Source organism: Ahaetulla prasina, chromosome 14 (genome assembly GCF_028640845.1).
Source record: "Ahaetulla prasina isolate Xishuangbanna chromosome 14, ASM2864084v1, whole genome shotgun sequence".
NCBI lineage: Eukaryota > Metazoa > Chordata > Lepidosauria > Squamata > Colubridae > Ahaetulla > Ahaetulla prasina.
In genome coordinates, this window is record NC_080552.1 from 17299413 (window position 1) to 17428354 (window position 128942).

The 128942-nt window shown below is 44.8% G+C and overlaps 3 protein-coding genes across 7 annotated transcripts in view; all 3 read left to right on the plus strand.

Moving 5' to 3' along the window:
• Positions 1-297: 297 nt before the first annotated feature.
• On the plus strand, positions 298-42502 carry MOSMO (modulator of smoothened). Its single transcript, XM_058157268.1, has 3 exons — positions 298-794; positions 28168-28380; positions 39509-42502. The coding sequence occupies exons 1-3, from the start codon at positions 689-691 to the stop codon at positions 39691-39693; spliced, it is 504 nt and encodes a 167-aa protein (XP_058013251.1). The 5' UTR covers positions 298-688; the 3' UTR covers positions 39694-42502.
• Positions 42503-49800: 7298 nt separating this feature from the next.
• On the plus strand, positions 49801-105863 carry VWA3A (von Willebrand factor A domain containing 3A). Of its 5 annotated transcripts, XM_058157264.1 has the most exons (33): positions 49803-49942; positions 52030-52156; positions 52754-52878; positions 54156-54221; positions 54492-54546; positions 56941-57039; positions 58609-58715; positions 60615-60740; positions 61397-61505; positions 63048-63113; positions 64323-64448; positions 64626-64764; positions 65385-65488; positions 66961-67041; positions 68483-68577; positions 70299-70418; positions 74679-74753; positions 75976-76120; positions 77965-78160; positions 79325-79395; positions 81550-81714; positions 82259-82337; positions 83620-83730; positions 84658-84740; positions 85413-85565; positions 87198-87306; positions 88455-88599; positions 90295-90439; positions 96500-96651; positions 96826-96952; positions 99703-99800; positions 100316-100379; positions 104704-105863. In XM_058157264.1, the coding sequence occupies exons 1-32, from the start codon at positions 49908-49910 to the stop codon at positions 100362-100364; spliced, it is 3483 nt and encodes a 1160-aa protein (XP_058013247.1). In that variant the 5' UTR covers positions 49803-49907; the 3' UTR covers positions 100365-100379; positions 104704-105863. The 5 variants fall into 5 exon arrangements, 3 of the variants coding, with proteins under 3 accessions (XP_058013250.1, XP_058013247.1, XP_058013248.1); XM_058157265.1 differs by lacking the exon at positions 60615-60740; XR_009152091.1 differs by lacking the exons at positions 96500-96651; positions 96826-96952; positions 99703-99800; positions 100316-100379; positions 104704-105863 and having other exon boundaries at positions 49801-49942; positions 88459-88599; positions 90295-90433.
• A 12515-nt stretch (positions 105864-118378) lies between these two features.
• LOC131185325 (putative short-chain dehydrogenase/reductase family 42E member 2) overlaps positions 118379-128942 on the plus strand; it is an 18303-nt gene continuing 7739 nt past the window's right edge. The window contains exons 1-6 of the mRNA XM_058157762.1: positions 118379-118627; positions 120546-120641; positions 122711-122771; positions 123519-123634; positions 124063-124138; positions 128461-128543. Coding sequence (XP_058013745.1) covers positions 118379-118627; positions 120546-120641; positions 122711-122771; positions 123519-123634; positions 124063-124138; positions 128461-128543 — 681 coding nt within the window. The remainder of the gene's footprint in view (positions 118628-120545; positions 120642-122710; positions 122772-123518; positions 123635-124062; positions 124139-128460; positions 128544-128942) is intronic.

The window sequence follows — 128942 nt, forward strand, 5'->3', positions numbered from 1 at the left end:
TGGCCAAGTCCTAAATAAATAAAATTAAAAAGAATATTAGGAAGGATTGGTTTTCTCCTCCTTCTGTCAATTAGCATGGGGCGGGGGTGGGTGGGGGGTGTTTCCCCCTCACAACTAAAGAAAGTCGGCTTCGACCTCGCCCCTCCAATGGCGCCCAAATCAAAGCACGAGGGACCATTTTTGTCCCCCGCCATTTCCGAAGCCCCGCCCCGTTTCAACCGTCACGCCCTTCAAGCCCCGCCTCGCCCAAGAAACCCCGCCCGCCCAAGCTGTCCTGACGACGCTCGGCGGCGTCGCCGTCTCCTCCAGAAGCCCCGCCCCGTCTGGTGGCCACTGCGAGAGAGAGAGAGAGAGAGAGGGGGGCGCCGCGCGAGCGACCCCACGCTTTCGTTTCCGGGTGACGCGACCTCGGCGGTGCCCCGCTTGGGTTTTGCTTCCGGCGCCGTCCCGAGTCGGGGGCCCGGCGGCGGCGGGGAGGGGCCGCCCCTGCGCAGCGGCTACCTGAGGACGGCGGTGAGGGACGAAGGGGGCGGCGGCGGCGGCGGCCCCGGTCAGGCCAGGCCAGGCCAGGCCAGGCGGCGGCGCGAAGGGGTCGGAGGCTGCGCCGAGCCATGGAGCCGCGGCTGTGAGGAGCCCCCGGCCCGGGCCCCGCCTGTGGGAAACCGGGCCGTGGCCGGAGCCGGAGGACATGGACAAATTGACCATCATCTCAGGATGCCTCTTTCTGGCCGCCGATATCTTCGCCATCGCCAGCCTGGCCAACCCGGACTGGATCAACACCGGCGAGTCCGCGGGTGGGTCGGCGGGGACGGGGGTCGCGGGGGGGGGGGCTGGGCAAGGGGGGGGTGGGGGGGGGGGGAAGAAAGCCAGCCAAGCCCCGGGAGGAAAGGGCGGGACGGCCGAGGAGGCTCCTGTGGCTCTGCAGCCCGTGGCTGTGCCCGCAAGCCTCTACTACCCCCTCCCCACGGACGCGCTTGGAGGGGGGGCGAGACGAACCCCCAAATCCCGAGCTTGGGGGGGGAGGGGGCTTTTGGGCGAGGGGGAAATGTGGGGGTCGAGGCAGTGGAGGGACTCGCCGCTTTTAGAAGATTTTTGCCTGCAGGGAAAATGGGTTGGGGGTGCAGTGGGGGCGGGGGCTGGACTGGCTGGACTTTCGGTCTGAAGGCCTTTTTGTGGGGGACAGAATGGAGGTTTTTTTGAGGGGGGGGAGAGAGAGAGAGAAGCCATGGAAGAGAGGACAGTGAGAGTCCAGTCCTGCCAGGGTTTTTCTTCCCAGGAATGGGTTGCGTAGTTGCTCTGTGAGTTGACCCCCCAATTGTTTCTTGTATATATTGACTATTTTTGGGGGAGGGGAGGAGGCCAAAAGGAAGCTAAAGATTAACCTGGATAAATAATCCTGGTCAAAAGAAGTCGTGGAAGAGAAAAAAACGTGGGGAGGCAATCATTGTTAAATGCCACCTCTTGGTTCAATGGCAAAAAGGCTGCTTCTTGTGGGATGCTCCGGCTCAATGGTGACGCCTGGGATTATTGCCTTTTGTTTGTGATGGTGAGTTTCTCCTAGGCTGCTGTAACGAGAAAAGGGTGTTGATTGAACTGTCTTAACTTGCGCTAAAAATCCTCTTTATGATGGTGTCATAGGCCACGGGTGGGCAACCATGGCAACTTTTAAGACCTGTCGATTTCAACTCTCAAAATTTCCTAACCAGCTATAATACTATTCTGGTATTCTGGGAGTTGAAGTCTACGGGTCTTAAAAATTGCCAAGGTTGGATACCCCTGGTATAGCTTTGGTGGCTGGTATCTGTTGGGCTTCAGGGTTTAGTGACCATTGTCAAAAGCCTGAATTACAGCAAAGCAGAGTTGGGAGGAACCTTGGAGGTCTTCTAACTCAACCTGAGACCCTGTACCATTCTGACATGGTTGTCCAATCTCTTCTCAAAACCTCCCATCCTGGAACACCCACAACTTCTGGAGGCAAGACTGGAATCTGTTGCAATTTCTTGTCTAGATCATGGTCAGTCACTAAACCCTCAAGCCCAACACCCTCTATTCTCTTAAGGTGATTTGGGGACAGAGGGAAAAATATACTTCTTTATTTCCTTTTGCAATCCCCAAATCTTATTTGTTAGAAAGTAGAGAATCTTCAGTTGCTGGATTTGATCAATTTCAGTCAGCCACCATGTAGTGCAGGGAATTTTTGGAGCAGGGTTAAATGTCCCTGCCTCTGCCGTAAATCTGGGATAGAAGGGATAAGAAGTACCACACAGGTGCAGCTTACGAGGAATTAGTAAGGAATTTGGTCTCTGTGTAGAGAAGCTGCAAGTATTTTGCGACCTACCAATAGTTGCTGTAGCCCATTGACCAACGATTGAAGTTTGTACGGTCTAAGAAGACAAGTGTTCCTCAACCTTTCCAGCTCAGTGGACCTGCAGTGGGCTGGTGGGGGAGAGAGTGGATGGTTTTGTGTGTGCCGCTTTCACAAATACAGTTTTGTTCTTGCGTGCGTGCACATGTTTGCCCACCACTTCTGCAGCCCAGTTTCGAATAGGCTGTGGTCTGCCGGGCTAAGATGAAGGAGACTGAATATGTTCATTCATTTAGAAAGAGATAAGTTCTCTATCCCTAACCAAGGAGAAACTGTGGGTGACCTAAAGCTGTTTCATATATCCTTATCTCTTACACCTTTTACCCTATGACTGTCATTAACTGTTGTACCTTAGAATTCTTGATGAACGCATCTTTTCTTTGATGTACACTGAGAGCATATGTACCAAGATAAATTCCTTGTATGCTCAATCACTCCTATCCTATTCCTATTCCTATTCCTATTCCTCTCCTCTCCTCTCCTCTCTCTATTCCTATTCCTATTCCTATTCCTATTCCTATTCCTATTCCTATTCTATTCTATTCTATTCTATTCTATTCTATTCTATTCTATTGTATTCCTATTCTCCTCTCCCTCTCCCTCTCCTTCTCCCTCATTCTATTCTATTCTATTCTATTCTATTCTATTCTATTCTATTCTATTCTATTCTATTCTATTCTATTCTATTCTTAGATTTTGGGTCCATTTAAGTGCAGCTTTGGAAAAGAGCTGATTTGGACTAGTGCTTAAGACACCAGGCTAGAAAGTGGGAGGCTTGAGTTCTCTCACCTTAGCCATGAAAGCCGGCTGGGTGACTTTGGGCCAGTCCCCCCTCTCAGCCCAACTCACCCTCACAAGATGGTTTTTGTCAGGAAAATAGGAGGAGGAAGGTGCGTTGTTGGATATGTCCATTGTCTTGAGTTATTGGTAACTCGAGGGATATAAATAAATCACCATCTAATTTTAGTTTAGTTAGTTGAGTTTACTTTATTGTCATTGCACTTCGTACAGTGAAATTAAATGCCAGATTCAGTGATCTTCGGCATCAATCTAATTGTTGATAGATGCTCTTGTTTGAAAGGAAAACCTTTTGGGAGACTAGTTTTCATAAGAAGTAAAGTATATCTTGTGCAAGGTGATAGATACATGGGTAACATTACTGAAAGAACTGTGTACTAATTTACTTCTATTTTTCCTTCTGCATAATGTTCATTGTTTCGAAAGAACCATCTTATTATAAGCTTGAGAAATGAATGTCTAGTCCTAATGTGGCATCTCTTGAGAAAACTTGCAGGCAAATGGAAAAGCAGAATTATTTTAGGAAATTGGCAGTGGACCTCATGTGGCTATTGTTCACCTAACCCCACCCCGCACCCCTTACCTAAATCCGTTTCAAGTATAATAGCTACATTTGCAAAATGTAATGAAACTTAGCTTCAACTTTGGTTAGTTTTTATGTGGTTTATTGGCCTAGCGTCAACGTGTTCGAATCATAGTGTACACCGATCCATAAACCGAACTTGAAAACATTTTATTCTTTATTAATCAGGCTAAGCCTATTGTGGAGAGGCTGCCAATAAGAAGGCTGCGTGACCTTTGGGGCACATGGATCGTGTTTATAAATATCTAACTTTAAAAGAAACCAGGGAAGGAGTTTGTGAGCTTGGTTCACCTCAGGTGAAAAGAACAAGTTGTGCTCCGTCAGCAAAAGACATTCCAGCTAGTTGTTTTAGGAAGGGAAAAAACAGCCAACAAAGTGGGGGGAAAATGACTTGGAATTAACATCCCTAAAAGTAAGAGCAATAAATCTTTTCTTATTCCTCATTTTGCAGCCTTCCAATGCCCCTATTCTGCCTGGGGTTGAGAGGAGTGGGGGGGGGCAGGCACAGCAGGAGAATGAGGAGCAGATGAAGTTAAGTGCAGACCAAAAGAAAAGGCAGAGGTTAGAGAGTAAATTTGGGCCGGAGATCGAATTTAATCCAATTGTTCTATATCGGTCTTTCTCCAACTTGACAACTTTTAAGATGTGTGGACCAGCTCCCAGACTTCCTCAGCCAGCCCATGCTGATAAACTTGCCAGCTTTAGAGAAACACTGCTCTGTCTGTCTGTCTGTCTGTCTTCTGTCTGTCTATCTATCTATCTATCTATCTATCTATCTATCTATCTATCTATCTATCTATCTATCTATCTACCTACCATAATACCCAGAACATGTGCAAGCGATAAAGGGAATATAAAAGAGTGCGTTTTAAAAAAGGGTGGGTAAGAAAATAACCAACCCTGGTTTTTGTCCATTGTTGGCCGTTGTGTTCTTGGCGCACGCGTGTACCCGTGTTTCTCGGGAAAGGAGGGCTTATTCTCTTCATTGTACCGAGGCTTTGTATGTGCGATGGGAGAGGCTGTTCGGGGAATTGATTTATATTCCTGTGCGATACAATTCAAACGGCAGCGCCAGTTTGTTTTGCAAATGTGATAATAGCCGCTGAGAGAAGAGACTTGGATGCCTGCAGGACTTTGATTGGTGGGTGTGTTTGTAGCAAATATAAATGGTGTGTGTTTGTGTGTGTGTAATGAGTCCTTTTGAAATAAGGATTTAAATTCCAGTGCCAGAGGGAACATCAACCAGCGTAGACTTCATTAATGCAGTAAAGTTCCCCCAAGTTGACATGCAATAGAACAGGGGTGTCAAAATCTATTTCATTGAGGGCCGCATTAGGGTTTGTGTTTGACCTTGGGGTGGGGGGCAGAGTGGGTGTGGCCAGGGTGGGCGTGGCCACCATCACTCGTGTTGGGGGGCACCTGTGACGGCCTGTGCGCTCTGCCAGTGAAAATAGGCTCCCGAGCTCTGTTTTTGCTGGCAAGAGGCCCCGTGGGTCGGTCCTTTGCTGTTTCTAGGGCGGCCCCGCGGGCCAGATCTAAGCACCCCATGGGCCAAATCCGGTCCCCTGGCCCTTGAGTTTGACACCCCTGCACTAGAGTTTACTTAATATCGTGTTTCCCTGAAAATAAAACCTCCCCCCAAAATAAGCCCCCCTCAAAAATAAGACCTCCCCAAAAATACTTAAACGCAGGCGCAACCGGGCCCCACCAATCTTCTAGTTAGGGTTAGGGAGACATAGCTGGAAATCAGGTAAGACCGCAAGAGGAGCCCCGTCATGCTCCACGTGCCCCAAAATAAAAAGACCTCCCCGAAAATAAGGCCAAGCGCTTATTTCAGGGTTCAGAAATATATAAGACAGGGTCTTGTTTTCGGGGAAACAGCAGGGTTGAGTGTAATCCTGATACTGATAGTTATCTCTCTGTTGTTTTACTTCCGATTTGTCTTATATGGTATTTCATTTCGTGGCTCATCACCCATGCAAAAATTATGCAGGTTTGGGGATTTTTTTGCAGAGGTGAACTAGTAAAAGTTACTCAGTTGCATTGTCTGTTTTGGTTTTGTTTCTGTTTTAAATTCACCTGCAACATAATTGCTTATGTCTTGATGGGGGGAGGGGGGTGCAGCTCCGCCAATTTGTAAGATTATTATTATTATTATTTTTATTTTATAAAAATTGTCTTAATCTTCTGTCATTGTCTCCTGGATGAGCCCAAAGGGGCTTCTAATAACTTGCCTTAAGAATTTATTTTGTGTGGTTTTTTTTGACTGGTGGGTCTCAAGGCTCCTGGGTCCTCTACGCAGGCTTGCGATTGGTCCATCTGGCCATAACGTGTGTGTGTGTGTGTGTGTGTGCCTGTGTGCGTGCGTGTGTGTGTTCCCATGTAAGGTTGAGAGTATCTTGGCAGCGTTTCAACGAGGTCTCACTCATCATCTTCAGGCTGGTGTCTTCGGCTTTGTGCTTCTTGAGAAGCACGAAGCCAAAGACACCAGCCTGAAGATGATGAATGAGACCTCGTTGAAACGCTGCCAAGATACTCTCAACCTTACCCGAGAAAAGACCCGAACATGCCAAGACTTACATAACTATACCCGTGAAAACCTACAAAAACAAATATATATGTATGTATGTGGGATTTTATTTCTGTATCTGTTAGAGAATATCTCAGTTTTCTGTGACTTGGAGGGGATGCAGGATAAGGACCCAGGTGCCAAAAAGTTGTCTTGCCTGGAAATTCTGCAACCTCAGCATTTTTATGGGAGGTTGCTAGAAGAGAGTAGCGAGGAAGGCTTAACATTTCTTTGCCGCCTCTTTATGCACATTGTTAAAAAGGGGGGGGGGAAAAACCCCTAGAGGTTTGTTTTTTTGATGAACTGGATCGTTGCCATCATGGGAAGTGTTTGATGCTTGTTCCAGTTACATATTTTGCTCTGCTGCTCCTTCGGTGTGATTTTATCGTTCTTAAGGGCCGTGGATAAACGCAGTCGGAAAACTCAACAGCCCTCCTGTTGTGAAAAGTGCCGCGAAAGCAAGAAGAATATTGTAGCTGTATTTTTTTTTTTTTAAAAAGTGCAGATATTGGTCTTGATTTTATATTGTTTGATGATGGAGCTGCAGAGCAAACGATGAATAGTGAGGGAGCCCCCGAGGTTAAGCAGACAGCTAGTCCTGGTTGGTTTAGTGACCATTCAAAATTACCACATCACTAGAAAAAGTGATTTGTGACTGTTTTTCCACACTTAACAACTGCTGCAGCGTTCCTATGGTCACGTGATCAAAATTCAGACTCTTGGCAACTGACTTATATGTACGTCGGTTGCAATGTCCTGGAATCGTGTGACCCTCCCACCTCTTCTGACAAGCAAAATCAACGGGGGAAACCATATTCACTTTACAACCTGCAGTGACTCACTTAAGAAGTGGGGGACAAGAAAAGTCGTAAAATGGGGGCAAAACTCACTTAACCAATGTCTCACTCAACAACGAAAATTTTGGGGCTCAGTTGTGGTCCTGAGTCAAGGTAAAAGGTAAAGGTTCCCCTCGCACATATGTGCTAGTCATTCCCGACTCTAGGGGGCGGTGCCCATCTCCTTTTCAAAGCCAAAGAACCGGTGCTGTCTGAAGATGTCTTTGTGGTCATGTGACCGACACCGGGCCTCTGGTGGCTCAGTCTGCTAAGACAGTCTGTTATTAACAGCAGCTGCTTGCAATTACTGCAGGTTCAAGCCCCACCAGGCCCAAGATTGACTCAGCCTTCCATCCTTTATAAGGTAGGTAAAATGAAGACCCAGATTGTTGGGGGCAATTAAGTTTTTTTTTTTTATTTACATTTATATCCCGCCCTTCTCCGAAGACTCAGGGCGGCTTACACTGTGTTAAGCAATAGTCTTCATCCATTTGTATATTATATACAAAGTCAACTTATTGCCCCCAACAATCTTTGTATATAATATACAAATGGATGAAGACTATTGCTTAACACAGTGTAAGCCGCCCTGAGTCTTTGGAGAAAGGCGGGATATAAATGCAAATAAATAAATAAATAAAGACTCCGAAGGCGCGCGGAATGCTGTTACCTTCCCACCAAAGGTGGTCCCTATTTTTCTACTTGCATTTTTTACGTGCTTTCGAACGGCTAGGTTGGCAGAAGCTGGGACAAGTAACGGGAGCTCACCCCATTCCGGGGGACTAGGGATTTGAACCACTGAACTACCAACCTTCTGATGGACGAGCTCAGCATCTTAGCCACTGAGCTACCCTGTCCCTATTCACTTTACAACCATGTTATTAACTTAACAACTACAGTGACTCACTTAAGAAGTGGGGGACAAGAAAAGTCGTAAAATGGGGGCGAAACTCATTTAACCAATGTCTCATTTAACAGAAATTGAGGGGGGGGGGCTCAGTTGTGGTCCTGAGTCAAGGACTACCTCTATTTTGTTACTAACATGTTAAAAAGAGTTTGTGGAGGTGTCTTTTGCGGGCCATCCTTCTACCGATACACTCCGCAAGTTGAGAATAGAATAGAATTTTATTGGCCAAGTGTGATTGGACACGCAAGGAATTGGTCTTGGTGCAGATGCTCTCAGTGTACATAAAGGAAAAGATACCTTCATCAAGCTGAACACATTCAAAAGGAGACGAAAGAAGCAAGTTTGAATCACAAGCCAAATACATTAACAGGCCCTTGCCTAGCCTTGGAGGGGGAAAAACCCCCTCCCCACCAAACATCTCTGGAGGATGATGTTCAGAACTTGAAGCACCATCGCCGCAAATGATCTGCAGTTCATCTCAAAAAACTTAAAGAGACAGGAACACCTTCTGAAGGGCACTTCTGAGCCTTGAGCAGTGTGCCTTCTGTACCTTCTGTTTCAAGCTAGCAACCAAATCCTGATTTTCAGCTGTATTGGAATTTGAAGAAGCCTCTTCTATAGGTCCTCGAGACTCAACATTCTACGTGTGGTGGTTTTCACGAGCTTCGATGCTACTTTTCTTTCTCAGTTAGGAGAGGAACACGTGGAAATTGGCTTTTAAGATTCCGAAGCTCTCATTCAATTGCTTGGTCAAGGGAAGAAGGCTTGGGGGTTGTTCAGAAGGAAGGCACCATGGAACAGGTGTATTCCCCCCACCCACCCCCGGCAAAGAACAGAAGCGCTGAGTTTCGGCACATCTTTAAGATGAAGTCAGATGTGCTTCTTCACTCACCTGGTCAGAATTAACGATCCTTATCAAGGCGCCAAACTAAAAAGGATGGAATAGGAGGAGGGGCATTTGTGTGTCCCACACAGGCAACAGCTTCAGGTGCAGAAAATCCCTTCTAGGGAGAGCCGAGGCGTGGTTTTTGAAGGATGCTCGTGGTGCCAAGTTCACCTTGAAGCCGCTGGTGGCATTTCCCCTTCAAGGCCTGGAGAAAATGCAGTAATAACAGAAATAAGCGCAGTTAATATCATGCCTCATAGCCCTTATTTCATTAGTGGCTTGTTTCCTCCTCCTCCCCCTTCTCCTCTTCCTCCCTTCTTCCCCCTCCTCTTCTCCTCCTTTCTCCTCCCCCTCTCCCCTTCCCTTCTTCCTCCTACCTCCTCATTCCCCTCTTCCTCCCCTCTTTCCCCTTCTTCCTCTTCCCTTTTCCTTTTCCCTCCATTCTTCCTCTTCCTCCTCCTTCTTCCCCTCCTCCTTCCCCTCTTCCTCCCCCCTCCCCCTATTCTTCCTCCTCCTCCTCCCCCCTCCCCTCTTCCTTTTCCCTCCCCTCTTCCTCCTCCTCCTCTCCCCCCCATCAAAGTGATCTAACTGTTTTGTGCAAAGAACGTACCCTATTCATTTTTTTTTATAAAAAATTTTTTTATTTCCATTTTCCAACATCATATTTATGTACAATCTATTATTCATCATTAATCATTAATTTTTATTTATTGCTGATTCGGGCCTGCCCGACTGCCACTTCCTTTCTTCACAACCTCCCTCTACCCTCTACTACTTTCCCCTCCTTCATTTCCTTCACTTTACTACTTCCTCTCCTCCTCCTCCACTCCTCCCTTCTTCCACCCTTTCTAACCTTCTTATTCCCCTCCTCCTTCTCAACTCTTTCCTACCTACTTTCTTCCCTCCTTCTACTCCTCTCTCCTTTTCTTCCTGAAATGGCAGTCGGGCAGCCCCAATATCACATACCCTATTCATTGACTTATGGGGTGAGGAGCAGGGCAGGGCAGCCTCAGTTGCACAACTCATAGGAGGAACAATATCTCATCTTTCAGCAGGCATTGTTTAGTTGCGTTGCTGGCAGAAGGTACAAGGCTACCGCCTGGAGCAATTGCTTGTTCCAATTGCTTGAGAAGAGACCTGGAAATGCTTTTCAGATCTTACCATAAATCACTTAACGGGTCTGGTGCAGAGAACGTGCCAATATGACGCCAATCCAATCGTCCTCATCTTAGCTGCGTAAGAAACGTTAGGAATCTCCCAATGCCTTCATAGCCAGGCTAATCGATTCGCTTATATGTATTGGATTACAGGTAGTCCTCGACTTACAACAGCTCATTTAGTGACCGTCCAAAGTGACAACACCGCTGGGGAAAAAGCGACTTATGACCGTTTTTCACACGACCATTACAGCATCCCCCATGGTCACTTGATCAAAATTTGGACAGTTGGCAACTGAGTCACATTTATGACGGTTGCGGTGTCCAGGGGTCAGATGTTCCCCTTTTGCGACCATCCGACCAGCAAAGGGCCTCTGGTGGCTCAGTCTGCTAAGACAGTCTGTTATTAACACAGCTGCTTGCAATTACTGCAGGTTCAAGTCCCACCAGGCCCAAGGTTGACTCAGCCTTCCATCCTTTATAAGGTAGGTAAAATGAGGACCCAGATTGTTGGGGGCAATAAAAAAGTTGACTTTGTATATAATATACAAATAGATGAAGACTATTGCTTAACATAGTGTAAGCTGCCCTGAGTCTTCGGAGAAGGGTGGGATATAAATGCAATTTTTTAAAAAAAAGTCTACGAGGAAGCCAGATTCGCTTAACAGCCCTGTTGCCAGCTGAACAATTGCAATAATTCACTAAACAACAGCAGCAAACAAGGTCATCAGATGGAGCAAAACTCACTTAACAAATGTCTCGCTTTAGCAACAGAAATTTTGGGCTCGATTGTGGTCACAAGTCGAGGACTACCTGTAATCCAAGCAAGTGTTTCGTTTTAATTTTGGGCAGGCAAAGAACAAGAGGTCACCCTTCCATGCCTGACTTCCTTCTCATACCTCCTCAAATTCTTCTACTCTGTGTGGGTTGGCTGCACAGCAGGTTCTCGTGTTTTCTCGCGTTGCATTTCTTCGTGTTGACCACTTCATGGCAAGCTGCAAAAATTTTGGGCAGTGGAGCGGTTTTCCCGTCCTGCACTTGCATTCCTTGAAGGCAAGACTCGAGCTTTTAATTAACTAGCGCTGTGTTGATTAGGACTTCATTCTTAGTTTCTTAGCGGCAATATAAATGAAGGAAAATTAACCCTGGTGATTAAAAAAAAACAAACGTGGATGCCATACAATTAAGTCAGCTATATCAATCAGTAACTTCTGTACCTTGGGCAACAGAGTTGGTCTTAACCCTTCCGTAGGAGACTGTGACACTTTTCGGTTTATATTAGATAAATTGTCTCTCTCATTGGTCAAGGGACTAAATCTGTTTCTTGCCCAGCTGCGGTGTTCTGCTATATCTTAATCATTTAGAATAGAATGAGCTGGAAGGGACCTTGGAGGTCTTCTAGTCCAGCCCCCTGCTCAAGCAGGAGAACCTATACCACTGATGGTGAACCTTTTCGGCACACAGGTGTACGAGCAAGCATGTGTGCGTGCCGGAGTGCCGGAAACTTGAAGACCAGCTGGCCGGCGCGCATGCCAGTTTTTTGGCATTTTTCAGGGCCATTTTAAGGCCGTTCTTCAGCCTAAAAAGGGCCCAGAAAACACCCCCAAAATGGCCCTGAAAACAGACCCAAAATAGCCTGTTTTTTGGCTGTTTTTCGTGCAGTTTTCCGGCTGTTTTCCAGTGCTCCAGTGCCAGCAAAGACCAGCTGGCACGAAACCAGAATAGCAGCTGGCGACAAAGGCATCTGCTCACAGAGAGGCCTCTGTGTGCCACCTCTGGCACCATAGGTTCGTCCTCACGTACTTATACCATTTCAGATAAGATTATTCACATACTTCAGTGCTTGAGCAGGAACGACGATTGAACCCAAGAGCATTCATTACACTTACTGATCTATTAAACACGGAAACCTGTATATAATTAGAAATCAGTTACTGTCGGAAACCTGGCGTCATCGTTGGGGACCAAAATGTCCAGGTTAGATCATCTTGAAGATGATTGCCAAAAAAGCCAACACAATTCTGGGCTGCATAAGCAGAGGGATAGAATCAAGATCACGTGAAATGTTAATTCCACTTTATAATGCCTTGGTAAGGCCACACTTGGAATATTGCACCCAGTTTTGGTCGCCACAATGTAAAAAAGATGTTGAGACTCTAGAAAGAGTGCAGAGAAGAGCAACAAAGATGATTAGGGACTGGAGGCTAAAACATATGAAGAACGGTTGCAGGAACTGGGTATGTCTAGTTTAATGAAAAGAAGGACTAGGGGAGACATGACAGCAGTGTTCCAATATCTCAGGGGTTGCCACAAAGAAGAGGGAAACTATTCTCCAAACCACCTGAGGGAAGAACAAGAAGCAATGGGTGGAAACTAATCAAGGAGAGAAGCAACCTAGAACTAAGGAGAAATTTCCTGACAGTTAGAACAATTAATCACTGGAACAACTTGCCTGCAGAAGTTGTAAATGCTCCAACACTGGAAATTTTTAAGAAAATGTTGGATAGCCATTTGTCTGAAATGGTGTAGGGTTTCCTGCCTCGGTAGGGGGTTGGACTAGAAGACCTCCAAGGTCCCTTCCAACTCTGATATTATTATTATTATTATTATTATTAAGAGTACATCTAATCGTGTCATCACTAAGATCCACCACCACCTTGAGGGAACCTAATAAATCGGCAGCAGATCAGAATGGAACGGCTTGATTGACGTAATGTATTCAGTGTTTTTGATTCATTCTGCGTGCATAAATTACAACGGGGAGGATTTAGCTCTGATTTTGTAGGCAGAGACTCTGCCTGGGGGCGGAGTCAAAAGAGGGACCAGCCTAGAATTCTTACGTAGCCGCAACCAAACTTAAGTCCACCTTTCTTTCAATTCCGCTGAGCCTTGTCTAACTCCAAACAGATGCTAACCATTAGCTGAGAGGATTCCTGTCCATAGGCATGATTAGCCACACATTAGCTTAATTGGACCTGATCTTTCACGCCTGACCGGTATTGATAATAATGGAGTCCAAAATAGAAGACCTCTATTCTCTGGCCAATGTCCCTGGAAACGGGCAGCTTTTGTGTTGCGGGATGCAGAACTACTGAAGGAAAAATCTTTCCTCTTCTGTGGAATCTCTCCAACTTCACCAGGATACTTCAACCAGGCCCGCCAACATCTGACATCTCCAAAAGGACAGGTGAGCGCTTTTTTTTTAAAGAAAAATTTTATTGGCTTTAAACACAAACAAAAACAATGGACATTGCTCTGTGTCTCTGGTTTCTAACATTTACGTCAAATTCAAGTTACTAAATCAGATATTCCTCAGTCTGTATACACATTTACATATCTCCTGATTCCTTATACATCAAGTATATACTATATTACTACTTCCCGTACAACTATGTACATATTTAATAAACCTATTATACCCTCACAAGTACAATATACATTGAGATATACATTTCCAGACATTCGTTATCTCTTGTTTTTGGCATTCTTCCTCCTATCAAGCCAGTTGTAGAATTTACTCCAGACCTCATAGTACCTTTGAAGGCACCCCTTTGTTACTATTGTGTCATGCTTTCTTACATATTTCCGTTCCCTTTTGGTGTCATTCCACGTGGAGCGTTGGTGGCACGCGTCTGCTAATTTGCGGATTTATATCAGTATGATTGGCTGCCTCCCATTGAGGTTGACCATAATGGCCGTTAGATAAACATCTGATATCTGGAGGGCATCCAGCTGTTTTCTTCTGCAATAGCAACTAGGAGCGCTTCCCCATTTATTATCTCCAAGCTGTGCCTTATTTTAATTTCAGATCTGGCAACAGTCCCATTTTAATGTAATTTCCAAGACCAGATTATTGTAATAGTCAAATAAGGGATTATCCCTGGTGATTGTTTAACAGCTTCCATGGTGCCCCATGTAGACACTCGTCTAAAAGGAAATAGTTTTGTACTAATGTCACAATGTGTACATTTTCAGCGCAATTCATTCATTTGTGCATGTCCCTGCTGGCATCTGAGAAAACAATTTTTCCTAAAAATTTTGCTTTGATCTTTCTCTCCCTCCCTCCCTCCCTCTCTCTCTCTCTCTCTCTCCCCCCCCCCCCCCCCCCGGTGGTCTTCAGCTCAAGCGCTCACGGACATGAAGAGGAAAATTTACAAATAGATTAATATCTTGCAACCAAGGAAGCAGCAGCATCCATTTCTGCCTTACTAAAAAGAGAAGCTATAAGGACCAAGTTTAGAAGATAGGAAGGAAGAATAGGCTGTGGGCCAGAAGAGTAAAACGATTAGCCCAAGGATATGAAGCAATGACAGAAACTTCTCCTATAATCTTATATTGTTTTGGAAGGGAGCGTTGGCCAGTTTGGCGACAGATAAAAAAATATAAAATGGAAATAGTCACATATTACAGGCACCAACAACCAATCAACCAATCTTTGCTACAACAACTTCTGAGTCCTCTCCTTTTGGGGTACCCATAAAGGAGGCTAGCACTGATGATGTTACCTATTTGGGTAATGAAATGTCTGCAGCAGTGGTGAAAACCAATTTTTTTTTTTAAAGTTTTATTTTTACAATCATATCAAATAATTCATCCAATGTACAGTTATATACAATTAGTCAGGCTTGCCCAGTCACCACCCCCCTTTTTAACACTCTTCCCTCTTCTACCTTCTTTTACTTTCCAAACCTTCCTCTCCTTCTCTTATCTACATCCTCTCCTCCCTCCACCCTACACCTTCCTTCTCCTCTTCTACCCTCTTCCTTCCTCTTCTCCTCTTTCCTACCTCCTACTCTCTTTTCTCCTCCCCACCGTTCTAAAATGGTAACTGGGCAGACCCGACCCTACATTAATTATATTTATACATCTTCAATAATCCCTGTACATTAACCATCACTCCATCTCTACCTCAACCCCCAATTCCCTCCCCTTACCCCCACCCCCACCCCGACTTCCCAGAACAAAATGCAGGGTATCAAAACTAACAATCATAATCCAAAATAATTCCTAAATTATAATCTCTAGTCACTCCACACTTAATCACACTCTAATTCCCCTCTCCTTCAGAAATATATCTACTACAAAATATTTCCTAAATTTACTCATATGCTATTCGATATTTTTTTATCTGATACTTATTTTGAATATAATCAATCCACATTTTCCATTCTAAAATATATTTTTCTTGTGTATAGTCTTTCAAGTAAGCAGAGATTTTTGCCATTTCTGCCAGATTTGATACTTTGAGTGTCCATTCTTCAATTGTAGGTAATTCTTCTTTCTTCCAATATTGAGCAATCAAAAGTCTTGCGGCAAAACCAAATTTTTTTTACTACCGGTTCTGTGGGCATGGTGTGGCTTGGGCGTGGCACGGGAAGGATACTGCAAAATCTCCATTCCCATCCCACTCCTGGGGGAAGGATATTGCAAAATCCCCATTCCCACCCCACTCGGGGGCCAGCCAGAGGTGATATTTGCCAGTTCTCTGAACTGCTCAAAATTTCCGCTACTGGTTCGTCAGAACCTGCTGGATTTCACCCCTGGTCTGCAAGAAAACAGCCAAGCTCAGGGAGCACCAAGAACCCGATGCTCCTCTTCTTTCCCCTCTCATGTGTCTGGCTGTAAAGGACACCCGTGATATCCAAACAGGATAATAATTTTAAATATTGCCTGTAAACCAGGATCAGAGTCTTGATTTTTTTAAAATAGCAATTTATAGGTGTTCTGGTGGTGGGATGCGGTGGCTCAGGGGCTAGGACGTTGAGCTTGTCGATCGAAAGGTCGGCAGCTCAGTTCGAATCCCTAGTGCTGTCGTGTAACGGGGTGAGCTCCTGTTACTTGTCCCAGCTTCTGCCAACCTAGCAGTTTCGAAAGCACGTAAAAATGCAAGTAGAAAAAATAGGGACCACCTTTGGTGGGAAGGGAACAGCGTTCCGTGCGCCTTTGGCATTGAGTCATGCCGGCCACATGACCACGGAGACGTCTTTGGACAGCGCTGGCTCTTCGGGTTTGAAACGGAGATGAGCACCGCCCCCTAGAATCGGCAATGACTAGCACGTATATGCGAGGGGAACCTTTACCTTTACCTTTAGGTGTTCTGGTGCCACAGGAAATTGATGCAAGAAACTGAGTGATCTTCTCAAACAACTCGGTGTAGAAAAGGCAGGGGATGGTTGGTCATGCCTTAAAAGGTCAAAGAAATGTTGGCTTTTTTAGCGGCGTATAAGAACTAGATTATGCTGTGGCGCACCAGCAGATCTGGCAGCAGATTTGGACAGTGAGGAGGTTGGGGAGGAACATGGGCCGGTCCTGGGGAAGGCTCTGATGAGGGCTCTGCATCGGAGGCAGAGAGGGGGCCAGGGCCATATGCCAGTTATCAGCTGCCTTCGGAGTCCGACATCAGTGAGGCAGACAAACAGCTGGAGCCTGTTCCCAGTGTGCGCATGCGCAGAGCTGCCAGATGAAGGGAACAGCTAAAGAACAAGGGTCAACTTGGGAGTAAGGCCACAGGTGGACAATGAATGGCCCCTCCCATAGGAAATAAAAGAGCGAAAGGGGAGGGGCGTTTGCAGGAGACAATTAGTTCATTCCTGCATTCTTGCCAAGTATTGCATATCGGCCTGGCCACTCTCCAAGCCTGATAAAGGTCAGTAGTGGTGAACTATCTTGAAAGGCTGTGGAGGAGGAAAGACTTTGCTGGAGAGGAATTCACTGTCAATGAAATAAAAGGGGTTTATGGGGACGAGGACTCGGCTTCGTGCTGCTGGGGAAGCCTAGGTCAGAACAGATTACCGCTTGAAGACATTTTCCGCATACATCCGTACAAGGAAAAGCATCTTTCCCACATACGCCGTGGAGCGCATCCGCCTCACGTGTCATTTCTCTGTTCTCCACGAGAATTGATCTGGCTCAGAAACTTTGTTCTCCCACTTTCCCCTGAAGATTCTGAAGAGGACCACCAAAATAACATCTTCAGATTCCCATCTTGCGTTTCTCTCTGTTCCCAACAAAGGCAGATAGTCCTCAACTTAATGACCACCATCAAGCCCAGAATTTCTGTGGCTAAGCCAGAAATTGGTTAAGTGAGTTTTGCCCCGATTTATGACTTTCCTCGCCGCGCTTGTTAATGGACATCCCTGCAGTTGTTTAAAATGAGTAACAACGGTTGTTGGGTGCATTTGACTTTGCCATGGACTTCCTCAGTTGGTCGCAAAAGAGAGATCGCGTGACCCCGGGACACTGCAAGGATCGTTATAAATGTGAGTCATTTGTCAAGCATCCAAATGTAAATCGCGTGACCACGAGAATGCGGCAACGGCCGTAAGTGTGAAAAATGGTCATAAGCCGCTTTTTTTCAGCACCGTTGTAACTTTGAACGGTCACTCAGTGAATGGCTGTAAGTCGAGGACTTACCTGTATATTTCTCCTTGTACGAATAAAGGCACTCCTCGACTTACAGCCATTCATTGAGTGACCGTTCAAAGTTACAACGCCACTGTAGAAAGAGACGACCGCTTTTCGCACTTACGACCACTGCAGCATTCCCCATGGTCACGTGATCAAAATTCATACGCTTGGCAACTGGCATGTACTTATGCCGGTTGTGACTGTCCCAGGGTCATGTAAATCCCCTTTTGTGACCTTCCGACAAGCAAAGTTCATGGGGGAAAGCCAGATTCTCTCCACAACCGTGTGATTCACTTAACGACTGCAGTGTGATTCGCTTAAGAACTGTGGCAAAAAAAGGGACACTACCCACTTAACTGTTTTTGCTTAGCAACGGAAATATTGGGCTCAGTTGCAATTATAAGTTGAGGACTTCCTGTATGTCTTTTCTATACATATAATTTATACCAGTGGCCAATATAGGGGTGAAACACCCACCTTTTGCAAGCACTTTCTCACCCCCCCGAACAGAGCCGTGCTAGCAATTCTTATTGGTACCAATTTGCCTCCAGTTAATTTGTTGTTCTGCTAAAATTAATACGGGGAAGAAAAAAAATCCCACCAAATACAGCCAGAAGAAATATTAGCAACAGATGTTTTTTTTTTATTATTATTATAATACAAAAGCTTTCGTTTACGAGCAAATTAAGTGGCAGAGAGCTGCAGGAAAGCTGCCTTGAGACCCCAAATTGCATCCAGTAAAATTCCATTTCAACTCCCAATCGCTTAATAGCTTTCAATCGGTAAGCTGACATTCGCTCCCAAATTAGCTCAATCTTGGCAATTATATGTTTGCGCGCTTGTCGTATTTTTAAATGGTTTTAATTTAGCTGTTTTCAGAAACAGAGCAACAGGGACTCGGTGCAGAAATATGGAAATTGGCATGCTGTTTGGAGCGTGTTTCTAAATTCTGGGATTTTTCCTTTTTTTTGTTTGTTGCCATTACAGTTAAAATGTCTGCATTTTACACAAAAAAATGGGAGTGTTCTTGCCAGCATTGAATCTAAACGAATCTAAACAAATCTTTTGTTGAGTTCATTGCTTGCATTCAATCTGCATTTCTCTGTTTTTGGATCAGTGTAAAATAGGGTTAAATGATACCGAGGGATCCATTGGGAGATTTGATCAATTATTGTGGAGCAAATATGGTGTCCTCTAGGAGTTGAAAAATGTCTGGATGGCAGGTAATCATTATATGGATAAATCACGGTTAAGAAAATGTCAAGAATTGGAAAACATGATTTATTGCTGGTTATACTAGGCATGCCTTGCATCTAATTAGGTTTAAATCTTGAATTCGTAGTGGTATCAGTTGGAGCTCCTGCCGGATCTTATCTTATAGCTAAGCACTTTGGCTTGTTGGGTGAAAGTAGTCCTCATTTAGAGACAACAATTGGGCCAGCAACTCCATCATTAAGCAAAGTGGACACTTACGTGAAACTGCCGCTACTATCCTTATGATCTCATTTCAGCTTTGCTTTACAGACCTGCAATGGTCATAAAGGTGAGGACTGGCTACAAAGTGAATTTTTTTTACATTCCCGTTGTAACTGCAAACTGTCGCTTACACAGGACAGTCACTGCTTGAGGACTAGCTGCTTCTTTTGAGTGGTGGCTGTCTGACTCAGGCTGCCTTATAAGATGGGCCTTACTCCTACAATAGCTACAGGTAGTTCTCGACTTACGACTGCGACTGAGTCCATCATTTCAGTCATAAAGCGAGTCAGGTGACCCAGTTTTACAGCCCCCCACCCTTTTTTTACAGTTGTTATGTGATTGCAGCAGTCTTTAAATGAATCTATTCTTCCCTGTGGGGCATTTTTGGGTGGGGGAACCGGAAGTAAATTCCAGTTTCCAAGAAAAAATAAAAATAAATTGCGGTTATGTGACTGCGGGATGCTGCAAACTGCCAAAAATGTGAGCCAATTGCCCAAAATAAAGTCATGTGCCTGCAAGATAGGCAGACAATCAGAGCTTCAAATCTAGGCCATAAGTCCCTTTTTGGGGTCCGTCGTAATTTCGAGGAGTCCTACCTTCGTGTATGGGTAATCCTCGGCTTACGACCACAGTTGACCCCAAATTTCCGTTGCTAAGTGAGGCAGTTGTTTTTGCCCCCATTTGACGACTTCTGTTGCCTCATTTGTTCTGTGAATCACTGCGGTTGTTAAATGCGTAACACGGTCGCTAAGCGAATCCGGCTTCCCCCATGGACTTTGCTTGTCAGAAGGTCGCAACAGGGGGAATCACGTGACCTGCCACCGTCATAAAGGTGAATAGGTTGTCAATCATCCGAACGTAAATCGCGTGGCCACCAGGAATGCCGCAGCCTGAAAAATGGCCCCGAGTCACCTTTTTCAGTGCCGTTGGTGACTTTGCATGGTCGCTAAGCAAACTGTTGTAAGTCGAGGATTGTCTCTGTGTGCTTACTTCTGTTGTGTCATGTTCTCCTCGTATGCTCAAGGGTAAGCCCTCCTTTACCTCTCTTGTCCGTCAAAACCCGGTTACATTAAAACCTGGCTAGCCTTTTCTCTTTGCAAAAGAGCCGTCTGGAGAATGCAAACCCGGAAGGCTCCGTCAGATTTATTCTCGATACGACTGCTGCTTTACACAACACACACACAGAGACACACCCTTGCTGATGATAACTGAGATTAAAAACTCTCTCTTGTTTCGGGAAAGGTCTTTAGAGCTACGCTGTCATTTTCAGAGCACGACAAGCCTTCTCGTTTTCAAAATAAGCTTTGATGTTCCACCCCCTCCTGACTCCGACGGGCCCGGCAGAGAGTGTGTGTGTTTCTGCACGCACGTATGCGTGAGAATGAGCGAGCCACTATTTATACACAGACAACACCTGTTCTTGCCAAAGCCGGCTGATGGAAGCTGCTGAGGAGTTTGGTGTTTCTCTTGCAGGGAAGGAAGGAAGGAAAAAGAAAGAAAAAGAAAGAAAGAAAGAAGGAAGGAAGGAAGGAAGGAAAGAGAAAGGAAGGAGGAAAGAGAAAGAGAAGGAAGGAAGAAAAGAGAAGAAAGAAGGAAGGAAGGAAGGAAAAGGAAGGAAGGAAAGAAGAAAGAAAAGGAAGGAAGGAAGGAAGGAAGAAAAAGAAGGAAAGGAAGAAAGAGAAGGAAGGAGGGAGGGAGAAGGAAGGAAAGGGAAGGAAGGAAAGGGAAGGAAGGAAGGAAAGAAAGAAAGAAAGATTGCTGGGACATCCCATCCAGCTCTCTTCCTCCCCTTTCGCTTTTAATGTTTGCTGGGTTGCCCAAAGGGTTGAGCCCTGATCACCATTCCTGTAAAAGAAGCTAATGCTGTTTAAAATGCCCTGGGGACTCCAGAAACATAACATATTTGATCTTCCTTCCTCCGTTCAACCGGTTAAGCTGTGCTAAATGCAATTTAGTGTCAGGGGGCTAAGAGAAACATCCACATTTTAGATATCTACAGAAAAAGGAACAGTCTCTTCTCAATCAGGTGCCTTTATAAGAAAAGCGGAGAAATGTTTGCGGCGTTATTGAGGATGAAACCACTGAATCTGGTGGCTCCTAAAATCATGTCAAGACAGACCCTCTTTATGTCTGCCACGACTTAACGATCGTAATGGACAGGTTCCATTAAGGTCGTAAGTCGAAGGCTGCCTATTACCTGGCTGTGGCTGTGGCGCAGTGGTTAGAATGCAGTATCGCAGGCGAACTCTGCCCACTGACAAGAGTTCGATCATGACCGGCTCAAGGTTGACTCAGCCTTCCATCCTTCTGAGGAGGGTAAAATGACCCAGATTGCTGGGGGCAAGAGGCTGACCTTGTAAACCGCTTAGGGAGGGCTGTAAAGCACTGTAAAGGGGTATATAAGTCTAAATGCTATTGCTGTTACCCTTCCTTCCTTCTGTTTAGAATGCATTATTGCAGACTAATTATGCTCACAGCCTGAAGTTCGATCCTGACCGGCTCAAGGTTGACTCAGCCTTCCATCCTTCTGTAAAATGGGGAGGTCTCTTGCTCACTCTTGTTGGGGGCAAGAGGCTGACCTTGTAAACCGCTTAGAGAGGGCTGTAAAAGCACTGCGAAGCGGTATGTAAGTCTAAGGGCTATGGCTATTGCTATGCCAAACTCCACTGGAATATCTCTGCCGTTTTGAGAGCTGTGGATCTCTGGTTTTTGAAGTTTTCTCATAGCATAGAAACACTGTCTATCTCGGTGGCGATACTAAATATAACTGCTGCCCACAGAATTAAGGATATAGAAGCACAAAATGATATAGCTACCTTTAGTAAGATGGGTAGCTTGAAATGGCTGAGTAAATACAAACATACTTTTCAAGTAGACAGCTATTTGAAGTTACGACTGCCAAAAAAATTGTAGGGAGATACTTACGCGAGTGAGATTCGAACAGCTGGACACAATGGTTAGATATGGGAGATTCCATTCTATACCCTACAGTGAGCATCTTTGCATTTGCGGAGTGGCAGAGGTAGAAGACCTGGCTCACATCCTATCTGACTGTTGTTTGTACAAGGGGGTGAGAGACAGGTACTTTGGTCCATCTACCAAACGAATGACCCGTTTTGGTCTCCATATCAAAACAACATACTTTATGTCCGGCCAGAACCTGAAAATAACATTTAACACAGCACAGGACTTAAAACAAAATGGTTCCGTTGAGATCTGCATAGGTGGGACATATATTAGGGCAGATTGTAAGAGTGACACCGAAACAATTTTATGTCATTTTGTTCTATTTTATATATTTATGTATTAAATTATATTGTACCTTATCCTATAACTATTGCATTTTACTCTACTCTTATTTTAAATTGCTTGTATAGGATTTTATTGGTGATATGTGTTTGAACTTTGTGCTTTGATATGGCCTATAGGCTAATCAATAAAGCTATCTATCTAAATACAACTCCTTGCGCGGGATCCAAACAGCGGTGCGGTCCTTCCAGTTCCTGGCTCTGCTGCCCTCCGATAAGGATCAGAAGCCTTAAAAATGCTTGCAAGACAGGAGGATCATTCTAGTGCAGGAGGGGTTTTCAAACTTTTTCAGGCTGGTGGACTTCAACTCCCAGAATTCCCCAGCCAGCCATGAGGGGGGGCGGGAAATGCTATTAGGGAAATGCATGGCTGGCTGGGGAATTCTGGGAGTTGAAGCCCACCACTCTTAAAAGTTGCCAAGTTTGGAGACCCCTTGGTATAAATGGTGGCTAGGGAATTCTGGGAGTTGAAGTCCACCGGTCAAAGATGGCAACTTTGGAGACCTCCTGTTATAAATGATGGCTGGGGAATTCTGGGAGTTGAAGTTGACCAGTCTTAAAAATTGCCCAGTTTGGAGACTCCTGTTCTAGCCAAAGCACTCTGGATTTCCTCGACACATCTGTGTGCGCGTGTGCGCACATGCGTGACCCACTTACAGGCTTTTGCGCTTCCAAGGCAAAAGTTCTAGATGTCTGCGGGGCCCGCCGTGTCTCGCTACTCTCTGTTCAGTGCTGTACAACACATGTCCAAAACGATTTGGCCATGCGGGCAACGGAGCTGGCATTTAATTTAAACTTTCTCTGCTGGGCGAAAGCACCCTCAAACTTGAACTCGGTCCTGTGTTGTGGTGTGCCAGTGTTGGACAAAGTCTCCATTGTGTTTTCCCAGGGAGCTCGCACAACGGTGCCTTTCAGTGGCTGCCAGTCTGTTTGCTCTGAAGATGCACCCCTGGTGTTAAAAAAGCAACAACAAAAAAACACCCCAAAAACCAAAGGCATATAAGTCATCACAGAATCCCAGTTGGTTTGGATTCCCCTTGAATTAAAAGCAGCGTGGAGAGAAATCTTATTTTAAAACCTCACTTTGTAAAAATCCAGATTGGGCTTTTAAAACGTTAATGGGTATGTGTTTGTGTGTGTGTGTGTTCACTTCCATTAAATTTAAATTTTAATGTGCTTCCTTAAATGCGCATATTAACGTGGAGCAGGACTGCTAATTGTGTTCTGTTTGGTAGGTTAATTTGAGACAAGAGGCTCGGGAAGTGAATTCTCTCTGAAGATGCATAGTTTTATTCGCTTTTGATCAACAGTAGGGTTCTTTTTTAAAGAAATATATTTGTTACTGTGCATCTCTGTTAATACTGATGGGTGTGTTTGTGTGTGTTTGTGTAGAGAGAGAGACAGAAAGAGAAAATCTACCTCTTTTTAATCTAGACTTAGCTTTAATATTTCATGATACCAACTCTTCGTATTTGTTTGTGCTGTGTTGTTTAAATTGTTATGGCTACTTTATTTTACAGTGTTGTGTTACCTAAGGCTGACTAGGAACAAAATAAATATTTATTGTCACTGGCAATAAGTGAGCAAGACATATGTTCTTCTTCCTTGTTCGCTTCTTCTGTTTCAAATTTCAAGAAAAAGCGTGTGCATTTTAGCAGTTATACATTCGTCATTCGTTCATAAATCAACATCAGATTCCGCCTTCTGCTGTTCTCTTAACTATACATGGCTGGCCAGGGAATTCTGGGAGTTGAAGTCCACAGGTGTTAAAAGTGGCCAAGGTTGGACATCCCTGGGCTATAAAAGTTGTTGGTGGTTGGAACTTGGATAAGAGACCAGTGGTTGCAAACTAGACGGGGATGTAGGCAGGGGTGGGCTGCAAAAAATTTAGCAAGGGGTTCTCTGCCCAGTTGCTGGGTGGGCGTGGTCATGGCTTAGTCGGCCTCCTGCGCCATGGTGGGGGAGGCGTTTTTGCCCTCCCTGGGCTCTGGAGTCTTTCCTCGAGCCTCCGGGAGAGTGAAAACAGCCTCCCCAGGCTCCGGAGACCCTCTGGAGGCCAGAAACAGGCCCGTTTCTGACCTTCGCGAACATCCGGTAGGCCCGTTTTTCGCCTTCCCCGAGCCCTGCACTTACCTTCATCCAAAACGGGCCACGCACTTGGGGACTCCTGGGAAGGGTGGGAGGGGCCAGCCGGGAGTGGGATTTGGGAGTTCTCTGAACTGCACAGAATCTTAGTTAGAGGTTCTCCTGAACCGCTGCGAACCCCCAGCAGCCCAGCCCTGGATGTAGGGGGAAAAAGTCTTGAAAACCTTTGATACTCTCCTTTGGTATTAGTGCTAGAGAAACACTTTGGTTTCGACTATCGAAAAATGAGCTCAGTTGGTAGGTCTCCAGGCTGAGGTAGGTGGCTTTCATTGGGTTTCCCAGGACTGGTCTTCCTTCCTGTTTATTCGGCTTCCTCCTCCTCCTCCTCCTCCTCCTCCTCCTCCTCCTCCTCCTCCTCCTCCTCCTCCTCCTCCTCCTCCTCCTCCTCAGTAGAAGGAGACAAGTTCTGGCCAACAGCTGGCCATGGAGGTGGGTCAGTAAGTTCTCCTTTCCTCCAACTTGGGAGACAAAGCCTCAAGGAGTTGTTGGCCTTCACCCCAATTTGGTCCTTGCCAAACAAACTCCAGCCAGTAGTTGTGTCAATGTCTTTGCTTTGAGGACTTTAAATAGTTTCCTTTCTGGAAAAACCTCAGAGCAGAAAGCTCCACTCTCTTTCCACTCCAAAGTAATTCCAGGAAGCCTCTCTCTTTCTTTCCAAGCTATTTAAATATTTAAGCCCGCCACAAATACCATGGCTACACCTTACTACTGCTTAAGATGAGACCAGTTCGGCTTCAGCGGCTTACGCTAAGAAGCCCTTTGTCCTTAACCTAACCCGACCAGCCACCTGGCTCAATGTTTGGATGTTTGTATGTTTAAGCCAATTACATTTTTTCCCCCAGGTATAAAGTGCCATACACATACTTACGACTGTTCATTTAGTGACCGTTCAAAATTACGATGGCACTGAAAAAAGCAACTTAGGACCGTTTTTCACCCTTATCGACCATTGCAGCATCCCGTGGTCACCTAATCAAAATTGGGATGCTTTGTCGGCTGGCTCACATTTAACCACGGTTGCAATATCCCCCAGGGTCAGATAATCTCTCCTTTGGCGACCACCTGACAAGCGAAGTCAACGGGGAAGCCAAATTCAATTAACAACCCTGTTACTAATTTTAACCACCGTAGCGACTCACTTAACAAATGTGGCAAGAAAAATGTGGTCGTAAAACGGGGGCACTGAACAACTGTCTCACTTAGCAGCAGAAATATCGGGTCGTAAGTCGAGGATTACCTGTACATGACGGAAGGACTAGTTAGGTTCACACCTGCCTAAATTGTTTCCGTCCCTGTTCTCAGAATTTCATGGAATGTGGGGATGACCCTGGGAGAGGAGGGGAGGAAATGCTTGCTAGGAAACCAGAGAAGAGAAGCAGGAGCCCCCAGTGGCTTAACGGTCAGAGGAAGAAATTTGGGAAGGATACCCTCCCCTCCCTTACTTGATCAGGCGGTTAAAAGCAGTGGTGGATGTATACTTACTATTACGTATTTTGAAAGCAGCGAGAATTGTATTTGCAGAATATTGGGGAAAAATGGAAACTCCTACAGATGAAAATGTAATTTAAAAAAAATTACTACCCTTATTTTCCCCGAAAATAAAACATCCCCTGATATGAATCGGGCTTTTGAACGTATGCGCTAAAATAAGCCTTCACGAAAATATTTAAACGCAGAGCCGGAAATCAGGTAAGATGGCAAGAGGAGCCCCATCTTGCTCCACGCACCCCAAGATAAGACTTCCCCGAAAATAAGGCCAAGCGCTTATTTTGGGGTTCAAAAAATATATAAGACAGCGTCTTATTTTCGGGGGGAAACAGTAGACTGTGTGGAAATGGATGGATTGACATTAAAGATAAAGGGCAAAGAAGACACAGAATATTTCTTAACATGGGGATTCATTCTATCAACAGATTATAGAGGTAGAAATCAGAAGATGTAAGATTATTACGATGTATAAGAAAAATGATGAAAGTATTACTATATATAAGTTAACAAACTTACTACTGTTGTTATTATCATGTATAAGTAAATTGACGCAGACAATACTCTGTTCATTAAGTACTTATTTATATTAAAGAAAAACGTATAAATAAATAAACACATTAAAAAAACAGCAGTGGGAAGTTTGTACCTTCAGATTTGCACGATTCTGTTAGTGTAGCCTTGTTGTTGTTGTTAGTTGCGAAGTCATGTCCGACCCATCGCGACCCCATGGACAACGTTTCTCCAAACCTTCCTATTCTCTACCATCCTCTGGAGCAGGGGTTTCCAACCTTGACAACTAAGCTGGCTGAGGGATTCTGGGAGTTGAAGTCCACAAGTCTTAAAGTTGTCAAGATTGGAGACCCCTGCTCTGGAGTCCATTTAAGCTCACGCCGACTGCTTCAGTGACTCCATCCAGCCCCCTCCTTCTCTGCCATCCCCTTCTTCTTTTGCCTTCAATCTTTCCCAGCATTAGGCTCTTCTCCAGGGAGTCCTTCCTTCTCTTTAGGTGGCCAAAGTATTTGAGTTTCTTCTTCAGGATCTGGCCTTTGTAACCTTGTAGTAAAGTAGAATTAGCTCATCTGATCTTGTTACCTGAGAGGGCTGACATAAAAGGACTGGTTGCAAGAGGTGGTGGGGTTGGGGGAGAGAGTGAGGTGGAATTCAGCCATCTTCACCAAGACCTTTGAGCATAGGTGGGATTCACTTACCTTTCCTACCGGTTCTCAAATGTGAGTCGCACGCTTGCGCTTTGCTTGCACATGCCACCTTCTACGCATGCTCGGCCTTCTGTGCATGCTCTATGCTCACACACGCACCTTCCACACATGCGCACAGCCTCCAAAAGGTGGCAAAATAGGACGGCATTGAGTCTGAGCGGAGCCTACCGCAGTTGCCGTTACCGATTCACCCAAACCGGCTGAATCCCACCACTGCCTCTTGAGTTCTCCCAAAGAAGCCAGGTCTGATCGTGTCATCTTCTTCCAGAAGTTTGAGGAAGCCAAACCAAGACAGGCGGGTGTTAGGAAGTCATCTGCTTCCAGAACGTATGTGTCGTGTCCCACCCCCACTCCGACGAACGAGTCAAGGAAGTCTGTAACAAATTTGGCAGCGAAGCCTCTGCAGCTTGCCAAGTTCCTTCGAGATTTATCAGGGCAGGCAGGAGTCCAAGTTGTGACTTCAACGATAGGGTCCGGTATCAGCAAACTAGATAAGACTTTGCTTGACTCAAAGTTGGAATGCCAAAAGCAGGTCCTTTATATAGGCTGTGGGGTGTGGCTCCATGACTCAGCATTTATCCAGGCCTGCCCCACCCTTCCTTCTGCTGGCGTTGCCTCTCAGATCTCCGGACGTGAGGGTCCACCCACGCTGAATTGTCTTCAGCTGGATCTGCTGTCAGCATCTGGGAAAGGGAGGGGTCAGAGGGAGCAGGCCCGGGTAATTCTACCACCTGGCTGGTTTCCTGCTCTGAAGGCTGAGCCAAAGGAACACATGCTGCTGTATGAGTGAGGTTTATTGGGCTTCTCCTTTCACTCCCTGACTCCTCTCCGGGCATGGGGCCAGAGCCGGGGGCTGGAATCATGACAGGCCGTTCATCTTCATTATCAGACTCGGAGTCTGATAAAAGGCCCGGTTCTCAGACGGGAGGGGCCCGGCTGAGGAGAGGAGGGAGGATGAGTCACAACAGTATATTAATTAACGCCCACAATTGTCTACCTCTGTGTGTGTGCGTTTGTTGTTTCAGGTGCTCTCACCGTTGGCCTTGTGCGACAGTGTCAAACCATCCATGGACGTGACAGGACCTGCATTCCTCCACGGCTGCCACCGGAGTGGATCACGACTTTATTTTTTATCATCATGGGCATCATTTCACTGACTGTCACCTGTGGCTTGCTGGTGGCTTCCCACTGGCGACGGGAAGCGACGAAATACGCACGCTGGATAGCCTTCACTGGAAGTAAGTTGTGACCCAGACCCCCCCAAGTAGGTAGCAACAAACTCAGTCCGTGATAAACTAAACTTTATTCGAGCAGCTGGGAATTACTTCCTTCCCAGCGTCGTCCAACTCAAAGTAAAACAAAGGCCTCCCAAAACAAATTCCTCAGTTATCTCACAAACCTTAGTCCAATTAAGCAAACTGCCAAAGGTCCTTCCTGGCAAACATCCAGAAGCCACAAAAACAAAGATGTATATGAAGCAGAAGACGAAGCTACCAACGTTGTTTTCCGGCAAAGCCCAAACGCCGTTGCTGGTCTGTTTTAAGCCTTATGGGAGGGGCCAATCATCTCATGGCCCTACTCCCGAGTCGTCCTTTTTGCTTTAGCTGCTCTTGCCTTCTGGCAGCTCTTCTCATGTGTGCATTAGGAACAGGCTCCTCCTGTTCCTCTGCCTCACTACTATCAGTCTCTGAAGGCTCTGGAGTCCTCACCTCACTCCCCGATGGCTCTGGCCACACCGCAGCCTCATCACTGTCTGACTCCGTTGCCAGCTCCGCAAGCTGCTGACAGACCACAACAATCTCTTCTTCACTCAGCACACCAAAGAGGGCAGGGAGAGTTTGGGAAAAATCAGCACCTCCTTCTCAAAGATCTCCCTAGGTTTCCAAGAGCCCGCAGAGACCTTCCCTGCTTTTTCAGAAACCAGCAGCTCCTCCTCTTTCTCCCAAAAGCTTGCTGAGACACCTAGGCTTCTCTCCAGCGGCAGGACCAGGGGCTTTGCATGACTGAAGGTGACGCCTTCTGCCACCGTCATAAATAGGAGCCAGTTGCCAAATTTGCAGCGCGTGACCATAGGTTGCTACAATGCGACGTAAGCGTGCTGGCTGCAACCATCATGAATTCATGCCAGCGTCTGAATTTATTTATTTTTATTTGAAAAAGTTTTTACAAAAAAAAAAGCTTTTTCCCCCCTCCCCCCCTCTACCCCCTCCCCCCTTCAAAAAACCCCTCCCCCCACCGACTTCCCGGAACAAATACAAGGTATAGTTTAAAAATAAAACAAACATATGCTAAAAATTTTCTCTCCTAACTCAGTTATACTCCTGCAATTCTCATCAAATCCTAACCTCCCCCAAAGCAATCAGAAATAATACATCCTAATCATTCAAAGGCAGTCTGATATCTCTTAGTCTGATATCTATTTTGGATATAGTCAATCCATTTTTTCCATTCATTTAAGTATCTTTCTTGTGTATTGTCTTTCAAAAAGGCTGAGATTTTTGCCATCTCAGCCAAATTTCAATATCCATTCTTCTATTGTAGGTAGTTCTTTTTTCTTCCAATACTGTCCTATCAGTAATCTTGCCGCTGTTACTAAATTTAAAATCAATTTAGTCTCAATTACTGTACAGTCCGTGATAATTCCCAGTAAAAAAAATTGCGGTAGGAACTTTTATCTTCTTTTTCAAAACATTTTGTATAATCCACCAAATCCTTATCCAAAAAGCCTTAATGTTCTTGCAAGTCCACCAAATATGAAAATATGTAGCGTCATCACAATTACATCTCCAGAGTCTGAATTTTTATCCTGGGAATGCTGCGTTGGTCACAGGTATAGAAAACAGGGGGCTCAGAACTTCAAAACCAGGTCATAAGTATCTCTGGGGGAGGCCCGGCGTATCTTCAAACAGTCACTTAAGTGGCCGGTCGTACGTGAAGGATTACCTGTAACCTGATAGAACTGCCTGTGATCTGTGATCTGCTTTACAGGTGATCAAACTCTGCATTTGTCTGTCCATCAGACCTCAGAATAACTGTTGCAGGAAGTTTCATCAAAATGCAGTTAACAGTGATAAGCTATCATTAGGAATGTATATGTATAAGTATATGTATATACATACACATATGACAAGAACTGGAAAATGCCTCACATGACAGAGGTGGGTTTCAGCAGATTCTGACCGGTTCTGGAGAACCTGTAGCGGAAATTTTGAGTAGTTCGGCGAACTGGTAGTAAACATTCTGACTGGCCCCGCCCCCATTTATTCTCTGCTTCCCAAGTCCCAGCTGATCGGGAGGGAATGGGGATTTTACAGTAACCTTCCCCTGGATTGGGGAGGGAATGGAGATTTTGCAGTATCCTTCCCCTGCCACCCCCACCAAGCCACACCCACCAAGCCACACCCAAAGAACCAGTAGTAAAAAAAATTTGAAACTCACCTCTGTCACAGGAGCAGCTAAAGGCAACTCCTAGAGAGGCAGGAAATGCATCTCAAAATAGAGCTGCCTACATATCAGACATAACCACTGTAACATCTTCCCTTTTCATATTACATAAACAACAGCATAAACTTTCTAAAACATTGTAAAAGTTCCCCTGAAAACAAATACGTGTTGCAGACCAGCTGCGACAACTAACAATAACCTGTGCAGAAGATACTGTTTAGTGCTCCATTTGCAGTGTTCAACAGCTGCTTTCCCCTGGCCCATGTTCCCCTTCAAATGTTGGGTTCCCAACTCCCATAATCCCTAGCTGGTCATCTCTGGGATGGCAGATTTACGTTCTGAAGACTAACAGCAAGCTCTAAACGCCCTCTAGCGCTCATTGGACATTCTATTAAACCGAAGTTTGTTCACTTTTAGAGTCAAATGGGGAGATATAGCAAAAGATTTATACAGTAGTAGCCAAAATTGTGGAAACCTTTTGGGGAAAGTGTATTTTCTAAAACTAGCTAATGACACCACTATTTTGGGGAGCAGTACCATAAAATTATATATCAACGGAAAGATAATTTAATCAAGAATGTAATGCAATCACTTTTATGAAGGATTTGCTATTAGAATAGCAGTTACAGTATAAAAAATAAAAGTGAAACACGTAGAAAAAAAGGAGAGATACAAAAATTATCACCATAGAGAAAACAAGATATACAAAAATGATCCCCATGTCAGTTAATACTTGGTTGAGTAACCTTTAGCATAAATTACGGCCTTACAACGTCTTCCCATGGAGTGAACCAAGTTTTTTAGTTCTGCAGCTGTTATCATGTGAAACTAAGATTGAACGATTGCTTGTATTAACTGGGTTTTATTGGTGGGTCGCTTCTGACTAACAAGTTTCTTTAGTCGGCTCCATAGATTTTCAATTGGGTGAAGGGCTGGGCTATTCCCAGGCCATTCCAGCAGTGGAACAGGATGATCTTGAAACTCCCCCCAAAAGTGGTGTTATTAGCCATCAAACCTCAAAAATACACTTTTCCCAAAAGGTTTCCACAATTTTGGCCACTACTGATACCGCTTCCCAGTGCTTTTACAGCCCTCTCTATGCAGTTTACAGAGTCAGCCTCTTGCCCCCCAACAATCTGGGTCTGTTGTGTCTCGTCCGATCTCACCACAGCCGGGGCCTTCTTATCTGCTTCCGAACACGGAGGAATGTCCTAGTATGCCTCCCGGCCCCAGCCCTGGCTCCATGCCCAGACAGGCTGAAGAGGAGGAAGTATCTCCAGCCCCCAGCTCTGGCTCCATGCCCAGACAGGCTGAAGAGGAGGAAGTATCTCCAGCCCCCAGCCCTGGCTCCATGCCCAGACAGGCTGAAGAGGAGGAAGTATCTCCAGCCCCCAGCCCTGGCTCCATGCCCAGACAGGCTGAAGAGGAGGAAGTATCTCCAGCCCCCAGCTCTGGCTCCATGCCCAGACAGGCTGAAGAGGAGGAAGTATCTCCAGCCCCCAGCTCTGGCTCCATGCCCAGGCAAACGGAGCAACTAGACCCCTCCCCCTCCTCCACAGCATGTGAGCCTGAGGGAGGTCAATTGCCAACAGCTGCAGACTGGAGTGACCCTTGCGTCAGAAGACTTGATAGACGGAGGCAACAGAAGGAAGGGAGGGGCAGGCCTGGATAAGTGCTGAGTCATGGAGCCACACCCCATGGCTTATATAAAGGACCTGCTTTCTGGCATTCTCTGAGTCAGGCAAAGTCTAACATATCTTGCTGAAGTCACTTTCTGGTCTCCTGCCTGCCTTGAGAACTTTGCTAGGACTTTGGCAGAGCTGCAGAGGCACGCCTGATTTCCCTGACCCGGCCGTCAGCGGAGGAGTGGGACACGACAGGGTCCTCATTTTACCCACCTTAGAAGGATGGAAGGCTGAGTCAGCCTTGAGCCTGGTGAGATTCGAACTGCTAAACTGCTGGTAATTGGCAGTCAGCAGAAGCTATAGATACTCCTCCACTTATGGCCACCACGGGGACCAGAATTTCTGTTGCTAAACAAGTCAGTTCTTGGAGTTGAAGTCCAGCAATCGTACGAGTTGCTAATATTGAAAAGGTTTGGCCTTTACTGTTGTAAGAAAATGTTTAAAAACATCTACAGGTGGTCCTTGACTTACAACCACGGTTCACCCCAAAATTTCGGTTGCTAAGCAGGACATCTGTGAAGTCCCCCACTTTACGACCTTTTCTCGCCACTTTAATGAAGTGAATCGCTCAAGCTGTCGAGTGAGTCACACATTTGTGAAGTGAACCTGGCTTCCCCATTGACTCTGCTGGTCAGAAGGTCGTAAAAAGGGGATCGCACGACACACACACACACACCCCCGGGACACTGCGACCGTCATAAATACGAGTCGGTTGCCAAGCGTCTGAATTTGGATCACATAACCACGGGGATGCTGTAATGGTCATAAGTGTGGGCTCCAGTGACGTCACCCTCCTGCTGGGTGCTCAAACAGAGCACTCCGTGTTAGAAGATTGTAAAAGTCAGTGAAACAGAAAATAAATCACTGTTCACTGAGCTTAGCATAATCTCTGGGTGAAAGAGATTATCAGAATTGTGGAAGAGTGGCAGGTCTGACAGGGGGTTTGCTCTTAAGAGCGAATTTTCCTGGATTTATGACCCCACCGAATTCCACTCCTTCCAACTTCAGCACGCCCTGTTTTTATCAGGAAAAGGAGAGGAATGTTGCTTCTGCTCTAGAGAACTTATTAAATTGATTGATATTCCAAGCAGACGGAATTTCACAAGCGTCAACTTTGATGTAGAATCAGTACGGCAAGTACCGACTCCCTTTTTGAAATTTGAAACCTTTCTTTGTCTTTGATTAATTGACTTTTAAAATGGCGTCTAAAAGTGAAAGTAAAATTTTTTAGTACGATGAAGCAGCGTTACTTGTGGATTGTTACAAACGGAGTTTTTATACTGAAAGGAGGAAGGAGAGTTATTAAGTTTGAATTCCTGATTCTTTTGAAGACAGAATGGCAGCTAAACCTTTAAAGCCTTCTGGAAGAAGGGATCTGAACCAAGTCTTGAGGAAAATATTGAAAGAACAATTAAAACTTTCTGAAGATAGGCAAAAGAGATGATGGAGAATTTTAATGCAAAAATAAGAGAAGATATTCTTATGGCAGTTCAAGGACTGAGTAAAAAATTGAAGGATTGGAAGTGGAAATGCAACAGATCTCTCAGTCAAATAAGTATTTAGAAGATGAAATGAAAGGTGTTCAGAAAAAGTGGATCAAAATGAAGATCAGGTTGTGATATTACAATATAAACTTATGGAAGGAGCTCTTAGAATTGTGGTATGCAGAAGAGCGTGGAGAAGATTTAAGAAAAATTATATCAGAAGCACTGGCTGAATTTATTGAAGCGGACCCCCAAGAGGTAGCGTACCAAATTGATAAAATATATAGAGTTAATTCTTGGATTGCAAGACAGAGAAAGCTTCCTCGGGACATTGTGGTTTATTTTGTGAAAAGGACTATGAGAAATCAAATTCTGCAAGTTTCATATCAGACAACTTTAAAAATTGGAGAACAGGAGTTGAAGGTGTTGAAAGAGATTCCTTCAAAGATGTTAAGAGACAGGAAGGAATTTGTTTTTTTTACACAAGAACTTAAAAAACAGATTCAATTCAGATGGGAGATGCCAGTTGGACTGACACTATTCTATCAAGGAAGGAGATATAGAATTGACACTGTTTTAAAGGCAAAGGATTTTCTTTCTACAGTTTTGAAAGTCGAAATAGAAGTGATAGAAAAACTTCAAGAGACTCAAGAAGGCGTGATGACCCAAGAGCCTTTATTGCTGCCAGTATTAGAGGAACCACAAGAGCAAAGGGTGACAAGAGGAGCCCTTAAGCGTAAAGAAGAGCAACAGTCTCAAAGTAAAAGTCAGGATCCCATTATGGAAGCTGTGGGAGGAGCTAGACGGAAGATACCGGAGGAGGAGCTTCCGTTGTCTGCTTCAAAGCTTCAGGAGGCCAGTAATGGCAAATAGAATCTTGTCATGGAATGTTAATGGCTTGAATTCAGCTCAGAAAAGAAGGAAAATATTTCACTACTTGAAACAATTAAAAATGATGTGATTTGTTTGCAAGAGACACATATAAAATTATCAGACCAAAAATATTTAGTTAATTCAAAATTGGGTAACCATTTTGTTGCATCAGCTTTGGAAAAGAAGCATGGAATTGTTGTATATATCAGGAAGGATATACCAGCTAAGCTAATTGAGGCAGATATTCAAGGAAGATTTATTGCTATTGAACTGGTGATAGATGCAAAAGACTTTGTTGATAGGTATTTATGCACCTAATCAGCAACAAGAAAAGTTTTACAAAATGTTACATGAGAGGTTGACCCTCTGGGATTATAGTTCGTTTATTTTATTAGGAGACTGGAATGGAGTAATTGATACAAGAAGGGATAAGAGAACTTCCTCCAAGAAGATACCTATACATGCAAAATTACCAAAATCTTTTTTTGAAATGATGGAAGACTTTGAGTTTAGAGATATATGGAGGTTACGGAATCCAGATGAGAGAGATTTTACTTTTTTCTGATAGGCATCAATCTTTTTCACGCATTGATTTTATTTTAATTTCTAATGACTTGCTTTCTAGGGTGAAGAAAACGAAGATATTTTCGAGGTGTTTAACTGACCATAGCCCAGTATGGATGGAATTATTACAAGGGAAAAAAGGTGGTAGAACATGGAGGTTGAATGAAAATCTGTTTAGATATGAGGATAATGTAACTTATTGTAAGAAACAGTTAAAAGAATTTTTTGATTTTAATATGTACAAAGGGACACCTATAGGAACTGTGTGGGAAGCGAGCAAAGCGTTTATTAGAGGATATTGATTTATTTGGACAACAGGCAAAGGAATAATAAACAAAAGCAGCGTAGATATTTGGAAGAAGAAATTCAAAGGAAGCAACAGTTATTAATTCAAAACCCACAAGATCATAAACTTAAAGAGGCTATAAAAATATTACAGAGTCAATTTAATATGTTAATGGCAGACCAGGTGGCAACGAATATACAATATGCTAAACATAATACTTTTGTAATGCAAATAAACCTGGGAGATGGTTGGCATATAATTTAAGGAAGAAACAGAAAGCACGTGTCATACAAAAATAGAATATAAAGGTAAAGAGACATATCAACAGGATAAAATTAAAAGGCATTCTCAGAATTTTATACTGCACTATATGCAAAAGACAAAATATTGGATAGGGATATTTATGATTATTTGAAAGATTATAAGGTGAATATTCTAACATTAGAACAGAGGAGGAGCTGAACCGGCCGATAGCTACTGGAGAAATAGTGGAGGCAATTAAACAATTAAAATGGGAAAACCCTGGTACAGATGGTCTTACAGCAACTTATTATAAAAAACACAGGATGAAATATTAGGCCCACTTAAAGAATTATTTAATCAGATACAATTAGGAGTGGAATACCCCGTCATGGAAAACATCTTTTATTTCACTGATACCGAAGAGGAGCAAGACTGCTCTAAACCTGGTAACTATAGGCCGATTTCACTTTTAAATAATGATTATAAGATTTTTGTAAAAATAATAGCAAATAGATTAATGTTAGTTTTACAACAAAGAATTCATACTGATCAATCTGGTTTTATAAAAGGGAGGCAGATGAGGAATAATGTTAGACAGATTATTAATATATTGGAATATTTGGAAAAGAAGAATACTTCAGCGGCACTTATTTTTTTGGATGCAGAGAAAGCCTTTGATCGATTGCATTGGGATTTTTTATTTAAATTAATAGAGAAAATGCAATTTGGAGACTGTTTTATTAGAATAATTAAAGCGATTTATGGAGAGCAAACAGCACAGATTATAGTAAATGGTAGTTTGACAGAAGTTATTAAGATTGCGAAAGGAACAAGACAGGGATGTCCCTTATCACCATTATTGTTTGTTTTGACTCTGGAACCATTATTAGATAAAATACGAGAATTAATGAAAATAGAGGAATTAAGATTAGACAATATGAGTACAAAGTTAGAGCTTTTGCAGATGATGTAGTGGTTACGTTAATGAATCCTATAAATTCAAGTAGATTTTGTTGGAAGTAATTGATAAATATGGAAAGGTATCAGGATTTAAAATAAATCAGAAAAAAACAAAAGTGATAATTAAAAATATGTCTATACAACAGAAACAAAAACTAGAGGAAATGACAGGATTTGAGGTAGTAAAAAAGGTTAAATATTTAGGGGTCTATATTAGCTCATCGAACAAGAAACTTTATAAGAATAATTATGACTTGCTATGGCAAAAAGTTCAGAATGATATGAATGGCTGGAAGAAATTGCAGTTATCCCTATTGGGAAGGATTGCGGCTATTAAAATGAATGTGTTACCTAGATTTTGTTTCTGTTCCAGATGATACCTATAATTAAAAAGGATAAAAATTTGGAAGATTGGCAGAGTGGGATTAATAAATTTATATGGCAGGGTAAAAGGCGAGGTTAAAATGAAAATAATACAGGATTCACGGGAAAGAGGTGGTTTAAGAATGCCTAATTTTAAACTATATTATGAAGCAGTAACCCTCTCAGTAATAAGTGACTGGTTTAACTTAACAGAGGAAAGAATTTTGAATATAGAAGGTTATGACTTGTTATATGGATGGCATGCGTACTTATTTTATGGAAAAAAGTGGATAGGGCTTTTAAGAATCATGTGTTGAGAAGTGCTCTTTATGGTCTGGAATAAATATTCCTATAAATTAGATTATAAGATTCCTATATGGGCGAGCCCTAGACATGCAATAGAGAATATAAATATAGAACAGAAACAGGAAATGATTACATATAAAGAACTTTTGTATGCTGAAGGAGGTAGATTGCAATTAAAATCATTACAGGTATTAAATGAAGAAGGGAGGAATTATACTTGGTTTCAATATGGGCAAATAAGTGCTAGATGGAAAGAAGATCAAAAAATTGGTATAATGCAAAGGAGGAAAATTTAATAAAGCAAATTAGAAATCAGACCCACGAGCATATAAAGAGATTGTATAATGTGTTGCTTGAAATAGATTCGGAAAAGGATTTGGTAAAGGATTGTATGATAAAATGGGCACAGAATATTCAGGAACCAATAATGTTGGAAACATGGGAGAAAATTTGGGTTAGAAATGTTAAGTTTACACAAGCACAGAATTTAAGGAAAATTTTTATAAGATGTTTTATAGATGGCATTTAGATCCCAAAAAATTATCATGTATGTATCCTAATATCCAAGCGAAATGTTGGAGGTGTGATTGTGATGATGCTACATATTTTCATATTTGGTGGACTTGCAAGAAAATTAAGGTCTTTTGGATAAGAATTTGGTGGATTATTCAAAATGTACTGAAGAAGAAGATAAAGTTCCTGCCACAATTTTTCCTTTTGGGAATTATAATGGATTGTACAGGGATTGAGACTAAACTGATTTTGAACTTAATAACAGCAGCAAGACTGTTGATTGGACAATACTGGAAGAAAGAAGAGATACCTACAATAGAAGAATGGATATTGAAAGTTATTAATTTGGCTGAGATGGCTAAAATCTCAGCGTTTTAAAAGACAATACGCAGGAAAGATATTTAATTGAATGGAAAAATGGATTGATTATCTACAAAACAGATATCAGATTAAGAAATATCAGATTGCCTTTGAATAATTAGAAAGTTATTTTATGTAATGGGAGGGGTTGGGAGACAAAAGCTTTGGATGTGGTTATTTGGATTGGACTTTACCTTGTGATTGACCCGAAGCGGGGTGGGGAGGAGGGGATGTTTTGTTTTTTTTTTGGGAGGAGGGGAAAAAGGGGGAAAATGTTTTTGTTTTTTTTAAAACTCTTTCAATAAAAAAAAAATAAGTGTGAAAACACTGTCGAAAGCCACGTTTTCCGCTGCCATTGCAACTTCACGTGGTCACTGAATGAATGATTGTAAGTTGAGAACTACCTGTACTTTTAGGGATGGGTACAATTTTTGCCACTAATCTGATTTTTTTTTGTCTCTCTCTCCCTCTCCCTCCTTCTCTCCCTCTCTCTCTTTTCCTCTCCCTCCCACTCTCCCTCTCTCCCTCTCTGCCTCCCTCTATCTCCCTCCCTCTTTCTTTCTCCCTCCCTCTCTCTCTTTCTCTCCCTCCCTCCCTCTCTCTCTGCCTCCCTCCCTCTCTCCCACTCCCTCCTTCCTCTCTCTCCTCTCTCTCTCTCCTCTCTCTCTCCTCTCCTCTCTCTCCACTCACTCTCCCTCTCTGCCTCCCTCTATCTCCCTCCCTCTTTCTTTCTCCCTCCCTCTCTCTCTCTCTCTGCCTCCTCCCTGTCTCTCTCCTCTCTGCCTCTCTCCCACTTCCTCCTTCCTCTCCCTCCCTCTCTCTCCTCTCTCTCTTCTCCTCCCTCCTCCTCTCCTCTCTGCCTCCCTCTATCTCCCTCCCTCTTTCTTTCTCCCTCCCTCTCTCTCTTTCTCTCTCTGCCTCCCTCCCTGTCTCTCTCCCTCTCTGCCTCTCTCTCTCTCCTCCCTCCCTCCCTCTCTCTGCCTCTCTCCTCTCCTTCCTCTCCTCCTCTCTCTCTCTCCTTCCTCTCTCCTCTCTCCTCCTTCTCTCCTCCTTCCTCTCTCTTCCTCCCTCTCTCTCTCCCTTCCTCTCTCTCTCTCTCCCTCCCTCTTTCTCCTCCTCTTTCTCCCTCTCTCTCTCCCTCCCTCTCTCTCTCCCTTCCTCTCTCTCTCTCTCCCTCCCTCTTTCTCTCCCTCCTTCCCCCTCCCTCTCTCTTTCCCTACATCCCCCTCTCTTGCTCTCTTTCTCTCTCTCTCCTCCTTTCTTTTTCCTTCCTTCCTTCCTCCAGTGATCCTTTTCTGTATGGCAGCCTTAATATTCCCCATAGGATTTTACATCAACGAAGTAGGAGGCCAACCGTATAAACTTCCGAACAACACCGTGGTGGGCTCCTCTTACGTACTCTTCGTTTTATCTATTTTCTTTACGATAGTGGGACTTCTGTTTGCTGGCAAAGTGTGCCTACCAGGCTGACGACCATCTCCGTACTTTCTTTTTGTTTTTTTTTGTGGGGGATGTATGGTCACGAAGGAGAATCGGACGTCGCCTGGCGCATCCGCAGGAAGATGCGAAGGTCAGGCCGCCGTCGCAGTCTTACCGGAAACGAGGAGGTTTCTTCTGTTCTCACTATGCACTTTGGATTTTTTTTTAAAGAAGAAAAACTTTTATTATTATTATTATAATTATTCCTTTTTACGGAGAGTCTTTCCCCCCCCCCCCCTCAATAACCAAAACCAAAACAACCGCGACTCATCTCGTCAGCATCTGGACGTGGTCGGGTGTGTGCACTGTGATCAGACCTCATGTGGAAGAAATTTTTTTTCCTGCACTCTACAGCATTTTTTCTTTTTTTCCTCCCCTTCCCTCCCCCTCCTGCCCCTCCCCCTCCTGCCCCTCCGACTCCTTCCGCATCACCGTACTGTACCCCCACCCCCCCTTCGAAACGATCTGACAATATTGAAAGTCTCAAAAAAGTATTTATGCACTTTGATTGGACGGGCGTTTGCCAAGGGCGGGGCTGGGCCTCGCCCAACCTTTTAAGAGTTTTAGCATCTTCCTTCTATGATAGGCAAGAAGCATTTGCCATCAATCCTTCCCTCTCCCCTCCTCTCTCTCCCCCCCCGCCCCCGTGTTAAACACCCCCCCATGCACACAAGTAATCAATCCCAACTTTAGTTGCATCCTGAAGCCGGTAGATCAAAAACACATTTTTGGGGACTCTGTTACGAAGCTCCGTCTGCTCACCACCCTCGCTCACCACCTGTTACAACCCTTGCCGGTGACTCCAGGTGGGGCTGAGAAATTCTTCCATATGTATTTATATGTGTGTGCGTGCGTGTGTATGTGTGAATGCGTGTGTGTGTGTGTGTGTATTTATATGTATGATGCAGTATATCGAATGTCTATGTATGTCTTATTCGCACACAAGCGTACATGCCGACCGACACAAGCGAAACAATGTGGTGAGCAACACTAGGGCTTGCAAAGGAGAAAGAAAGAAAGGGAAGGAAGAAAGGAAGGAAAGAAAGAGAAAAAGAAAGAACGAAAGCCATTTCTTTGAAGTCCGCATCGTTGAGAAAGTCTTCAGTATACCTCATTCGCTGTAGCAGCCCTTGCTTTTGATAGGTTTTTATGATGGGTACCAACAACTCCATGCCTTCCTCGGTACAATGTTAAGTTAAGCTAAGAGGGTTGGTCCTTCTCCTCTTCCTTCTCCTGCTTTTCTTCATCCTCCTCCTCCTCCTCAATTTGAGTCTTGATGGTCAAAGATGAAATCATGTCTTCTTTTGGAAAGCTCTGACCCCCAGCGATAGGACATTCAACCCAACAATTGAACGCATCATTTAAGCCAGGGGTCTCCAATTTTGGCAACTTTAAGCCTAGAGGACTTCAACTCCCAGAATTCTCTTTGCTGGCTAGGGAACTTCAACTCCCAGAAGTCCTCCAGGCTTAAAGTTGCCAAAGTTGGGGACCCCTGATTTAAGCAGTGTGAATCGTGGGAGCCTCTCCTCTTTTAGAGGTCTTGTTCTTTACATCGTGGTGGGGTTTTGGCCCAGATAATCTGCCACGAGCATCTCCGATAGAGTTGACCCCAAGCAGCGCCCGAAAGCCACAGCAAAGCAGCGCCCGAGCCTTTTTCTCTCCCCCACCACCTACTTTGAAAGTATTAACTCTTCGGTTGTTATTCCACAAAAGGACAAGGTGATTATTAGATAATGCAGGTGTTTGGGTTTGTTTTTTTTAAATGGCCTGTCTTGTTTTCAGGGATCTTTGCAGGTCATGTCTTTCTCGACAGATTTGCCATCATGGGGGTAGAGCATTCTGGCAGCCGAAGGAGACGTGTGCGTCCTGGCAGTGGCACCCTGGCTGAGGATCCTCTCTTGTGGGTAGCACACAGGAAGCGCTAAAAGGAGGCGCTTCCAAGGCCTTGGTTTGCAAGCCCTTCTCGTTTAACCGAGTTTGTGGATGACCACGATCCCATTTCTTAACCGGAATAGGTGATTTTTAAGTTGCCTTTTGTTGTCGGAGCATATTGTCTGTCCTTTCAGTTGGTAGAAGAATTCCTCCCCCCTCCCCAAAACCTGCGAGTTTTCATACTTTTTTAATGGCTTTGTGAAATCGTTTGGTTTAAGTTCAAGCATTTTAACGTTTGCCGGGCGTTAGCAGTGACCTCCTGAAGACATTTATCACTGCAGACAGAACACCCACGTTCTGTAGATGTCGGACTGTTTTTTAACAAAACAAAACAAAACAAAACATGAATTCTTAGTTTAAATCACGGCTGCAAACGGGAGCAGGTTACCTTTTTGCAGGTCAAGAGCTAGGCCTAACATTTAGGGCAGGGCTCTCCAACCTTGGCAACTTTTAAAGACTTGTGGACTTCAACTCCCAGAATACCTCAGCCAGCAAAGCAAAGCTGGCTGAGGAATTCTGGGAGTTGAAGTCCACAAGTCTTTAAAAGTTGTCAAGGTTGGAGACCCCTGATTTAGGGGAGGGTAAAGGCCCACGGTGGTCAAGATACAGCACAAAAAAAAAAAAAAAGGTTTCACAGGTGGACGGACAAGGCTGGGATTTTTCTCTCTCGCCCCCCTTTTGTAAGGTTTGTGTCTGTATGTGAGCCTTTGCTTGGTTCTGTTGGATGGAAATGAGGCCTTCGTGCTGCTTTCAGAGTTGGTGCCATCGTCGTTTTCATGTCTTTTTTCCCCCTGCCCTGGAAAACGCACCGCTAATTGTCGGCAATTCCCCCCCCGCCCCCCCCTTCCCTTTGGAACAGCCTTTTTTTTTTTTTAATTTACATTTATATCCCGCCCTTCTCCGAAGACTCAGGGCGGCTTACAGTGTATAAGGCAATAGTCTCATTCTATTTGTATATTTACAAAGTCAACTTATTGCCCCCCCAACAATCTGGGTCCTCATTTTACCTACCTTATAAAGGATGGAAGGCTGAGTCAACCTTGGGCCGGGCTTGAACCTGCAGTAATTGCAGGCTGCTGTGTTCTAATAACAGGCTTCTAACAGCCTGAGCTATCCCGGCCCCTATCAAAGGCTCCTAGAGATGGAGCCTGCGAGAACCGGTGGCAAGACCTCCACAATGTCCCACCCCAGTTGTAGGTGGTCCCGTGGCACGGTTGGGCAGTGGCACCTTTTCCCTTGAACTCTTGATACTAAAAACATCTGCCTACCGAGCTGCGGTTTTAAGGACACAAGCTACTGTGCTTCAGAGCCCTGGCGTGACCTTACTGGGGTTTCATTGCACAGATGTTCTACAGTCTCGAGGTTGCACATCATCGGTTGCAGGTGCCCGTTCACAATTTAGGAAGATTTGCAGGCTAGGCCCTGATCCTTTTCCTCTCCTTTCAACGCACAAATTGCTCTGTTGGCCGCTCTTCTCATCCGGAGCTGAATTCTCGCCTCCACGCACCTCTTAACAGAGGTAGATTCTGGTTCTCTCTCTCTCTCTCTTTTAATTAATCTCTTCCAGTGGTGGGTTTCAAAATTTTTTTACTACCGGTTCTGTGGGTGTGGCTTGGTGGGCATGGCAGGGGACAGATACTGTAAAATCCCCTTTCCCTCCCCACTCCAGGGGAAGGTTACTGCAAAATCCCCATTCCCTCCCCACTCCAGGGGAAGGATACTGCAAAATCCCCATTCCCTCCCCACTCCAGGGGAAGGTTACTGCAAAATCCCCATTCCCTCCCCACTCCAGGGGAAGGTTACTGCAAAATCCCATTCCTCCCACTCCAGGGAAGGTTACTGCAAAATCCCCATTCCTCCCACTCCAGGGAAGGTTACTGCAAAATCCCATTCCTCCCACTCCAGGGAAGGTTACTGCAAAATCCCATTCCTCCCATTCCAGGGAAGGATACTGCAATCCCCATTCCTTCCCACTCCAGGGAAGGAAACTGCAATCCCCATTCCTCCCACTCCAGGGAAGGTTACTGCAAAATCCCCATTTCCTTCCCACTCCAGGGGAAGGTTACTGCAAAATCCCCATTTCCTTCCCACTCCAGGGGAAGGTTACTGCAAAATCCCCATTCCCTCCCCACTCCAGGGGAAGGTTACTGCAAAATCCCCATTCCCTCCCCACTCCAGGGGAAGGTTACTGCAAAATCCCCATTCCCTCCCCACTCCAGGGGAAGGATACTGCAAAATCCCCATTCCCTTCCCACTCCAGGGGAAGGTTACTGCGAAATCCCCATTCCCTCCCCACTCCAGGGGAAGGATACTGCAAAATCCCCATTTCCTCCTGATCAGCTGGGACTCGGGAGGCAGAGAATAGATGAGGGCAGGGCCAGTCAGAATTTTTACTACCGGTTCTCCGAACTACTCAAAATTTCCACTACCGCTTCTCCAGAACCGGTCACAACCTGTTGAAACCCACCTCTGGTCTCTTCCCAACTCTCTGGCAGGGCACATGATAGGATTACCGGTATCTAGACGAGGGGTCTCCAGAGTTGGCCACATTAAGACTTGTGGACTTCCAACTCCCAGAATTCCCATGCTGGCTGTGGGAATTCTGGGATTTGAAGTTCACAAAGCGGCCCAGTTAAACTTGCAAGCATGGCTAGCTGAGGAGTTCTGGGAGTTGAAGTCCACAAGTTTGAAAGCGGCCAACTTTGGAGATCCCTGACCTACAAAATTTGCGAAGAAGAGAAGGTTTCTCAGTCCATTCCCTTAGGCATCATCCAACTCTCTTGCCCCACTTCGTAAAACGAAAAGTCCTGGGGCAAAAACCCAACTCCTGAAACCATTTTTCATCGGGATGGTTCTCAAGAAAGCAAGCACCCGTTTTTTTTTCTAACCCTGCTTCTAGTTTCCTTTTGGAAAATGCCTAAGAAAAGGGAAGAACCAGCTCACCCATATACACTACAGGCAGGCCTTGTAGCAAATTTTAGCCAGGGAAGCGTCTTCGCCGTCTTTTGACAAACAGCTGTTGAGCTAACATTAGGACCCTATCCGCAAAAGAAACCGGCAAAAAAATATTTGCGGATTTGCATCCTCTGTCGAGTAGGTGGCCGAAGTGGATGGACTCCCCCCCCCTCCAAATTCACGTGAAATTTCTTCCGTGACCCTAAGGAAGCCTGCCCTGTTGAGTTTGACAAATACACATTATCACAGTAACTGTCAACTGCACTACAAAACTGGAGAAATTACTCCGCGATCACCTTAACCCTAAGGAATCCAAGCAGTCTCGTTCCGATTCTGGATCGCATCTTGTTGGGCGAACGGACGTCTCACCCAGAGCCGCATCAGGCAGAAAGGCCTAAACTTTTTGCCTTTATTAATGTTGAACACCAAACCATTTCTCGGAAGGGGAGGGTAAAAAATAAATCCCCGCGATTATTTTTTCTAAAAAAAAAAGGGGGGGGGAGAGTTTAAAGGGGAGGGTGGAATCAACTCTTGCTTTAAATAGAATCGTAAAAGTGTGCAGTATTAATTTATCACAGAAAGGCCATATCTTGTAAACTGTATATAAAGCAGGTTTTTGGTTTTTTTAAAAAAAAGAAAATTGGTGCAAATGTCTGTCAGTTTTCTGTCTGTCGCATTGGGGGTTTCGGGGAGGGGTGGGGGGGACATTTGACCCCTCTGTGTGTGTGTGTGTGTGTGTATGTCTGTATGCGTGTGTGTGTATGTGTGCATATGTGTGCATTTCTTTTCACTGCTCGCAGCCTTCCCCAATCCAGCTTGTGCAGAGCACCAGATTCGAGAAGGCAGCCTGTAAAAGCTTTGGAGTCAAGTGTGCTATGAATTATGCCTCGTTCCTCTTAAATTCTGGGGGTATGTTTTGTTTTGTTTTTCTTAATTTTAAAAACAACAGGTCTTACTTGGATTTTAAATGTCTGCATCCTCTTTTGACTCTCTTTGCATTAACTATCTTGTCCCAAGCAATTCACATGAACAGAGGTTGGCGAAAAAGCCTTTGAAAACTGCCAGATCGATTTGATAAAGTTTATTAACCTTGGGGAAGAGTTAGCTGCTGTTTCGATGATGCCTCAACATCTAATGTCTTGGGAGGGGGAATCAAATGTTTATTTAAAAAAAAAAAAACACACCTCCCAGCTATGGTGCAATCAGATATTCTTTTTGTGCGTTCATATTTGACAAGCTTGTGTGATTCTTATCTATGCAGCCAAGGGCTTTTTTTACAGCATTTTTTTGGGGTGCGGTGTATCTCCCATCAAAGCGTCTCAAAGTTGAATTAGTCCGCAAAACAAACCTGAGTTTTTCTTGCGGTCTCTCATCCTAGCGGCATTCAAGACATTTGGGGGGAGGGTGTTTGTGTAAGAAGACTGGTTATCTAGCCAGAAGTTGCTGAAGTAACATCTCCCAGTTAACTCCAGTTCATTGAAGGCCGCTGAGAATTGTAGTTCAACGCCTGGGGGGCCGGGAATCGGAATTTGCTCGCCATTATTTAACGTCCCCCTTTTGGGAGCGAGTTCGAGCCAACCTTCTCCCAGGTGGCTTTTTCTAGAGAATTGATACAAAGCTTCCACCATCCTTAACGAAGTTTGACAGCTGGACTGGGCGGCGGGAGTTGTAGTTCCAAAATTTAGGAAAGCCAATTTTTTTAAAAAAAATTTTTGCCTCATTTGACAAGCTTAGCCAACGCTAAAGTGCATCCGATATAAATTTACAGCAGTTTAAAGTCTCTTCTAGGCCTTTTCTTGCAAATTTCACTTTTTGGGACTTTTTGGAGAAAGTCAACTTTTTCCCCCCCTCGCCCATCAGCTGTTGTTCGGTGTGCTATTGTTTAGAAATACGAAAACTTTGTGAAGGACACAAAACCTGAAGGAAATGACATCTTTCATTGAGAGATTTGCTTCCCTGTGCGATTTTAAAATACTTGGGCTTTTGCAGTGGTCCCTTCCCCTTCCGCCTTCCACTGCATCCCATCCTGCCACTCCAAAATAATTGTCTTCTAATCGGTTGGGAGGGGGGGGTGCGTACTTTTCTTTTTTTTTTTTTTTTGCGGTTAACTTCCCAACGACTTGTTAATACAGACTGTATAAAATGGACATGATTTTCCTCACTTGTATTTTTGTTATTGAGCAAGTTTATCAAAATAAATTCTCTACTGAAAGAAATCCACCCGGCTTGGTTTCCTTTTTTTTTCTTTCCCCTTAATTTCTTTTGTTTCCCAAATCTTTTTTTAAAAACAAAAAAAAACCCACCGATGGTTTTTTGTTTTTTTAACATTTATATCCCGCCCTTCTCCGAAGACTCAGGGCGGCTTACAGTGTATAAGGCAATAGTCTCATCCTATTTGTATATTTTTTACAAAGTCAACTTATTGCCCCCCCAACAATCTGGGTCCTCATTGTTTGTGACAAACTCATCCTCAGGGCTGAAGTGCTTTTAGAGAGTGGAAAAGCTTCAGAATAGACAAGCGAAGAGCTTTCTGATAAAATTGAGCAGCAGCGCATGAAATTTCCAATTATGTAAGCGTCTGGGGGTTTTGTTTTTTGTTTTTAAGTGGATTTCCGGTTTCTGATAAAAACAATGAAACCATCAAAAACAGAATTCAAAGCTTCCCTCTTCCGATAGGTAGGTAGGTAGGTAGGTAGGTAGGTAGGTAGGTAGGTAGGTAGGTAGGTAAGTAGAGGATAGAAAAATCGATAGAAAAATAGAGATAGATAATAGGGTAATAGATGATAGATGGATGGATAGATAGATAGAAAGAAAAATAGGTAGATGAGAGATAGATAGAAAAGTAGATAGATATAGATGATAGATAGATACTGTGTTTCCCTGAAAATAAGACCCTTTCTTATATTTCTTTGAACTCTAAAAAAAGCGTTTGGCCTTATTGCCATGCGGTCAACAGGCCCAATTTTGCTTATTATCAGGGGATGTCTTATTTTGGGGAAAACAGGGTAGATAGGTAGATAGAAAGAAAAATAGGTAGATGAGAGAGAGAGAGAGAGATGATAGATAGACTGACTAGGTGGCTCAGTGGCTAAGACACTGCTTGCTGATCAGAAAGGTCAGCGGTTCGAATCCCTAGTACAGGCCTCCCGTGTGACCAGGGGGTTGGACTAGATGACCTCCAAGGTCCCTTCCAAGTCTGTTACTGTTAAAAGAGAGAGAGAGAAGATAGATAGGAAAATAGGTAGATGAGAGATGAGATAAGATAGAAAAATAGGTAGGCGAGAGCGATAGATAGAAAAATAGGTAATTAGATGAGAGATAGAAAAATAGATGAGATAGATAGATAGATAGATAGATAGATAGATAGATAGATAGATAGATAGATAGATAGATAGATAGATAGATAGATAGATAGATAGATAGATAATGTGGATGGATGGATGGATGGATAGAGGATAGACAGGTATAAAGATAGATGATAGATTATTTATTTACTTGTCTCTTCCAATGATTGATGACATCTGTGGTGCCCAGAGTCACATTTGTGAGACGGGCAGATATTTAAATCTGATAAATAAATATGGTATAGGCCTCTTAGCATTATCTTTGCTTCAGACAAATGTCTACAGCCTTTCAGGGCCCTTCAGAATCTCAGTTTCCTGCCTCAAATGCCTCCAAAACCCTTTACAGGTAATGCTTGACTTACAATCATTCATTTAGTGACCGTTCAAAATTACAGCAGCCCTGAAAAAAAGCGACTTGGCACTATTCAGGTTTGACTCGGCTTTCCATCCTTCCGAGGTCGGTAAAACGAGGACCCAGATTGTTGGAGGCAATAGGCTGACTGTGCAAACCTCTTAGAGAGGGCTGTAAAAGCACTGTAAAGCGGTACATAAGTCTAAGAGCTACTGCTGATTAGCTGTGGTGGTGCAGTGGTTAGAATGCAGCATTGCAGGCTGACTCTGCCCACTGCCAGGAGTTCAATTCTGACCAGCTCAAGGTTGACTCAGCCTTCCATCCTTCTGAGGTCGGTAAAACGAGGAGCCAGATTTTTTGGCTCAATAGGCCGACTCTATAACCTGCTTAGAGAGGGCTGCCAAGCACTGCTAAGCGGTATACAAGTCTAAGGGCTATTGCTATTTTTCACAGATTTCTAACCGTTGCAACACCTCCATGGTCGCGTCATCAGAATGCAGATCCTTTAGCAACCGACTTGTATTTATGGCGCTCACGGTGTCCTGAGGTCACATGATCTCCTTTTGCGACCTTCCAACAAGCCAAGCCAGATTAACAACTCTACTAATTTAACAATCGCAATGATTCATTGACGTCTACAGCAAGAAAGGTCATAAAACAGGGCAAATGAAATATGCATTTCAAAGCAAGCGGACACATATACAGTACGTGGGTTCTTTACCCCAGGTCTTAGGGGGTGGGCCTTATCACACACACACACACACACACACACACACACACCATTTTGCACAAAAGCTGGCCCTTGTGTCACCCTGTGTCCTGGTTTCAAACACTGCCAGAGATTTTCAAACTCTTGCTTGGAATGGACTTCCTTTTAAAAAAAAAATCAGTAGTAATACTGTACACAAAGGATTACATCGTGCAGGGAGGGCAGAGGGCAGAAAAAAATGGATTTCCCGTGTTTTATAGTACATGGAAATATTTCCTGGAGTTTCTTCAGTGGTCCAGCTCTTGAAGATCTGTCAAACGGCTCCTTGGCTGTTCATCTGCTCAGTCCTTCCTTTCCTCTCCTCTCCTCTCCTCTCCTCTCCTCTCCTCTCCTCTCCTCTCCTCTCCTCTCTTTTTTCCTTTCCTTTCCTTTCCTTTCCTCTCCTCTCCTCTCCTTTCCCTTCTCTATTCCCTTCCCTCCCCTCCCCTCCCCTCTCTTCTCCTTTCCTTTCCTTTCCTTTCCTTTCTTTTCCTTTCCTTTCCTTTCCTCTCCTCTCCTCCTCTCCTCTCCTTTCCTTCTCTATTCCTTCCTCCTCCCTCCCTCTCTTCTCTTCTCTTCTCCTTTCCTTTCCTTTCCTTTCCTCTCCTTTCCCTTCTCTATTCCCTTCCCCTCCCCTTCCCTCCCCTCCCCTCTCTTCTCCTTTCCTTCCCTTCCCTTCCCCTCTCCTCTCCTCTCCTCTCCTCTCCTTTCCTTTTCTTTCTGTTCCTTTCCTTCCCCTTTCCTTTCCTCCTTTCTTCTTCCCCTTCCCTCCCTCCCTCCTTGATGAGAGTGGTTGCTTCCGTTGCTATTGGAGATAGAAAACACTGGGCCAGCCAGACTAGACTCAAAGGCCCCCGAAGAGCCGCAGCTGCACATGGAAGAGGTGTGCAAGAGCATGGGAGACGCCAGGTGAGTCCCACATCTCGAATAACTATAGCTTGGGACACTGGGAGGGAAGAAACCAGTTTGGAGTTGAGAAGGACTGTGAAAAAGGGGAGGGGGGGAAAGATGACTTTTACTGACTTTCAACTGTCTTAGAAAGTAGAGGAGAATCGAGTGCATCTACAATCATCGATGCAGAGGTGGCTGTTCGTGCAAAACTGCTTCAGAGTCTTAGCAGCTAAAAAAAACCCAAAAAAAACATTGCAACCCAAGAGTCAGGAGCCTCCTGGGAATGTCAGTCCATACTTCTTAAAAGTTGCCAAGTTTTGTATCGATCAACAACTGCAATATAAAATTTCTCTCTTATCTGTCAATCAGACTAAATCAGCGATGGCTAACCTTTTTGGTGCCAAGTGCACCAAAACGTGAGTTTGACACCTGTGGATTAGATCAAACTTTGCAGCTTGGCAGCCTGTCAGGGAGGAAGCGGGGAGGGGAAGCGGGTGTTGTAAAATCAAGGCCGTTCTGTAATGACTCACTGAATGTCTATTGGCAGCCAGAATCGCAGCCTCAGTGACAGTATGGTCGTAAGCCTCCAGGATGGTCCTAAGTCGAGGACTAGCCATGATGGAAAACCCGTAGCGTAAGCCGAGTGTAGTGCCAACCCGTTGTCTCTCCCCACCACTTGTAGTGCGAGATGACAAGATTTATGTCTTCTTCTTTTTTTGAATTTTTATTTTTTTAAAGCAAACAAACGTAAAAGCGTCTTCAGTCCAATTACAGTGTGTTGATGGGGTTACAAATCTCTTGTACAGTTTCATGATATACATCTCTTTAATTTATCTGATCTTACTATACCTCCACCTGGTATCTATCCAAATAACTTAATCAGTTAATCCTTTAGTTCAGGGGTCTCCAACCTTGGTCCCTTTAAGAGCTTTGCTGGCTGAGGGACTCTGGGAGTTGAAGTCCACAAGTCTTAAAGGGACCAAGGTTGGAGACCCCTGCTTTAGTTAACCAATGGCTATAACATTTCATTCTCTCATGTCATATAGATTTCCCCCAAGTTAATGTTTTATCTAGTTACATCATTCATTCCATCACCATATATCTATTTAATTCAATATATTCATATTGTCCTTTATAATAGCCTTTCTCAAACCTTCCCTAACATATTCTTCCTTCTAGCCATTGATAAAATAAATCCCGTACCTTGTAGTATTGTTTGTTTTCCGGTTCTCTAATTTCAAATGTCAATTTACTCATTTTTGCACATTCTGCACATCTTTAAGCCAGAAGTTTTTCATATTGGGGATTATATCTGAAACATACAGTAGAAACACTACACTACTTACCAGAGCTTTATAAAACATTTGCTAGACCAATTCTTGAATACAGCTCGCCTGTCTGGAACCCATACCACATTTCAGACATCAATACAATTGAATGGGTCCAGAAATATTTTACAAGAAGAGTTCTCCACTCCCCTGAATACAACAAAATACCTTATGCCACCAGACTTGAAATCTTGGGTTTAGAAAACTTAGAACTCCTCCACCTTCGACAGGACCTGTGTTTAACTTATAGAATCATCTATTGCAATGTCCTTTCTGTTAAAGACTACTTCAGCTTCAATCACAACAATACAAGAGCAAACAACATTAGATTTAAACTTAATGTTAACCGCTTCAATCTTGATTGCAGAAAATCTGTAACAGAGTTGTTAATGCTTGGAACACACTACCTGACTCTGTGGTCTCTTCTCAAAATCCCCAAAGCTTTAACCAAAAACTGTCTACTATTGACCTCACCCCATTCCTAAGTGGTCTGTAAGGGGCGTGCATAAGAGCACAAATATGCCTACAATTCCTGTCCTATTGTTTCCTTTCATTATATCCAATTAATATAGTTATTACATACTTATGCTTATATATATATGCTTATATATTATATAGTTACTTTCATGCTTATGCTTATATATACTGTTGTGACAAAATAAATAAATAAATAAAATAAAGAATTGAGATATTTGATTGTGAATGTTATAACAGCAGCCAGGACTGTGTTTCCTAAAAATTGGAAAAATGACAAGATTTATATCTTGTTTTTTGCAGGGCAAACCCAGATTCAAAGGCCTGGACACCCAAAAGACAGAAATCGTGGCAGGACGTCCAAATCACTGATCCTGTGGATGACCAAGGATTGCTAGTCACCCACGTTAACCAAACGCAGGATTTAATGGTGAGTGAATATTCCTGCTCATGATGGAGGCTGTCCTATATTGGCAAAACTAGAAACCGGTGAGAAGCAGACCTGCGCTATCGAACTCTACAAGTAGCCCTCGAAGTACCACCGCAAGGGAGCGCAAAATTTCTGTTGTTCAGCGAGACCGTTGTTGAGTGACTTTTGGCCTATTTTAAAGACCGATTTGCCACATTTGAAGAGCCGTGGTGGTGCAGTGGTGAGAGTGCAGTACTGCAGGTTACTTCAGCTGCCTGCCAACTGCCTGCAATTTGGCAGTTCGAATCTCACCAGGCTCAAGGTTGACTCAGCCTTCCATCATTCCGAGGTCGGTAAAATGAGGACCCAGATTGTTGGGGGCGATATGCTGACTCTGTAAAGCATTTAGAGAAGGCTGTAAAACACTGTGAAGCGGTATATAAGTCTGCTATTGCTTAGGAAGGAAGGAGGGAAGGAAGGAAGATAGATTAGAATGCAGAATTTCAGGCTAAGTCTACCCATATACCAGGAGCTCTTTTCTGTCCCGGGAACCACCAAAAAAAACAATAACACATGGGCTTATTTTGGCCTTGATGCCCCTTCCTGTTTTGCCCACAGCGGCTGAAGAACACGGAGGTGATGTTTGCTAATTTAAAAGCCACCGACGATTGGATTCACGTCTACAGCTTGGCAAACTTGCAACTCTCCCTCGAGGATTTGATGAAGAAAGGCACTGCTACGTCGTAAGTCTGAGTCTCGTTTGTGTGCAGTTGCTTGCACCTGTGATGACCCGGGGCAAGGCTCGGAAGCAACATTGTCAGCTGATAGTTCAAACGCCCCTTTATTGCTCCAAGTGTCCTCCAAATGCTCCCACTTTTATGGCAAGTCCCGGAGCAAATCACTTACACACATACACACCAGTGGTGGGTTTCAAAATTTTTACTACCGGTTCTGTGGGTATGGCTTGGTGGGCGTGGCATGGCTTGGTGGGCGTGGCTTGGTGAGCATGGCAGGGGAAAGATAGTGTAAAAGCTCCATTCCCACCCCACTCCAGGGGAAGGTTACTGCAAAATCTCCATTCCCACCCTACTCCTGGGGGAAGGATACTGCAACATCTCCATTCCCATCCCACTCCAGGGGAAGGTTACTGCAAAATCTCCATTCCCACCCCATTCCTGGGGAAGGTTACTGCAAAATCTCCATTCCCTCAGCTGGGAATTGGGAGGCAGAGAATAGATGGGAGCTGGGCCAGTCAGAATTTTTACTACCGGTTCTCAGAACTACTCCAAATTTCTGCTACCGGTTCTCCAGAACTGATCAGAACCTGCTGAAACCCACCTCTGACACACACACACACACACACACACACACACACACACACAGAGCAGCCTCTAGCGTGAGTTAGTCCAACAAAACGCTGTTATCACAATGGCTTCAAAGCAAGAAGTTCAGCAAGGTAAGGAACAATAGATCCACGAAGCCAGGAACAAGACAATGAGTCCGTGAAGCAAGGAAGAAGGCAAGCTGTCCTGGAAACTCCAGACGTCGGCAACGACACACAAAACTCCACAAATTCAATGTTTGTTCCCGACAAACGCCCCTCCCTATAGGGTCTCCTTAAGTCTCAGTCCCCAGGTGTGCCTTGTGAAGAGGGGCGGGGAGCTCTCCTTCCGAGTCCTCAGGTCGGCCTGCACTGTTCCCACCTCCTCTCCACTCTCCGTGCTCGGGGATCAGGAGTGGGCCGTCCTTGCTCATCGCCTGAGCTCGGTTGCTCCTCATCTCCACTGCCTGCCCTCTGTTGGTTATCCTGGCCCTGTTCCTCCCTGCTGGCAAACCATCCCAAACCCGAGAGGCCCGGGGTTGCCTCGTCCTGCTCTTCCCCACATTTCTCCGAAGCCAACAAGGCCGCCCCCTCGATCTCGTAGGCCCCAGCTGTGACTCGTCCTCCTCCATGGATTCAGGCTCCGATGGGGGCATGACAGCGTTTCTTCTTGGTTCACCGTGGAATGTTTTCCTTTAGGGAGGTGGACAATGCGGTGGAGTTTACCAAAGAGGAGGTCAACAGTTTCGAATCTCAATTACAAATGTGAGTATTCCATGTCAGTCTCCTTAAAAAAACAAAAACAAGAAAGATATGTAGAGTCGCCTCTAAGCCATTTATTTTATAGTTCTTTACCTAAAGACGGAATTCTTGCCAAACTGATTCAGGGAAGGGGCCATATGAAATAAGTAAGCTAGCATTAGCATACTTTATTTATTTGTTCAATTTATTCACACATGCACCCATCTGAAGCACAAGGTGACTATATATAATTCATTGTTTATATTTGTGTGTGTGTGTGTGTTTTATCTTCAGGGCTATCGATCTCTATGACAAGAGGATGCATTGGCTTCTCCGAGGTTCCAAGAAGGTAACATTTTCAAAAATGGTTAAACGATAGTTCTAGTATTAGAGAAATTGTATAGTAATTTCATTATGAGCGCTGGTGGCGCGGGGTCAGAATGCAGTACTGCAGGCTAATTCCGCTGACTGCCAGCCATTCAATCCTGACTGACTCAAAATTGACTCGGCCTTCCATCCTTCCGAGTTGGGTAAAATGAGGATCCAGATTGTCGGGGGACAATAGGCTGACTCTGTAAACCGCTTCGAGAGGGCTGTGAAGCCCTGTGAAGCGGTATATACTGTAAGTCTAAGGCCGTGATGGCGACCTATGGCACATGTGCCACAGGTGGCACGCGTAGCTATATCAGTGGACATGCGACTCAGCTCCGGGGCGCATGTGCATGCCGGCCAGCTGATTTTCAGGCCTTCTGGGCCCACCAGAAGTAGAGAAACAGACTGTCTCCTGTCTCTGGAGGGCCTGGGTGGTGGTGGGGAAGGCCAGTTTTTCCCTCTCGCCTGGCTTCAGAGCCTCTCTATGAGTCTCTGGAGGCTGGGGACAGCAAAAAAGTTACTTCCTGTCCAACCAGAAGTTGGTAAATGGTGTTGTGTCTCGCCCAATCTCACCACAGCCGGGGCCTTCTTATCTGCTTCCGAACACGGAGGAATGTTCTAGTATGCCTCCCGGCCCCAGCCCTGGCTCCATGCCCAGACAGGCTGAAGAGGAGGAAGTATCTCCAGCCCCCAGCCCTGGCTCCATGCCCAGGCAAACGGAGCAACTAGACCCCTCCCCCTCCTCCACAGCATGTGAGCCTGAAGGATGCCAATTACCAACAGCTGCCGACTGAAGTGACCCTCGCGTCAGAAGACTTGATAGGCGGAGGCAACAGAAGGAAGGGAGGGGCAGGCCTGGATAAGTGCTGAGTCATGGAGCCACACCCCATGGCCTATATAAAGGATCTGCTTTCTGGCATTCTCTGAGTCAGGCAAAGTCTAAACATATCTTGCTGAAGTCACTTTCTGGTCTCCTGCCTGCCCTGAGGACTTTGCTAGGACTTTGGCAAAGCTGCAGAGGCACGCCTGATTCGGATTTCCCTGACCCGGCCGTCAGCGGAGGAGTGGGACACGACAAATGGGCTGTTTCTGGCCTTCGAAGGGCCTCCTCGGGGGGGGGGGGACGTTTTCACCCTCCCTATAGAGAGGCTCTGGAGCCAGGTGTGAGAAAAAAACGGGCCTACCGGGCTATCGCATGCCAGGAGGGGGGGTCGCACATGCATGTGCGGTGGCGATGCGCAAAGAATTATGGGTGTGGGCGCACATATGTGCAACACCCCCCTCCTCTTGGCATGCGATGGCAAAAAGGTTAGCCCTCACTGGTCTAAGGGCTATTGCTGTTATGTCTCTAATAGCAAATCTGGGCGGATATGAATGGGAAGATTGAACCCGTGAACCTGGCTGGCTGCTTTATTTACTGCAAGCAGATGCACATTCATACACACAGACAGAGTAATATTCGAAACAGAATTCACACCATACCCTAAACCAGAAGCAAACATGATGATTTAGGTATATTGGCTGAAACTAAACTATATCTGTAATAGAGGAGAATGCAATCATTGGAGTTTATATCTTCCTTTTAGAGTGTAGCGTAAAACAAACTGTATTTTTATGGATTTTCTTCTGGCGGCCCCAGAGGTTTGTTGGTGGGTAATATTGTAAAAAGTCTCTTGCAAAATTGAAAATATTTACAGACTCCTCGCATCCTGGACATAAACTGCTTCAATTCCTACCCTCAAAACGATGCTATAGAGCACTGCACACCAGAACAACTAGACACAAGAACAGTTTTTTCCCCGAATGCCATCACTCTGCTAAACAAATAATTCCCTCAGCACTGTTCAAACTATTTACTAAGTCTGCACTACCATTAATCTTCTCATCGTTCTCATCATCCATCTCCTCCCACTTATGACGGCATGACTGTAACTTTGTTGATTGTATCCTTACGATTTATATTGATATTGTTTCCTGATTGCTTATTTGTACCCTATGACTATCATTAAGTGTTGTACCTTATGATTTTTGATGAATGTTATCTTGTCTTTTATGTATGCTGAGGGCATCTGCACCAAAGACAAATTCCTTGTGTATCCAATCACACTTGACCAATTAAAAAATTCTATTCTATTCTATTCTATTCTATTCTATTCTATTCTATTTTATTCTATTCTATTCTATGAAATTCTATTCTATGAAATTCTATTCTATGAAATTCTCTGAGTGACTCACTGTGCAACATCATAAAGATTCTAATTCCATATGAAATGAATGAATGAATGAATACTTACATACATACATACATACTTAGAATGATGTTCTAAGCTCTTTCCATTTCTTTCTATTTTTTTTTCTCCTCCCATTCCAGATCTTTGGTGTTATTCAAGGAAACAAACTTGGAGTTTTGATTGAAACATCCAGTGTAGGTTATGGATCCGGATTGCAAGGACTCCAAATAGATCTCTTGGTAAGGCAGTCCTCGGCTTACGACGACAGCCGAGCCATTGCTACGCATGGCGGCTGTTCTGTGAATGTTGCCCCCTTTTACGACTCTACTTGCCACATTTGTTAAGGGAATCCCTGGCAATTATTCAGTTAGTAACCCGGTTGTTAAGTGAACCTGGCTTCTACGTGGACTTGACTTGCCAGAAGGTCGCAGAAGGCGTCCCCGGGGACACTGCACCCGTTATAAATATGAACCCGTTGCCAAGCGTCCAAATTCTAATCACGTGACCATGAAAATGCTGCAATGGTCGTAAGTGTGAAAACTGATCATGAGGTCACTTTTTTTTCATTCCCGTTGTCACTTTGAACGGTCAGCCAAATGAACGTCAAGGCCTCCCTGTATTAAACAAAGCTCAGGTCACGCTATCATGGCTTCATTTGATGAGGGAAACCATTCCCTCTGTTGTGTCTCGTCCGATCTCACCACAGCCGGGGCCTTCTTATCTGCTTCCGAACACGGAGGAATGTCCTAGTATGCCTCCCGGCCCCAGCCCTGGCTCCATGCCCAGACAGGCTGAGGAGGAAGAAGTACCTCCAGCCCCCAGCTCTGGCTCCATGCCCAGACAGGCTGAGGAGGAAGAAGTACCTCCAGCCCCCAGCTCTGGCTCCATGCCCAGGCAAACGGAGCAACTAGACCCCTCCCCCTCCTCCACAGCATGTGAGCCTGAGGAAGGTCAATTACCAACAGCTGCCGACTGAAGTGACCCTCGCGTCAGAAGACTTGATAGGCGGAGGCAACAGAAGGAAGGAGGGCAGGCCTGGATAAGTGCTGAGTCATGGAGCCACACCCCATGGCCTATATAAAGGACCTGCTTTCTGGCATTCTCTGAGTCAGGCAAAGTCTAAACATATCTTGCTGAAGTCACTTTCTGGTCTCCTGCCTGCCCTGAGGACTTTGCTAGGACTTTGGCAGAGCTGCAGAGGCACGCCTGATTCGGATTTCCCTGACCCGGCCGTCAGCGGAGGAGTGGGACACGACACCCTCATAGACGGCTGGTGCATTCAATATTGCATTGCTGAGTTATGGGCAACCGTGTGGAGGGGAATAATGCGTATGTGATAAGAGTTGGCTCTCCTTGTCTTTGGTGGGGTCGATGTCAGGGTCCCAAGTAACACCCACAATGAAAGAAGACTCCGAGGCTTGAAGTTCTTCAAAGTTCCATTTTATGAGAGATGTCATATTGGCACATCTGGGAAAACCCGAATCTGAAAGCTTCCAGGTTTTCCCCACCCGTAGAAAAGTCCAAGTCCCTGCCCAGTACCCACATGTCCATCACGTGGCCCAATCAAAGCACTGCCCCAGCTGGAGATGCCTCCCATTTACACCCCTCCAGGTGCAGGGCAAGATGTCCTTGATTCTTTGAGAAAGAAATGTTATTATGACTACATATCACACCGGCTCCATACAATCCCCCCCTCCCGTTTTCCCACAGCACTAAATCTGACAGGCCTGAAGGCCCATTGCGAAAGATGGCTGCCAGGGCTGCCAGTCGATTCAAATCAACCTGAACTGTGATTATTTTCCTCCCAGGCATTAATTAACGAACAGCTGCATTACATGAAAAATCTCTACTTTATTTCCTTTGGAAGTGAGACCTCAGCCCTGTGGGAGGAACCACGCACAGTCAGTGGGGACCGGTAAGGCTCAGAATTTAGAACTGCTTTGTCACTTTGAATGTACACTAATCGGCATATATTATTTATTTTATTTATTTATTTATTTATTTTATTCGATTTTTATACCGCCCTTCTCCCGAAGGACTCAGGGCGGTGTACAGCCAAATAAAAATCCACAATATACACATTAAAACAAGATTAAAACAAAACTTATTACAGGGTGGCCGAAATTTAAAACAATTTAACAACCTTAAAATATAAATAACCCCAATTAAAATTTAATAAAACTTTTAAGCCAGTCCCGCTTGAATAAATAAATATTACAGGGAAATTCCATTGCGTACAGCTTTCAAAGGGTCACCTCTACCAATACACACTACAAAATAATAAAATTATGCACATACCCACATATATTATATGATGCAGAGAAAAAACACAGTCTACTCCGGATGTATAAATGTACATGGCAAGAGAAACGAATCTTGCGAATTTACCAGACAGATGGCATAGGGAACAAAGCTGTTACAGAATCTGGTAGTCCTGCTAGAAATTCTTCGAAACCTCCTCCCAGAGGGGAGCAACAGGAACAGACCCTTAAGTGGGTGTGTGGGGTCTCTAACGATGCTTTGAGCTCTAAACACATAGCGCTTATAAGCAGCATCATGTTGTGGCTTGCCAGTGGCCAGCGGATCTGGCAACAGATTCGGACAGTGAGGAGTTGGGGAGGAACCTGAGCCAGTCCTGGAGTCTGGGGAAGGCTTTGATGAGAGCTCTGCGTTGGAGGCAGAGAGGGAGCCAGAGCCTGATGCCAGTTATCAGCTGCCTTTGGAGTCAGAAATCAGTGAGGCAGACAAACAACTGGAGCCTGTTCCCAATTTTTGCATGTGCAGAGTTGCCAGATGAAGGGAACAGCTAAAGAACAAGAGTTGACTTGGGAATAAGGCCACAGGTGAACGATGAATGGCCCTTCCCAGAAGGAATAAAAGAGGAACTAAAAGGGAATGGAGTTTGCAGGAGACAATTAGTTAATTACTGCATTCTTGCCAAGTATTGCGGCATCTGAAAGATGACCACAATAGATGGCCACTCTCCAAGCCTGATAAAGGTCGGTAATTGTGAACTATCTTGAAAGACTGTTGGGGAGGAAAGACTTTGCTGGAGAGGAATTCACTATAAATTAAATAAAAGGGGTTTATCGGGATGAAGACTCGGCTTTGTGCTGCTGGGGAAGCCCAGGTCAGAACACATCATGAATAATGGGCAGCGAGCTTCCTATAATCTTCTCCACTTTCCTCACCACTCTCTGTATGGACTTTCTGTCTGAGGCACTGCTGCCACCAAACCAAACAGTGATGCGGTTTGTTAAAATACTCTCCATTGTGCCTCTGTAAAAAGTGGCCAGGACAGAAGGAGAAAGATCTGCTCTCCTCATCCGACGCAGGAAATGCAGACACTGGTTTGCACGCTTCACTAAGGATGACATGTGGAAAGAGTGCTATTTGTCTAAAATTTCAGATTTTGCTAGAAGCGGAGGTCCTCTCTTTTCCTTTTTGAAATTCCATATTGATTGCATTGTTATTGATACTGGCGCATGCTTGCAGGAGTCACTTTTAGCAGAAGTGAACTTCTGTTGTCATTATTCTGCCACAATTTTATCGCCTAATTTTATCATGCCAATGTTGTCATTTACTGGTTGATCTTTGCATTCGCTAGCCGCATTAGTGGTTGACTTTCAGTGTGTTAATTGTTTGGAATTGGTTTTTTGAGATGTGCTTTGTCGATAGGCACATCGCTATTATCATTAAACTCAACTTGGGAAAACACAGTTTAATTGCTTAATTGTAGAACTCCAGGCTTTTGTCTAAACTGGCGTGCAGTAAAATTTACTTTCCTTCTTCTTCTTTTTTTTAAATTCCCTAGATTAAATGAAGCCAGGCAGTGGGTCCAGGAGCTGGAACCCACCAGAGGCTGTAATTTGCTAAAAGCTTTAAAGAAAGTCCTGGAGATGAGAGAACTGGATTCGCTGGCGATCATAGTAGGAAGCTGGTAGGTCCCCTGTTGAAAGGCGAATGTTGGCTTTGGTTTAAAAGTGCAGGTAGTCCTCGACTTACGACCAGAATTGAGCCCCAAATTTCTGCTGCTGCGCCAGATAGTTGTTAGATGGGTTTTATCTCCTTTTATTGCTACATTTGTTAAATGGATCACCGTGGCTGTTAAGTTACATAGAATACGTAGAATAACAGAGTTGGAAGGGACCTTGGAGGCAGGAGTGAAATGCTCCCGGTTTGGACCGGATCGCCCGATCCAGTAGTGATGGCGACAGGTGGTTCGGAAAACCGGTAGCAAAAATTCCTCTGCCCCCCTCCCCCGCCACCCAGCTGAGCGGTGCGATCATCAGAGGGTTTTTTTTAACTTTTAAAAGCAATTTTTCTTCGGCCGAAAAAATGCTTTTAAAAGTAAAAAAAAAAGTCTCTGACGATAATGTGGCTCAGCTAGGATCATCAGAGCCTTTTAAAAGCATTTTTTCTACAACCTAAAAGAAAAAATGCTTTTAAAAGTAAAAAAAAGGTGGCCACGCCCAGCCAGTCACATTACCCCACCCACCCCCACCAAGCCATGTCCACAGAACAGGTAGTAACAAATTTTACATTTCACCTCTGCTCCTAACCCATCCCTTTCTCCTTTCTTGTTTTCCGAAACAGTCCGGACCAAGCTCCAGAAATTTTGTCGGATTACATCCAACAGTGCTCGGCTGGAAGACGTTTGCTGGTTCACACCGTGGCATACAACTGCAGCAGCGAGGCACCTCCGGTGAGTCTCCGGGTTGTGGGAAGGGGAGCATAGCTCAGAGGTCCCAAAGGTGCTTTTTCAGGAGGCAACTGGACTTTCTTTCTTTTTCTTCTTTGAAGATGTTTTGCTTCTTATCCAAGAAGCTTCTTCGGCTCTGGCTGAATGGTGGGGAATGGAAGAATTTATTCCAGGGGTGAAATCCAGCAGGAAATTTTGAGCAGTTTGGAGAACCGGTAGCAAAAATTTTGAGTAGTTCAGAGAACCAGCAAATACCACCTCTGCCTGGTGCCAGAGTGGGGTGGGAATGGAGATTTTGCAATGTCATTCCCCTGGAGTGGGGTGGGAATGGAGATTTTGTAGTATCCTTCCCCTGCCACACCACCAAGCCATGCCCACCAAGCCACACCGCGCCCACCAAGCCATACCCACAGAACCGGTAGTAAAAAAAATTGGATTTCACTACTGATTTATTTCCCTTGCAGACAGCTGGTCATCTGCATCCTTTTAGAGAGTCGCTGAGGCCACTTGGAGGTTTATCTTTGAGTGCCAAGAAAGTTCCACATCCATTTGCACCGCTCAGGCGAGTGGTGAGGACATAGACAAAACTCCAAGTGGTCTCAATGACCCTCTAAAAAGGATGCAGATGACCAGCTGCCTGCAAGGAATATAAATCCTTCCCTTCCCCACCATCCAGTCAGAGCTGAAGAAGCTTCTTGGATGAGAAGTGAAACGTCTTCAAAAAAGAAAAAAACAAGAAAGTCCAGTTGCCTCCTGGAAAACCACCTTTCGGACAACCATGACCTGGATGACGGCGAATCTCTACCGACATTTTAGCTGTACAATTTGGGATGAATACCCTTGGAATGGTGTGGGAGTAGGAATGGATTTCCAGAGGAAAAATGGCAGACTATATAGGAACTATTTGCTGTATAGGTGAGTGGTGAGGACACAAATAAACCTCCAAGTGCTGCAACGACCCTCTAAAAGGATGCAGATGACCAGCTGCCTGCAAGGAATATAAATCCTTCCCTTCCCCACCATCCAGTCAGAGCTGAAGAAGCTTCTTGGATGAGAAGTGAAACGTCTTCAAAGAAGAAAAAACGACCGTGTCTCACACTTACGACCACTGCAGCAGCCCCGACGATCATGTGATCAAAATCCAGGCGCTTGGCAACTGACTCACATTTATGATGGTTGCAGTGCCCCTTTTGTGACCCTTCTGACAAGCAGAGTCCATGTGGGAAGCCAGATTCACTTAACGACCGGGTTACTAACTTAACTAAGTTGCGGTGATTCACTTAACAACTACGGCAAGAAAGGCCGTAAGGTGGGGCAAAACTCACTTAGCCAACTGTCTCGCTTAGCAACAGAAATGCTGGGCTCCTTTGTGGTCGTAAGTCCTTGGCAAAAGACAGAAAAAGGTAATTTTTCCGACCACAATTTCCTTTCCTGTCGTTTCTTTGTTTCTGGGGTGGAACCATGGATTTTTGCACTTTATAAAACAGAATTATTGCCCAGAGGGAAAACAGCCATTGACTTCCCTTGAATTTTATTCATTTTCAGGCTGTTGTCAAAAGTTTAGCAGAAGAGGTGAGAGGCCGTTACCATTGCTACTCGGGAAAAATGGAGGTAAGCTTTACGACTTCAGGTGCGTTACTTTCAAGCAGGGATGTGCTGTCTTAACCAGTGGTGGGTTGCTACCGTCTCACACCGGTTCAGACGAACCTGTAGCAGCCGTGGCGGGAGGCTCCGCACACCCAGGAGTGAACTGGTAGCGACGGGTTTTGAAACCCACCCCTGTTCTTAACCCCTAGGACTGCCTGTGGGCTCTCAACTTTTCCAAATATGTCTGAATTTTGATTTTTTTTTTTTTAAGTGTCTGGAAGGAAAGACGATACAGGTAGTCCTCGATTATACAATGGTTCGTTTAACGACCGTTTGAAGTTACAACGGCACTGGAAAAAAGTGACTTATGACCACCCTTTTCACCCTTCTGACTGTTGCAGCCTCCCCCGTGGTCATGGGTTCAAAATTCAGATGCCTGGCAACTGATTCATACTTATGACGGTTGCAGCGTCCCAGGGGTCAGATGATCCCCTTTTGCATCCCACGGGAAAGCCAGATTCACTTAACAACCGGGTTGCTTTTTTCAACTGCAGTGATTGACTGAACAACTGTGGCAAGAAAAGCCGTAAAACGAGGCAAAACTCACTTAAGAAATTTCCCACTTACCAACATCACTTTTGAGCTCAATTGTGGTCATAAATTAAGGGCTACCTGTAATATCTCTGTCCCTCTGTCCCTCTCTCTTTCTCTCTCTCTCTGTCTCTCTCTCTCCCCCCTCCCTCTCTTTCTCCCACCCTCTCTCCCTCTTTCCCTACCTTCCTCTCTCTCTCCCTCCCTCTCTCCCTCTCTCTCCTTCCCTCCATTTTTCTCCCTCCCTCTCTCTCCCCCTCCCTCTCTCCCTCCCTCCCTCTCTCCCTCTTTCCCTACCTTCCTCTCTCTCCCTCCTTCTCTCCCTCTTTCCCTCCCTCTCTCCTTCCCTCCATTACTCTCCCTTCCTCTCTCTCTCCCCCTCCCTCTCTCCCTCCCTCCCACCCTCTCTCCTCCTCTTTCCCTCCCTCTCTCTCCTCCTCTCTTTCTCTCTCTCCCTCCCTCTCTCCCTCCTCTCTCCTCCCTCTCTCCCTCCCTCTCACCCTCTCTCCCTCTTTCCTACCTTCCTCTCTCCCTCCCTCCCTCTCTCTCCCTCCCTCTCTCTCTCTTTCCCTCCTTTCCTCTCTCCCTCCCTCTCTTTCCCTCTCTCCCTCTCTCTCTCTCTATTTGGCATCGTCTAATCAGAGTTGTAACAGCACGGATATTCACCTGGTTTTTTCCGAGCGGCAGAAAGCCGACAGCTTGCTCAAGATCGTGAACGAGATCTACGAGGGCAAGATGGGTGACTCGCTTTTCAATTTAGTGACAAACGTAAGTCGCCGATTCCTTCCAAAGGCTTCATTTGGGTGCCTGTAGCCCAGGGCTAGGAAATCCTATCATCTGCACCTTGGTGGCGGCAGCCCTCCCTTTAATTAAAAATGACTATTCAACAGGAACAAGAACACGCTGTTTTTTACAGAGGACATGTTGACTCTTATCTCTGCTTAGAGTTCGACGGAACGTGTTAAAGCGTCATCTCTGGTACACCTGTCCAAGCCATTCCAACATGAACGCCTCCTTGCAATCCAGACCCCCAACTTCTTGGCCAAATCCTCCGCGGAGTGGTTGAAAACCAATGGATTGCGAGGTGAGTCAGCGGGACCCCCGAGGTTTCCCCTCTGAAACAGTACACGTTCAGACCAATTGTGTTCTGTCCTCCCTCGCCTCCGTCCGAGTGATGGCTTAATTAGCCGGCACTATCAGCTCTGGCAGCAGAATAGCCAGCGTCTGCCAAGAGCCTCCGTTATTTTCCACGATGCTGGTGAGTCACCCAGGAACAGAGGTCAGCTCAATCAGTGGATTTGCCTGTTATAAAAAGACACAGCAGCTCTCGCTGCCTTTTATATTCTGTAGGGTGTGGCTCCATGACTCAGCACTTCCTAGGCCTGCCCCACCCCTGCTTCTGTTGTTCCCTCCTCTCCTGCCTACGAAACCTAGGGTCCAACCAAGCCTGATTGCCATCAGTTGGGTCTGGAGGCGTGGCCTGGGGGGGAAGAGTCAGGGGACGGAGGCCTCGTTATCTCTTCCACCTGGCCTGCCTCTGGCTCCTGGAGCTGAGCCAGGGAAGCCGGTGCGCCCAAGGTAAGTCCTGACAGCCCTTCCCCCTCACTGTCCAAGTCACTTTCTGGCAGCAGGCCCGGCTCGGTGGGCATAGACCCAACAAGTTGCTGGACTCGGGGGATTTCTTCTTCTTTTGCCTTCCTGCAGCCAAGAAACTCAGCCTTTACCAAGTCTTAGCACCCAACGCTTTCTCGCCCGTGGAAGAATTTGTGCCGGTCCTTCGGAAAACGGTCTCGTCCACTCTGCATGGGGTGAGTCTAAAAAGGGGAACTGATTTGGTTTGCTTGTCAAGGGATGGTGGGAGCCGCTCGTTCCTGCGATGAGTCAGCAGGGAATCCAAGAAGATAACCATCCACTAAATGTTGGCGGGTTTGATAGTAAATTTGTCATCCAGAACAGATGGATACAGCCAGGGGTGGGGGCTTCAAAAATTTTAGCAAAGGGTTCTCTGCCCGGTTGCTGGGTGGGCGTGGCCATGGTGGGCGTGGCCTAGTCGGCCTCCTGCACCATGGCGAGGGGGGGTGTTTTTGCCCTCCCCGGACTCCGGAGGCTTTCCTTGAGCATCTGGGAGGGCAAAAATGGCCTCCTCAGGCTCCGGAGGCCCTCTGGAGGCCAGAAATGGGCCCATTTCCGGCCTTCCCAAACTTCCGGTAGGCCCGTTTTTCACCCTTCCTGAGCCTCTGCGTGCATCCTTCACTTACCTGCATCCAAAACAGGCCGTGTGGGGACTCCTGGGAGGGGGTGTGTGAGCGGGTCCAGCCAGGAGTGGGATTTGGGGTTTTTATTTATTTATTTATTTATTTATTCACATTTTTATACCGCCCTATCTCCCGAAGGACTCAGGGCGGTTTACAGCCAGATAAAAAACATACATATAAATACAGAATAAAACATCAATTAAAAAACTTATTAAATAAGGCCGAATATTTAAAATATCAATAAAAGTAATAAAAAACCCCAATTAAAACCAAATTCAAAATTTAAAATTCTAGTCCACTCCTGCGCAAATAAAGAGATGTGTCTTAAGCTCGCGGCGAAAGGTTCGAAGGTCAGGAAGTTGGTGAAGTCCTGGGGGAAGTTCGTTCCAGAGGGTGGGAGCCCCCACAGAAAAGGCCCTTCCCCTGGGTGTCGCCAGTCGGCACTGCCTGGCCGACGGCATCCTGAGGAGTCCTTCCCTGTGAGAGCGCACGGGTTGGTGAGAGGCAATCGGTGGCAGCAGACGGTCCCGTAAGTAACTCCAACCAGTTTGGTTCTCCAAACTGCACAGAATCTTAGCTAGAGGTTCTCCCAAACCCCTGCGAACCCTCAGCAGCCCCACCCCTGGATACAGCCCCATGAATCCAGCTAATAGTAAGTTACCACAGGATTGAAAAAAAGGGACACGACTGTTTTTCACATTTATGACTGTTGCAACATCCCTGTGGTGTCATCGTGAGCAAAATTCGGATGCTTGCCAACTGATTCATATTTATGACGGTTGCAGTGTCCCGGGGTCATGCGATTCCCCCTTTTGTGACCTTCTGCAAAGCAAGGTCAAGGGGGAAAATGTAACAACCGTGTTTCTGACGGAACCCTTTCAGCGATTCGCTTACCAACCGTGGCCAGAAAATTCATAAAAATGTTTCACTTAGCAACAGAATCATTGGGCTCAATTGCAGTCATAAGTTGAGGACAACCCGTAATGTGTTTTGTGCTGATGTTGTGCCGTCCTCTTCTTTTTCAGAAAGCCATGATGCAGTTTGAATGGCACAATGGGACCGTGAAAAATGTTCACGTCGACCCTCCGATATTATACAATTACCAGGTGAATAAATTGCACATCATCCAATAAATTGGCAGCCATCTTTTGCATTGGGCCTTCAGGCCTGCCACATTTACTGCTGTGGGAAAACCGAGGTGGGATGATATGTAGTCATAATAACATTCCTTTCTCAGAGAGTCAAGGACATCTTGCCCTGCACCTGGGCAGCTGGAACTGGGAGGCATCTCTAGTTGGGATGGCGCTTTGATTGGGCCACATAATGGACATGCGGGTGCAGGGGGAAGGGACTTGGACTTTTCTATAGGTTGGGAAAACCTGGAAACTCTCAGATTCGGGTTTTCCCAGATGTGCCAATATGATATCTCTAATAAAATGGAACTTTGAGGAAACTCAAGCCTCGAAGTTTTCTTTTGTTGGGGGTGTAACTTGGGACCCTGACAATCTGGCCCATGGGGCCACCCTGGAAACAGCAAAAGACTGGCCCGTGGTGCCTCTGTCTGGCAGCGAAACGGAGCTCTGGAGCCCGTTTTCTCTGGCAGAGCGCTCGGGCTGCCACAGGCGCCGTGATACAAGTGACATCGAGCCGGCCATGCCACCCCCTGACGCCCCACCCCCCGAGGTCAAGCACAACCCTGATGTGGCCCTCAATGAAATCGAACTTATTTATATTTTATTTATTTATTTATTTATTTATAATTTAATTTCTATACCGCCCTTCTCCCGAAGGAGTCAGGGCGGTTTACAGCCAATTTAAAAACATAAAATACAGACAACAAGCTTAAAAACAGAATTAAAAACAAATATTAATAGGCCGAATCAACTAAAACGGTCGTTGACCGACATAAAACCCATTTAAAAATTACAATTTAAAATTATACTTAGGCTAGTCCTGCACGATGAAAATAATAAAGTCTTAAGTTCACGTTTGAAGATCCGGAGGTCAGGGAGTTGGCGCAACCCCGGAGGCAGCTCATTCCAAAGGGCCGGTGCTACCACAGAGAAGGCTGTCCCCCTGGGGGCCGCCAACTGACATTGTTTGGTCGACGGCACCCTGAGAAGGCCCACCCTGTGGGAGCGCACAGGTCGTTGGGAGGCAATCGGTGGCAGAAGGCGGTCTCGTAAGTAGCCTGGTCCTAAGCCATGGAGCGCTTTAAAGGTGATAACCAGCACCTTGAATTGCGCCCGGAAGGCTACCGGCAGCCAGTGCAGGCCGCGCAGGATAGGTGTTATATGGGAGCAACGGGAGGCTCCCTCTATCACCCGCGCAGCCGCATTCTGGATTTGACACCCCTTGCTTCTAGATAGAGAAGGTTGGAGAACCTTCCAATGATGGATGGCAGGGGGCGTTCTGAAGCACCTTCTCCACCCTTTGGGACTCCACACTTTGACTCGAGAAGAAACTCCAAGACCAACTTCCTGGAATGTCTGCATCATCACAAGCCCGTATAGCTCCAGTTGATGTCTTTTCTCCTTGGCTTCACAGAAGCAACTCAGGCACATGGTGAAGCTGTACGAGCAACGCATTGATTGGCTGTCTCTTTCCAGCAGAAGAATTTGGGGGACAGTTTGTGAAAAGAGGTACCAAGATTGGACTTCCTTCCCTCCATCTCAGACGCCTTCTTGCCTTTTATCTCTACGTCTATCTTGTTTCTCTCAATCAATCCCTTTTCAATAGTTTGTACCCTGGTTTAATGGGAGGGAAACTTCCCAGTGCATGTGCTAAAATAATAATAATAATAATTATTATTATTATTATTATTATTATTATTATTATTATTATTATTATTATTATTATTATTATTTTATATTTATTTATTTATTTATTTATTTATTTATTTATTTATTTATTTATTTATTTATTTGCATTTATATCCCGCCCTTCTCCGAAGACTCAGGGCGGCTTATACTATGTTAAGCAATAGTCTTCATCCATTTTTATATTATATACAAAGTCAGCTTATTGCCCCCAACAATCTGGGTCCTCATTTTACCTACCTTATGAAGGATGGAAGGCTGAGTCAACCTTGGGCCTGGTGGAACTTGAACCTGCAGTAATTGCAAGCAGCTGCTGTTAATAACAGGCTGTCTTAGCAGTCTGAGCCACCAGAGGCCCATTTTAATGTATAACACATCCGGTTCCAACAAACCCTGAGCAAGGATACAAATTATGGCAGTAGAAATGAAGGAAGCATACCCAATGGTTAAACAGAGGCAGAGAATTTAACGTTGACATGATTTGCTTTATGACCATGGTAAAATGGTCCTAAATTGAGTCTGGTCACGTGGTGACTTGTCTTACGACCGCACCAACTTGTGGCTGAAATTCCAATCCCGGTTGCCGTCATAAGTCAGAGACTATTTGTAATTGTCTGGGCCTGTCCAACACAACCGATGCTTCCCAGATCTGGGTAAATTACATAAAATTGAGTAAAAGTGATTTTTCTTTGGGCAACAAGACACAAAGCCATTACCCCATCGCAACAGTGATATTTAAACAAGGACTTTCTGTTTTTATCTAATGAAGAAAAAAAACCGCTTTGGAAGCATTGCAATAAACCATAAATCAGGGTTTATCTTCCACCTTTCCTGGTCTCACGAGACTGCTTAAAGCGGAAAAGAAAGGAACCAAACACAGGAAAATGAACATGATTGTGAATCCAGTCCTTAAAAAAGAAGCGAGTGGAAATGTTAACGGCTGTTGTGGCCCGCCAGTGGCCAAGAGCTGGCAGCAGATTCGGACAGTGAGGAGATTCAGGAAGAATATGGGCCAGTCCTGGAGTCTGGGGAAGGCTCTGATGAGGGCTCTGCATCGGAGGCAGAGAGGGGACCAGGGCCATATGCCAGTTATCAGCTGCCTTCAGAGTCAGACATCAGTGAGGCAGACAAACAGCTGGAGCCTGTTCCCAGTGTGCGCATGCGCAGAGTTGCCAGAGGAAGGGAACAGCTAAAGAACAAGGGTCGACTTGGGAGTAAGGCCACAGGTGGACGATGAATGGCCCCTCCCAGAGGGAATAAAAGAGGAGCAACAGGGGAGTGGAGTTTGTAGGAGGCAATTAGTTCGCTTAATTGGTTTGTGACTCTCCTGCCAAGTTTTGAAGATATCAGCCTGGCAGCTCTCCAAGCCAGATAAGGTCTGTGACTGTAAATTCTCCCTTGAAAGACTTTGCTGGATGTGAATGAGAGGAATTCACTGTTTGTTTGTTTTAAATAAAAGGGGTTTTGTTGGGACAAGGATTCTGCTTCATGTGCTTTTTGGGGAAGCCGAAGTCAGAACAGTGGCTTTTGGTTTTTCATTTTAGGGTGGTGGTCCTGGTTGACATCTCCAAAATGAATTCGCCTTACATCTTTCACATCCAACATTCTTTACGTCTTTTGCTGGAAGAGCAAATGGCAAGCAAGGATCTGTTTAACATCCTGACGTAAGTGGCTTTTGTTTTCCTTTGATTGTTTTTTTAACCAGATCCTATTTTTTCAGGAAATAAACACCCTAGGAGAGAATAGAGCTGGAAGGCACCTCAGAGGTCTTCTAGTCCAGCCCCCTCCTCTCAAGCAGGAGAAACCTGTACCCTTTCAGACAAGGGATTGTCCGGTGTCTTCTTAAAATAAAAATATCCAGTGTTTTTAAACCTCCCTGCACGGTTTGAAAGAAAAAAGAAGTCGAGTCATAAATTCGTCTACTGATCTCCCAAACTTGGCGTAATCCAAGCAATGCTGGCTTAGTTCTCGGATGAGATAACCTGCTCTGGGCCCCACCTTCCAGGGTTAGGCTGCTGGCAGTTCGTAGGGGTTCGGGAGAACCTCTAGCTACCCCCAAATCCCACTCCTGGCTGGCCCCACCCACCCTGCCCCTCCCCTCCCCCCCCCTCCCAGGAGTCCCCACATGGCCCGTTTTGGATGCAGGTAAGTGCAGGGCACGCGTGGAGTATAGTGACCAGACGTCCCACTTTTGGCGGGACAGTCCCACTTTTTAATAATTTGTAATTTTTTTTGTTTCACTCCCATTCTGAAAATGGGAGGCAGCAACGCAAGAGGAGGAGGCGGAGAAGGGGGAGTGGCAGAGAAGGGGGCGCGAGAGGGAGGAGAGATGCCGCTTGACTTCACCCGAGAGGAAGAGAAGAGCCGAGAGGAGAGCTGAGCCTGCCTGGAAGAGCAAAGAAGCAGCAGCCGCTCCTCCTCCTTCAGGCAGATGGCAAGACTCAGCACGCATGCACAGCACCCACCCCCCCAGTCAATGGTGTCCCGCTTTGCCATCGTTGAAATCTGGTCACTTTAGCGTGGAGGCTCAGGGAGGGCGAAAAACCGGCCTACCAGAAGTTCAGGAAGGCTAGAAACGGGCCCGTTTCTGGCCTCCAGAGGGCTTCTGGAGACTGGGGAGGCCATTTTTGTCCTCCCAGAGGCTCAAAAAAAGCCTCTGGAGCCTGGGGAGGGCAGGAGGCCGACTAGGCCATGCCCACCATGGCCACGCCCACCCAGAAACCAGGCAGAGAACCCCTTGCTAAAATTTTTGAAGCCTTCCACCTGCCGCCTTCCTCTTCTGCAGAAGGAACCAAAATCGTTGCTACTGAGGACTCGTAATCTTTACGTGGGAAGAGGTGCGATTCTATGTCGGGTTAGTTTCTTTTAAAGATCCAGTCGCAACAAGTCACCACAGACCGAATTACTGGTTTCTCCCTGGATTTGGCTCTCCTGGAAAACCTTTTGGATGGATCGACTCATCTCTGCAAAACTATATAAAAACAATCCTTGACTTACAAACTGTTCGTTTGGTGACCTACGATGGCCCTGAAAAAGTGACTTGCGACTGGTGTTTTCTGAGCTAGCTTGTTTTCTTGCAGAACGTTTCGTACGACCCCCAAACTAGGTAACATCATCAGTGCTAGTTACTCGGCTACTAAGCACTGATGATGTTACCTAGTTTGGGTCATGAAATGTCTGCAAGAAGACAATCAAGCTCAAGCTCAGAGAGCACCAAAGACCCCACAGTCATCCCCCTCCTCTTCCTCCTCTATAACTGCCTGGTTTGGTTCTGCAACCCAACAAGGCAGAACAGACTTCAGAGGATAATTAGAACTGCAGAAAAAATAATTGCTACCAACCTGCCTTCCATTGAGGACCTGTATACTGCACAGTCAAAAAGAGGGCTGTGAAAATATTTACAGACCCCTCACATCCTGGACATAAACTGTTTCAACTCCTGTCCTCAAAACGACACTACAGAGCACTGCACACCAGAACAACTAGACACAAGGACAGTTTTTTTCCCGAATGCCATCACTCTGCTAAACAAATAATTCCCTCAACACTGTCAAACTATTTACTGAATCTGCACTACTATTAATTTTTTCATAGTTCCCATCACCAATCTCTTTCCACTTATGACTGTATGACTGTAACTTTGTTGCTGGCAATCCTTATGATTTATATTTTTTTTAAAATTTAATTTTTTTATTTGCATTTATATCCCGCCCTTCTCCGAAGACTCAGGGCGGCTTACACTATGTCAAGCAATAGCCTTCATCCTTTTGTATATTATATACAAAGTCAACTTATTGCCCCCAACAATCTGGGTCCTCATTTTACCTACCTTATAAAGGATGGAAGGCTGAGTCAACCTTGGGCCTGGTGGGATTTGAACCTGCAGTAATTGCAAGCATTACTGACCATCAATTGTGTGGTAAATGTTGTACCTTGATGAACGTATTTTTTCTTTTATGTACACTGAGAGCATATGCACCAAGACAAATTTCTTGTGTGTCCAATCACACTTGGCCAATAAAAAATTCTATTCTATTCTATTCTATTCTATAGAGCACTGCACACCAGAACAACTAGACACAAAGACAGTTTTTCCCCGAATGCCATCACTCTGCTAAACAAATAATTCCCTCAACACTGTCAAACTATTCACTAAGTCTGCATTATTATTAATCTTCTCTTCCTTCCTAGTATCTGTCTCTTCTCACTTACAACAATAACCATGTTGCTTGTATCTTTCAATTTATATTGTTTTTATTTGTTTCCTAGTACGATTTGATAGCTTATTGGTAACCCTGACTATCACTAAGTGTTGTATCTTTTTATTCTTGATGAATGTATTTTATTCTCCTTATGTACACTGAGAGCACGCCAAAGACAAATTCCTTGTATGTCCTATCACCTTTGGCCAATAAAGAATTCTGTTCTGTTCTATTCTATTCCTCCCTCCTTCTGTCCCTCCTCTGAAAACCCCACTCCCTTCTAGCACTGATGATGTTACCTAGTCTGGGTAATAAAATGTCTGCAAGAGTTGACTTTGATATAAGTTGACTTTGTATATAAGTTGATATATTAAGTTGATATATATTAAGATATAATAGTTGATATATTAAGATATAAGTTGACTTTGATATAAGTTGACTTTGTATATAAGTTGATATATTAAGTTGATATATATTAAGATATAATAGTTGATATATTAAGATATAAGTTGACTTTGATATAAGTTGACTTTGTATATAAATATACAAATAGAATGAAGACTATTGCTAACATAGTGTAAGCCGCTCTGAGTCTTCGGAGAAGGGCGGGATATAAATGCAAATAAAAAGAAAAAGAAAGCAACCAAGCTCAGAGAGCACCAAGGAGCCCTCATGTCAACCCTGAGCTACCATTATTCTCTTTTATTGGTGACTTATGACTTTTTACCATACACTTGCGATCTGATCAAAATTCGGAGGCTTGGCAACTGGCATGTATTTATGACAGTTGCAATGTCCCCCAGGGTCACGTGATCCCCTTTTGTGACTTTCTAAAACTCATGTTAACAACTATCTTGCTTCTCAAAAAGAAATTTGGGGCTCAATTGTGGACATAAATCGAGGACTACCTGTACGCAGCTTGGACATAACTTGGGGTAACTACCATATTTTTTGGGGTATAAGACGCACCGGAGTATAAGATGCACCTTAATTTTGGGGGAGGAAAACAAGAAAACAAGAATTCTGCCTCTGCCTACCAGCATCAGGATCAGCAGCGTCCTCACTTCCATTCAGATTTTGATAACGGGACCGACCTTGGGAAGCGCAGAGGTTGGGACTTGCTTGGCGAAGCAGGCGCTGTGCAGGGGGCAAAATTCTTGCTTCAGTCTAGCAGAGCCAAACTGGTCTACTTGCCTTTTTTAGGAGCGCACCGGTCTACCTTCTTTAAAAATAGAGGCACCGGTCTACTAATTGCCTTTTTTTTTTTGGGAACGCACCGGTCTACCTTCTTTAAAAATAGAGGCACCGATCTACTAATTGCCTTTTTTTGGGGGGGGAGTGCACCGGTCTATCTTCTTTAAAAATAGAGGCATCGGTCTACTAATTGCCTTTTTTTTTGGGAGCGCACCTGTCTACCTTCTTTAAAAATAGAGGCACCGGTCTACTAGCCTCCTACAGTGCTGATCAGCTGTAATGCGGCCCTTTGAAGCGCCATGGCAGATGCAAGACCATTTTCATGAGGCTGTGCAACACACAGAGGCTGACAACCTCCAAAGGATGGGGGGGCGGCAGGTGGGTGGGGCTACATTCGGTGTATAAGACGCACCCAGATTTTCACCCTCTTTTGGGGGGTAAAAAGATGCATCTTATACACCAAAAAATACAGTAATTTATCCTCCCAACAAGTCATGGTTGTTGGTTGATTCTCTATTTCTTTTGCAGCTTTGGAAGCGATGTCATGGCTTGGCAACCTGAAATGGTCCCACCTCATCCAGACAACTTACAGAGTGCTTGGAGGTAAAGGACTACCTCCTGTATGTCTATGGAGATTCTCCATCATCCATGGTCCTGGTTGTCCCAAAGATTTTTTTTTTCCCAAGGGGCAACTGGACTTTCTTGTTTTTCTTTGAAGACGTTTTGCTTCTCCTCCAAGGAGCTTCTGAAGGTTGTGGAGAAGCTTCTTGGATGAGAAGCGAAACGTCTTCAAAGAAACACAAGAAGAAAGTCCAGTTGCTTCTTGAAAAAAAGCACCCTTGAGGCTATGATGAGCTGTGGTGGCGCAGTGGTTAGAGTGCAGTACTGCAGGCTACTTCTACTGACTACCGGCTGACTGCAATTCGGCAGTTCAAATCTCACCAGGCTCAAGGTTGACTCAGCTTTCCATCTTTCCGAGGTGGATGAAATGAGGACCCAAATTGTTGGGGGACAATAGGCTGACTCTGAAAACCGCTTAGAGTGGGCTATGAAGCACTGTAAAGCAATATATAAGTCTAAGTGCTATTGCTCTTCCTTCCTTCCTTCCTTCCTTCCATCCATCCATCCATCCATCCATCCATCCATGGTGTACAGTGGTTAGAATGTAGTATTACAGGCTAACTCTGCCGACTGCCAGGAGTTCGATCCTGACAGCTCAGAGTTGACTCAGCCTTCCATCTTTCCAAAGTGGGTAAAATGAGGATCCAGATTGTTAGGGGCAATAGGCTGACTCTGTAAACCGCTTAGCGGGGGCTGTAAAAGCACTATGAAGCGGTATATAAGTCTGCTATTGCTTGCAAAGGAAGGAAGGAAGCTGTGGTGACACAATGGGTAGAATGCGGAATTTCAAGCTGACTCTGCCCACTGCCAGGAGTTCGATCCCGAATGGCTCAAGGTTGACTCAGCCTTCCATCCTTCCGAGGTGGGTAAAATGAGGACCCAGATTGTTGGGGGCAAGAGGCTGACTCTGTAACCCGCTTAGAGGGGGCTGTAAAGCACTGTAAAGCAACATATAAGTCTAAGTGCTATTGCTACATCTACATATTTTTCTACTTTCTTCAGTCAAAATGAATGAACAAAATTTGGGGTGGCCAACCTTGGCAAATGGTGCTCAACGGCCCAATCAAAGCCACCATTTTGACTTTCTCCATCCTTCGAGTGGTGCCCCTGGTTCTTGATGCCCCTGTCTTCAACCGTTGTTTGCCAGCACAACAGATGTGGAATATCCAAGGAGAACATGGCTGACGCCTGGTTGTTTTTCTAGATGGGTGTTGTGTCTACATTGTAAGGGCTCCAGAAATGTTCTGAAGGCCCTCAAAAGAGCCGTGGAGGTGAATTTCAAAGATAAAGACAGACACAAATCTCAAGGCCTGTATCTGCTGGCGGCTGGAGTGCCTGATCAGGAGACGGTAGGTGGACTTCCAAAATTAGTGTAGGCAACATGCGGAACTTTTAATTAGAACTGTCAAAAGCCTTAATATGCCATAACTCGTTTAGGCTGGCAGAAGAGCTGGGAAGTGGAAAAGTGAATTTCTAATTCTATTTACATCCTGTGCGAATAGGGGGCAATGTAAATTTCCTAACATAAAAAAATAGAATAGAATAGAATAGAATAGAATAGAATAGAATAGAATAGAATAGAATAGAATAGAATAGAATAGAATAGAATAGAATAGAATAGAATAGAATAGAATAGAATAGAAATAAATGAAATGGAATGGAGTGGCATGGCATGGCATAGCATAGCATAGAAATGAGTGGGGTAGAGTAGAGTAGAGTAGAGCAGAGCAGAGCAGAGCAGAGTAGCTTAGCATAGCATAGCATAGCATAGCATAGCATAGAAATGAGTGGAGTGGAGTGGAGAGTGGAGTAGAGTAGAGTAGAGTAGAGTAGAGTAGAGCAGAGCAGAGCAGAGCAGAGCAGAGCAGAGCAGAACAGAACAGAACAGAACAGAACAGAAATAAATGGAATGGGATGGGATGGGATGGGACGGGACGGAACAGAACAGAACAGAATTCTTTATTGGCCAAGTGAGATTGGACACACAAGGAATTTGTCTCCGGTGCAGATGCTCTCAGTAAATAAAATCTGAATTTTGATCACATGTCCATTGGCATGCTACAATGGTTGTGAAAAACGGTCATAAGTCATTCTCAGTGCCTTTGTCACTTTGAACGGTCAGTAAACAGACTGTTGTCAGTCGAGGACTACCTACACTTTTAACATTAAGTAGCATTCTGCAAATATTAGGAAAATATAAAACCAGGGATGCCATTATGACTAAGATTCCACAAACAGATCCATACGGCTTTGTATGCTTAGAAAGGCGCTGACTTTTCGAGCCTGCCTTATGTATATCTCCTAGCGTTGTGCCTCGCTCGCCCCCCCCAAAATAAGCCTGCCTTATCAGTACCACCCAGTAAAATACATGGGAAAACCCCATTAGGGGCCCAATCCACTTAGGGTTAGGGTTAGCTCCCCATGAATTTGGGCAGCAAAATCGACATGGCCAATGGATTCGGAGCACATCGTTATGGTTAGGAGGCTGCTGACTTTTTGAGCCCGCCTCCTATCTACATTCCCGCCACAGGTGTGTAAAATGGTCCTGAGTCACTTTTTTCAGTGCTGTTGTAACTTCGAACGGTCAGTAAATGAACAACTGTCAGTCGAGGACCACCTGTATTGGATGGAGCCACCCACAGATCCCATGGCTCGTGGATTGTGCACCCCAGTCCCCTGGTTGTAATTACCCTGGTGTCCTGCTTTTTATAAAAATTGGCTCTGTTAATAATGGGATGTGGTGGCTTAGTGGGTAAGACGCTGAGCTTGTCGATCGAAAGGTCGGGAGTTCAGCGGTTCGACTCCCTAGTGCCACATAACGGGGTGAGCTCCCGTTCCTTGTCCCAGCTTCTGTCAACCTAGCAGTTCGAAAGCAGGTAAAAAAATGCAAGTAGAAAAATAGGGAAGGGAACAGCGCTCTGCGCGCCTTTGGTGTTGAGTCATGCCGGCCACGTGACCACAGAGATGTCTTCGGACAGCGCTGGCTCTTCGGCTTTGAAACGGAGATGAGCACCGCCCCCTAGAGTCGGGAACGACTAGCACGTTTGTGCGAGGGGAACCTTTACCTTTACCTTTAATAATGGATGTGAAACTCTTCTCCAAGCAAGGAATCAGTGCGGTCTTAAGAGTCCGATTCAATTCATGTCAATTGATGCTGTCTGTTGCGTTGGATTTGGGCCTTCTTGTCTTTCAGCACCTCATGTCTTCTTACCTGCTTGAAGTCTGTGGGGGCTGTGACCTGCAACTCCACGTCTGCCTCTTCAGCGTTCGCGCTTTTTCGTTTGAAGACGACCTGCCACCACGTTACGCAAGTCCCGAAGAAACCGCCACCGCTTACAAAGACCTGGTCCAGGCCGCCAACGGACGCTTTCATTGGTTCGGAGAGACAGGTGCAGAAGAATTTCGGGGCAGTGTTTTTAACGCGCTTCCAGGTGCCTCCTGGGACCCCTCTCCAGCGGTCTCTGGACCTTCTAAGGAGGCGGACACCTCTTTAATCTTTTTCTGAGGTGGGCCTTTGCTTCTTCGAGGGTCGATCTTTTCACTCTGTTTTAGCCTTCTGAGAAGCTTTGAATGGGGATTGTTATAAATGACCTTTTTTTTCTTTTCTGTATGAGTAAATCAATTCTAGGTCCACAGTGAAACAGCATGTAATTCAGTATTGTGGGGTCCTTGGTGTTTGGAGGAGGAGGAAGAAGAGGAGGAGGAGGAGGAGGTAAAGAAGGAGAAGAAAGAAGACAAAAAGAAAGAAGAGGAAGAGGAGGAAAAGAAAGGAGGAGGAGAAGGAAGAGGAGGAAGAGAAAGGAGGAGGAGAAAGGAGAAACGAAGAAGAAGAGGAGGAAGAGAAAGAAGGAGGAGGAGAAAGAAGAGGAGGAAGAGAAAGGAGGAAGAAGGGGGAGAAAGGAGGAGATGGAGAAAGGAGAAGAATAAGGAAGAAGAGGAAGGAGGAGGAGAAGGAAGAGGAGGAAGAGAAAGGAGGAGGAGAAAGGAGAAACGAAGAAGAAGAGGAAGAGAAAGAAGGAGGAGGAGAAAGAAAAGGAGGAAGAAGGGGGAGAAAGGAGGAGAGGGAGAAAGGAGAAGAATAAGGAAGAAGAGAAAGGAGGAGGAGAAGGAAGAGAAAGGAGGAGGAGAAAGGAGAAACGAAGAAGAAGAGGAGGAAGAGAAAGGAGGAGGAGAAAGAAGAGGAGGAAGAGAAAGGAGGAAGAAGGAGAAATAAGATGGAGAAAGGAGAAGAATAAGGAGGAGAAAGAAGAAGAAGAGAAAGGAGGAGGAGAAAGAAGAGGAGGAGGAGGAGGAGGAGAAAGTAGTAGTAGTAGTAGTAGTAGGACTTTGGCAGGCATATTTGCTGCTGAGCTTGGTGGTTTTCTTGCAGATGTTTCATTCATTCATGGTCCCAGGTGTGGGTGTGGGTTGAGGAGTACCTGTACAACACATCTTTGTGTCTGTGTGTCTGTGCGGTTGTATGTGCTAGTAATTTTTGTAAAAGTTGGATGGCATCAAGTTTCAAAACTTAGGAGTTTATATTTTGTTCTTTTAATTGCCTTCCGCATACCTAGGTATCAACGAAAGCGATGACATCAGCCTTATCCTATCTGAAATGGAGAAAGCAGTTCATTACTCGCACAAGGTTGGATCTTAGACCTTTCAAAACTTGACTTTCTTTTAAGTTAGGTCTCTTTACCACAAGGAGGATGCAGGGCAGGGGTGAAATCCAGCAGGTTCTGACAGGTTCTGGACAACCGGTAGCGGAAATTTTGAGTAGTTCGGAGAACCGGCAAATGCCACCTCTGGCCGGCCCCAGAGTGGGGTTGGAATGGGGATTTTGCAATATCCTTCCCCCAGGAGTGGGGAGGAAATGAGGATTTTGCAGTATCCTTCCCCTGGAGTGGGGTGGGAATGGAGATTTTGCAGTAGCCTTCCCCTGCCCCGCCCACCAAGCCACGCCCACAGAACTGGTAGTAAAAAAAAATTGGATTTCACCGCTGATGCAGGGGTTCCATCAATGTCTAGGATGTATTTACTAAGATTTGAGCTAGGTAAATATAAATATAAACGACCACAAGATGGCAGCAAAGGGACCCTGAAATCTCTTTCACTCCTTGTGGCCCTCTAGTGGTGGTTGGGTTTTTTTCAGCAGAAATCTGGTGACCACAATGGGTGATCAAGTACCAAAGTTAGAGCAAGAAGCATGTTCCCCAATTTACAGTAGACCCAGTCTTCAGAACCCATCAATTTATTTAATCTCATTTCTTTCCCATCCATGGAAATAGATTTGAAAAAGAACAACAATTCATACCTAGAGAGAAAAAATGTACTGATGTCTATATGGGTGGCTTTGGTGTGGAGAACAGGAATTCATTTATGATTTTTTTATTTTTCTTTATTTATTTATTTTGTCAAGCATTTATAAGATAACAGATACAAGTATAAACATGGTTATGAATACATGAAATGGATACAAATAAATGGGGGCAGTAGGACAGGGACGGAAGGCACGTTGGTGCGCTTATGCACGCCCCTTACAGACCTCTTAGGAATGGGGTGAGGTCTACAGTAGACAGTCTAAGGTTAAAGTTTTGGGTGTTTGGGGAAGAAACCACAGAGTCAGGTAGTGCATTCCAGGCATTGACCACTCTGTTGCTGAAGTCATATTTTCTGCAATCGAGTTTGGAGCGGTTTACCTTGAGTTTGTACCTATTGTGTGCTCGTGTAATGTTGTGGTTGAAGCTACTGACAAGTAGGACATTGTAGCAGATAATTTTATGTACTACACTTAGGTCAGACCGAAGGCGGTGTAGTTCTAAGTTGTCTAACCCCAAAATTTCAAGATTTAAATTTTGCTCTGGTCTGTTCCCAGGTTAGCAATAGCAATAGCCCTTAGCCTTATATGCCACTTCGCAGTGCTTCACAGCCCTGTCTAAGCGGTTTACAGAGTCAGCCTATCGCCCCCAACGATCTAGCGCAGTGGTTCTCAACCTTTATAGTGCTGCGACCCCTTTAATACAATTCCCCACGATGTGGCGACCCCTTTAATACAATTCCTCACGATGTGGCGACCTCAACCGTAAAATTATTTTCGTTTTGAATTTATCGCGCCTGAAGCCGTATTGGCTAGCGATCTGAACTGCTTGCGGTTGCCTTGAGGACGGAGGCATTAAAGCAGAGACTCCTCCCCTATTAAGTTTATCGCGCCTGAAGCCAGATTTGGCTAGCGATTGGGAGTGATTGCAGCTGGCTTGAGAGGGAGACAATCAGAGCAAAGATTTCTCTCTTTTTTAATTCATCGCGCCTGAAGCCGAATTCGGGTAGTGATTCGAAGAGCCTGCAGCTGGCTTGTGGAGTCAACCATTGGAGCGTGATTCTTCGACTCGCAAGTATATTTCCCATATTTCCGATGGTCTTAGGCGACCCCTGGCAAATCGTCATTCGACCCCCAACGGGGTCGCGACCCACAGATTGAGAACCGCTGATGTAGCTCCTCATTTTACCCACCTTGGAAGGATGGAAGGCTGAGTCCAACCTTGAGCCTGTTGAGACTCGAACTGCCAAACTGCAGGCAGCCGGCAGAAGTAGCCTGCAGTACTGCATTCTAACCACTGCGCCACCATGGCTCTTGTTGTTAGAAATACACACTTCACGAATCTCCCTTTAAATAGGAAAGATTTGCTATTGATTTCCTTTTGAGTTCGTTCCTCGTTAGGAGTTACGGGTTATGTTCTTCTATGAAATCTGCCTCTAAAGCAAACCTCAATGGATTTTGGGATTGTGGATTTATTTTCAGTGTGCCATGTTAGTGGAATCTTTAAGGCAGAAATCAGGGAACTTTTCAAGGAACCAGTCATCTTCTACAACAGATGACCTCTCATCACTAAAGAAGGAAGAGAAGAAGACCGGACTTTCAAAAGTACCGTTTCCAAAGCCGACAGCCCTCTCCCTTGCCAGGATGGTAAGTTGCTGCTGGTATTTCGAAATGATCTCTTATCATAGATTATTAGTCCCTTTGCTTTGTTCAATATTTTCTCTTTACCGATTGTGGTCCCTGAGTCAAGAAAACACCTTTTGTAGAATTGCTGGAGAAGGAAAATTGCTGGAACGGGAAAAACACAAAACCAAAATAGGCAATATTTTTTTTTTTTAAATGATTATGAATGATGCAGTTGAGTGGTGCCGTGGCCTAGAGGTGGAGCTTTCGCATCACAATCAGGAGGCTGTGAGTTCGATCCTAGGTAGAGGCAGATATTTCTCTGGTCGGGGCACATTGAGAATATATCTGCTGAACAAAACTCCACATTGGTGACAGGAAGGGCATCCGGCTTGTAAACACTCAGTTGCCCAAGACTCCACCTTGGAAGGTATTTTGGGGTCATTAAAACAGGCACACAATGATGCAATTGACCTTTGGAAAAACCATGACCTGTATGACTGAGAATCTCCATAGACAAGAGGTTTTCTTATCTGTCCTCTTATCTCTTTATGGTTTCCGAGAACAGCACCAAGATGGCGACAAGATCGGTAGCCCCAAAGCCCTTTCCTGGCGCCCTCCGAGTAGCAAAGCGGAAATCCCACCAGGTGTGTACAAGTGAAGTGACCGCAACCTGGGATAAACCAAGGGTGGTTCCATCACTCTTAAGTCATATTTAAGTCCGGTCAGCTGAAGTCCATCGACGTGAAAGTTGCCGTGGTTTTAAGTCATAATGTGGCTTGCTTCAATTTGCCATTAGAGTAGGGATCTCCAATCTTGGCAAGTTTAAGACCGATGGACTTCAGCTTCCAGAATACATGCTGGCTGGGGAATTCTGGGAGTTGAAGTCCATGAGCCTTAAAGTGGCCAAGCTTGGATACACCTGATGTAAATCAACTTGTATTTTAATGAGTTAGGGTTCACGCTGGCTGCAGAATTCTGGGAGTTGAAGTCTCTGAATCTTAAAGTTGCCAAGAGTGGACATTCCTGGCTTAGAGGATTGGATGAATCCACCTTTACAGGATTGGGTGAACATGATTGTGAGTTTTCTATTTATCTATCCATCTGTTTGCCTGTAGTTAAAATACAGGGATGTGTTTAAATACTTCTTTTTTTTCCCCTGCAACGTTAACCTAGTCTCCAGTCCCCTTTCAGGATTGGGAGTGCTGCTGAGCGATCAGATATCCCTCCCTTTCCCTTTATAGGATGGGATTCATCCAAACGATATTATCAGAGTCTTAAAATTTCAACAGATTACACACATCCGGCTTGCAGGCTAAAAGAAAAATATATATATACAGAGAGGAGCAAAACAAGAAAAAGCATAAATTAATCCTATTCGGAATGCCAGTTGTGTCCAGCAAATAGAGTAGAGTAGAGTAGAGTAGAGTAGAGTAGAGTAGAGTAGAGTAGAGTAGAGTAGAGTAGAGTAGAGTAGAGTAGAATTAGAATAGCACAGCATAGCATAGCACAGAATAGCATAGCACAGTTGGAAGGGTCCTTGGAAGTCTTCTAATCCAACCCCCTGCTTAGACAGGATACCCTACACTACTTCAGACAAATGATTATCCAATCTCTTCTAAAAACTTCCAGTGTTGGAGCATTTACAATCTCTGGAGGCAAGTTGTTCCACTGGTTAATTGTTCTCACTGTCAGGAAATTTCTCCTTAGTTCTAAGTTGCTTCTCTCCTTGATTAGTTTCCATCCGCTGCTTCTTCTCTTGCCTTCAGGTGCTTTTGAAAATATCTTGACTCCCTCTTTGTGGCAACCCCTGAGATATCGGACTACTGCTATCATGACACCCCTAGTCCTTCTTTTCATAAGTAGAAGGGATGGGGTAATCTGATCTATATGATGTTGTTGATGATGATGATTTGATTTATTGTGCAGTTCAGCCCATAAAAGAGATTTTCCTGGCCAGAAGAAAACTGAACCCCAAGGCAAAAAAACAGCTAGTGACGTCAATCTCTTGGTTGGATCACAGCCGAGGCAAAAACATAGGTGGGTTTCTTCAGGTGATGGGGGAATTATTCCCCCCCACCCACAACAGAGATATTTGAAAACTTTTTAGCATCCTAAGGTGCGTAACAGGTTGTTTTCCCTTCCCTTGGCTACAAAAATTTGTGTCTTTTTCCGCCGGAGAGATTTAGACGTGCGTTTGTAATATTTGTATATTTCTCTCCTTCCAGGAAGGAGTACTTAAAGCAGGGGGTGTCAAACTTGATTTCATCGGTGGCCGCATCAGGGTTGTGTTTGACCTCAGGGGCTGGGTGGGTGTGGCCAATGTGGGCGTGGCCAGCTTGACATCACTCGGGTCAGGGTGCCTGTGGTGGCCCGAGCGCTCTGCCAGTGAAAACGGGCTCCTGAGCTCCATTTTTGGCCATGAAGGCTTCCTGCAGCCCTCTGCCAGTGAAAACAGAGCTTGGGTGGGCCCCGCGTCAGTGGTGGGTTGTTACCGGTTCTCCCTGGTTCAGGCGAACCGGTTGTCAACATTCCAGAAAAACTGGTAGCGGTGGCGGCGGTAGCAGGAGGCTCCGCCCACCCACCCGGACATCATCAAACACCCTCTGCACATGCACAGAAGCTTCGAGCAAACCGGTAGCAAAAGGAAGTGAAACCCACCACTGCCCTGCGTGCCTCCCCACCCACCCAGGGCCCTGTTTTCAGCCGCGACAGTCGAAAATATGGCCTGGGAGGACCGCACGCGGCCCTCTCGAGCTCCGTTTTTGCTGGTAGAGGCACCGTGAGCCGGTCCTTTGCTGTTTCCAGGGCAGTCCCGTGGGCCAGATCTAAGCACCCCCCGTGGTCTGGATCTGACCCCCCGGGCCTTGAGTTTGACACCCCTGATTTAAAGAGACGATTTCAAAAAAACCACACAACCCGGGTGTATTTCAGAAGCAAGAATAACACGATTTTCTTCCCTTCCAGAGACGGTTTTCAAAAAGAGCGGGAATAGGTTGATCCCTTCGGTGGGGTTGCCAAACGAGGAAGAAATCTGCTCCACCAAGACGGTATGTATTGTCCGTAGCTCACTGCCTGAACAGAAAGATTGTTAAATACTCTGAATGCTTCTTCAGTTGCGGTAATAATAATAATAATAATAATAATAATAATAATAATAATAATAATAATAATAATAATAATAATAATAATAATAATAATAATAATAATAATTTAATTTGTATACCGCCCTTCTCCCGAAGGACTCAGGGCGGTGAACAGGCAAGTAAAATACAAACAGAAACATACACAATATTAAAACAACCCTTAAGAAACTTATTCAATTAGCCAGGAAATTTAAAATAACATTACACCCTATAAAATTACAGAAATTTAAAGCCCATTAATTTCAATTAAAATTTAAAAATCAGGCCAGTCCAGCCATACAAAATAAATAGGTTTTAAGTTCGCGGCGAAAGGTCCTAAGGTCAGGTAATTGTCGAAGCCCGGGGGGAAGCTCGTTCCACAGGGTAGGAGCCCCCACAGAGAAGGCCCTCCCCCTGGGGGCCACCAGTCGACACTGTTTGGCTGACGGCACCCTGAGGAGTTCCTTTCTGTGGGAACGCACCGGACGCTGGGAGAGAGAAGACGGCAGTAGACGGTCCCGTAAGTAACCCGGTACAATTCCCCCATCCACTCAACCACTCCTGTTGTTGTTGTTTTTTCCTCCTCCTCCCCAACAGTGGCTCGGCAAATGCAGCCTGAAAAAGCTAAAATTAGATTTGCCCAGTCTCGTTTTTGGACCCGGGAGCATCCATCGGAAGGAGATGGTGGAATCGTTGCACAAGAAAGTTTCGGCAAAATATTGCGACATTTTCCCAAGTGTAGAAATGGAAGTAAGTCCCCTCTCCTCCTTTGGTGCTTTTTGAGAGAAGCTGACATGTTTCTTCGGTAATCCTGGTGGTGCAACACTGGTGCGTCACAACCTTGGCCACTTGAAGATGTGTGGACTTCAAGTCCCAGAATTCCCCAGCCAACAACTGCGATATAAGTAATCATAGCAATATTTCTCCAACCTGTACTCAGCCTTGGACTTTTATCCTTGCTTGTTTGTTTGTTTGCTGTTGTTATTATTTATAGGCTTCTTTTAAGGGTCATAGTTTTTCCAAAACTGGCAGATAGATAGATAGATGGATGGATGGATGGAATGGATGGATAGATGGATAGACAGACAGATAGACAGGCAGGCAGGCAGGCAGGCAGACAGGACTGACATGGGTGGATAGATAGATAAGTGAAATGGATGGATGGATGGATCGAAATGATAGATAGATAAAATTAGATACATAAATTATCTAACTACATAGATAAACAGACAGACAGAAAGACAAACAGAATGGTAGACAGAAGTAGGTCGATAGACTAGTGTCGTGTCCCACTCCTCCGCTGATGGCCGGGTCAGGGAAATCCGAATCAGGCGTGCCTCTGCAGCTCTGCCAAAGTCCTAGCAAAGTCCTCAGGGCAGGCAGGAGACCAGAAAGTGACTTCAGCAAGATATGTTTAGACTTTGCCTGACTCAGAGAATGCCAGAAAGCAGGTCCTTTATATAGGCCATGGGGTGTGGCTCCATGACTCAGCACTTATCCAGGCCTGCCCCTCCCTTCCTTCTGTTGCCTCCGTCTATCAAGTCTTCTGACGCGAGGGTCACTCCAGTCTGCAGCTGTTGGCAATTGACCTCCCTCAGGCTCACATGCTGTGGAGGAGGGGGAGGGGTCTAGTTGTTCCGTTTGCCTGGGCATGGAGCCAGAGCTGGAGGCTGGAGATACTTCCTCCTCTTCAGCCTGTCTGGGCATGGAGCCAGGGCTGGGGCCGGGAGGCATACTAGGACATTCCTCCGTGTTCGGAAGCAGATAAGAATGCCCCGGCTGTGGTGAGATCGGACGAGACACAACACCTAGATAGAAATAAACAGATAGATGATAGATAGAAAGATAGAAGAGAAAAATGAGCCCCTCCCTAATTCATATAAAGATAAAATGAGGGAGGGCGGAGGCACATTCATATGTACAAGATTCTGCCCCAAACAGCTGTTCTAGTAAAAATAGTGTTAGACTTACATGGCTTCGGTTTCTTGGACTAGCCTACATTGGACATGAGCCATCATCCTATCACCTCTTAGAGCAGGGGTTGGCAACTCGCGGCTCTGGAGCTACATGTGGCTCTTTCATCCCTGCTGTGGCTCCCTTTTACCAGTCGGCTCCACAATTGATAGGGCTTTCGGTTAGGACAGGTAGAGGAAAAAGGACGCCCCGCTAGGAGGAGATTGTATGGTGGGGATACTGGATTTCCGGTCGGCAGGCGAAAAAGGATGCTGCAAAAAGGATGCTGACTCTATGGTGGGGGAACCGGATTTCTGGTGGGCTCCAGAATTGAACGGGGGCTTCCGGTTAAGACCATTGTGGCTCTTGAGAGTGTTTAAGGATGCCGACCCCTGTCTTAGAATGACATCTTATGATCTTGTCTCCCAGGGGATGGTGAAGCATCTGCACCTTCAACCCAAGGATTTGGATGACTACATCGAACAGCTGGAGAGAGTGTTACGATGCTATGTCCGAAGACTACAGTGGCTTCTCTCGGGTCTGTCTATCCTGCTGAGGAGTTGCCCCACTATTAACCATCTTGGCAAGAGTTATTTATGCTCTTCGCTTTCAGAATTGGACCCCCGTGGTTCCAAAGTTGTGGGGGGAAAGTAATTCCTTTGAGCCAGTTCAGGCCCATAGCATGTACGATGGAAGGGGGATTATGATGAAGCTCATCTCATGGCACAAGAAGGACGTAAAGATGGGATTTGGGTCATGCCATAACCCAGCCTTGTTCCTGACACTGTCCAAGCAGTGCTCCATGTCAGGGTTCCAAGCAGGGGTGCGCTTCAAAAATTTTAGCAAGGGGTTCTCTGCCTGGTTGCTGGGTGGGCGTGGCCAAGGTGGGTGTGGCCATCACTTGTGTTGGGGACGCCTGTGGTGGCCCGAGCACCCCACCAACAAAAACAGGCTCCCGTGCTCCGTTTTCGGCTGCCAGGGCCTCCCGCAACCCTCTGCCAGTAAAAATGGAGCTCCGGAGGGCCGCAAGCTCCATTTTCACTGGCAGAAGGTTGCAGGAGGTCCTGGCAGCCGAAAACGAAGCTTGGGAGCCCGTTTTTGCTGGCACAAGCACCACGGGTCGGTCCTTCGCTGTTTCCAGGGTGGCCCTGCGGGCCGGATCCAGCCCCCGGGCCTTGAGTTTGACACCCCTGATCTAGGTCATGGTTGTCTCAAAGGTTGCTTTTCCAAAAGACACCTGGACTTTCTCATATATATTTTTTTTCTTGAAAACCTTTCACTTCTCATCCAAGAACCTTCTTCAGTTTTGGAGCTACTTCAGAATAGAACTGAAGAAGCTTCTCGGATGAGAAGAAAAACGTTTTCAAGGGTGGGGGGGGAAAGAATCCAGAAAGCCCAGTTGCCTTTTGAAAAAGCACCTCTGGGGTCTTTCTGATCCAGTTTTAGAGCCCAGCCAAACGGGATATTCCTTAAGTGTGTGGATTTAGTTTCCTAGAATCCGTGACCATGACCATGCATGGAGAATTCTAGATTATGACATCATATATCCCAAAGGTACCAGCCTGGAGAAGATTGGTTTGATGGGATTCCTGGCCTCCCTTTTATCCTAATTCCGATTCTTTAGATTAAACCCAGTGCTAGGTAAGATAAAAGGGTGTCAACAGTCAAACAATTATCTTTCTTTAGGCAGCCGCCGATTCTTTGGGGTCATCTTGGAAGCCAACGTTTGCCTTCTCATTGACACATCTGGTTCCATGGAGCACTCCTTGAGTCTGGTTGCCAAAGAGCTCACCTCCCTTATTTGGGAACAGCTGAGGAAGAAGGCCACCAAGTAAGGAAACTGCAGGGATAGTAGCTTACCTCATTCCAGTGATAACCAGTCTCGGACTGGTAAGTTGTCCTCATAAGCAGGCTCCCCCTGTCCCCGCCTGCAAATTTCTCCCAAAGGATCGGAAATGAGCTCTCTATTTTGTCTTGATATATAAGAGCGCTAACTGAGTGGTGCGGTGGCCTAGAGGTTGAGTTCTTACCTTACAATCAGGAGGCTGTGAGTTCGATCCTAGGTAGAGGCAGATATTTCTCTCTCTGAGCACGTTGAGAATATATCTGCTGAGCAAAACTCCTCATTGGCGACAGGAAGGGCATCGGGCCGTTCAAACCCTCTGCTAGCTCCATTTAGTTGCCCAGACTCCACCCGGCAAGGGATTATGGGGTCATTAAAAGAAGATAATGATGTAAGAGCTCTAACTGGTTGCTGGATGGCCCTGTATAGCTACAGCACTGGGGACATTTTGGAGGAAACCTACTCAGTGAAGATAGTGGTGGATCTGCTGAAGGTTCTGGTGGGAATTCCCAGACACAGTCCTACTTGCAAGAAATAACTGAGCTACTGGATGTGTTTGGAGTTTTGATTCCTGTTATTAAATTATACACCCAGAAATCCTGATCACAGCAAGCTAAGAGAGCTGATAATGACCTGAGGAACCTTGTTTGGCCTTCAAAGATCTCAAAAATAGTTATCAAAATACTAACATGGTAGAAGCTGTGATTTACATCAGGGGTCTCCAACCTTGGTCCCTTTAAGACTTGTGGACTTCAACTCCCAGAGTCCCTCAGCCAGCAAAGCTGGCTGAGGAACTCTGGGAGTTGAAGTCCAGAAGTCTTAAAGAGACCAAGGTTGGAGACCCCTGATTTACATGATTAGAGAGAATACAAAGCTGATGCCACTTTAACCACAGTTTTGTCATGGCCTCCTGCCAGTCCATTTTAGAAGGTAGTCAAATTTTACTCAAAGAACTAATGAAAGAAAAACCACCGGATCTTCTCTACCCTCATAGAAATATCAACTAATTGCTTGGGGAAGGAAGAGTGAATTGTAAGGAGATTGTTATGCCTCGTCCGCTTTCCCCACAGCCGGGGCTTTCTTATCTGCTTCCGAACGCTGAGGAATGTCCTAGCATGCCTCCCAGCCCCAGCCCTGGCTCCATGCCCAGACAGGCTGAGGAAGAAGAAGCGCCTCCAGCCCCCAGCCCTGGCTCCATGCCCAGGCAAACGGAGCAACTCGACCCCTCCCCCTCCCCCACAGCATGTGAGCCTGAGGAAGGTCAATTACCAACAGCTGCAGACTGGAGTGACCCTCGCTTCAGGAGAATTGATAAGCGGCGTCAACAGAAGGAAAGGAGGGGCAGGCCGGGATAAGTGCTGAGTCATGGAGCCACATCCCATGGCCTATATAAAGGATCTGCTTACTGGCATTCTCTGAGTCAGGCAAAGTCTACCTTGGATTGCTGAAGTCACTTCCTGGTCTCCTGCCAGCCTTGAGAACTTTGCTAGGACTTTGGCAGAGCTGCAGAGGCACGCCTGATACGGACTTCCCTGACCCGGCCGTCAGCGGAGGAGTGGGACACGACAGAGATCATCTGTTGGCCACTTAGTTTATCTCAATGTGATCTTCGCCACAGTTTTGCTGATGTGGTTGTCCACGCTGATTGTGGCTTGCTGATTAGATCTCTCGCTTTCTCTCCAGGTTCAACCTCATCGCTTTTGCAGAAGGGGTCCAACTTTGGCAGGAGTGCCTTGTGGAGGCCACGGATGAAATGTGCCACCAGGCTGCCCAGTGGGTATCCCTCTTTCAGGCTCATGGGAATACATCCATTCTGAAGGCTTTACAGGTTGGTTTCGTTGAACCGAAGCTTTTGCGGTTCAGTAGTGTTGCCATAAACCCTGGAGCCAACGGGCCTAGAGCTGGGTTCTCCACCCTTAGCAACGTTAAGACTTGTGGACTTTAACTGCGCAGACTGCACTGGCTACCTGTGGCCTTTCGGGTGCGCTTCAAGGTTTTGGTCACTATCTTTAAAGCGCTCCATGGCATAGGGCCGGGTTACTTACGGGACCGCCTACTGCCACCGATTGCCTCCCACCGACCCGTACGCTCTCACAGAGAGGGACTCCTTAGGGTGCCGTCCGCCAGGCAGTGCTGACTGGCGACACCCAGAGGAAGGGCTTTCTGGAACGAGCTTCCCCCAGGGCTGCGCCAACTTCCCGACCTCCAAACCTTCCGCCGCGAACTTAAAACACATCTATTTATTTGTGCAGGGCTAGCCTAGGGTTTTTAGTTTTAAATTTAGTTTTAATGGGGTTTTATACTATTTTAGTGATATTTTAATTTCGGCCTAATTAATAAGTTTTTTAATTGTTGTTTTTATTTGCATTATTCTTATGTTTTTATTTGGCTGTACACCGCCCTGAGTCCTTCGGGAGATAGGGCGGTATAAAAATTCGAATAAATAAATAAAAATAAAAAATAAATAAACTTCCAGAATTCTTCAGCCAGCCGTGATGAGTTGAAGTCCTCAAGTCTTAAAGCCGCCATGTTTGAAGGCCCCAGCATAGAGAATGGGTTTCCCCTTCAAAACATTATAATCTGCGATGGATTTTCTGGATTCCAGTGCTATCTTGCTGGAATATTCTAGTGGGAGTTTTTGTTGTGACCTAGGTCCAAGTAGTTATTACCAGACACAATCGATCCTAAACAAACATATTTTATTAGAACAGCTGAGAATTACTTCATTCTCAGCTTAGTCAAAATTAATTCCAAAACAAATTCTTCAGAAAAAGTCCTTCGGCCTTATCACAAACCTTTGTCTTCTTTGGCAACCTGCCAAAGGCTTTTCTTGGCAAAGCCCCACCAAATTCAGAAACAAGAGACGCTGACTAGAAACAAATGTAGCAATGTTGCTTTTCTACAAAGAGCCCAAGAGCTGTTATTGCTCTTTTAAGCCTTATAGGAGGGGCCAATCATCTCCTGGCCTTACTCCAGAGTCGTCCTTTCTGCTTTAGCTGCTTTGGCTTACTGGCAGCTCTTCTCATCTGTGCACTAGGAACAGGCTCCTCCTGTTCCTCTGCCTCTCTGCTGTCTGCCTCTGGAGGCTCCGGAGTCCACACATCGCTCCCAGATGGCCCTGGTCCCATCTCTGCCTCCGATGCAGGACCCTCGTCCGGGCCTTCCCCTGACTCCAGGACTGGCCTATTGTCCTCATTTTTTTTTTATTTGAATTTATATCCCGCCCTTCTCCGAAGACTCAGGGCGGCTTACACTGTGTTAAGCAATAGTCTTCATCCATTTGTATATTATATACAAAGTCAACTTAATTGCCCCCAACAATCTGGGTCCTCATTTTACCTACCTTATAAAGGATGGAAGGCTGAGTCAACCTTGGGCCTGGTGGGGCTTGAACTTGCAGTAATTGCAAGCAGCTGTGTTAATAGCAGACAGACTTAGTCTGCTGAGCCACCAGAGGCCCTTCATTGTCCAACTCCGCTGCCAGCTCCGCAGGCTGCTGGTGGACCACAACAGTTTTCTTAAGATTATTATGAAGGGAAACACAACCATTTTGTGCCCAATACCCGGAAGAATGATATTACATAGGTCAGTGATGGCAAGCAAACCTTTTAGGCACTGAGTGCCCAAACTGCATGTGCACGCATGCCCAAACTGAAAGGTGCATTGACGTGCACATGCGTAGATGTGCTTGGGGTCATGCGCATGTGCAGACATTTGCACACGCATGCACAGCAGAAACCCGAAGACCAGCTGCCCGGTGGGATGTGGGGCATCCCAACACCGGCATTGCGGCAAGAGCTTCTGTTACACCGTTTGCAGGGAAGCAGAAGTTCACAGAAGTAACACTACGGGGTTCTGACCTGGGGCGACACCGCACGTGCCAGCAGAGAGGACTCTGTATGCCACCTCTGCCATGCGTGCCATAGGTTCACCATCACGGAGATCGGTTATCTATCGATCTACCGTAAGGATTGAGTTTGGGCAGGGGTGAAATTCAAATTTTTATACTACCGGTTCTGTGGGTGTGGCTTGGTAGGCGTGGCAGGGAAAGGATAATGCAAAATCCCCATTCCCTCCCCGCTCCTGGGGGAAGGATATTGCAAAATTTCCATTCCCTCCCCACTCCAGGGGAAGGTTACTGCAAAATCCCCATTCCCCCCCCCACTCTTGGGGGAAGTATACTGCAAAATCTCCATTCCCTCCCCACTCCTGGGAGAAGGATATTGCAAAATTTCCATTCCCTCCCCACTCCTGGGGGAAGGATACTGCAAAATCCCCATTCCCTCCCCACTCCAGGGGGAAAGATATTGCAAAATCCCCATTCCCACCCCACTCTGGGGCCAGCGAGAGGTGGCATTTGCCGGTTTTCCAAACTACTCAAAATTTCCACTACTGGTTCTCCCGAACCTGTCAGAATCTGCTGGATTTCACCCCTGAGTCTGAGGTTCTGCAAATAGTCCTCTACTTACAGTCATTTGTTTGGTGCCATTCAAAGTTACAACAGTACTGAAAAATAAGGGGACTTATGATTGTTTTTAACACTTAAGATCGTTGTAGCATCCCCATGGTCATGTGATCAAAACTTGGACACTTGCCGACTGACTCATATTTATGGCAGTTGCAGTGTCCCCGGGGGTCACGTGATCTCCTTTTGCGACCTTCTGCCCAAGCCAAGTCCATGGGGAGGCGTGTTGACTCACCGGTGGTGTCTCTGTCCGCTCCTCCAGTTTTAATGGGGCCTCCGGAGGAGATACTACGCCCGGAAGATAAGAGGGCTGAACAATCACTGGTCAAAGCACACCAGTCCGCTGCCTGGGCCATTAAGGCCTCCACGGCAGCTTCGTTCTTTAACAGGGCGTCCCTGCTTTGGCTTAAACAGCTGCAGGACCGCTTGCCCCCTGTCGTGTCTCACTCCTCCGCTGACGGCCGGGTCAGGGAAATCTGAATCAGGCGTGCCTCTGCAGCTCTGCCAAAGTCCTAGCAAAGTCCTCAGGGCAGGCAAAGTCCTCAGGGCAGGCAAAGTCCTCAGGGCAGGAGACCAGAAAGTGACTTCAGCAAGATAAGTTTAGACTTTGCCTGACTCAGAGACTGCCAGAAAGCAGGTCCTTTATATAGGCCATGGGGTGTGGCTCCATGACTCAGCACTTATCCAGGCCTGCCCCTCCCTTCCTTCTGTTGCCTCCGCCTATCAAGTCTTCTGACGCAAGGGTCACTCCAGTCGGCAGCTGTTGGTAATAAACCTTCCTCAGGCTCACATGCTGTGGAGGAGGGGGAGGGGTCTAGTTGCTCCGTTTGCCTGGGCATGGAGCCAGAGCTGGGGGCTGGAGGTATTTCTTCTTCTTCAGCCTGTCTGGGCATGGAGCCAGGGCTGGGGGCTGGAGGTATTTCTTCTTCCGTGTTCGGAAGCAGATAAGAAGACCCCGGCTGAGGTGAGATTGGACGAGACACAACACCCCCATCTGACACCAGATCGCAGCAGGACTTAAAGCAGGACTTAAACAAAATTGCGGCTGCCTTCGAATTTTTGGCGGACGCCGCCCTAAACACCTCCAGGTTTGCCGCCAAGGCTATAGGAGCCACAGTCTCCTCCCGACGATTACTCTGGCTGCGCCATTGGCAAGCGGATGCCTGCAACAAAGGGAGGCTGGCCTCAGGGCCCTATTCAGGTAGCAGTCTGTTTGGCCAGTTTTTTTTATTTTTATTTTATTTGCATTTATATCCCGCCCTTCTCCGAAGACTCAGGGCGGCCTACACTATGTCAAGCAATAGTCTTCATCCATTTGTATATTATATACAAAGTCAACTTTTATTGCCCCCAACAATCTGGGTCCTCATTTTACCTACCTTATAAAGGATGGAAGGCTGAGTCAACCTTGGGCCTGGTGGGACTTGAACCTGCAATAATTGCAAGCAGCTGCTGCTAATAACAGACTGCATTAGTCTGTTGAGCCACCAGAGGCCAGTCCCTGGAACCCCTCCTAGTGGAAACCAGGGACAAACGGACACTCCTCCCAGGCCTATCCCGTAGAGTGGAAGCTAGGCCTCAGCTTTATTTTCGTTCCTTTCGGGGGTCAGACAACGCCTTCATGGTGCAGAGACCGCGAAGGGCATTCCTTTGTGGTCCCTGCCTCAAGGAACGTGTTGCTGACTTAGCAATTTGCACTGATTCCCTTAACCCCGGTGGCAAGGAAGGTCGTAAAATAGTGCTTGTGTGGAGGGGGAATTAACATCTTACTTACGGGACCGTCTTCTGCTACCACTTGCCTCCCACTGACCGGTGCGCTCCCATAGAGAGGGTCTCCTCAGGGTGCCGTCAGCCAAACAATGCTGGCTGGCGACCCCCAGGGCGAGAGCCTTCTCTGTGGGGGCACCTGCCCTCTGGAACGAGCTTCCCCCAGGACTTCGTCAACTTCCTGACCTCCGGACCTTCCGCCGCGAGCTGAAGACGTATTTATTCTTCCACGCGGGACTGGCATAAAATGGGTTTTATTAGGATTTTAATGGGGTTTTATGATGTTACGTATTTTATATTTGAATTATCAGCCAATTTGAATAAGTTTTTTAACTCTGATTTTATTGTATTGTATTTATGAATGCTATTTTTATCTGGCTGTAAACCGCCCTGAGTCCTTCGGGAGAAGGGCGGTATAGAAATTAAATTATTATTATTATTATTATTATTATTATTATTATTATTATTATTATTATTATTATTATTATTATTATTATTATTATTATTATCTTGCATAGCAGCAGAAATTTGGGGCTCAATTCTGGTTGTAAGTCGAGGACTACCTGCGCATTTAAACCAAAGCCAACGTTTGCCTTTCCACAGGGGACCTACCAGATTCCTACTGTGATCGCCAGCAAATCCAGTTCTCTCATCTCCAGGATTTTCTTTAAAGCTTCTAGCTAATTACAGCCTCAATTGTGGTCAAAAGTGAAGGATTATCTGTGGTTATGCAAGATAAAATCTCATTTACTTCACTCAACAAGGCGTTTCTCCTCAATGACCTGATGACTGACCTGAATCTTTTAACCACAGCATTGTATTGCCTAAGCTGGAGTGGTGAGGCGGCCTAGAAGCCGAGCTCTCACCTCACAATCAGGAGACTGTGAGTTCGATCCTAGGTAGAGGCAGATATTTCTCTCTCGGGGCACGAATGAGAATATATCTGTTGAACAAAATTCCGCATTGGCGACAGGAAGGGCATCTGGCCAGTAAACACTCAGCTAGCTCCATTCAGTTGCCCAGAGTCTACCCTGCAAGGGATTAAGTCCTGCTGCACTGGCTACCTGTGGCCTTCCGGGTGCGCTTCAAGGTTTTGGTAACCACCTTTAAAGCGCTCCATGGCATAGGGCCGGGTTATCTACGGGACCGCCTACTGCGACCAGATACCTCTCACCGACCCGTGCGCTCTCACAGAGAGGGACTCCTCAGGGTGCCGTCAGCTAGGCAGGGTCGTCTGGCGACGCCCAGGGGAAGGGCCTTCTCTGTGGGGGCCCCCGCCCTCTGGAACGAACTCCCCCCAGGACTCCGTCAACTTCCGGATCTTCGAACCTTCCGTCGCGAGCTCAAGACACATTTATTCATCTGTGCAGGACTGGCTTAGATTTTAAATTGAGAGGGGTTTTAAATTGATTTTAATATTTATATTTCTGTTTTTTAATAATTGGGCATTATAATAAGTTTTTTAATGATTATTTTAATTTGTATATTGATGTTTTTATATGCCTGTAAACCGCCCTGAGTCCTTTGGGAGATAGGGCGGTATATAAGTTTGAATAATAAATAAATAAATAAATAAATTATGGGGGTCGTTAAAGGATGATGATTGTAGTGCCTAAGCTCTGATTTAATTCAAGGTGTGCTTGTTGTCATTTTCAGAGAGCGCTTAGTCTGGAAAATGTCGAAGGCCTGTACATTTTGACGGATGGAAAACCTGACACCAGTTGCAGCTTAATTCTCAAAGAAATTGAAGCGCTTACGAAGAATCGCGCTGTTACCATCCACACCATTTCTTTCAATTGCACCGACAGGTAACTCTCGCTTGGCTTCCCAAAACTGAATTTTAAACTTGAACCCTGGGCCAACATGAGAAAAACGTTCTGCATTATGGCCAATTCAGCAAGTGGCCAACTTCTCTGAGTCTTGGAACGTAATGTTGAGGATTGACTCCCAGTTTGGGACGTTCTCCTTTTTGTCTCGGACAGAGTGGCCAACGACTTTCTCAAGAAACTCGCCTTCCAGACCGGTGGACGCTACCATCGTTGCCATGGAGATGTGGACGGACAGTTGGCCGCACACCAGCTGCTTTCGCAAGGCTATAAAGATGAGGAGGTACCTATCATTGACCCAACTCGGAATCAACGAGCTAATCTTCCTTCCCAAGGTCACTGCAGGTCACTGCAGGTCACTGCAATCCACCATGCGACGCCCACAAGATTAGATTATGATTAGATCAGTTACCGTCAATCGGTGTTTTATCAATCTTGGTGACCTGCTGTTTTTGGGGAATTCTGGAAGTTGAAGTCCACACAACCTGTCAAGATTGAAAAACATTGCATTAGAAGTTGCAAGAGAGAGCGAGGAGTTTTAACACAGGGCTGTTGATCATTTCAACCATCTTCATTCATTCATTCGATTTATTGATTAAATTAATGTGCCACCCATCTTATCCAGAGATGACCGTGGCCGCCTTACAAACATTAAAATTACTGCACATTATATTGTCTGTGGAGATAGATATTCAGTCATCTCGGTCATGGGTGTCCCAAAAGTGCTTTTTCAAAAGGCAACTGGACTTTTCCTAGAAGACATTTTGCTCCTCATCCAAGAAGCTTCTTCAGTTCTGACTGAATGATGTGGAACTGAAGAAGCTTCTTGGATGGGAAGCGAAATGTCTTCAAGGAAAAAACCAAGTCCAGTTGCCTTTTGAAAAGCACTTTTGGGATACAAATTATATTATTTCTCTAGCAATTTCATTTCTGGCAGTGATGACGTCTCTATGATTCTTATTCTCCATCTCACTCATCCTTCTTCATATCATCTTCATTAGCGTTACCTTTACCACTTTGAATTATTCCTAGTCAGTTCGTACAAGGGCTTCACAGGTAGTCCTCGAGTTATGACTGCAATGGGAGCCAGCATTTCGCTTGTAAGTCATGACGGTCATAAATTAATGCACCCCCATTAACCGGATCTGGTTTTACAACCCATCTTTATGACAGTCATTAAGCGAATCACACATCGTAAGTCTTCATTGCATCACATGGTTGCAATGGCGAAGTCCATTCTCCCAAATCGAAGGTTTTTGACCCCAAAACTGGCAAAAATATATTTCTAATCACAGCTAAATAACCGTATGATGCTGCAACCAGTAGCAGGTATGAGCCAATTGTCAGGGCCTAAAATGAAGTCATGTGATCAGCGAGGGGCAGCATGATATTTTACGATGGCTGGAAGTACTTTATGTTGATGTAATGTCAAAGGTGTCAGTTTTGGAAGGCAATTTTCTTTTTGCTTCTTAACTGCCACATATTTTAGCTGGGGAGGTTGGGAGGGGATTGTTGTTGGAGCAGTAGAAAGTTAGTTATAACAACATTCCGTATTCAAGGACTTTTGCCTGTGTCTGATGGAGACTGCCTGAAGACTGTATCCAATTGAGTGTGAAGAGTGGATTGGACAATGTGATGAACTTGTGAGTGTGAGGCAGGGCTGTGAACTGTCAACTGGGTGTGGAAAACCTGGAAGCTTTCAGTTTTGGGTTTTCCCAGCCGTGTCAACATGACATCTCTAATAAATTGGAACTTTGAGGAACCTCAAGCCTCAGACCCTTATTTCGTTAGGGGTGTTCCTTGGAACCCTGACATAAGGTCATGATATAATGTCATTACATCAATCAAAGGTCATTATTGACATACTGTTATTAAGTAAGGTCATTATTTACTAAGTCTATTTATTAAATCTGCACCACTATTAATCTTATCATCGTTCCCATCTCCCATTTCCTTCCTCTTATGACTGTATGACTGTAACTTTTTTGCTTGTATCCTTGTATACTGATATTGTTTCCAGATTGCTTATCTGTATCCAATGACTATCATTAAGTGTTGTACTTTATGATTCTTGATGAACGTATCTTTTCTTTGATGTACACTGAGAGCATATGCACCAAGACAAATTCTCTGTGTGTCCAATCACATTTAGCCAATAAAAAATTCTGTTCTGTTCTGTTCTGTTCTGTTCTATTCTATTCTATTTTTTATTTTTATTTATTTATTTATTTTTATTTGTCACAACAGCATAAGCGTGAAAATAACTATATAATATATAAGCATATATATGAGCATAAGTATGTAATAACTATATTAATTGGATATAATGAAAGGAAACAATAGGACAGGAACGGTAGGCATGTTTGTGCTCTTATGCACACCCCTTACAGACCTTTTAGGAATGGGGTGAGGTCAATCGTAGAGAGTTTTTGGTTAAAGCTTTGGGGATTTTGAGAAGAGACCACAGAGTCAGGTATTCTATATAATAATATAATATAATATTATTATATTATAATAATAATAATATAATATATTATAATTATATTATTCTATTCTATTTTATTCTACTCTACTCTATTCTATTCTATTTTTTTTTATTTGCATTTATATCCCGCCCTTCTCCAAAGACTCAGGGCGGCTTACACTATGTCAAGCAATAGTCTTCATCCATTTGTATATTATATACAAAGTCAACTTATTGCCCCCATCAATCTGGGTCCTCATTTTACCTACCTTATAAAGGATGGAAGACTGAGTCAACCTATTCTATTCTATTCTATTCTATTCTATTCTATTCTATTCTATTCTATTCTATTCTTATTAAATAAGGTCATAAATCAAGGATTATCTGTATATGGCCAGAAAGACATTATCGGGACAGATTTTCTGCTTCCTGGGTTCCTAGCAGATGTTCCCAAGGAAAAGGGATGTTGGTTGACCTTTGTTTTCTTTAATGATCAATTGATCTTCCGCTTAAACAAAACGAAAGAAAACCTGCATTCTCGATCTGTTTATTTCCCCCCCACACCCCAGGATCCTGTTTTCCCCTTGTTCGAAGGTGACGATTTGAAGAAGCTTGTCGAAGAAATAGACAAAGCTAGGAAATACTTAACACAGGCAAAGATGTTTAGGTGAATGTCTAATATTTGGGTTCTGGACTTGTCAATTACCCTCGTCCTTGTTTCTTCATTTGAAAGGTTGGTGGTTTCTTGCTTGTTCTTTTGGGACTGGTTTTCGTTTTCCTGTAATTATATTTTTTGAATGAAAGGGAATGAATACGAATAAAAATGGAGAAATTAGAACCTAAGGGCGAAAGAAGATGTGACTTAATAAAACGAGCAAGGAAATATTAAGAAATGAATAAAAACTATGAAAAAAGAATATTTCAGCAAAAAATGCAACTAAGTAAAATATATTTGAATATATTGAATTCTATAAGATACGATATGGCCAATACTCTGTTCATAAATCATATATGTGTGTAGGAGGTGGAAACTAAAAAATTAATAAAAACTTGTTCTAAAAAATATTATATTTTTTTGCGGATAAAAACCTCTCAGGGTGTTTTGCTGTTGCATAAGATGAGCAGGAGATGAAAGCAAATCATGGATAATAATCGATTTTTTTGTAACTTTCTTTTTACTAGATCACTTTTAGATAAAAAGAACACAAATGACAAGAACCATCTCCCTTAATACAGTTGCTTCCAGGTAAAACAGATACATATGTTTGCTTGCTAATTTTTCGTGCTAAATAGCTGTGTGCACTTTTCAGAAAGATTTTTTTTTTATTTGCATTTATATCCCGCCCTTCTCCGAAGAGTCAGGGCGGCTTATACTATGTCAAGCAATAGTCTTCATCCATTTGTATATTATATACAAAGTCAACTTATTGCCCCCAACAATCTGGGTCCTCATTTTACCTACCTTATAAAGTATGGAAAGCTGAGTCAACCTTGGGCCTGGTGGGGCTTGAACCTGCAGTAATTGCAAGCAGCTGCTGTTAATAATAGTCTGAGCCACAGAGGCCCATTATCTACTCTAAATATGTGAAAAGTTTCAAAAACACTAACAGTGGCCATATAGACAGGTGGTCCTCAACTTACGACCACAATGGAGCCCAAAAAAATTTCTGGGGCTAAGTGAGGCATTTGGAACGTTGCCCCATTTTACGCCCTTCCTTGCTGGTCGTTGTTACATGAATCACTACAGTTAGTAACACTGTAAGGCCCAGCCTCTCCCCCCTTATTCAAGAATGTAAAGACTCTTGAAACTTGCCATTTCAAAAGGAACCTTTTTCTGAATAGAGGTGATAGCAGGTCAAAAAGAAAGCAGACTGAGGGTCCTCAGGCTGTGCAGTTAGAATAAAGGGATTAGAAACCCCTCCCAACTATCCAATGTAGATTCAGCCAATCCACAGGTGCGAAGATGTTATTGTACCGGCTGCTCTGAGAAAGTGATAAGGGAACTTTCTCAGGGTCATCCTTCCGCCAGCTCTCGAGCGATGAAGTCCACATGGCTCTCCCTCCCCTTACATTCCCCAAAAGGTGAGAAAATGCCAGGCCGCTTAGGCGCCAGGCTAGAAGGTAAAAGTAAAGGTAAAAGTAAAGGTTCCCCTCGCACATACGTGCTAGTCGTTCCCGACTCTAGGGGGCGGTGCTTATCTCCGTTTCAAAGCCGAAGAGCCAGTGCTGTCCAAAGACGTCTCCGTGGTCATGTGGCCGGCATGACTCAACGCCAAAGGCGCACAGAACGCTGTTACCTTCCCACCAAAGGTGGTCCCTATTTTTTCTACTTGCATTTTTTACATGCTTTTGAATTGCTGAGTTGGCAGAAGCTGGGACAAGTAACGGAAGCTCACCCCTTTACGCGGCACTAGGGATTCGAACGGCTGAACTGCCGATCTTTTGATCGACAAGCTCAGCGTCCTAGCCCCTCAGCCACCACGTCACTTAGGCTAGAAGGTATAAATCAGTAAATTGCAGGATACAGGATCTTTATCGGGGAGAAAGCCATAAAGTACGAATGCAATAACAAATGCAAGGGGTCCCCTTCTTCGCCCTTGAGAAATGGCAGATTCACGGATCTGACATTCTGCCCTCCTTAGGAAAAAGGATAATCCACCTGGCAAGAAACAAGAAAACATATTAAACAACAATAATCAAGACAGTTTGTCTGGGTAATGCGGGTGGAATTTCCTTGGCGTGAACATGTTTCTTAGCTAGCCATTCGTTTTGGGATTGAGGTAAGGTGTTTCCATGCCACTAAGTATTTTGTGGAACCATGGTGCATGCGTGAATCAAGTATTTCTTTGATTTCAAAATGTTGCTCTCCTTCCACCATAATGGGGGCTGGATGTGTGGGTGTAGGTGGTCTGATGTCAGAGATAATTTCTGGTTTGAGTAGGCTACAGTGAAATACAGGGTGAGCTGTTGTGATCAAGGCGCAAGTAGTGATTACTAAACACCATGCAGACCTCAACCAACTTAGTTTATTAAAACAGCTTAGAATTAATTCATCCAAAACAAAATTCTTAATAACCAGTCTGTCAGCCTTATCGCCAGCTTTTGATGTCTTTGGCAACCTGCCAAAGGCTTTTCTTGGCAAAAACCCAACAAAGTTCAAGAGACGCTGACAAGAAGCAATGGAATCAACGTTGCTTTTCTACAAAGAACCCAATGGCTCGTTGGTGGTCTTTTAAGCCTTATGGGAGGGGCCAATCATCTTCTGGCCTTACTCCCGAGTTGTCCTTTTTTCTTCAGCTGCTCTTGCCTTCTGGCAGCTCTTCTCATCCGTGCACTAGGAACAGGCTCCTCCTGTTCCTCTGCCTCTCTGCTGTCTGCTTCTGGAAGCAATGGAGTCCGTACATCGCTCCCCGATGGCCCTGGCCCCATCTCTGCCTCTGATGCAGAGCCCTCGTCCAGGCCTTCCCCTGACTCCAGGACTGGCCCATTGTCCTCCCCAGCCTCGTCACTGTCTCACCCCGCAGGCTGCTGGCGGACCACAACAGTGAGCAGAGGAAACATATAGCAGAGAATTGAGATATTTGATTGTGAATGTTATAACAGCAGCTAGGATTGTATTTGCTAAAAATTGGGAAAATGAGAAATTACCTATGCAAGATGAAATTATTCGAAAAATAATGGAATGTGCAGAAATGAGTAAACTGACATTTGAAATTAGAGAACAGGAAGATAAACAATATTATAAGATATGGGATTTGTTTTATCAATGGTTAGAAGGGAAGATTATTATTATTATTATTATTATTATTATTATTATTATTATTACTACTACTACTACTATTACTATTATTATTATTATTTAATTTGTATACCGCCCTTCTCCCGAAGGACTCAATACAATAGGATACAATAACATAGATTTGAGAAAGGTTATTATGAGGGAAAATTTTGAATTAAATTGATTGAAGATGATGGGATGAATGATGTAATAAGATAAGATTGGCATAATGTAAGATTAGATAAATCTATGACATGTGTATGTTGAAATTAAGGGGCGTGCATAAGAGCACAAAAGTGCCTACTGTTCCTGTTCTATTGTTCCCTTTATTATATCAAATTAATATAACTAATGCATATTCTTTACTTATATATATATATATATATATATATATTTTCTTCATGATGTTTTTTTACTTATAACAATGACTGTTGTGACAAAATTAAATAAAAAAAAATTGCACAAAGGATTTGTAATCAGCCTACCGACACATTGTTTTTTGGATTGAAGATGTTTTTATATTTAATAATAATAATAATAACAACAGAGTTGGAAGGGACCTTGGAGGCCTTCTAGTCCAACCCCCTGCCCAGGCAGGAAACCCTACACCATCTCAGACAGATGGTTATCCAACATTTTCTTAAAAATTTCCAGTGTTGGGGCACTTACAACTTCTGCAGGCAAGTCGTTCCACTGATTAATTGTTTGTTTGCGGTAAAAAAAAAAACTTTTTGCAAAAACAAACCAGTGAGCTTGCCAAGAGTCTTTGGGAGGAGGAGTTCCACTGCGACAGGGTTTATGACCCTCATGTAGGGTTTATGACCCTATGAACTGTGGCTCCAATTTCTTTGAGGGCTGAAGCGGCTGGAGGAAATTTGTGGCTAGGTAGACCCTGTCTCGTACTTTGAATGGTTTTGCCCTCTTCTTGTCAAATTGGGCTTTAAAGTCTGCCTTAGCTTCTTGCAGGGCCAGTCTGACATCTGGCCGTGTGGTTTGTCATTTATGCAACCACTCTTTAAGAGAGCGGATGTCTGGTTCTTCAGTGGGTATGACAAACGGTTTATCTGGATCTGGGTGTTTTTGTTCTGTCCCCCTCGCCTCAGTCCGAGCGATGACTTAAGTAGCCGGCACTATCAGCTCTGGCAGCAAACTAGCGAGCGTCTGCCAAGTGTCTCTGTTATCTCCTTTGATGCCGATGAGTCAACAAACAGTACTTCAGCTCTAGTCAAGCAGTTGATTTGCCTGCTACGAAGAGGCATAGCAGCCCTTGCTGCCTTTATATCCTGTGCGGTGTGGCTCCATGACTCAGCACTTCCTAGGCCTGCCCCACCCCTGCTTCTGTTGTTCCAGCCTCTCCTGCCTACGAAACCTAGGGTCCAGCCAGGCCTGATTGCCATCAGCTGGGCCTGGAGGCGTGACCTGGGGGGAAAGAGTCAAGGGACGGAGGCCTTGTTATCTCCTCCACCTGGCCTGCCTCTGGCTCCTGGAGCTGAGCCAGGGAAGCCGGTGCTCCGGAGGTAAGTCCTGATGGCCCTTCCCCCTCACTTTACAAGTCACTTTCTGGCAGGGGGCCCGGCTCGGGGGGCGCAGACACAACAGTTTTAATACCGGCTCAGCTGAGAAAAGTTGTTTTAAGCTTTTTGACTGCCGCTTGGCATTCCATTGCCCAGTTTAGTGGTTGCCTGTACTTCATTCTCACCTAGACAGAATCAAGTAGAATTATCTTATCGGTGAATTACCCTAGCGGTTATCTTTTTAATTAAAATCTTACTCTCTGTCATTCTTTCAACAGATCCAGCAAAGGAGTTCTGTTTTATTTTTTTCATAAACCTGCTGCTATAATATCCCCGGTTGGCAAATCGTCCTTCATTTCCATGGGAATTCTAGAACGAAAACAAAAGAAACTTGAAAAATCTTTCAACTTTTTGCATCACCCTTAATCTCAGTACACCTTTTTTCTCTTCTTCATCACCACCTCCCCCCACAAACGATGGATCCTAGGTGATCTTGTTAATCTTTTCAGCTTTGCCAAATGCGATAAGTACGGGGTGCTCACATCACTATAGTTTTATAAGTTTGCTTATGGAGTAAACACTTTTTGAAGGTGAAAGAGGTTGTCTCCAAAAGCTGTTTTTTGGGGGGGGTTTTGGGATGGGGGAAAACTTCATTTCCCACAATTCCCATCACCTTCTAGATTTGGGGCTTGCTTGCTTTTCTCAAACTCATAAAGGAGAGCAAAATGTAAGATGAGGTTTCTTCAAATGGATTCTCCAAATTGCTGACCGGAGATCAACATTCCCGGAAACATTTGACGATATTGATTCCATCATCCCGCGTCAGACATCCAGTGGAAAAGATTAATGAAAATATCTATGGAGATTCTCCGTTATCCTGGTCACAGTTGCCCCAAAGGCGCTTTTTCAAAAGGCAACTGGGCTGTCTTTGTTTTTCCTTGAAGACATTTTGCTTCGCGTCAAAGAAACTTCTTCAGTTCTTCTTCTGCATCCAAAAACATCAGTTCGGTTGTTCTCATCCAAGAAGCTGTGAAGAACTGAAGAAACTTCTCGGGTGAAAAGCGAAACGCCTTCAAGAAAAAAACCAAGAAAGTCCAATTGCCTTTTGAAAAAGCAACTTTGGGGTTAGAGAGAACGTGTGTGGCCAAGTACCAATCTAAGCTGTTATACTGTGCGGTGCAGCGAATAAAACAGAACTTGCAAACCCAGATATATGGTACTATCTAAGAAACAAAAAACTGCATTTTTAAAAATTCTGCCAGTGTTCTGCTAGAACTATACTATATACACTACTACTGCTAGAACTAACATTCTGCTAGAACTATACTTCTCCTTGATTAAAAAGGAAGAATAAATCCACTGCTCTATCACCACATTTCTTTTGGAAAGACAGAGAACATTTTGAATGTCATGATCCTTTTTGTGTCAATAAAGTTTGCAGAAGCATTCTCCTGGCAAATAAGTTTGATTTCATTCTTCTTTTTCCCTTCATGTTTGCCGCTTCCCTTCGCCCCTCTCCTAGCTCCCCATCACTACCAACTGGCCTATGGTTAGAGCAGGGGTAGTCAACCTTTTTATACCTATCACCCACTTTTGTATCTCTGTTAGTAGTAAAATTTTCTAACCGCCCACCGGTTCCACAGTAATGGTGATTTATAAAGTGTATAGTCGCCTGCGCATGCCTCTCGCGCATCATGGATTGGGTTTGGGGGGGGCGCCGGCTACCAGCTCTGCTTGTCTGTTACAGCTGGGTGGTGTAGGAGGAGATGCGCGAGCTATTCTGGGACGAGGCTCTTTTGTTTGCGGTCGCACTATAGCGCCATTTAGTTTCACTTATGTAACGTGAACTAAACTTAGGCGCGGGCGAAACAAATAGTATATTTTCAGAAATTTAAATTGTCACAGGGAATTTTATGAAAACCTAATGAAAATGTTTTTAAATAATGCTATGAAATTTTTTTTTAAAGTCAATTAAATTTTTAAAAAAAGGAAAGTGCTTCAGTATTGGACAAAACCCCTACCGCCCACCATGAAAGCTGGAATGCCCACTAATGGGCGGTAGGGACCAGGTTGACTACCATTGGGTTAGAGTAACCTCGCTTTAAAAATTGGTGGCCCCAATGTCAACCCTTTGACATAGCTGTGCCCGAGAAACCAACATCATAAATATTTAAACCATAAATGAACCTTGTTGTCTTCTTCTCATCTTCCTTCCTTTTAAAAAGCAACCCGCGTTGAATTCTAGCCCCTTACTTGAGTTTTCTGCCATTTTGTCCAGGTAACACTGTTGAGTATAGCTATAGGAAAGTTAGTCAATTAACAATCATGATAAAGAAGAGCTTGTCATGCTTGAAATGGTCACCTGTGCTAGTAGTTGCATCCAGGGAAGAGGGATGATGTCCAAACACAGGGATGATTAAGGTAGCAACTGTGGCTACATCCATTTTCTATATACGTTGCACCATCCACATATCAAAGGGGAAGGAATTCGATCCTTACAATCACAGCCGTCGTCTTGATTGTTTTTGACCCAAGCGCCCATATCTGCCACATTTCTGTATATCAGATAAATGGTTGGTTGCTACTCTTTTGAGGAACTTCAAAAGAGTTTGCTAGTTTTTATCCACTCACCTCAGTTTTGTAGTCATATTATTGGCCATGGAAATTGGCCTATAATCTTCAAATTATAGGCCAATCTTCACGGCCTAACAAATCGGAAGCAGCAGGTGAAGCTAAGCAGAATCACATCAGATACCTGTACAATTAGCACAGCCCCCCCCCCCAAGGCTGTGTGCTCTCCCCACTTCTCTCTGTATACCAATGACTGCATCTCTAACGATCCATCTGTTAAACTACTGAAGTTCGCAGATGACACAACAGTGATCGGTCTCATTTGTGATAATGACGAATCCGCATACAGACAGGAGGTTGAACGACTAGCCTCGTGGTGTGACCGGAACAATCTGGAACTGAACACACTCAAAACCGTAGAAATGGTGGTAGACTTTAGGAAAAACCCTTCCATACCTCCACTTTTCACAATACTAGACAATACAGTGCCAACAGTAGAGACCTTCAAGTTTTTAGGTTCTACCATATCACAAGATCTAAAATGGACAGGTAACATCAAAAACATCATCAAAAAAAGACAACAAAGAATGTTCTTTTTGCGCCAACTCAGAAAGCTCAAACTGCCCAAGGAGCTGCTGATCCAGTTCTACAGAGGAATTATTGAGTCTGTCATCTGCACCTCCATAACTGTCTGGTTTGGTTCTGCAACCCAACAAGACAGACACAGATTTCAGAGGATAATTAGAATTGCAGAAAAAATAATTGCTACTAACCTGCCTTCCATTGAGGACCTGTATACTGCACAAATCAAAAAGAGGGCTGTGAAAATACTTACAGACCCCTCGCATCCTGGACATAAACTGTTTCAACTCCTACCCTCAAAACGACGTTACAGAGCACTGCACACCAGAACAACTAGACACAAGAAGAGTTTTTCCCCAAATACCATCACTCTGCTAAACAAATAATTCCCTCAACACTGGCAAGCTGTTTACTACATCTGCACTACTATAATCTTCTCATCATTCCCATCACCCATCTCCTTCCACTTGCAACTGTAACTTTGTTGCTTGTATCCTTACGATTTATACTGTGATTGATTGTTTCCTGATTGCTTAATTGTAGCCTATGACTATCATTAAGTGTTGTAAGTGTTGTACCTTGATGAAGGTATCTTTTTCTTTTATGTACACTGAGAGCATATGCACCATCCTTGTTCTATTCTATTCTATTCTATATTAATTGCTACTTAATGCTACCCTGGCATTTCTGATAAGCTCAACGTCTTCAAATTAATTGTTATTTATGCTCCGTTGATTGTATGCAAGATGTTATGTGGCCCCATCAGATTTCAAAATGTCCACTTTAATTGCATCGTTGGCGACCCAGCACATCATGCATCAGGAGTACAATTCATACCACAGAGTCCTGTACAAATTGCTTAATGACAGTTCATAATCATCCAATCAATGGGCTGAAAGACAATGGATGGGCACATCTAATTTTCAATTCAAAGTCACGTTGAAGGCTACATACCATTGCCTTGAATTGGTATTTAATCCTACTACTAGCTGCTTCTGACAATTGACAAACCAATTGTGATTTGCCTAGTAAGCAAATAACACCAGACATGTCATTAGCAGGCAAAATCACAAAAGCGTATCTCACTTACTTTGGCCATGACCTGGAGAAAGGGGTATTTACTGGAGAAAGCAGTTATGAGGTAAAAGGTAAAAGAGTTAGTGGTAAAAGGAAACATCCAGATCAGTATGTAGCTGAAGATATTGAGAGCTTGGAACACGCAATGTCCCTCGGTCCTTCAAACTCCACTATCGCTCAAAGAAATCATCAGTAGGATGGAGTGTTTGCAACCCACCCATCAGAAGCTCCTGGTTTTTAGCAACGACTTGTCATAGGTTCACAGTCTCATGATCCAACACTGGAAAATCAATGTACATCAAAGTTTAGCTGAAGGGCTGCAGACAGTTGTTCTGTGCACACTTCAGAATCCGATAGAGTAAGCCAAATATATGCCTGGCTTTACACAACATATAATACAACAGCTAATTCAAGAACTGTTCTAAATTCATTGGGTGGATATAGATAGATACAGTATGAGAGGCAGTTTGATGTATTGGTTGAGGCACAAGGCTGGAAGGCAGGAGACAGTGAGTTCTAGTACCGCCTTAGGCATGAAAGCAATAGTGGGTTTCAAATTTTTTGACTACCGGTTCTGTGGGTGTGGCTTGATGGATATGACATGGCTTGGGGGGCATGGCAGTGGATGGATACTGTAAAATCTCCATTCCCACCTCACTCCGGAGGAAGGATACTGCAAAATCCCCATTTCCTCCCAATCAGCTGGGACTCGGGAGGCAGAGAACAGATGGCGGCAGGGCCAGACAGAATTTTTACTACCAGTTCTCTGAACTATTCAAAATTTCTGCTACCGGTTCTCCAGAACTGATCAGAACCTGGTGAAACCCACCTCTGCCTGAAAGCCAGCTGGGTGACGTTGAGCCAATTGCCAGGAGACAATGAGTTCTAGTCCCACCTTAGGCATAAAAGCCAGCTGCGTGACTTTGGTCCAATCATCAGGAGATGGTGAGTTCTAGTATTACCTTACCCAGGCAAGCCATCTGGATGACTTTGGGCCAGTCCCTCTCACTCAGCCCAGTCCACCTCAGGGTTGTCATCAGGAGAAAAATAGAAGTAGGAAGAATAATTGTGTTCATTGCCTTGAATTATTTGCAAAAATAATAAAGATAGAGAGAGAGAGAGAGAGAGAGAGATAGAGAGATAGAGAGATAGATAAGAAGAAACATGATAGGTTACGCAGTAAGAGGGTTAGATGCTCATATCTTTGCCTCTCAGCTTTAGAAAATTACAAGATTTAGGGCAATGTGCCAAGTGTGGTAGTCCAAAATTCCTTGCTTGTTTTGGCAGTTAAGTTCCTCCACCTTATTCATAATGATTCTTATCCAGGACACAAATTTACTGTGGGTGGTGTATATAATCAGAACGTCAAAAAAACCCAACAAAAAACACCATCCAGGATGAATGTTGAAATACTAGCCACTATTTTGGCTCCGGCGCGAGGTCACGCTGACTGATAGTCTCAATCAAACATAGCTTGCTTTCCCTCAGAGGCTGCTGTTATAAAAGTTAAGAGAGTTTTCCAATCGGTTTCTGTGGAAAATTGGTTCCACAGAATCCACAACGCAGGAAACGCAGAATCTCGCCTCACCCACCGGATTGTTGAAGGCACCAGCTGTAGGCTAAAGGTAACTATTATGATTTAGGAGTAAGCGATTATTACACATTTTTAATGCATGCCACTTGGGGGTGCAGACAGGTCCCGAAAATGGAGGGGGTGAGGTGTGTGTGTGTGTGGAATGGGACCATATGGATCATATGGTCTCTAGACTTTTTTTTTTAATTAAGTCACAAAACCAAAATTAAGCAGATGGTTTATATGCAAGCCTTCATACGGCAGACCAGTCGTTTCACTTTTTACCAGCTATAAAACCCTTAGTAACCCATTCTAAAGTTTTGATAGACAGAGCAAGAACTCCACTAATGTAAAAGAACCAAATGGGTACTTTTAGGGTTTTATCTTTTCTTTTTGGACCGGCACTTCTTCTGAGGAAGCAAATCTTAATATAATATCGTGTTTCCCCGAAAATAAGACCTCGTCTTATATTTTTTTTGAACCCTGAAATAAGCGCTTGGCCTTATTGCCATGCGCTCAAAAGCCCGATTCGGGTTTATTATCAGGGGATGTCTTATTTTGGGGGAAACAGGGTATGCATTTTTAACTTTGGTCCTCCTCCCTCTTTATCCCTCTTTATCGTGGTACATTTTTCAGATAGCCAAATTCCTAAATACTTAATTTTTTTTGCTCTCGAAATTCCCAGTTTTTCCTCTAGTTCTTCATTCTGTCTGTTGGTTAAATTCTTAGTCAATATTTTGGTTTTGTCTTTATTCAGTTTAAATCCTGCTACCGTGAAAAATTGGTTTATATCTTGTAATAGATTAGGTCCAGACTCTAGAGGTTCCTGAATAATAAATACCAAATCGTCTGCAAATGCTTGGACCTTATATTCTTGTGACTTAATTTTTAATCCCTTCATTCCTGAATTATTTCTAATTTGTGATAATAATGTCTCCACAGACAGAATGAATAACAAGAGTGATAGGAGGCAGCCTTATCTTACTCCTTTAGCTATTTCAAAGCTTTCTGTTTATTATTATCTTTGCCCTTTGTATAGTGTATATGGCTCTAATCATTTCTATAAATTTTTCACCAAAATTCATTTTTACTAATTGGTTTATCATAAAGTCCCAATTTAAGTTGTCAAAAGCTTTCTGTGCATCCAAAAATACCACAGCTGCCTGTTTTTCAGGGTGAGCTTCATAGAATTCTAAAGCATTGATGATAATTCGTGTGTTATTTTTTATATGTCTGTTGGGTAGGAATCCGTTTTGATCCGAATGTCTAATTTCATTTAGTATAATTTTGATTCTATCTGCTATTATAGCCATAAATATTTTATAGTCAGCATTTAGCAATGAGATTGGCCTATAATTCTGGATCTTCTATTGTTCATTATTATTTCTGGGGATGAGGGTTATCAGTGTTTCCGTCCAGGAATCTGGTATTTTGGTTTTTGCAGTACTTCATTGTATGTTTCTAATAATAATTGTTCTAATGATTCTTGAAATTTTATATAAAATTCAGCTGGGATTACATCCGGGCCTGGAGTCTTATTTTTTTGTTTTTGTATCTCCAGTCTCGTTATTTTCTTACTTAGTGCTTCTTTAGTTAAATCTGGTAATCTGGGAAGATTCCTTTCTGGGAGGTATCTTTGAATGTCTTTCCTTTCGATTTTTTTTTTTATTATATAATGCTTGAAAATAATTTACTGCTATACTTTTCTTTTTTCTTTCTGGAAGTACATCATCCCATCCTCATCCTCTACTTGTTTTATTAATTTCTTTTCCTTTTCTTTTTTTTAATGTATGGGCCAACCATCGACTGGCTCCCTAATTTCTAGTTGGATTCCTGCTTCTGCTTCCAGGTGCACAGAAAAAGTTTTCTTAAGTAATTGGCATAGTTCCATTCTCAGACTAAAATAATAATATTTTAAGATACAGGTGTATAGGTTGTTCTCATATGGTAGCATCTGTTCAAAGCTACAACCACATTGAAAACAGGTAATTTATGGAGGGGGGAAAAACATATGAATAATGCTTGTAAGAATTGGGTATGTCTAGTTTAATGAAAGGAAGGGACGTGGTGGCTCAGTGGCTAAGATGCTGAGCTTGTCGATCGAAAGGTCGGAAGTTCAATGGTTTGAATCCCTAGTGCTGTGTAATGGGTGAGCTCCCATTAGTTGTCCCAGCTTCTGCCAACCTAGCAGTTCGAAAGCACATAAAAAATGCAAGTAGAAAAATAGGGACCACCTTTGGTGGGAAGGTAACAGTGTTCCGTGCGCCTTTGGTGTTGAGTCATGCCGGCCACATGACCACGAAGACGTCTTCGGACAGCGCTGGCTCTTCGGCTTTGAAACGGAACTTTTACCTTTACCTAGTTTAATGAAAACAAAGACTAGGGGTGACATGATAGCAGTGTTCTGATATTTGAGGGGCTGCCCCAAAGAAGAAGGAGGTCAACCTATTCTCCAAAGCACCTGAGGGTAGGACAAGAAGCAACGGATGAAAACTAATCAAGGAGAGAAGCAACCTAGACCTCTGAAGAAATTTCCTGACAGAATAATTAATCAGTGGAATGGCTTGCCTCGAGAAACTGTGAATGCTCCAACACTGGAAGTTTTTAAGAAGATGTCGGATAACCATTTGTCTGAAATGGAATAGGGTTTGAGCAGGGAGGTTGGACTAGAAGACCTTTAAGGTCCCTTCAAACTGTTGTTCTGTATTCTGAATACTTACAACTGGTCCTTGCACTTACAACCAATCCTCATACTTACAACCATTGCAGCATCTCCAGAGTCACATGATCATAATTTGGGCGTGTGGGTGAATATGTGCCATCGAGTCAATGTTGGCTCTTGGTGACTATGTGATGGATCTTCCCTGAGAAGACCTGTCCCTGACATAGGTCCGTCAGGTTTTCTGATGCTGTCTTTATATCCATCCACCCTGCTGTTGACCAAGCTCTTCTTCCCATTCATTCCACCTTTTCCAGCATCAAAGGCCCTTTAAAATAGCTGAGTCTTCCCATAATAGGTCCCATGTTGGATAATTTCAGCCTGAAAACTACAAGAATCTAGTCACAGAGTTACAAGGAGACCAATTAAAATTACAGGAACTTTACTGTTATTTAGATTGTTCAGTAAGAGTTGTTACTTTAATGGCTAAGGAAGCCTACTATATTTATAGATGGATTATATTTTTATCCTGCCTTAATTACTTCCTATTAAGAAAAAGATAAAAGAATATCAATGTTGTGTCTGCGCACCCCGAGCCGGGCCTCCTGCCAGAAAGTGACTTGGAAAGTGAGGGGGAAGGGCCGTCAGGATTTACCTCGGGAGCACCGGCTTCCCTGGCTCAGCTCCAGGAGCCAGAGGCAGGCTAGGTGGAGGAGATAACGAGGCCTCCATCCCCTGACTCTTCCCCTGCCAGGCCACACCTCCAGACCCAGCTGATGGCAATCAGGCCCGGCTAGACCCTAGGTTTCATAGGCAGGAGAGGAGGGAACAACAGAAGCAGGGGTGGGGCAGGCCTAGGAAGTGCTGAGTCATGGAGCCACACCCCCAGGATATAAAGGCAGCAAGGGCTGCTGTGCCTTTTCGTAGCAGGCAAATTAACTGCTTAACTAAGAGCTGAAGTACTGTTTGTTCCTGGGTGACTCATCGGCGTCAAGGGAGATAACAGAGACACTTGGCAGACGCTCGCGATTTTGCTGCCAGAGCTGATAGTGCCGGCTAATTAAGCCATCGCTTAATTAGCGAGGGGGGACAGAACAAACAAAACCATTGTTTCCATTGTTTCCAAGGGATGAAACCCATTCAAAAAAGAAATAGGCAAAGTCCATCGTCCAAAACAAATTCAACAAATTTGTCATCAAAACTAGTCATCGAATTGGCAAAGTCTGTTGTCGTTCCAGATCTGACGCAAACCAGAATTATACCACATAATATTGCGAGTTAGAAACACGCTCAGAAAGTCACTTTCTCCAATAAATATTCCATCCACATTTCCCGGTGTCTTCAAACTTCACCTTCCATTCGCACCAGGAGTGGCCTCTGTTCCCACGGGAGAGAAAGTCACCTGGCCAAAATAATCCTCACTATCTATTCGCTCCTTCCCCTCACACACTTTAAGAATGTGGCGAGCCCAGAAACCCCCTCCTCACATAGTAAAGAGAAAGAAAAGGAATAATGGGTATACTAGAGAGCTAAATAAAATGGCTACACTTATGTCAAATTTGGGCCCGACACCGTGAAGCACTTGCCAAATAAATAAAAACCTACCGTATTTTTCGGAGTATAAGATGCACTGGAGCAGAAGACGCACCTTAGTTTTTGGGGAGGAAAATAAGGAAACAGCTGATTGGCGGGTGGATCGGCCTCCCGGAATACCCCCAATCAGCTGTTCCCAGAGGTGAATTTTAGCAACAGGTTCCTTGATTGTGACCTCTGTGCCTTGCTTTTTTTTTTTTTTGCTTTTTTTTCTCCCTCTGAAACTCTGTTTCAGAAAAAACATTTTTCTGCCTCTGAAACTCCATTTCAAAAAAAACATTTTTCTGCCTCTGAGAGCCTCCGAAACAGAGCTTCAGAAAAAAAGCCTCTGAAGCTCTGTTTGGGAGCTTCTTTCTGAAACTCCGTTTGGAGCTTTTTTTCTTTTTCTTTTTTTTTTCTTTTTTTTTTTTATAAAAAAGTTTTATTTTTACAATCATATCAAATAATTCATCCAATGTACAATTATATACAATTAGTCGGGCTTGCCCAGTCACCACCCCCCTTTTTAACTCTCTTCCCTCTTCTACCTTCTTCTACCTTCTTTCCAAACCTTCCTCTCCTTCTCTTATCTACATCCTCTCCTCCCTCCACCCTCCACCTTCCTTCTCCCTCTTCTACCCCTCTTCCTTCCTCTTCTCCTCTTTCCTACCTCCTACTCTCTCTTTTCTCCCTCCCCACCGTTTGGGGCTTTTTTTCTGAAGCTCCATTTCTGATGCTTTTTTCAGCCTCTGAAACCTCGGTTTGAGAAGCTGGGCAGGTCTACATTCGGAGTATAAGACGCACCCAGATTTTCACCCTCTTTTTTTGGGGAAAAAAGATGCATCTTATGCGCTGAAAAATACGATAAATATTGCAAAGCACCTCATAAACCATGAGGTTGGGGTAACCGTTGGTTTTCGTTTCTTTGATTTTATATCATATATATACCGTATATACTCGAGTATAAGCCGAGTTTTTCAGCACGTTTTTTGTGCTGAAAAACGTCCCCTCGGCTTATACTCGGTCTATCTGACTTATACTCGAGTTTTTTTTTTAAGCCCTCGGCTTATACTCGAGTATATACGGCTTATACTCGAGTTTTTTTTTTCTCCCTCTGAAACTCTGTTTCAGAAAAAACATTTTTCTGCCTCTGAAACTCCATTTCAAAAAAAACATTTTTCTGCCTCTGAGAGCCTCCGAAACAGAGCTTCAGAAAAAAAGCCTCTGGAGCTCTGTTTGGGACCTTCTTTCTGAAACTCCGTTTGGAGCTTTTTTTCTTTTTCTTTTTTTTTTTTTTTTTTTTTTTTATAAAAAAGTTTTATTTTTACAATCATATCAAATAATTCATCCAATGTACAATTATATACAATTAGTCGGGCTTGCCCAGTCACCACCCCCCTTTTTAACTCTCTTCCCTCTTCTACCTTCTTCTACCTTCTTTCCAAACCTTCCTCTCCTTCTCTTATCTACATCCTCTCCTCCCTCCACCCTCCACCTTCCTTCTCCCTCTTCTACCCCTCTTCCTTCCTCTTCTCCTCTTTCCTACCTCCTACTCTCTCTTTTCTCCCTCCCCACCGTTTGGGGCTTTTTTTCTGAAGCTCCATTTCTGATGCTTTTTTCAGCCTCTGAAACCTCGGTTTGAGAAGCTGGGCAGGTCTACATTCGGAGTATAAGACGCACCCAGATTTTCACCCTCTTTTTTTGGGGAAAAAAGATGCATCTTATGCTCCGAAAAATACGGTAAATATTGCAAAGCACCTCATAAACCATGAGGTTGGGGTAACCGTTGGTTTTCGTTTCTTTGATTTTATATAATATATATACCGTATATACTCGAGTATAAGCCGAGTTTTTCAGCACGTTTTTTGTGCTGAAAAACGTCCCCTCGGCTTATACTCGGGTCTATACGGCTTATACTCGAGGTTTTTTTTTTTTTAAGCCCCTCGGCTTATACTCGAGTATATACGGCTTATACTCGAGTTTTTTTTTTCTTCTTTCACATTTTCCGGACGGAAGCCCTGCGGTGCAGTGAGAGGCGGGCGGGGAGCCGCCAGCCTTCTCAGCTGAGGGAGGGAGGCTTTCCCCAACCGGTAGGTGCCTCATTTCCCACCCTCGGCTTATACTCGAGTCCCCAGTTTACCCCAGTTTTTGGGGTAAAATTGGGGACCTCGGCTTATACTCGGATCGGCTTATATTCGAGTATATACGGTATATATAATATAATATATAATATAATATATAATATAACAACAGAGTTGGAAGGGACCTTGGAGGCCTTCTAGTCCAACCCCCTGCCCAGGCAGGAAACCCTACACCATCTCAGTCAGATGGTTATCCAACATTTTCTTAAAAATGTCCAGTGTTGGAGCATTCACAACTTCTGCAGGCAAGTCGTTCCACTTATTAATTGTTCTAACTGTCAGGAAATTTCTCCTTAGTTCTAAGTTGCTTCTTTCTTTGATCAGTTTCCACCCATTGCTTCTTGTTCTACCCTCAGGTGCTTTGGTGAACAGCCTGACTCCCTCTTCTTTGTGGCAACCCCTGAGATATTGGAACACTGCTATCATGTCTCCCCTAGTCCTTCTTTTCATTAAACTAGACATACCCAGTTCCTGCAACCGTTCTTCATATGTTTTAGCCTCCAGTCCCTAATCATCTTTGTTGCTCTTCTCTGCACTCTTTCTAGAGTCTCAACATCTTTTTACATCGTGACCAAAACTGGATGCAATATTCCAAGTGTGGCCTTACCAAGGCATTATAAAGTGGCACTAACACTTCACGTGATCTTGATTCTATCCTCTGTTTATGCAGCCCAGAACTGTGTTGGCTTTTTTAGCAGCTGCTGCACACTGCTGGCTCATATCTAAATGGTTATCCACTAGGACTCCAAGATCCCTCTCACAGGTACTACTATTGAGCAAGGTACCACATATACGGTACCGGTGCATTTTGGTTTTTTTGCCTAAATGTAGAACCTTACTTTTTTCACTGTTGAATTTCATTTTGTTAGATAGCGCCCAATGTTCAAGTCTGTCAAGATCTTTCTGTAACTTGAGCCTATCTTCTGGAGTGTTGGCTATTCCTGCCAGCTTGGTGTCATCTGCAAATTTGATGAGTTCCCCATCTATCCCCTCGTCCAAGTCATTGATGAAGATGTTGAAGAGTACTGGGCCTAAAACAGAGCCTTGGGGTACTCCACTGCATACTTCCCTCCATGTGGATGTAGTTCCGTTGAGGACTACACCTTGAGTGCGGTTGGTCAGCCAGTTACAAATCCATCTGGTGGTGGTGCTGTCTAACCCACATTTTTCTACTTTATCTAGTAGTAGGTTATGGTCTACTTTATCAAATGCTTTACTGAAGTCCAAGTAAATTATATCGACAGCATTCCTCTGGTCTACTAATTTTGTCATTTTGTCAAAGAATGCGATAAGATTAGTCTGGCATGATCTGTTTTTGACAAACCCATGTTGGCTTTTGGTTATTACTTTGTTTGCTTCTAGGTGTTCACTGATTCGTTGCTTGATTATCTTTTCCAGAATCTTCCCCGGTATTGAGGTCAGGCTGATAGGTCTGTAGTTTCCTGGATCTGTTTTTTTTCCTTTTTTGAAGATGGGAACTACATCAGCTCTTTTCCAGTCCTCTGGCAGCTCCCCTGTGCTCCAGGATCTTTGAAAGATATAGTTCAGTGGTTCTGAAATCACATCTGCCAGTTCCTTCAGAACCTTGGGGTGTAATCCATCCGGTCCTGGTGATTTGAACTCATCTAGGGTAGACAGGTGTTCACTTACCATTTTCTTCCCTATGCAGGAAGGCTTCAGAGATCCACCTGCAACCTGTTTGTAAAGGCTTATAATCCAGTGCTCTGGTTTACAAAGCCCCCTCCCCCCTTAACAAACCAAACAGAAGTTATCCAGCCATGCTTTGTCAACACAAGGACATCCTCCAAAGAAAATCCGGTGAAAAAGTGACCCACAGAGGCGAGCCATCTGATTGGAGAATCCCCAGGCAGATGAGATCCTTAGGTCCGAAGGCAATGATCACCGGTGGTGCTGGATATTGTGGATTCCAACTGAGCCATGCTCTCCTCCAAGAAGGGATTGGTGTGGTTTTGCTTGATAGATGTGAACCTAAACGGGAGCTCCCCAAGGGAGCAGTCTTCTTCCAGGTAAGATGGGGATCAGTTTGACTGTTGGTGTCAGACCAGTCCCAGTCTGATCTCTTAGGAAAGAAAGACCCTCGACTCCATGGAAGTGAAGTGATAAGATTCTTTTACTAAAAGATGGTGGTTGCAGTAAAGTCAAGCTAGAACTGAATTTCTGACATGAAATAGATACAAAATGTTTCCCCTCATCCCAGACCTCCCTCCATGGCCTGTCCGTCTTCAGCCAATGAAGATTCGCCTAGGGATTATGAGAACACTGAGATGCTTGGAGTCGTTCACGTTTTTTCTCAGGGTGCTTGGCCTTGGCTACTGGCACAAATTGGTTCTCAGCTTCGCTGTTCTTCATCAAGTTGTCATCCCCACTCCCTATTTCCCATTATATACCCATACAGGTTTATTGCCCATTTGTTCCCAACCTCCCCATGTTCCCTCCTCCCCCACTAGCCTTCGATGGCAGGATGCCTGCAAGACGCCAAGTCCTTATTCCATAGGTCTTCCTTGTTCTCCAGGAATTCAGATAATCTACGTAGGATTTTCTCCTCCAAGATTTTCCCGCAACAATAAACCTGTGGGGCAGGTTTTGCTGAGGGCGAGAACCACTGAGCCAAATTCCTGCAGGGAACATCCATGGCTGAAGGTGGATTAAATTGGGTCCAGGTGATTTATACGCAAAACTGGAACGGGGCACTCCATTGCTAAATGATGCAATTGTGAAGTGAGTCACACCTGATTTTACAACCTGTTTAGTGGCAGTCATTAAGGAAATCCAACTCCCCCCACTGATTCGGTTTGTTGGAAACTGGCTGGGAAGGGTGCAGATGGCCAAGATGCTACAACAGTCGCAAACACAAGCCAGTTGCCCAGCACCCAAATTTTCCAGCTAAATAATCTGAGATCTTTCATTATTCAGCCAAATAAATCTGAGTTAATCCGAAGTAAAATGTCTGTTAACCTGAGATGTTTTGTTCCTCATCCAAGTAACTTGTTCAGTCAAAATACCAAACAGAAAGAAAAAAATAGCCTGGCAGAGAGTCAGAGAGTTGTACCGACTCTGCAACTTCAACTGCAGGGGTTTCTCTCCAAAATATATTGCGTAATTTAACCTTTTGGCCTGGGTGATTGAGTCTACATTTACATATTGCAATGCATTTTGGGGAAAAACCCCTGCAGTTGGCATGAGTTAGTACATTCCAACGATTCTCTGCTGATATTTTTTTTTATTTTGACGTCGAAACGTTAAAATAAGCTCAAAACGTTATTTTGATGAAGTCACTTGGATGAGTGATGAAACATCCCAGATTAACAGACTTTGTTAATTGTTAATTGATTTAACCTTTTTAGATGGTCATGAATCAGTGGTGGGTTTCAAAATTTTTTTAGTACTGGTTCTGTGGGTGTGGCTTGGTGGGCGTGGCTTGGAGGGCGTGGCATGGCTTGGTGGGCGTGGCTTGGAGGGCGTGGCAGGGGAAGGATACTGTAAAATCTCCATTCCCTCCTCACTCCAGGGGAAGGTTACTGCAAATTCCCCATTTCCTCCCCATCAGCTGGGACTCGGGAGGCAGTGAATAGATGGGGGCGGGGCCCGGCAGAATTTTTACTACCGGTTCTCCGAACTACTCAAAATTTCCGCTACTGGTTCTCCAGAGCTGGTCAGAACCTGCTGAAACCCATCTCTGTTGTGAATGCCATTTTTCAGCACCGTCATCACTTCAGATGATCATCGAACGAATGATCGTAAGCCAAGGACTACCTGTACCCTCATTATTAATCCAATACGTTCAACATCTTGGTTGTAAAACTCTTGCAACAGCGCCAGGCTTAGCCAGCAAACGGTGATGCAATCAACAAATTGCAAGGTGGCTCCTTGGCCCTTCTTGTTTTCATGTGCAATTTCTTTCTTTCCCACATCAACGTTTTCCAGGCCGATGTGAGGGATTATGAGAGAGTCTTCCAAGCTAGCGAGGGAATTGACACCATTTTTCATCTGGCAAGCTTTGGCCTGTCTGGAGACGAGCAAGTAAGTGGATAATGCAGAGTTATTTGCTACTCATAGGTACACATAAGTAATCTTGCAAGATCCAATCTGCAATCGGTCACCTGAGCTTTTGTCTTCCGAGCTTTCAGACTCAAGATGGAGTTCAGACTCAAGATGGAGTTCTTCAGGGAACTTCTCTCTATCAGAGGGCCGTGCTGCTATCTCTCTGTGTGTGGTATTTACAGTGCCTGTTGTGTAAATGGTGTTTTAAATGTTAATTGGGGTGTGTTGATGGCTGGCTTTTAAGGCATTAGCTGTTGTTTGTTTGTACCGTCCAGCCAGTAGTGGGATTCAGCCAGTTCGCACCACTTCTGGAGAACCGGTTGTTAACTTTCTGAGCAGTTTGGTGAACTGGTTGTTGGAAGAAATCATTAGGGCAGAGAACCGGTTGTTAAATTACTCGAATCCCACCACTGTGCCCAGCCCTCGCCTTCTAAGTACTTGATAAGCTGGAGTTAAATCAGCACTCCTGTTGACCCATGAGGAGCCTGTTTCCCAGGCTTCAGTCATTTCCCCGGCTGTTTTTGTGCCTGCTCGTCCAACAATCTTAGTAGCTGCAAAATTGAATGTGACCTAAAAAATAATCATTCTTCTGATTTTTGTCCCCCCTCCTCCTTCCTATTGCTTCTAAGCTCAAAACGTTATTTTGATGAAGTCACTTGGATGAGTGATGAAACATCCCAGATTAACAGACTTTGTTAATTGTTAATTGATTTAACCTTTTTAGATGGTCATGAATCAGTGGTGGGTTTCAAAAAATTTTTAGTACTGGTTCTGTGGGTGTGGCTTGGTGGGCGTGGCTTGGAGGGTGTGGCATGGCTTGGTGGGCGTGGCTTGGAGGGCGTGGCAGGGGAAGGATACTGTAAAATCTCCATTCCCTCCTCACTCCAGGGGAAGGTTACTGCAAATTCCCCATTTCCTCCCCATCAGCTGGGACTCGGGAGGCAGTGAATAGATGGGGGCGGGGCCCGGCAGAATTTTTACTACCGGTTCTCCGAACTACTCAAAATTTCCGCTACTGGTTCTCCAGAACTGGTCAGAACCTGCTGAAACCCATCTCTGTTGTGAATGCCATTTTTCAGCACCGTCATCACTTCAGATGGTCATCGAACGAATGGTCGTAAGCCAAGGACTACCTGTGCCCTCATTATTAATCCAATACGTTCATCATCTTGGTTGCAAAACTCTTGCAACAGCGCCAGGCTTAGCCAGCAAATGGTGATGCAATCAACGAATTGCAAGGTGGCTCCTTGGCCCTTCTTGTTTTCATGTGCAAATTCTTTCTTTCCCACATCAACGTTTTCCAGGCCGATGTGCGGGATTATGAGAGAGTCTTCCAAGCTAGCGAGGGAATCGACACCATTTTTCATCTGGCAAGTTTTGGCCTGTCTGGAGACGAGCAAGTAAGTGGATAATACAGAGTTATTTGCTACTCATAGGTACACATAAGTAATCTTGCAAGATCCAATCTGCAATCGGTCACCCGAACTTTTGTCTTCCGAGCTTTCAGACTCAAGATGGAGTTCAGACTCAAGATGGAGTTCTTCAGGGAACTTCTCTCTATCAGAGGGCCGTGCTGCTATCTCTCTGTGTGTGGTATTTACAGTGCCTGTTGTGTAAATGGTGTTTTAAATGTTAATTGGGGTGTGTTGATGGCTGGTTTTTAAGGCATTAGCTGTTGTTTGTTTGTACCGTCCAGCCAGTAGTGGGATTCAGCCAATTCGCACCACTTCTGGAGAACCGGTTGTTAACTTTCTGAGCAGTTTGGTGAACTGGTTGTTGGAAGAAATCATTAGGGCAGAGAACCGGTTGTTAAATTACTCGAATCCCACCACTGTGCCCAGCCCTCGCCTTCTAAGTACTTGATAAGCTGGAGTTAAATCAGCACTCCTGTTGACCCATGAGGAGCCTGTTTCCCAGGCTTCAGTCATTTCCCCGGCTGTTTTTGTGCCTGCTCGTCCAACAATCTTAGTAGCTGCAAAATTGAATGTGACCTAAAAAATAATCATTCTTCTTATTTTTCCCCCCTCCTCCTTCCTATTGCTTCTAAGCTCAAAAAGATAAAAGAGATTGACTCCGTCAATGTGAGAGGAACAAAGGTTGTCATTGATGGTATGCTTTAGTTCGTTTTTCTTATTTATGCCGATACATGAAAGCGTTCTCATTTCTGGAAAACTCAGTAGCCTACTACAAGACTACATTTCTGCAGGAGAAAAAATAGTGAACGTTAACCCTGGCTTGTTGTTCTGTACTTGGCTTTATTTCTTAGGTTGTTTTTTTTTAATATTTATGGCTTTCCTTTCCTCTAAGAACTCATGAGAGGCCAATAACATAATTGGATATGTTAGACCGGTGTATCGCAACCTCAGCAACTATAAGATGCGTGAGGATTTCAATTCCCAGAGTTCCAATTCCCAGTAGGGGGAATCTTAATATATGGTGGCAGGGGAATTCTGGAGGTTGAAGTCCACCCATCTTAAAGCATGTGGCTGGGGGATTCTGGGAGCTGAAATCCAGCAATCTTAAAGCTTGTTAGCTGGAGAATTCTGGGGGGTTGAAGTTCACTCATCTTAAAGCATGCTGGCTGGGGAAATTCTGGGAATAAAAGTCCAGCAGTCTTAAAGCGTGCTAGCTGGAGAATTCGGGGGGTGGGTGTTGAAGTTCACTCATCTTAAAGCATGCTGGCTGGGGAATTCTGGGAATAAAAGTCCAGCAGTCTTAAAGCGTGCTAGCTGGAAAATTCTGGGAGTCCACCCATCTTAAAGCATGCTGGTTGCGGAATTCTGGGAGCTGAAATCCACAAAATCTTCCAATTGCCAAGGTTGAGAAACGTTGGTTTAATGTATTGTTTCTCCGCAGTTTGCAAATCAAAAAACATTTCCAAATTGATCTATGGCAGTTCAGTGATCGTTGTATTTGGAGGGGATCCAATTGAAGATGCAGATGAAACGTTGCCGTACTTTCCGCTTGAAAAGGTATATTTGGGTGAGAAACATATTGGATGTAGGAGAGTTTGCACGCTAATCTCAATTGATCTAAGTTCACCTTTAGAAATTGACGTCTCTCGAACTGAACAATAGAGAAATGATTTGCCTTTGCTTTTTTCTCCCAGAACTATTTAGATTTCCTTGTCTAGTTTCACAGCCCTAGGATTTGCAATCCTTTGATTTTACTCAGCCAACTTTTATTAATCCTTGAAGCAGAATTCAGTTGTCTTCAACACTCAACTTTCTGCGAATTTTGCAATGCAATTGTCGAATGTTACGAAATAGACATCAGTTGGGGGAATTCCATTGTCTTTATTTCGATTTCTGTTTTATATTAAGATAAAGCCTTTAATAATAATCATAATCTTCTAAATATAGCCATAAATATAAATAAAGCTGTCCTCTCTCTCTCGTAGCAACCTGACAATTATTCTAAATCCAAAACAATTGCAGAGCAGATGATCCTAGCTGCCAACGGAGCCCCACTTCGGGGTAAGTTCGGACCAGTTTTCCTTCCTTTTCTTTTCCAACCTGGGGGAACCTTGAAAAACGTTTAAGGAAAAAACATTATGGAAAAAAAACTTTCTTTATTTGGAGGATTTATATGGCTGCCCGCTCACTTTCAGTGACCCTGGGCAGCTTACAAAAACGGTATTGAAAAGGGGCTCAGGACTCAGTCTGGCTGATAGCTCTCCCAAAACCAGAACAGAAAAAGACCGTAGAGGTTGTCCCAAAGATTCTTTTTCAGGAGGCAACTGGACTTTCTTGGTTTTTTTTTCTTTTGAAGACATTTTGCTGCTCATCCAAGAAGCTTCTTCAGCTCTGACCAAATGGTGGGGGAATGGAATCCTGTCAGAGCTGAAGAAGCTTCTTGGATGGGAAGCGAAACATTTTCAAAAGAAAAAAACAAGAAAATCCACAGTTGTGTCCTGAAAAAAACACCTCTGGGACAACCATAACCTGGATGACTTTTACATCTTCAGACTTTTAACTATACAATTTGGGATGAACACCCTTGGAATGGTGTGGGAGTAGGAATGGATTTCCAGAGGAAAAAAGGAACCTGTTGTGACTCCAGCCCCCGAACCTGGCTCCACGCCCGAAAGTGACTCTGAGAGTGAGGGGGAAGGGCCGGTAAGGCTTACCTCGGGAGCACCGATTCCTTTGGCTCGGCTCCAGGAGCCAGAACCAGACCAGTCGGAGGACGTAATGAGGCCGACATCCCCTGATTCCTCCCTTCCTCAGGCTACGCCTACAGACCCAGCTGATAATAATAATCAAGCGTGGCTTGACCCGCACTTCAGAAGATTAGAGAGGCGGCGTCATTAAAAGGAAGGGTGGGGCAGGAGCCCCACCCCACAGGATATATAAGGAGCTTTGGGACTGCTCTCAATTCCACGGGAAGCAAATTAGCTGATCCGTTTCAAAAAGAGCTGAAAGTCTTGCTACGTGAATCATTCGTTTGAACTTTGGCAGGCAGCTGCGATTTCTCTGCCAAGACTGATAAGAGCCATGAATCCACTGGCTGAAGGCCAGCTCGTGATTCTGGAGTGGGGAAGGAGACAGAACAGAACCATTTGCACTACTCAGGTGACCCTGAGGACACAAATAAACCTCTAAGTGCTTCAATGACCCTCTAAAAAGGATGCAAATGACCAGCTGTCTGCAAAGAATATAAATCCTTCCATTCCTCCGCCATCCAGTCAGAGCTGAAGAAGCTTCTTGAATGAGAAGCGAAATGTCTTCAAAAGAAAAAACAAGAAAATCCACAGTTGTGTCCTGAAAAAAACACCTCTGGGACAACCATAACCTGGATGACTTTTACATCTTCAGACTTTTAACTATACAATTTGGGATGAACACCCTTGGGATGGTGTGGGAGTAGGAATGGATTTCCAGAGGAAAAAAGGAACCTGTTGTGACTCCAGCCCCCGAACCTGGCTCCACGCCCGAAAGTGACTCTGAGAGTGAGGGGGAAGGGCCGGTAAGGCTTACCTCGGGAGCACCGATTCCTTTGGCTCGGCTCCAGGAGCCAGAACCAGACCAGTCGGAGGACGTAATGAGGCCGACATCCCCTGATTCCTCCCTTCCTCAGGCTACGCCTACAGACCCAGCTGATAATAATAATCAAGCGTGGCTTGACCCGCACTTCAGATTAGAGAGGCGACGTCATTAAAAGGAAGGGTGGGGCAGGAGCCCCACCCCACAGGATATATAAGGAGCTTTGGGACTGCTCTCAATTCCACGGGAAGCAAATTAGCTGATCTGTTTCAAAAAGAGCTGAAAGTCTTGCTACATGAATCATTCGTTTGAACTTTGGCAAGCAGCTGCGATTTCTCTGCCAGGACTGATAAGAGCCATGAATCCACTGGTTGAAGGCCAGCTCGTGATTCTGGAGTGGGGAAGGAGACAGAACAGAACCATTTGCACTACTCAGGTGACCCTGAGGACACAAATAAACCTCCAAGTGCTTCAATGACCCTCTAAAAAGGATGAAAATGACCAGCTGTCTGCAAAGAATATAAATCCTTCCATTCCCCCGCCATCCAGCCAGAGCTGAAGAAGCTTCTTGAATGAGAAGCGAAATGTCTTCAGAACAAAAAACAAAAAAGTCCAGTTGGCTCCTGAAAAAGCACCTTTGGGACAATCTTGACCTGGAGGATGAAAAAGCTTTACAGACCATACAGGAAGTCCTTGATTTAAAACTACAATTGAACCTGATATTTCTCTTGTTGGTGAGACATTGGCTAAGGGAGTTTCGCCTCATTTTACGACCTGTCTCGCTTAGCCACAGATCTTTGTGGCTCAGTTGTGGTTGTAACTTAAGAACTACCCGTACTGGACGAGAATTTGCAATACTTATTTATTTATTTATTTATTTATTTGATTTTTATACCGCCCTTCTCCCGAAGGACTCAGGGCGGTGTACAGGCAACAATAAAATACAAAACACCACAATATACCATTTAAAATCGATAAAATTTAAAATTTAAAATTTAAAATTTAAAATATAAAATTTAAAATTTATAAAACCAAACCCCATTTAAAATTAATAGAGAATTTAAAATCGATAAAATTTATGTAATTTAAAATTTAAAATTTAAAATATAAAATTTAAAATTTAGCCAGCCCAGCGAATAAAAGATATGTCTTCAGTTCATGCGGAAAGTCCAAGGTCAGGTATTTGGCGTAAGCTTGGGGAAGTTCGTTCCAGTGTGAGCCCCCACAGAGAAGGCCCTTCCTCTGGGGCCGCCAGCCGACATTGTTTGGCGGACGGCACCCTGAGAAGTCCCTCTGTGAGAGCGCACGGGTCGGTGGGAGGCATATGGTAACAGCAGGCGGTCCCGTAAGTACCCAGGCCCTAAGCCATGGAGCGCTTTAAAGGTGAATAACACCTAGTGCACTCGAAGGCCACAGGTAGCCAGTGCAGTCTGCGCAGGAGGCGGTGCGTGGGAGCTGCAGCTCCTCCATCACCACAGCTGCATTCTGACTAACTGAAGCCTCCGAGTGCACTTCAAGGGGAGCCCCATGTAGAGAGCATTACAATAATCCAAGCGAGAGGTAACGAGCGTGAGTGACTGTGCACAAGGCATCCCGATCAAGGAAGGCGAACTGCCGAACCAGGCGGACCTGGTGGAAGGCCCTCCTGAGACGGCCGTCAAATGATCTTCAAACGACAGCCGGTCATCCAGGAGGACACCCAAGTTGCGCACCCTATCCTTTGGGGCCAATAACTCGCCTCAACAGTAAACCGCGGCTGCAGTTGACTGAATCGGGATGCCGGCATCCACAGCCACTCTGTCTTGGAAGGATTGAGCTTGAGCCTGTTTCTCCCCATCCAGACCCGTACGGCTTCCAAACACCGGGACAGCACTTCAACAACTTCATTGGGGTGGCCCGGGGTGGAAAAGTACAGCTGGGTGTCATCAGCGTACTGTTGGTATCTCACCCCGGAGCCACTGATGATCTCACCCAGCGGCTTCATAAAGATGTTGAACAGCAGGGCGAGAGAATGACCCTCAGGGACCTGTGAGAGGCACCCGCGCCGACCTCTGCCCCCCTGTCAACACCGTCTGTGACCGGTCGGAGAGATAGGAGGAGAACCACCGATACACGGTGCCTCCCACTCCCAATCCCCCCAACCGGCGCAGCAGGATACCATGGTCGATGGTATCAAAAGCCGCTGAGAGATCTAATAGGACCAGGGCAGAGGAGTACCCCCTGTCCCTGGCCCGCCAGAGATCATCTACCAATGCGACCAAAGCTGTTTCCGTGCTGTATCCGGGTCGAAAGCCAGACTGGAACGGGTCTAGATAGACAGTTTCATCCAGGTATTGGGGTAGCTGTCGCGCCACAGCACTCTCTACAACCTTCGCAACAAAGCGAAGGTTGGAGACTGGACGATAGTTACTTTCCCTCCCTCTTGTGAAATATCAACAGGACTTGGTTTATAAGGGATGTCCTCGTTTAGCGACCACAATTAGGACCAGCAACTTGGTCGTTCAGTGAAGTGGCCACAAAGAGGGGTCATTGCAATGTTGTGAACTGATTTCAGCTTTGCCTTTTGCTGGACAGAGCTGTGAAGGCTGCAAATGCAACGATTGGTCAGAAGTGAATTTTCATCGCTGTCGTAACTGTGAACGGTGGCGAAACGAGGCCGTCGCTAAACAAAGACGACCTGTACGATGATTCAAGTTGGATGGGGAAAAGCCATGAAACCAAAGTTGTGTTTTATGCTTGCTCAATGACTCTTTTTTTCCCCACGGATTTGTCCAGCAGAAGTTTGACGGAATGGTTCTGTTTTATTTTCGTAGGAGGAGAGACGCTCCGAACATGTGCGCTTCGACTGTCTGGAATCTACGGTCCGGGAGAGGACAAAATCTTTCCCCGCTTCATTGTAGGCGTTGCCTTTCTGACCTTTGAACGTGGTTTAAATTGGGATGGTTGGCAACGGATTCCTATTTATGATGGTCGCAGTGTTCCGAGTGGTCACGGGATCCCCTTTTGCGACCGTCTGACAAACAAAGTCACTGGGGAAGCCAGATGTACTTCACAACCGTATTACTAAGTGAATCACTGCAGTGATTCACTTAACAGGGACGCGGTGGCTTAGTGGCTAAGATGCTGAGCTTGTCGATCGAAAGGTCGGCAGTTCGAATCCCAAGTGCCACGGAATGGGGTGAGCTCCCGTGACTTGTCCCAGCTTCTGCCAACCTAGCAGTTCGAAAGCACGTTAAAAAATGCAAGTAGAAAAATAGGGACCACCTTTGGTGGGAAGGTAAGAGCGTTCTGTGCG

Bases quoted from the DNA above. Each gene is read 5' to 3' on its own strand.
- MOSMO (XM_058157268.1), top strand. From the start codon at position 689: ATGGACAAATTGACCATCATCTCAGGATGCCTCTTTCTGGCCGCCGAT. The intron at 795-28,167 runs GTGGGTCGGCGG...TTGTTGTTTCAG, and splicing joins CAACACCGGCGAGTCCGCGG to GTGCTCTCACCGTTGGCCTT. The intron at 28,381-39,508 runs GTAAGTTGTGAC...TCCTTCCTCCAG, and splicing joins CTGGATAGCCTTCACTGGAA to TGATCCTTTTCTGTATGGCA.
- VWA3A (XM_058157264.1), top strand. From the start codon at position 49,908: ATGGAAGAGGTGTGCAAGAGCATGGGAGACGCCAG. The intron at 64,449-64,625 runs GTAAGTCGCCGA...ATCTCTGCTTAG, and splicing joins TTTTCAATTTAGTGACAAAC to AGTTCGACGGAACGTGTTAA. The intron at 70,419-74,678 runs GTAAGTGGCTTT...TTTCTTTTGCAG, and splicing joins GATCTGTTTAACATCCTGAC to CTTTGGAAGCGATGTCATGG.